Source organism: Bubalus bubalis, chromosome 12 (assembly GCF_019923935.1).
Source record: "Bubalus bubalis isolate 160015118507 breed Murrah chromosome 12, NDDB_SH_1, whole genome shotgun sequence".
In the NCBI taxonomy this organism is placed as follows: Eukaryota; Metazoa; Chordata; class Mammalia; order Artiodactyla; family Bovidae; genus Bubalus; species Bubalus bubalis.
Window position 1 is genome coordinate 14148141 of NC_059168.1, and position 144179 is coordinate 14292319.

The following is a 144179-nucleotide window of genomic DNA, read 5'->3' on the forward strand; positions in this document are numbered from 1 at the left end:
TATGCCCAGCAGTGGGATTGCTGGGTCCAAGTTCGATGCATGAAACAGGGCACTCAAAGTCGGTGGACTGGGAGAACCCAGAGGGATGGGATGGGGAGAGAGGTGGGAGGGGGGTTTGGGACAGGGGGACACATGTACCCCCATGGCTGATTCACGTCACTGTATGGCACCACAGTATTGTAAAGTAATTAACCTCCAATTATAATAAATAATTTTTTTGTCTTTCCTCATACTGGCCTTTTCTTGTTTCCTGTGAATTTTAGAATCATTCCATAAAGCTCCATGAAATACCATAGAAATTATTATTCTATAATTTCTTCTAAAAGTTACCTTTCACACATTTAGACTTTAAATCCGTGCATAATTTTTTTGTCTGAAGTGAATTAGGAATCCATTTTTTTCCCCAAATGGGCAATTACTCGATTGTCCTAGAAAAGTATTTAAAGAGTTCATCTTTCCCCCATTTATAAGAACTGCCATTTCTGATTTTATATATATATATATGTATATATATAGCATCATCACCACCACCACCACCATCATCATGAATTTATGTTTCAGGGTCCACATCCTATACCAGTACCCTAGTTGTTTCTCCCCAACTCTGTGCATGCTTATCTTAATAGATGTACCTTCAAAATAAGTTTTATTTCTGCTTAGGAAAGTCTGCTAAACTCCTTCTTCAAAATTGTCTTCCCTCATATTGGTCTTTTCTTGTTTGTTTCCTATGAATTTTAGAATCATTCCATAAACCTTCATGAAAAATCATTCTAAAAACCTCCTGTTGCCATTTTTACCAAAAATGCCTTGAATTTATGAAGTGATATGTGGATACTTGGACAGGGAGGCCTGGCGTGCTGCAGTTCATGGGGTCGCAAAGAGTCGGACATGACTAAGCAACTGAACTGAATTGAATGTAGACATTTGATGTGTTCATACTTTTTAGTCTTCTTGTCTAGGAACACAGTATATCACTGTGTCTATTCAGATATAATTTGGCCTTCAATTTGTTTTTTAATATTCTCTATAAAGGGCTCACACATCTTTCATTTTTAATGAGAGTTATCTCTAAATGCCTTTTGAGTTTTGTTATTACTATGAATGCCTTTTTCTTCTATTAAATATTGATTATGCCTAGTGTAAATAAAGGCTATTAATTTCTGTATGTAAATCTTTTAACCAACAAATTTGCTCAATTCTCTTTTTTATTTCTACTCATTGTATTTAAATTCTTTTGAATTCTACGTGAACAATAATATATCTGTAAATAAAGATGGCTTTGTGTTTTCCATTTAAGTTCTTACATCTTACATTTTTTTCCCATTTTACATTATTGGCTATAACCTCTAATACTACATTGAATTGTAAAAGTAAGCACACTTCTCTTCTTCCTGAGTCTTAGCTCTTAAGTGTGATGTTTTCTGTAGTATTTGAACAGCATTATTTGTCAAATTGGGGCTTCACAGGTGGAGCTAGTGGTTAAGAACCAGAGGTTCGATGCCTGGTTTGATGCCTGGGTCAGGAAGATCCCCTGGAGGAGGGTGTGGCAAACCATTCCAGTATTCTTGCCTTGAGAATCTCATGGACAGAGGAGCCTGGTGGGCTACAGTCCATAGGGTCACAAAGAGTTGAATATGACTGAAGCTACTTAGAACGCACTCAAGCTCATTTGTCAAATTAAGAGAGAGTTTCTTTTATTAGTTTGTTAAGAGTTTATTTTTAATCATGGATGAATATTGACTTATCAAATGTCTTTCATGCACTTATTTATATTATCATAAAGCATTTCCCTTCATCTGTTAATGTAAAGACTTACGGTAGTAGATTTTTGGATGTTGAACCATCCTTGTATTTGTGGAATAATCCCTCTTCTTATAATGTATGATATAAATAAATATATGATATGCAAATATTTTCTTTGAGATTTTTGTATCTATACTTAGGTACAATTTATAATTTTGATAGCAAGGTTACTCTAGCCTCATAAAATGAGATGTATAGCTTTCCATTTGATACAATTTTATGAGATAGAAATAATCTGCAATTTTTTTAAAAGAAAGAGAAAAAAAGAATTCACCTATCCCTTCAAAGTTCAAAAACCTGATTGTTAATCTCTCTGGGTACATTTTGGGTATGGCAATGTTCAACGTGGTCCGTGTGATCAGATTGGCTAGTTGTCTGTGATTGTGGTTTCAGTCTGTCTGCCCTCTGATGCCCTCTCTCAGTGCCTACCATCTTACTTGGGTTTCTCTTACCTTGGACGTGGGGTATCTCTTCACGGCCACTCCAGCAAAGCGCAGCTGCTGCTCCTTACCCTGGACGTGGGGTAACTCCTCTCGGCTGCTGCCCTGACCTTGGACCTGGGGTAGCTCCTCTTGGCCGTGCTTGTGCACCATTGCAGCCATGAAAAAGTTGGCTTAAAGCTCAACATTCAGAAAACGAAGATCATGGCATCCAGTCTCATCACTTCATGGGAAATAGATGGGGAAACAGTGGAAACAGTAGCTGACTTTATTTTTCTGGGCTCCAAAATCACTGTGGATGGTGATTGCAGCCATGAAATTAAAAGACTCTTGCTCATTGGAAGGAAAGTTATGGCCAACCTAGACAGCATATTAAAAAGCAGAGACATTATTTTGCCAACAAAGGTCCGTCTAGTCAAGGCTATGATTTTTCCAGTGGTCATGTATGGATGTGAGAGTTGGACTGTGAAGAAAGCTGAGTGCCGAAGAATTGATGCTTTTGAACTGTGGTGTTGGAGAAGACTCTTGAGAGTCCCTTGGACTGCAAGGTGATCCAACCAGTCCATCCTAAAGGAGATTAGTCCTGGGTGTTCATTGGAAGGACTGATGTTGAAGCTGAAACTCCAGTACTTTGGCCACCTGATGCAGAGAGCTGACTCATTTGAAAAGACCCTGATGCTGGGAAAGATTGGGGGCAGGAGGAGAAGGGGAAAACAGAGGATGAGATGGTTGGATGGCATCACCAACACAATGGACATGGGTTTGGGTGGATTCCGGGAGTTGGTGATGGACAGGGAGGCCTGGCATGCTGTGGTTTATGGGGTCGCAAAGAGTCGGACACGGCTGAGAGACTGAACTGAACTGAATGTTCAACTAACAGTTCGTTTTAATAATGGTCACTGCTAGTATGTAGACCCTGCATTTCAAGCAATATACCTTCTTAATCACTAAGTTTCAGTTTTATCATCTGTACCTACTTCTGAAGTTTATTATTCATTTATTCAATCTTCCTTCCTCTTGAGACAATTCAAGTTTATAAAATTTTTAGAAAAAATAAATTATCATACTTTCAGCATATAGACTTATTATCATTTGTTTTATTGATTTGCTATCTGTAATTATGTCCTTCTTGAACTGAATATGAATTGATTTGAATATGCCTTCTTTTCTTCCTCACAATCAGTCTTGCTTAAAATTTGTCTAGATTTTCTCTTCAAAGAACTGATTTTAGTATTTTGAACCTATTTAAATTTTGTTTTCAGAATTCATTATTTTTTTATCTTTATTTCCTTGCATCTATGTCCACAGAAAGACTTGTACAAAAATAATAGCATCAGCTTTATACGTAGCAGCCAAAATCTGGAAACAATCCAAATGCCCATCAACAAGGGAAGTACATTCATTCAATAAAATATTACTCAGTTAAGAAAAAATTCTTGCAACTCACAGCAGCATGGCTATAACCCAAGAGCATCATGCTGACTGAAAAAAGAGTAAATACTTTATGGTTATATTCATATGAAATCTTAGAAAAGACTAAACAATAGTGACAGAAACACTTCAGTGACCATCTGAAGTTGAGATAAGAGTGGGATCATTATTGACTGGAAAGGGGTATAAGAGTAATGGGAACTATTTTATATACACACACACATATAAATATATCTTGGTGGTTGTGGTGATAGTTACATAGGTGCATAAATTTTCAAAATTCACAGACTATATACTTAAAACTATATTTTATCATATAGTATATTGTAAATATCTTAAGTTTTTTTTAATACTATCAGATACCACTTCTAACCCACTGGAATGGTTAATATTAAAAAGATTTGCAATAGAAATGTTGTGAGGCTGTGGAGCAACTACAACTTTTATTAAATTAATAAAAAATTAAAACTCATTGTTGGTGAGTATAAAATGGTCCACTCACTTTGGAAAACTCTCTGGTAGTTTCTAATAAAGATAAACATACACTCACCTTATCCAGACATTCTACTTTTATGTATAGAACTAGCAGAAATGCAAGCATGTCCACAAAAGGTCTTTTCCCAAGAGCAGCTTTTTTCACAATAGTCAAAAAATGAGAATAATCCCCATGTCCATCAATAAGTGAAACAAGATAGATAAACTGCAGTATATTCATATGATCAAATAATAACCATTTAAAAAATAATTACTGATACACACAAGAGTATAGGTGAACCTGTATATGTACTTGTATCCCATGTGAATCTGGGTCAGCAAGGTGCAAATGGTCGGTAAGATGTTCCACAGCCTTGGATACCCCTCTTCTTACCCATCTCTCCTGGGCTTTAGTATTCATTGTCTTGTGAATGATTTTGGCTGGCTTGTAAGATCACTCTGCTGTTTCTTCTTGTTTGATAACTCCTTACTCTATCCTCTGAACTGCTGAGAAGTTTGGACACCAAGTAAAAAGGCACAAAGTAACTGACAAAGTAAGGTCTTCTGAAACAGACCTTAGCAGGAAATCCCCTTCCTCCTTTAATCGTTAGTGGACTTTTGCTTGACTTTCCTTCTCTTAACCTCTCCTCACTTGGGAAACTGAGAATGGGGAGTAGCCCAGGATAAGGGATTAAAAACTCCCTTACCTGCTTTTGATGTCACCATTAACCAACTGTTTGAGGGGAAAACTGCAATCCTACAGTGTTTTGCCTGGAGTTTTCTTCTCTGCATGGCTCCCTGGAGAGCCTGATCACAGCTAATTTGGGTGGATCCTGGGAGCTGGGAGAAGAGCAGCACAGCTGAACAAACAGCTACATAGGAATTAATTCTCGTTCCCCAAACTCATGTTTACTTTTACAATGATACAAGCACCATGAGGACAAAGAAGCATGTCAAACATCCGAGTACAATTCAATCTTTTTTCCCAGAGCACTTTCTCTCTTTTGCGCATCCCGGGAGACATCAGCTTAGGCATCCTTTTGCCATTCAGAAGACCCTGAATTGACCCTTTAGAAGAGGATCAATGAGCAAATCAGCATTAAACTATTGTCTTTTATTTCTGGCAGTGCTACACTTTATTCCAGTGTAAGACACTCATTAATATAAGAGTTGCATTTAATATCCATCAATAAAATGGATAGAATAAAAGAAAAGACCCAGAGATTAAATTAGCTGTCGTATTAATTATTATTTTTTTTTGCACAAATTGTAGCCTCTGTTTCTAATAATGAAGACTAACTTAATAGAAAAAAGGCTGAGATGGATTACATCAGATTTCCCTTTATTAGCTCTCTTGGTTTCAGAGAGCTCTGCTTTCTACCTAAGCTTCAGATGTTTGAAGAAAACCTGTTTACTGGAGAAAACCATCAGTGAGTCACAAAGAGTCCTTTAAACATCAGTTCCCTCCTGGTTACAGTGTTCTAAGCAGACGAAGCAGGTAAGTTACTTGGCACAGAGATAAACTTGAGGGGCAGGACGTCCAGAAAAATTTTAGGCTCTCCTTGAAGGAGATGAAACAACTGATAGTGTATAGAATAGAGACAGCATGTTAAGAGAACACACACCACCTTACCCACTACTCTATCAGCTACATCCTTGGTCAGATGTCTACATTTCTAAAGAAGGAAAAGATCTGCTATTTACGCTGGTGGGAGGCAGATCGTGACTTGGTCTATAACAGATAACCCTGAAGCTTGTTTGCAAGAAAGTGTTCATGAACTTGAAAATCCTTGGAGGGAACGCCTCCAAATTCCCAAGAACACAGCAAATCTACAACTACATGTGGAATAATCCTTTCAGGATTATACCTGAAAATTGGATGAACAGATCTTCACAAGAAAGGATGAAAAGATATTTTTGAAATGGGTAGGAGATGTAGAGATATGATCTTGCCAACGTCCCTGCCACATATTCTTATTATCCAAAGCAACTTACAGATTCAGTGGCATCCCTAACAAAATTCCAAGGGCAGATTTCACAGAACCAGAACAAATAATTCTAAAAATTAATGGAATTACAAAAGACCACAAAGAGCCAAAATGACTTTGAGAAAGAAGAAAAAACATGGAGGTATCATTCCCTTGTATCAAACTATATTACAAGCTTATAGAAGACTTCAACAGTATGTGAACAGTAGGCTTCAACAATAGGTGAACTGAGAACTTCCAGATGTTCAAGCTGGATTTGGAGAAGGCAGAGGAACTAGAGATCAAATTGCCAACATCCTTTGAATCATAAAAAAAGCAAGAGAATTCCAGAAAAACATCTATTTCTGCTTTATTGACTATGCCAAAGCCTTTGACTGTGTGGATCACAACAAACTGTGGAAAATTTTGAAAGAGATGGGAATACCAGACCACCAGACCTGCCTCCTGAGAAATCTGTAGGCAGGTCAGGAAGCAACAGTTAGAACTGGACATGGAACAACAGAGTGGTTCCAAATTGGAAAAGGAATACATCAAGGCTATATATTGTCACCCTGCTTGTTTAACTTATATGCAGAGTACATCATGCAAAATGCTGGGCTGGATGAAGCACAGGCCGGAATCAAGATTTCAGGGAGAAATAACCTCAGATATGCAGATCATATTACCCTAATGGCAGAAAGCAAAGAGGAACTGAGGAGCCTCTTGATGAAAGTGAAAGAGGAGAGGGAAAAAGTTGGCTTAAAACTCAACATTCAGGCATTGAAATATGTATAATATCATATACAGAACGAGTCGCCAGTCCAGGTTCAATGCACGATACTGGATGCTTGGGGCTGGTGCACTGAGAGGACCCAGAGGGATGATATGGGGAGGGAGGAGGGAGGAGGGTTCAGGATGGGGAACACATGTATACCTGTGGCGGATTCATTTCAATATTTGGCAAAATCAATACAATATTGTAAAGTTTAAAAATAAAATTTAAAAAAAAAACCTCAACATTCAAAAAACTAAGATCATAGCATCCAGTCCCATCACTTCATGGCAAATAGATGGGGAAACAATGGAAACAGTGAGAGACTATTTTCTTGGGCTCCAAAATCACTGCAGATGGTGACTGCAGCCATGAAATTAAAAGACACTTGCTCCTTGGAAGAAAAGCTATGACCAACCTAGACAGCATATTAAAAAACAGAGACATTCCTTTGCTAACAAAGGTTTGTCTAGTCAAAGCTGTGGTTTTTCCAGTAGTCATGTATCGATATGAGAGTCAGACCATAAAGAAATCTGAGCAGTGAAGAATGGATGCTTTTGAACTGTGGTGTTGGAGAAGACTCTTGAGAGTCCCTGGGACTGCAAGGAGATCAAACCTGTCAATCCTAAAGGAAATCAGTCCTGAATATTCATTGGAAGGACTGATGTTGAAGCTGAAACTCCAATAATTTGGCCACCTGATGCGAAGAACTGAGTCATTGGAAAAGACCCTGATGCTGGGAAAGATTGAAGGCAGGAGAAGGGGACAACAGAGGATGAGATGGTTGGATGGTATCACCGACTCAATGAACATGAGTTTGAGCAAGCTCCGGGAGTTGGTGATGGACAAGGAGGCCTGGCGTGCTACAGTCCACGGGGTTTCAAAGAGTCGCACACGACTAAGTGACTGAACTGAGCTGATGGCACTGGTACAAAAACAGACACACAGATCAGTAGGACAGAATTGAGAGCCCTAAATAAACCCATACCTATATAAAATTAATATATGACAAACAGCAAAGAACATTTAATAAGGAAAGGATAGTCTCTTCAATAAATGGTGTTGAGAAAAACAGACAGCCACATGCAAAAGAATGAAAGAAGGCAGCTATATTACACTGTACACAAGAATCAATTCAAAATGAATACTTAAGCTAAGAGCTGAAACTACAGATGTTTGAAAACTATGTTTTCAAAAGAAAACATAAGCATAGACATCCATCTCTGTGATATTTTTGACTCCAAAGGCAAGGAAAACAAAAGCACAAATAAACAAACGGAATTATATCAAACTAGAAATTTCTGCACAGAGGAGGAAACCATTGTCAAAAAAAGAAAAGTTAACTTACTGAATGGGAGAAGATATTTGCAAATCATATATCCAATAAGGAGTTCCTATCAAAACATATAAAGAACTCACTCATATAACTCAACACAAAAACAAACAACCAGATTAAAAAAATGAGTAGAGGATCTAAATAGACACTTCTCCAAAGAAGACATACATATGGCCAACAGGTATGTGAAAAGATGTTCAACATCACTAATTATTAGAAAAATACAAATCAAGACCACAATGATATGTGGCCTCCCACCTGTCAGAGTAGCTACTAGTATTATTGAAAAAACAAGAAATAACAAATGTTGGATAGGATATGGAGACAAGAGAACCCTCATCAATTGCTGTTTGTACTGTAAATTGTTGTAGCCACTATGGAAAATAGTGTGGAGGCTCCTCAAAAAATCAAGAAGAGAGCTACCAGCGATTCCACTTCTGAAGAACAGAAATAAATATGTATTTATCTCAAGAACATGAAAACAGTAATTCAAAGAGATACAGGCACACTTATGTCCATTGCTGCATTATTGACAATAGCCACGATATAGATACAACATAGGTGTCCATCAGCAGGTGAACAGATAAAGAAAAAATGGTATGCATATACAGTGGACTGCTACTCAGCTATAAAAGAAGAATGAAATTCTACCATTTGCAAGACCATGAATGGACCGTTGAAGATACAATGTTTAGAGAAATAAGTCAAACAGAGAAAGACACGTACTTTATGACTTCGCGCATATATGGAATCTAAAACAAACAAATGAATAAACAAAATAAATAAAAACTAAGATAGATAAAGTGAACAGATTCGTGGTTACTAGGAGACAAGGGGGGTTAGAGGGGCAATGAGTGAAGGGGGTTAACTGTACGGTGACAGATGGTAACTAGATTTGTGGTGGTGATCACTCTGTAGCGTACCCAGATATCAAATTATAATCCTCTTTACCTGAAACTCAGAAAAAGAAAAAGATCAGAGAGTTAAGAGAAGCAGAGTGCATTGAGGGGATTCTGAAGCAGTCTATCACCACAGCAGTTACTGAGACCTGTATAGCTTCACATAGTGCTTTGTGCTAAAATGATCCTGAAGTGTGAGACACAGGCTCTGGACCTCACAGGGGACAAGACTTGTATCCATTAGACTTGCATCCAATAGACCATCCTAGACAAGACATAAATCATGACCAAGTTGTGTGGGACCACTGGGGAATGCATGAACAAAAGGCAGCAAAGGGAGTGAGTCTGGGAAACTTGAAAGAAGGGAGTGAGACTGGAGCAGGATTTGGAAGAAGAGTTGGGTTAGCTGAGGAGTGGAAACGCAGTGGAGGAGGTATTCTTAGTTTGGATGGGAAAGAAACGAAAAGGAACAAAAACTCAAAGAGGTAATTGAGTGCTGAATGTCCATGTGACAAGAGGAGGTAAAGTACAGAAAAAGAGGATAAGGGGTTCATAAGATAAGCTGTTAGAAAATCTTGTAAACTGAGAAGTCTGTTTGATTCCACATTTGGGGAAATACAAAGCCTTGTTAGTAAATAGTAAATAGAAATCTATCAATTCAGCTGCTATTGGCGCTGGGACTGCTGCTGCTGCTGCTGCTAAGTCGCTTCAGTCGTGTCCGACTCTGTGCGACCTCATAGACGGCAGCCCACCAGGCTCCCCCGTCCCTGGGATTCTCCAGGCAAGAACGCTGGAGTGGGTTGCCATTTCCTTCTCCAAGGCATGAAAGTGAAAAGTGAAAGTGAAGTCGCTCAGTCGTGTCCGACTCTTTGTGACCCCACGGACTGCAGCCCACCAGGCTCCTCCGTCCATGGGATTTCCCAGCAAGAGTACTAGAGTGGGGTGCCATTGGCACTGGGACTAGAGTGAGGCAAATGAGGTGAAAGAGGCACTTGCTTTTCTCTTGCAAAATTTAAGAGGGCACGAAAAAACTCAGTAATCAATATAAATGATATTCTAAGGCAGCATTTGAAGAACAAAGCAATGTACAAAAATTTATTGTGAACAAAATATCAAGGTTTTAAACAAAGGCAGAATCAGTGGTAGTGGCACACTAAGCCGTATTAAAGCTTGAGACCAAAGCAGAAATAAGTAATATCTTGTCCTCTTTTTGAAAACACAGAATATGTATTAACATATTAAAGGCTTTGAAAAATACTGCAGGAAAGAACCCTATTCAACTTTGTTTAATCCTACAGATTCCACATATATTTAACCACACAAACTTTTTGCAAGGAACATCTCTTTTCTGTGTAGAATATTTTTCAGGGCAGACCAGTATAGTCTGACTTTTTAAAAAACTGATAATGAAGCCAAGGCATTGAGAGGCAGCAAGACCTGCCTAGTTAAGTAGGAGTAAAATCAGTCAACATGATTTGAGTTCTTTGAAATTTGAGTTCTTGAAATGTATGAGTTCTTTTCTTCATTAACAAGTGTGATATAAGAAATAGTTTTTAATCTTTAACTGTTTTTACAGACCTTAGGTCATTATTATATTATTAGTTCATTGAGAGCCATCTGTGAAAATGATTGTATAAATTGTGAGTGGTTGGGTTAAACCCATGCTAACTTCAAGGTAAAATACTACCTTTAGTTTCTGCTTACTGTATTGGGAAATGACCTGAAAACCTGCACTTGCTGAAACAAGAGTTGTAAAGTCTGGACAAAATATAAAAACAACTACCTGAGACTCTAGAGATGTAACAAAAGCAGGCAGTTTTTGGAGGAGAGTTGAAATCTGCTGCAAGGAACACAATGGAAAACAATAACGTCCCCTTTTTTGTGACTTTCTTCTGAAAGCTGTAATTTAAAGATGGATCAATAGAAAGTATATACCTGTGGCGGATTCATTTTGATATTTGGCAAAACTAATACAGTTATGTAAAGTTTAAAAATAAAATAAAACAAAAAAAAAGAAAGTATACAATCTAAACAACAGGAAAAAATTAACACAGCCTCTTGGATATATGGAACAATTTCAAAAGGTTGATATATGTGTAAATGTAGTTAAAGAGAAAGAAGGGAGAGAAAAGGGAGCATAAAAAAGTATTTGAAGAAATAACAGCCCAAACTTCCAAAATTGAGTTCATAATTTAAATTCAAAAATTCTGTAGTTTCATGAACCCCAAACAGGATAAAGTTGAAGAGAACCACACCTAGATACATCATTTCTCAAACAGTTGAAAACCAAAGATAAAGAGAACATCGGGAAGTATGATCTCTGAAAAAAAATGACACATAAACACAGCATTCAACAATTATTTGAATGATCACAACTTCTCATCAGGAGAGGTCAATATACAGGGGAAAACATCTTTACAGCACTGGGAGTTTGAAAAAAAAAACTGTTTACTAAGAATTCTATATACCACAAAAATGCTTTGCAAGAATGAAGATGAAATGAAGATGCTTCCAAATAGTGGAATGGTCCTCATCTCTGCGGATCCACACAAGCACATGGATGAGTCTTGTGACTGCCTTGTGATGCCCAGTGAAGAAACCAACACAGAATGGGGTACATCCTGTATGATTCCATTTAGATAAAATGCAAACGACGAAGAGGTGGACGCAACTCAGTACACAGGCAGTCTCAGAAGGATGGGCTCACTTGCTGTCATCCAACCAGTCTGGTGACTCCGACAACAAAGAATCTATCTGCCTGCAAAGCAGGAGACCGGGTTTGATCCCAAGGTCGGAAAGATACCCAGGAGAAGGAATTGGCAACCCCCTCCAGTGCTCCTGCCTGGAGAATCCCATGGGGAGCCTGCAGAGCTACAGTCTGTGGGGCTACAGAGTTGGACACAACTTAGCGACTAAAGAACAAACCTATGGTGAAGAAAATCACTTCGGTGGTTGTCTGTGACTAGCGTTGGAGGGAAGAGTGGACTACATAGTGGCATAAGGAATCTTTAGGATGAGGAGACATTCCGTATCTTGATTGGAGTTGTAGTTTCACTGATGTATAGCAAACTCATCATACATATACTCAAAACAGAGAAAGTTTTTTTGTAAATAAATGATTCTTTATTGAGTTGATAAGGAAAAGACATCTCTAATACCATTTTGCTTTCTTACGATCTTCTTTCTCCTAAAAATGAATGAAAAAGAAAAATTTGTCTAATAAAGTGATTAACATAATCAAGTCACCCATATTTTTCTTAGAGTTGCTTCTCCTCCATCACAGTTTCTCCATCTTCTTTTCTCCACTATTTCCTTTAAATTCAAGTAGTGCAAGTGTTTGGGTGCACTAACCCCACTTCTGTAGGCAGAACTTCTGTAGCTGTTGCCCAGAATCTTGTGCTCCAGAGATAAGGCTCTCCCTGGAATTGAGGTAAACTGCTTGAGCCCTGCATTTTTCCATCCGCTCACATCCAGGTGTTAGACTCAAAGCCCAATGCAACTGAATTATTGATGCCTTGAGAGCTACTAGGTGGGACTAAATTGATTTCCTATGGCACCAATTGGAACCGTAGGCCAGGCTTGCCCAGCAAAATTTGTCAACCAGGAATTTTGTCTTCATTGCCTAGCACTTCGGAAAAGGCAATGGCAACCCACTCCAGTACTGGAAAATCCCATGGATGGAGGACCCTGGTAGGCTGCAGTCCATAGGTCGTTAAGAGTCGAACACGACTGAGCGACTTCATTTTTACTTTTCACTTTCATGCCTTGGAGAAGGAAATGGTAACCCACTCCAGTGTTCTTGCCTGGAGAATCCCAGGGCTGGGGGAGCCTGGTGGGCTGCCATCTATGGGGTTGCACAGAGTCAGACACAACTGAAGCGACTTAGCAGCAGCAGCAGCAGCAGCCTAGCACTTAAGAGTAGTAAACTTTGAAGAGGGCTTAGAGAACATTAGCTGAAACCCTAGCTTCAATTCAACCTCAGTTCAGTTCAGTTCAGTTGCTCAGTCATGTCCGACTCTTTGCGACTCCATGAATTGCAGCACGCCAGGCATCCCTGTCCATCACCAACTCCTGGAGTTCACTCAGACTCATGTCCATCGAGTCAGTGATGCCATCCAGCCATCTCATCCTCTGTCGTCCCCTTCTCCTCCTGCCCCCAATCCCTCCCAGCATCAGTCTTTTCCAATAAGTCAACTTTTTGCATGAGGTGGCCAAAGTACTGGAGTTTCAGCTTCAGCATCATTCCCTCCAAAGAAATCGCAGGGCCGATCTCCTTTAGGGTGGACTGGTTGGATCTCCTTGCAGTCCAAGGGACTCTCAAGAGTCTTCTCCAACACCACAGTTCAAAAGCATCAATTCTTTGGTGCTCAGCTTTCTTCACAATCCAACCCTCACATCCATACATGACCACTGGAAAAACTATAGCCTTGACTAGATGGACCTTAGTTGGCAAAGTAATGTCTCTGCTTTGTAATGTGCTACCTAGGTTGGTCATAACTTTTCTTCCAAGGAGTAAGCGTCTTTTAATTTCATGGCTGCAGTCACCATCTGCAGTGATTTTGGAGCCCCCAAAAATAAAGTCAGCCACTGTTTCCACTGTTTCCCCATCTATTTCCCATAAAGTGATGGAACCAGATGCCATGATCTTCGTTTTCAATTCAACCTGACCTTCCCCAGATTATCTTCCATTCTCCTCTTGAACACTCCAGCGATGGGGAACTCACAGCCAGGTTCTTTGTCTTCCTATAGCTAGTCAAATCTCTCTCCCTTAAGATCTACCCCTTGCTTTTTTTCTGGCCTCTCTCCCCAGTCCATGGGGTGCCCTAATTCTCATCCCAGTCCCCAGGTGCCCACAGCACCTACTGCACTTCTAAACAGTTCCCACCAGAGGGCACTCCAAGCACTGCTCAGTCTTTCCTCTCTTCGGGTTCCTCCTCTACAACCCTGTGTAAAGGGTTCAGTCAAACTAATTCCTGCCAAGAGGTATTTAATCAGTTGTCTTTTCGGGTTACTTGCTGCTTTAACCCAACTAAAAGAAGGTAAATACCTAAGAGTAGAATTGCTGAGTTATTGGGTAACCTATCTTTAACATTTTCAGGAACATTTCAGGAACCACCCAACTGTTTTCCAAAGACGCTGCACCATTTTATCTTCCCACCAGCAAATGTTTAAGGGCTCTGATTTCTTCACATCCTCATCAACCCTCGTTATGACCTTTTTTATTGTCATCGTTCTAGTGGGTGTGAAAAGCATCTAATTGTGATTGTGATTGCATTTCCCTAATGACTAATAATGCTGAGCTTCTCTTTATGTCCTTTTTGGGCATTTGTATATCTTTTCTAAAGAAATGTCTTTTCAAATCCTTTGTCCATTTTTAACTGGGTTATCTGTCCTTCTATTATTGAGTTGTAAGAGGTTTTTATATTTTGGATATAAATCCCTTATCAGATATATGACTGACAAATATTTTCCCCCAGTCTGTAGGTTGCCTTTTTACTTTTTGGTGGTGTTCTTTGAAAAGCTGAGCATCAAAGAATTGATGCTTTTGAACTATGGTGTTGGAGAAGACTCTTGAGAGTCCCTTAGACAGCAAGGAGATCCAACCAGTCCATCCTAAAGGAAATCAGTCCTGAATATTCATTGGAAGGACTGATGCTGAAACTGAAACTCCAATACTTTGGCCACCTGATGCGAAGAACTGACTCATTGGAAAAGACCCTGATGCTGGGAATGATTGAAGGCAGGAGGAGAAGGGGACGACAGAGATTGAGATGGTTGGATGGCATCACCGACTCAATGGACATGAGCTTGAGTAAGTTCCGGGAGTTGGTGATGGACAGGAGGAGGCCTGGAGTGCTGCAGTCTATAGGGTCCCAAAGAGTCAGACACGACTGAGCGACTGAATTGAACTTTGAGGTACAAAAGATTTTGATTCTGATGAAGTTCAGGTGCCAATCATCTCTATTATTCCTTGTGCCTTTGGCATCATATCAAAGAAATCACTGCCTAATCCAACATCATAAAGATTTATTCCTGTGTTTGCTTCTATGGGTTTTATAATTTAATCTCTTACATTTAGCTTTATGATTCACTTTGAGTTAATTTTTGTTTGTTGTACAAGGTAAGGATTCAAATCCCTTCTCCTGCATATAGATATCCAGTTTTCTCAGTATAAATTTGCTTAATGAATGAAAAATTTGCTATGATGTGTCTTCAGCAATCACCAGGCATCTGGGTTTTCCTTACAGTTCTTACAGGCTAAAAAGCAAGATAATGACTCTATCAAGGCAGATTTGTTACAGGGCAGAACAAATCTGCTTTTACCTAACATATTTCTATGGCTTTTAGGATGGAGGAGAGTGCATTAGAACAGTTGACAAAGTGTGGTGGTGTTTCAGTTACATTAGGCTCTGCTGGTAATCCTGCTAGTTGCCAAGTTGGGGGGTGGAGAGTTAGAGCATTCCCAGCACCTACAAATTTCAGAATAGGAATGCATCATATGTCAGTGAAGAGAAGACTTCAGTTGCACTTAAGAAGACCAGATAAGGATTAGGTAGAGCCCCTAGAGTCCAAATGACTACTGTATAGAAAGCTACAGGACTTGTTTTCTTCTTTTACATTTTTCTATCTCAAATTTTCAATAAAATATGTTGAGAGTTTTGCCTATATTTAAAGTTCATCTCTAGTTTCATAATGGACATAGTGAGGGCTCAGTTGATGTGACAGCCTCTCCGAACCCTTCTCAGGCTCCCTGAAAATACCATCTCACTATCTGCTATTTTTCCCTTCTGTTTTTTTTTTTTCTTCGTTTTCATTTCTTCTACTTTTCCTGCATTATTTGGGGATTAAGGATTAACTGTTTTTTGTGATTGCTTTTCATTTTTTCTATTAGTTTATTATTTATATCTCTTTGTTAAATTGTTGCCCTAGAGTTTGTACAATGTGTATCTCTAACTTAACACAGTTTACATTTATGTCTATACCTCTGTAGTGTAAGAATCTTACATTAAAGAATTAATTAACAAAATGAATTAATGGATTAATAAAATTTAATTGATTTTTATGGTACTTGCTTTCTAGTCAGTGCTGAAAAAGGCACCACAAAAGGATCGTCTTCTTCGGGGCCTCTGAAGTAAAGGAAAACAAAGACGGTGCAGAAGGAAAACCTGCCCACTCTCGTTCCTCTGGCTGCTGTCCCCTCCCCACACTGGCCTCCCAGAACTTGGATGCTGCCACACGCTTCTCGGAACAGTTCTTTCACCTCTTTCTGACAAGTGACACTGCTCCACAGACTTAAAACCATCTTTATGAGGTGAGCGGACAGAAATACAATTAAACTATTTATCTCGAGGCACAGCCATATGGCTTATGTTTTAAGAAACTCAGCTTCTTCCCTTATAAAAAAGGAGCTCTGAGAAGGGCTTGCTTTCTCTCTCAGAGGGAATTTTTTTCCCTCTGGGAGGATAAGGCAAGGATCTGGCTTAGAAAGACCTGGACACCAGGGAAAGGAAGAAACCATTCTGTCAGGAGAAGGCCCTGCTCCCAAGGCCATTTGCCTCACTTCCCTGCCAAGCATCCCCTACTTCCACCCCACTCCTCACGAAACCCTACCTTCCCCCTGCTTTCTCTCTCTGTTCTCCCCTCCTCCCAGCCAGCCTGCCAGGTGGAGAGGATAATGGAAATCCTTCACCTGGACTCTGACTACACTGAGCAAAGCCAAGCCATGTACCCATGAAGGTTAGGACGAAAGGCATTAAGACTGTATAGTACATACTCGGACCTTTTCCCAAAGAGTATTTCACTCATCCAGACCCTAAGCTGTGGTTAATGGGGAGAAAGAGGACACGATACAAATGACACAGAACCTTTTTAAGATCACAGCCCAGTGGACTTATAGAGAAAAAGAGCAAATCTCTTGTTTAGAAATTAAATCCACTCAATGGCTATTAAATCACCCAAGCACCTACATGACTGTCTGGCACCATGCCTCTTTTATCATGGGAGAGTATAGATGCTATAAAACAATCAGCAGCCTTTTCTAGAAGGTTTTACTTTACATGTATTGTTACCCTGCGTATTTGCCATGCCTGGACCTCAGCCCACAGCCTAGTAGATAATCAAAAAGCTGGGCAAGAAGGGAAATGACTCCTCACAAATCCATCCCTTCACAAGCCCAGAGTTTTCTCCCTTGCTTCTTGGCGAGTTGTCATGAGGTTACCACGAAAAGTCAAAACAGTTATTGCAAAACTGTGGGACAGTAAAATCATGGGTTTATTAATTGGTTTTTGAAAGAGTTTAAACCACCTAAATCACTATTTAATCACAAACTTCTCATTAGCAGTCTTTTCTCCTTCTGAACAAGGCAGAACTGCTATTGCTCCTTGTGAAGGTAAGTGTTAGGGAGGGGGAAAGTTGTGACGTTTACTGAACACACGTGTCCTCTCTCCTGCACCTTCATTTTATCAAATAGGTTCAAGATAAGGGCAGCAGCTGGATTCTCCCCACAGAGTGAGGGGAACAGATTCCCCCAAAGCCCATAACAATCTGTGCATCTGAACTGTGGCACTGCAATTAAGCTCTGGCTAGTTTTCTCCTGCCATAACTCTTCAGAAATCCAAATGGCAGCCCGTAAAGGGCAAGAATCATGTCAAATTCAACAGGATGTCCCCACCCCTCACCATTTTCACATCTAAGTATCAATAAGCGATTGCCTAGTGTGTTCAGGCCTTAAATCCACACCTCTCTAGGAAGGCTCTGCTGGATCTCTCTTATAAAAGCCTGCTGTGCTTAACGAAGAAAAAAAGACTTCTGACCCTTAAACAGACAAGATAAGACCAGCTGTGCAACACCTTGGAAGGCATTTAACACTGGGTTTTAGTGTCTCCATCTGTAACACGAAGGGGTGGAACTAGCTGATGTCCTAAATGTGCTTTATCTCTTTAACTCAGAAAGCAAACAAAACATTACAACACCTCCTACAGGTCAGTAGGAAAACATTGCCTCCATGAACATTTCAGCAAGAGCAGGACAGAGTAGCTGGTTAACTAAGCCAGTCATATTTTACCCCTGATTTGAAAAGAAAAAACACTCCACCTAAAATAACCATATTTTTGTTGCACTTCAGTGTTAGAAGAAAAGGGAAATATGTTTAGGGATGAGCATACCTTCAGACTTTTATTGTATTCCTTCTGCATGCATATCCTAGACCTAAACAGAGAAATCGAGTTGAAAACAATAGCCCTAGAGCACTGAGAATACCTCGGTTATCAAGAGAATATTTAAAATTACATGAAGTTGGAACTTCCCTGGGGGTCCAGTGGTTAAGACTTCACCTCCCAATGCAGGGGGTGCTAGTTCAATTCCTGGTCAGGGAGCTAAGAGCCAACATGCGTTGCAGCCAAAAAACCAAAGCATGAGAAACAGTGACAACCACAACGACAAAACCAAAGCATAAACTAGAAGCAATATTGTAATAAATTCAATAAAGACTTTAAAAATGGTCATCAAAAAAAAAATCTAAAAACAAAATTATATGAAGTTTATTCCACCCTATATTTAAATTAAGAAATCATGATAAATTGTAATTATAAGAGTTTCTTAAATTTCAAACATGTGAGTTAGACCTAAGTAGAATAAATCAGAGTTGTCCTAAATAAAATTCTAAAGAACACCCTCTAGTGGCAAGAACATGAAACTGCTGAACAGCAGTTTTCGTCCTGAGATTGCACACACTGAGCAAATAATAGCTATCACTTATTGAGCATTTCGGAGAAGGCAATGGCACCCCACTCCAGTACTTTTGCCTAGAAAATCCCATGGACGGAGGAGCCTGGTAGGCTGCAGTTCATGAGGTCGCTAGAGTCGAACACGACTGAGCGACTTTTCACTTTCATGCATTGGAGAAGGCAATGGCAACCCACTCCAGTGTTCTTGCGTGGAGAATCCCAGGGAGCGGAAGCCTGGTTGGCTGCCGTCTGTGGGGTCGCACAGAGTCAGACACGACTGAAGCGACGCAGCAGCAGCAGGAGCATTAAGCATTTATTACAAATCAAGGACTGGTCTGGGTATTATATATAGTAATAAGATAAAGGATCTCATAAAGGCAGTTTTAAGTGTCACAGAGAGAACCGGAAGTCATTTCACAGAGGCCAACCTACACCTTAAGACTGATTTCACTGGGTGTGGTTTCCCCACTGCTCTGTGTATTCCTGAACACTTGGAGGGGCATCCAGCCTTAGTACATTCTCCTGCACCTTTATTGCACCTGCCTGGAGTTCTAAGCTGTGGTTGACAAGCTCTATAAGTCATATTTCTCTTTTCTTTTCAGCTCAGGGCCCTGAATTTCAAGTTGGCAAAATAGAGAAGGAAAGAAAGGAAGCAACACTCAGGGGGAAAAAAAAAAACAGAATAAAAGGGAACAAACACAGCTCAACACCTTATGAAAATATTTATAAGTTTGGGGGTCTTTTAATTTAAAAAAATTACTTATCCATAATTCGAGAGTCATTTAAACAGCAAAACATGTATATAAATGATTACAATTTGTATTTTTCAGTCATATACATCTTCAGATCTTTTGAGTGTATTTTATCTAGTGAATTTCTGCACTTAGCACTACATCTGATGAAACTGGTGCTCACTGCTCAGAGATTTGCTAAAGATTACCAATGCTGGACACAAACCTAGACCTATAGAGATAAATATCATCATGCATTCTGATTAGGAGGGTTCAGTCCCTTCCTTAGAGAGCCCAAAGTTTCAGCATCCACTTGAAGGTGACCCCCTCCACTGAGGTTGCAAATTCTGATGTCTACCAGCTGACCAGTCCCAGTTCTTGGCAGGGTCCACTGGCCCAGATTCTCTAATGTTCTAAAAGAACCTGGAAAATGAAGAAACCTCCTAATTTTTAAATTTTCGAAACTTTTAATGTAAAAAAAAAAAGAAAACCAAACTATGTGTAAAACACTGTTGGGGCCAAACAAAGCAGGTTGTCTGCCTAGAGGTGTCCCTCTGGTTGTGAATTCCAGCCTCGTCTCCCAGGACTTCTAAGCACTGAGGTTCAAGGCACCTCTTGGGGATTCCTTCTTGAACACATCCTGGGGACTGTGGTGCAGAAACTCTGGAAGGGAAGAGATGCTGGGTGCTTCTGAGATGCTTCACCATCACCGTACACATCTGGTCAGGGGAAACAGCATACACTCTAATTCGGTACTTTCCATTGTCTGACACTCATTATTTGGCTATTTTCACCAGTTTCCAGGGCTTCTCTGGTGGCTCAGATGGTAAAGAATCTGCCTGCAATGCAGGAGACCTGGGTTCAGTTCCTGGGTTGGGAAGATCCCCTGGAGAAGGGTATGGCAACCCATTCCAGTATTCTTGCCTGAAGAATCTCCATGGACAGAGTCTGGAGGGCTATAGTTCATGGGGTCACAAAGAGACATGACTGAGAAACTAAGAACATACACACACCAGTTTCCAAAAACATGAGAGTTTGCAGTCTACATGTAAAATACTTTCTCTCGCCCTCTGTGGTCAACCAGAGGCATCTCTTCTTCTTTGTGGTCATTAAAACCTGACCTTTGATAAAATCCACACCAGTTATCTGTGTTAGCCTATGTATAATATTTCTAATGGGAACTGTGAAATCTTCAGGAAGACAGAGGCACTAAGACAACACACAAATTTGAAATGGGTTCAATGTATTATTGCATTTTCAGCAGAATGAAGAGAGGGCTCCTCTGCTCAAAGTCTACTTAATCATTTCACATCTTTCATAATTAACTAAGGAAAAGGGAGAGGTGAGTAGGTTTTCATTTGGGAGGAGAATTGCTCTGGGTCTGTGCAGCTTCAGAATTTAAATTGCTGCTAATTTGTATAGGAGTCAAATGTGTACCTTTAATAAATTCTATAAGCAATGCCCTCAACTCAAAGCTTTCTCGACTGCAGAAAGTCTTAACACTGATATAGAGTAGGTATAAAGCCACATGTACTTGGGTCAGTCAAAAAAAAAAAACATAGGAAAGTTTGCACTTTCTAGGAGGAAGAGCTAAGAAGCAGATATCTCTGCATTAAAAGGTGGGGCCTTATTCTTCAACAGGAGAGCAGCAGAGAGACCCCCAGGGGGTTGGGAGGAGACACTAGGGGGGCCCATGCAGACTCCTCAGGCCAGCTGTCAGGACACCACGCTACTATTACACATACACAGTAGGACTTTAAAAGTTACAGGCTCAGCAGCTTGATGGTTTTCAACGGGATCGTGGGAGTTTTGTTCCCTTGTTCTTTGGTTTCTTTAAAAGATGAATGGAATGAGGGCTCTTCGAGACTTGGGGTAGTCATCAAACATCTTGAGGTAGAATCTAAAAGACAAAAGAGGAATGATTATAAATACAATCAAGCAGCGGTCACTGGTTGACGTTTGATCTGTTTGAAGTCCGTGTTACAAATCAGCCTGCAGTTATTCGGGGCCTGACTTTTCCAGGTGGCCATCTGTCTATTTTCTTCCTCCAGCATCCTATCTCTTGCAAATGTTGAAGCTTCTTATGTTGGGAAATAAAAAACAATAGCCAGAGACCAGCAGTAGTGGCTGTACCACATGATGAGCGTACCTGATGCCACTGAGTTATATATTTAATATGGTTAAAATGAGAAATTTCGTTATGTATATTTTACCCAGTAAAGAATATATAATAGCCAGAAAGAAGTACTCGGTGGATTCAACTGAGGCATACAGGAACCAGAGATCACAAAAAGCATGGTCAAGGTTAACTCTGGAGAAATGGTCAGGTTCCCAGGTAAAATATCCCTTCACAAGGCCTGGGGGAATGCCAAAAGAAAAAAGAAATGTTACTTTGTATTGTCTATTGAATTGTGTGTCCCCTAAAACATAGGCTGAAGTTCTAACTTCCAGTACCTGAGAAGGTGACCTTATTTTAAAAATAGGGTCATTGCAGATATAATTTATTAAGATAAGGTTGTACTGGAGCAGGGTGGGCCCTTAATCCAATATGACTGGTGTTCTCACGAGAAGGGGAAGAAGACACACAGAGACAGACACACAGTGGGGGAAAGCCTTGTGAAGACAGAGGCAGGGATGACGGGGATGCAGCTACAAGCCACAAACACCAAGGAATGCCGGCCACTGCCAGAAGCTAGGAAGAGACAAGGAAGGATTCTTCTCTTGAGCCTTCAGAGAGAGTGTAGTCCTCCCACACCTTGATTTCAGACTTCTGCCTCCAGAACTGCAAGAGAATACATTTCTGTTCTTTAAGCCACTCAGTTAGTTCCTCTTTGGGCAGACAAGGAAGACTAACACATCTTGTAAAAATGGCTTTCTCTTTAAGTGACCAGGCTGCTCTCTTAACTAGTTGAAGCTGGTAGCTCTTAAGCTATAATTAAACTGATACACTCTGTTCACGTATCATTAAACTGATACACTCTGTTCACCTATCATAGTTTGAAATGGCAAACAGTGTTAATATGTCACAGGAGTTGGCTGGCTTTCCATGCAGTGATATGGGGTCTGCTGAGCTGCCTTTCACAAACCCCAATTAACCTTATAAAAATGACGCCCTCCAGCCGTCCCTCTGAAGCAGTCAACACAGCAGGACAGGGCTTCAGTTTGGATTTTGTTGCTGCACTAGCTAGAACCCTCTGGTAGAACTGCTGCCTCCCCTGACCAGGCCCAGCACAGTCCATACTCATCAGTCTTCTACTGACTGCTGCCCTGTCCTTACAGGACGGGTAACAGGCCTACCTGAATGGGGCAGAATTATTTCACTGACCCCCTTCCAGGCTGGGGACCCCACTGGTGCCCTTCTCTACCAAGCCCAGGAGGGGGTAGAAATAAGTCATGAGGAGAGTTGCTGTTTCATTCATTTTTAGAAGGTCTCTGCATAAATCCCATTCCAAGGAAAAAAAATTCCAAGGAAAAGAACCCATTCTTAGTTAAGCCTTCAAGACTATGAAATTGATCATTAGCTGGACTAAAATGCCTATGCAGGAGCCTAAGGGTTTGCTTCAGGGTCCTGATTCCAAGCCTGTTCTCCCTTTGGGCATCCTCCCCACTCCCCGCCCCACCATGTGTCCAGGAACAACAGGCTTTCTCTTTCCTCTAGCCCCATTTCAGAAAAGGGATCTGAAACTTGTCTTTAAAGCCTGATAGCAATTTAGTATGTATTCCTTTCACTTTCAGTGATACTTAACTTTTTTTCCCCACCCTATCACAGGTGCAGGGATTTGGAGGGAGGTGGAAGCTGGTAAAGCTTTAGGCTAGACCAGTAGGTGAAGGCTAAGTCTCTTCAGTCATGTCCAATTCTTGTGACCCTATGAACTATAGCCTGCCAGGCTCCTCTGTCCACAGAAGGGTCTATCTCCTGCAGTTCCCAGAATTCCCCAGCAGATGACACAGTCCTGAAAGTGTCCCACACAGGTATCACACTGAATGGATGACCCTATCTTCCCAGGAGAAATAAACACAGAAAGAATGAAGAGACAGACCTAAAGCAAAAACACCACCCAGTTGTGGATGTGACTGGTGATGGAAGTAAAGTCCGATGCTGTAAAGAACAACATTGCATAGGAACCTGGAATGTTAGGTCCATGAATCAAGGTAAATTGGAAGTGGTCAAACAGGAGATGGCAAGAGTGAACATTGACAGTTTAGGAATCAGTGAACTAAAATGGACTGGAATGGGTGAATTCAGATGACCATTATATCTACTACTGTGAGCAAGTATCCCTTAGAAGAAATGGAGTAGCCATCATAGACAACAAAAGAGCCCGAAATGCAGTTCTTGGGTATAATCTCAAAAACGACAGAATGATCTCTGTTAATTTCCAAGGCAAACCATTCAATATCACAGTAATCCAAGTCTATGCCCCAACAAGTAATGCTGAAGAAGTTGAAGTTGAACGGTTCTATGAAGACCTTCAAGACCTTCTAGAACTAACACCCCAAAAAAGATGTCCTTTTCATTATAGGGGACTGGAATGCAAAAGTAGGAAGTCAAAAAATATCTGGAGTAATAGGCGAATTTGGCCTTGGAATACGGAATGAAGCAGGGCAAAGGCTAACACAGTTTTGCAACTGAACGCACTGGTCAGAGCAAACCCTCTGTTCCAACAGCATAAGAGAAAACTCTACATGTGAACATCACCAGATGGTCAACACCAAAATCAGATTGATTATATTCTTTTCAGCCAAAGATGGAGAAGCTCTATACAGTCAGCAAAAACAAGACCCGGAGCTCACTGTGGCTCAGATCATGAACTCCTTACTGAAAAATTCAGACTTAAATTGAAGAAAGTAGGGAAAACCACTAGACCATTCAGGAATGACCTCAGTCAAATTCCTTATGATTATAGAGTAGATGTGACAAATAGATTCAAGGGATTAGATCTGATAGAGTGCCTGAAGAACTACGGATGGAGGTTTGTGACATTGTACAAAAGGCAGGGATCAAGACCATCCCCAAGAAAAAGAAATGCAAAAAGGCAAAATGGTTGTCTGAGGAGGGCTTACAAATAGCTGAGAAAAGAAAAGAAGCTAAAGGCAAAGGAGAAAAGGAAAGATATACCCATCTGAATGCAGAGTTCAAAGAATAGCAAGGAGAGATTAAAAAAGCCTTCCTCAGTGATCAGAGCAAAGAAATAGAGGAAAACAACAGAAGGGGAATGACCAGAGATCTCTTCAAGAAAATTAGAGATACCAAGGGGACATTTCATGCAAAGATGGGCACAATAAAGGACAGAAATTGTATGGACCTAACAGAAGCAGAAGATATTAAGAAGAGGTGGCAAGAATACACAGAAGAACTGTACAAAAAAGATCTTCATGACCCAGATAACCACGATGGTGTGATCACTCACCTAGAGCCAGACATCCTGGAATGTGAAGTCAAGTGGGCCTTAGGAAGCATCACTACAAACAAAGCTAGTGGAGGTGATGGAATTCCAGTTGAGCTCTTTCAAATCCTAAAAGATGATGCTGTGAAAGTGTTGTACTCAATATGCCAGCAAATTTGGAAAACTCAGCAGTGGCCACAGGACTGGAAAAAGTCAGTTTTCATTCCAATCCCAAAGAAAGGCAATGCCAAAGAATGCTCAAACTACCACACAATTGCACTCATGTCACCACAATAGGAAAATAATGCCCCAAATTCTCCAAGCCAGGCTTCAACAGTACATTAACCGTGAGCTTCCAGATGTTCAAGCTAGATTCCGAAGTGGCAGAGGAACCAGAAATCAAATTCCCAACATCCGTTGGATCATCAAAAAAGCAAAAGAGATCCAGAAAAACATCTACTTCTGCTTTATTCACTATGCCAAAGCCTTTGACTGTGTGGATCACAACAAACTGTGGAAAATTCTTCAAGAGATGGGAACACCAGACCACCTTACCTGCCTCCTGAGAAATCTGTATGCAGGTCAAGAGGCAACAGTTAGAACTGGACATGGAACAACAAACTGGTTCCAAGTCAGGAAAGAAGTACATATATTGTCACCCTGCTTATTTAACTTATATGCAGAGTACACCATGTGAAATGTCAGGCTGGACAAGGCACAAGCTGGAATCAAGATTGCCAGGAGAAATATCAATAACCTCAGATATGCAGATGACACCACACTTAGACAGAAAGAGAACTAAAGAGGCTCTTGATGAAAGTGAAGGAGGAGAATGAAAAAGTTGGCTTAAAACTCAACATTCAGAAAACTAAGATCATGGCTTATGGTCCCATCACTTCCTGGCAAATAGATGGGGAAACAATGGAAAACAGTGACAGATTATTTTCTTGGGCTCCAAAATCACTGCAGATGGTGACTGTAGCCATAAAATTAAGACGCTTGCTCCTTGGAAGAAAAGGTATGACCAACCTAGACAGCATATTAAAAAACAGAGGCATTACTTTGCCAACAAAGGTTCTTCTAGTCAAAGCTATGGTTTTTCTAGTAGTCATGTATGGATGTGAAAGTTGGACTGTAAAGAAAACTGAGCACCAAAGAATTGATGGTTTTGAACTGTGGTGTTGGAGAAGACTCCCTTGGACTACAAGGAGATCCAACCAGTCAATCCTAAAATTCTGAATATTCATTGGAAGGACTGATGCTGAAGATGAACTCCAATACTTTGGCCTGATGGGAAAAACTGACTCATTGGAAAAGACCCTGATGCTGGGAAAGATTGAAGGCAGGAGGAGAAGGGGAGAACAGAGGATGAGATAGTTAGATGGCATCACTGATTCAATGGACGTGAGTTTGAACAAGCTCCGGGAGCTGGTGATAGACAGGGAAGCCTGGCGTGCAGCAGTTCATTGGTCGCAGAGTGGGACACGACTGAGCAACTGAACTGAACTGAACTGATCTTCCAAGGAAGCCAGCAATGACCTGGGTTATGATCTATAGAAGGTGGGGGCAGGGGAAGGAGAAGAGTACCAGAATAAACCCTAGTATTACGTAGACTCCAAGAAAAGAATTCTGGAGTTTCCAGGGCTCTGTGATTACCTGAACTGTTAGCACCAAACCTAGAATTAAAGATAGTAGCCACACTAGGTTCAGAGCTAGTGCTTTTCCCCACTGACTCTCCATCCAAACTGCCTGGGAAGCTCTGGAAAGTGTGACCTGGGGTCCCAGCCATGGAACACACTTAGAGAGTGTGGCTGAGGTGAACTGAAGCACCCCTTGTACCTCCTGACTCTTACCTGTAGCCCACAGCCAAACAGCAGCCATCGCCAGATAAGCCTGATAGGCGGGCACAGAGCCCGGTCAACTACCTCACATGGAAACCAAGTGCCCCTCTCTGGAAAGCCTTCTTCAACAGGCACGTGGCTTCGCGAGTCCCCTCAGTGCCCCTGTCTATGTGGAATTGTGTTTGTTCATAGGAAGGTAAAAAGTGTCACTGATGCTGCCACCCAGCTCAATTCCAACTTCAGTGAAAATCTGAGACCTCAGAATTGGCCCATCTGGGTTACTGTGTCAACTTTACCTTGTTAAAAATAAATCTTTTAGGTTTCTAAATCTGAGTCCGTGTTTTAAGAAAAGCCTGTTTGGAGAAGAAAGCTATGTGGATGCTGCCACCTTAATTGAAAAGTTTACCTATGATGATGAAAAGCTCGCAGCCCAAGGAAACAAAGTGAGAAAAATGCAAATGCAAGTGCTGGGAGGGACCAAGAGGCCAGGGCATAGCCGATCCATTCAATGATCTCACCGAGGAAATTGGCTCCAGAAACATACGTGAACAAGCCACCTGCGTGCGGAAGAATCGACAAGTCAGTCCCCTGTGCTCCATTATTGCCATGTGAGAACCCCTCTGCTTTGTTCCAAAACATATAAGGGCACCTTGGTCAAATGCAGGGCTGGAGACCGCCTTCAGAGTCGGGGGAGTTTGGTGCAATCCTCTTGGGGAGCAGGGAAAACAGTGTCGGCCTCCTGTAGCCCTCAGAACATCCTGCTTATACGTCAACCTCACACCCTGGTTACTTGGGAATAGTTAGAACTTCAAATATTCTGCACCTTTATCTCTGAAAATGCACTTGTACTTGTAAGGCTTCCCATCCTAGGTTTTGATGAAGTAAATATGGTTCTCTACATCTTTAAGAACACACAAGTGGCAGGAAATAAACAAATGCTACCCCCTGACTACTCACTAGTTAAGTCTAGTGAGACTTCTTGAAGAGGACAAATGTGTTGGTTGTGCATGATATGGCTTTATTTGCTAACCTAGGAAGGATCAGCACTCTACATACAAATGATTGTTAATTTCTTGTGTCATCTTGACTGGGCCATGTGGTGCCCAGATTCTTGATTGATCATTATTTCTGGGTATGTCCGTGACAGTGTCTGGATCAAATTAACAGTTGAGTCAACAGACTGAGTAAGGCAGATTGTCTCCCCACCCCACGCCCAGCCCCCAGATTGAGAGGCGTCAATCCTCTGGAGGCTTGAACAAAACAAAAATCGGCTGAGGGAGACTTCGTTCTCCGGTTTTGAGCTGAACATTGGTTTCCTGCACTCAGACTGGAACTTACACAGAAGATCTCCTAGTTCTCAGGCCTTGAGAACTAGAAATTACACCACCTATTCTCTGGGGACTCTACCTTGTAGATGGCAGATTCTGGGCTTTCTCAACCTCCACAGTCATGTGAGCCAATTCCTCATAATAAATCTCTTTATTGATCAGTTGTGTGTGTGTGTGTGTTTTCAGTCATGTCCAACTCTTTTGTGACCCCATGACTATAGCCCACCATGGTCCTCTGTCCGTGAGATTTTTCCAGGCAAGAATACTGGAGTAGGTTGCCATTGCCTCGTCAAGGAGGTTGCCATTTCCTCCTTCCAGGCCCAGGGATCAAACCCCTGTGCTCCTGTGTCTCCTGCACTGGCAGGTGGGTTTTTTATCATTGAGCCACCTGGGAAGCCTAATTCAATTGGTTCTGCTTCTCTGGAGAACCCTCATACAGCACATGATAAACTGCAACCAAGTGACAGCCTACTTCCACCTGACCCCAAACCCCACACTCCCCACACTGAGGGTATCGTGATCACGAACCTGCCTGGGGGCTCTTCTCTTGCTCTTTCAGGTTCAGACCAGGAACGCAAATGTATCGTGGGGCAGGATGGGACATGGAGGAGAAGCCAGGGACCTGCTGGGATAGACTGCATCATCTGTGCCCTCTCTTTTGTTACTCATAGTGAAACTCCTGGGACAGGCTCTCAAGGCAGAGTGAGAATCTGGAGGGCAGGGGAGACGTTACCTTGTGGAATCCTATAGATGATTTCTCCAGGCTTCCTGAGCTGGCGCAATATATAGTCACTGTGAATGTTGATTCCCATTCCCAAAATGAATAAGAAGATACCTTGGCAAAGAAGAGAGGGAGAAGTTAACAATGTGTGCTGTTTTTGGTGTTTTCTCACAATCAAAGTGTTTTGTGGTTTGTTTTTTTGTTTGTTTGTTTAGTTTGATTGTTTTCTAAAAAATGAAGGGAAGGGCATTTGACCTCAAATTCTAAGAATGCTACTAAATCAAGAAAGGAGGGAGGGAGCAACGTACCCTGGTCCCAAATTTGAATGAAAGAGCTATGCTGTTTCATAGGCCAAAGACTGAAAATGCACAGTGTCAGGTGATAGAGAGGAGTGAGAGAGGAGAGGGAGCCCCACCATCATCCGACATTTAAATACATAAGTACATAAGCAAGTAAATGAATGAATAAATAGCAAGCCTTCAGCTCATTCAAAAACAATCAAACCATGGTCAGCAAACTTAACCACCAATTAGAATCCCTCCTCCTTGACCACCCCCACTTTAGAGGCTGGAAGGCTGAGAAGAGGCCTTGTGACCTAGTTCTGCTGAGACCGTGTAAAGGAAAGATTTCTGGAGATTTCCTTGGAACTCTTTTGCTTTTCTGATAAAGGGGGCAGGTGGGACCAGTGCCTCTAGTGCCTCCCTCTTCGTTCGTTGCTAGGTGTGATGCCTGGAGCTACAGGAAATGTCTTGCAACCATGTGGTGACTGTCACGAGGACATGAGATAAATATGTTCAGAACAGTGGAGCAGAAAGTGCCTGGGATCTTAGTGACACCAGGAAGCAGCTGAAGGAATGCAGAAACCACCTACCTTTGGACAACTTGTTATGTGAGAAATATAAATTCTTAATTATTTAAGTTACTAAGAGTTGGTTTAAAGCTCAACATTCAGAAAACTAAGATCATGGCATCCGGTCCCATCACTTCATGGCAAATAGATGGGAAAACAGAGGAAACAGTGGCTGACTTTATTTTGGGAGGCTCCAAAATCACTGCAGATGGTGATTGCAGCCATGAAATTAAAAGACGCTTAATCCTTGGAAGGAAAGTTTCAAAAGCAGAGACATTACTTTGCTGACAAAGGTCCATCTAGTCAAGTCTATGGTTTTTCCAGTGGTCATGTATGGATGTGAGAGTTGGACTGTGAAGAAAGCTGAGCCCTGAAGAATTGATGCTTTTGAACTGTGGTGTTGGAGAAGACTCTTGAGAGTCCCTTGGACTGCAAGGAGATCCAACCACTCCATCCTAAAGGAAATCAGTCCTGGGTGTTCATTGGAAGGACTGATGTTGAAACTGAAACTCCAATACTTTGGCCACCTGATGCAAAGAGCTGACTCATTTGAAAAGACCCTGATGCTGGGAAAGATTGAGGGCAGGAGGAGAAGGGAAGGACAGAGGATGAGATGGTTGGATGGCATCACCGACTCAATGGACATGAGTCTGGGTAAACTCCAGGAGTTGGGGATAGACAGGGAAGCCTGGTATGCTGCAGTTCATGGGGTCGCGAAGAGTCGGACATGGCTGAGCGACTGAACTGAACTGAACTGAACTGAAGAGTTGGTTTTCTGTGACTTATTGCTCAGAGCAGTACTGACTGATATATCTACTCTTGTGGAAGTAGTTAGAGAGCTTGGCACCTAGCAAACCGATTTTCACACTGTACACTCCTCTTCCCCATTCACAGGCACAGAAAAGTCTGAGATGAGGAGAGTCACGACTCTGTATGCTAGATCTTATGCCATAGATGCCCAAGCCCAGCTCTCAGCTAAGTGTATGTGTGCTGATCAAATTACAACAGGCAAAAAGCAAGAACAGTTGAATTAAAAGCAGTCACGTCTACTCTCGCCTCATTTGCTATGATATGAAACAATCATTTTTAATCTTGATGCAGAAGACCCAGGTTCGATCCCTGGGTTGGGAAGATCCTCTGGAGAAGGAAATGGCAACCCACTCCAGTACTCTTGCCTGGAAAATCCCATGGACGGAGGAGCCTGGTAGGCTACAGTCTATGGGGTCACAAAGAGTCAGACACGACTGAGCGACTTCACTTTCACTTTCACTTTCAGTCAAAAGATTATTATCCTGGAGGGAAGGGACACCAGTGGAGGGAGCACCGGGGAATGGGAGAGGGGCGGAATAGCACACACAGCAATGAAAACGCAGGCACCTTCGATGTGATGTCTAACAAGTCACTTAACTTCTCTGAGCCTCAGTTTTCTTATCTGTAAAACGTAGAATCTAATAGCACCTATCTTACAAGGATAATATGAGATTCATTCACACGTTTACTCTTTCATTCATTTATTCAAATAACATTTGCTGAGGTCTTACTATGTACCAAGCGCTGTCTTAAACACCAGGGATGTAGTAGTGAGAAAAGCAGTCAAGGTGTCTGTTCTCATAGAGATTACATTTCAGCGGAGAAACACAGAAATGAATTAAAATAATGAAAAATTTTAAATCACATATCACTACAAAGCAGAAAATCAAAGTAGGATGAGGAAACAGAGAGTGAATTGGGGTGGGGAGGAGGTGTCTCTACTTTAGATGAGGTCAACAGGGAAAGCTTTTCTGAAGATTTGGCATCTGCCCTATGGTTTGAATAATGAGAATACAAAGATTGGTATTTGCAGGGAGAGCTTTCTGGTAGAGGAACTAACAGATGCAAAGGTCCTAAGGATAGTATAGGTTTAGTATGTCTAAGAAACAGAAGGAAGGTGCTGCAGTTAATGCTTTAAGATAGATGGCGGGAGGTGGGGGATAATGAGATGAGAATAGGGTGATAATTTCAAAATTTCATTGGGCTCTATGGGCCACGGTGAGAAGTTCGGATTTTTAAGAGCAACAGGAAGCCACTGGCAGGTTTTAAGTAGGGGAGAATAGGGTCTGATGTCAGTTTATTACAAAAGAAGTACATATGTCTTGTGGAAGATGAAATGCGTATTAACAAAAATAAGAAAAATGAGACACTTTGTTCCTACTGCCAATAAACACCTTAGTGCATATCCTTGAGATCTTCATCTTATGTAATACCTTGGCATATTTCAGTTTCCACAATATTCCCAGAACTCTGCTTCTAGCTGGTTCGTGTAAACCAAAGTCCAAAATAGGCACACATCTAACATCTGGTCATTACATCCTTTAAGGACATTTATATCTAGCCCAGATCCCTACCTTTTATTTTTTTTCAGAATACTGACTTCTTGAAAAGACTGAACAGTTCAGTTCAGTTCAGTCACTTAGTCCTGCCGATTCTTTGCGACCCCATAGACTGCAGCACGCCATGCTCCCCTGTCCATCACAAGGTCCCAGAGCTTGCTCAAAATCAGGTCCATCGAGTCAGTGATGCCATCCACCCATCTCATCCTCTGTTGTCACCTTCTTCTCCTGCCTTCAATCTTTCCCAGCATCAGGGTCTTATCCAAGGAATCACCTTTCGCATCAGGTGGCCAAAGTATTGGAGTTTCAGCTTCAGCATCAGTCTTTCCAATGAATATTCAGGACTGATCTCCTTTAGGATGGAGTGGTTGGATCTCCTTGCAGTCCAAGGGACTCTCAAGAGTCTTCTCCAACACCACAGTTCAAAAGCATCAATTCTTCAGTGCTTAACTTTATAATCCAACTCTCACATCCATACATGACTACTGGAAAAACCATAGCTTTGACTAGATGAAACTTTGTTGTCAAAGTAATGTCTCTGCTTTTTAATATGCTGTCTAGGTTGGTCATAGCTTTTCTTCCAAGGAGCAAGTGTCTTTTAATTTCATGGCTGCAGTCACCATCTGCAGTGATTTTGGAGCCCAATAAAATAAAGTCTCTCACTGTTTTCCACTGTTTCCCCATCTATTTGCCAGGAAGTGATGGGACCATATGCCATGATCTTCATTTTCTGAATGCTGAGTTTTAAGCCAACTTTTTCACTCTCCTCTTTCACTTTCATCAAGAGGCTCTTTAATTCTTCTTCTCTTTCTGCCATAAGGGTGGTGTCATCTGCATATCTGAGCTTATTGATATTACTCCTGGCAATCTTGATTCCAGCTTGTGCCTTGTCCAGCCTGACATTTCACATGATGTACTCTGCATAAGTTAAATAAGCAGGGTGACAATAAACATACTTCTTTGCTGATTTGGAACCAGTCTGCTGTTTCATGTCCAGTTCTAACTGTTGCTTCTTGACCTCCATAGATTTCTCAGGAGGCAGGTAAGGTGGTCTGGTATTCCCATCTCTTGAAGAATTTTCCAGTTTGTTATGATCCACACAGTCAAAGGCTTTGGCATAGTCAATAAAGCAGAAATAGATGCTTTTCTGGAACTCTCTTGCTTTTTCAATGATCCAACGGATGTTGGCAATTTGATCTCTGGTTCCTCTGCCATTTCTAAATCCAGCTTGAACATCTGGAAGTTCATGGTTCATGTACTGTTGAAGCCTGGCTTGGAGATTTTTGAGCATTACTTTACTAGCATGTGAGATGAGTGCAATTGTGTGGTAGTTTGAACATTCTTTGGCATTGCCTTTCTTTGGGATTGGAATGAAAACACCTTTTCCAGTTCTGTGGCCTCCACTGAGTTTTCCAAATTTGCTGGCATATTGAGTGAACCACTTTCACAGCATCATCTTTCAGGATTTGAAAGAGCTCAACTGGAATTCCATCACCTCCACTAGCTTTGTTTGTAGTGATGCTTCCTAAGGCCCACTTGACTTCGCATTCCAGAATGTCTGGCTCTAGGTGAGTAATCACACCATTGTGGTTATCTGGGTCATGAAGAACTTTTTTGTATAGCTCTTCTGTGTATTCTTGCCACCTCTTCTTAATATCTCCTGCTTCTGTTAGGTCCATACCATTTCTGTCCTTTATTGTGCCCATCTTTGCATGAAATGTCCCCTTGGTATCTCTAATTTTCTTGAAGAGATCTCTGGTCATTCCCATTCTATTGTTTTCCTCTATTTCTTTGCAGTGTTCACTGAGGAAGGCTTTCTTGTCTCTCCTTGCTATTCTTTGGAACTCTACATTCAGATGGGTGTATCTTTCCTTTTCTCCTTTGCCTTTAGCTTCTCTTCTTTTCTCAGCTATTTGTAAGGCCTCCTCAGACAACCGTTTTGCCTTTTTGCATTTCTTTTTCTTGGGGATGGTCTTGATTCCTGCCTCTTGTACAATGTCACAAACCTTCATCCATAGTTCTTCAGGCACTGTATCAGATCTAATCCCTTGAATCTATTTGTCACGTCCACTGTATAATAAGGTTATGCCTGAATGGTCTAGTGGTTTTCCCTACTTTCTTCAATTTAAGTCTGAATTTTTGAGTAAGGAGTTCATGATCTGAGCCACAGTCAGCTCTGGGTCTTGTTTTGTTGACTTTATAGAGTGTCTCCATCTTTGGCTGCAAAGAATATAATCAATCTAATTTTGGTATTGACCATCTGGTGATGTTCACGTGTAGAGTTTTCTCTTGTGCTGTTGGAAGAGGGTGTTTGCTATGACCAGTGTGTTTACTTGGCAAAACTCTGTTAGCCTTTGCCCTGCTTCACTTTGTAGTCCAAGGCCAAATCTGCCTGTTACTCCAAGTATTTTTTGACTTCCTACTTTTGCATTCCAGTCCCCTATGATGAAAGGCACTTTTTGGGTGTTAGTTCTAGAAGGTCTTGTAGGTCTTCACAGAACTGTTTAACTTCAACTTCTTCAGCATTACTTGTTGGGGCATAGGCTTGGATTACTGTGTTATTGAATGGTTTGCCTTGGAAACGAACAGAGACATTCTGTCATTTTGAGATTGTATCCAAGAACTGCATTTCGGGCTCTTTTGTTGAGTATGATGGCTAGTCCATTTCTTCTAAGAGATTCTTCACAATAGTAGCTATAATGGTCATCTGAATTAAATTCACCCATTCCAGTCCATTTTAGTTCACTGATTGCTAAAATGTTGATGCTCACTCTTGCCATCTCCTGTTTAACCACTTCCAATATACCTTGATTCATGGACCTAACATTCCATGTTCCTATGCAATATTGTTCTTTACAGCATCGGACTTTATTTCCCAACAACAGTCACATCCACAACTGGGCTTTTTTTTTTTTCACTTTGGCTCCATCTCTTCATTCTTTCTGAAGTTATTTCTCCACTCTTCTCCAGTAGCATATTGGGCACCTAGCAACTTGGGGAGTTCATCTTTCAGTGTCCCTATCTTTTTACCTTTTTCATACTGTTCATGGAGTTCTCAAGGCAAGAATACTGAAGTGGTTTCCCATTCCCTTCTCCAGTGGGCCACATTTTGTCAGAACTCTCCACCATGACCCATCCATCTTGGGTGACCTTGTAGGGCATGGCTCATAGTTTCATTGAGTTAGACAGGGCTGTTGTCCATGTGATCAGTTTGACTAGTTTTCTGTGATATTGGTCTTCATTCTTACTGCCCTCTAATCGATAAGGATAAGAGACTTATGGAAGCTTCCTGATGGGAGAGACTGACTGTGGGGGAAACTGGGTCTCATTCTGATGGGCAGGGCCATGGTCAGTAAATCTTTAATCCAATTTTCCATTGATGGGTGGGACTCTGTTCCCTACCTGTTGTTTGACCTGAGACCAAACTATGGTGGAGGTAATGGAGATAATGGTGACCTCCTTCAAAAGGCCCCATGCAAGCACTGCCACACTCAGTGCCCCGATGCTGCAGCAGGCCACCCCTGACCCGCATCTCTGCCGGAGATTCCTAGACACTCATGGGCAAGTCTGGGTCAGTCTCTTGTGGGGTCACTGCTCCTTTCTCCTGGGTCCTGGTGCACACAAGGTTTTGTTTGTGCCCTCCAAGAGTCTGTTTCCCCAGTCCTGTGGAAGTTCTGGAGGCTCTATGGTGAGGTTAATGGTGACCTCCTCCAAGAGGGCTTATGCTGCACCCAGAGCACCTGCCCCTGCAGCAGTCCACTGCTGACCCATACCTGCCTTTCAAAACACTGAAAGGCAAGTCCAGCTCGGTCTCTGTGTGGTGTCCTGGTGCACACAAGGTTTTGTTTGAGCCCTCCAAGCATCTCTGGTGGTATGGGGTTTGATTCTAAACGTGATTTCACCCCTCCTACCATCTTGCTGGGGCTTCTCCTTTGCCCTTAGACGTGGGGTATCTTTTTTTAGTGGGATCCAACATTCTCCTGTCCATGGTTGTTCAGCCACAAGTTTTAATTTTGGAGTTCTCGTAGAAGATGAGTGCATGTCCTTCTACTCTGCCATCTTGAATAAACTCCTCAAAGACTGGACAGTGGTCCCTCAAATGTCCCCCTTTCTAGATAAGACTTGCTTATTTCCTCATGGTGGCATTTAACTTATTTCTTTATTCTCTATATTTCCTATAAATTTGCATAAATCATTTTCCTGTGTGGTTATGGTACCAGTTTAATATACAGTTAGGTACATTTATTTATTTGTTCTCAATGTTGAGGAACTTCATGTGAATTTTTAATTAAGTTATGAAGTTTCATGATTTAAAGGACAAGGCTATCTTAAAAGAAGATTTCTGCCCACCATCCCATTTTCTTTACTCTAAACCCTAGAGATACTCTTTTTAAAAAATAGTTTCTTTTTTTTATCAATCCAATATTTCCTCTTCCACTTTTAAATACACACAGTGTCCTATTTCTACACAAAAAGCAGCATGGTATATACACTATGCACACTTTATTTTTACTTAACCATGTGTTCTAGAGATGTCTTCACATGAAAAAGAGACATTCTTTGCTTTTGTTTTGCTTTGGTTGTTTTTCTGAGGCTTCAGAATATTCCATTGTGTGCATGTACCAGTATTCATGCAACTAATGCTCTGGCTATTCGAGTGTTGAAATGTTCGCTCTGACTGCTGTGTGAAGAAGGGGCTACTGAAGGCCAGGACTTGAAGTAGAAAGGTTAACTTAAAGGTCACTGTGGCACTCCAGGCAAGAGGTCATCCTGGTTCAGACCAGAATGAAGTTAGTGTGGTTATGGAGAACTGAGCTCAATTGGCACATGTTTTAGAACTAGAGGGAGCTATTCTAAGCTGATGGAGAGAAGATGTGTAATGTAAAGAGAGGGACTAAGGATAATCTCTGCCTTTTTTCCTTTGAGCAAGAATAATGCACAGTTGAAACTTTACTTTATTAAAAAAAATTAAATTCCTCTTGCAGATAATGAAAAATATTCAAAGATCATTGTTTTCTACTATTTTAGATAGGTGGTCAAGAAAGTCTCAATGAGGAGATGTGAACTGACAGAGACCTAAATAAAAGGAGAGACCAGCTCCCTGAGTATAGAGGGGTTGAGCATTCCAGAAGAGGGTGTAGTCTATACAGTAGCTCTGGGACAGGACAAACCTGACCATTTCAGGTCCAGCAGGAAGGCCGCTGAGGCTACAGGACAGTAAACAAGATGGATGGAGATAGGAAGCAAAGTCAGGACAGGATCAAGAACATCTGGGTTTCACAGGCAGTGGTAAGGAATTTGTATTTTATCTTGAGAGTAACAGAAATGCGTTGGAGGATTTTGAGATGGGGAATACCATAGTGTTTTTAAAAGATCTCTCTGGCTGCTATACAGAGAAAAGACCAGTGTGGAGATGGTTGTGGTAGGGGAAGGGGAATGGAATCCTTGAGTGTTTATTATAATAGGGTGGGGAGAGGTGATGGTGATATAGCCTGTAGAAAGAGGCATTAACTAGGGTGTGGGTTAGAAGCAGTCAGGTTTACTTACCCAGGCTAAACCGTATGTCTGTGTACCACTCAGCAGGGTATTCAGCACAGTAGACCAGATAGTAGCCTTGGAGGAGTCCATTTCCCATGCAGAAGACAAAGCCTCTGAAAAGGAATACCACTGGAAACGGCCTCCCTCTAGTGAGCAGTGAATAAACAAATGTCCTGGGGTATACGGGGGAGAAAGGTCAGGATCCATTGTTAAAAAATATCAAGCAAGGAGATGAAACAACAGGCAATCGCATTAAACCCATTTTTAAAATCCATTTCCCTTAAATGAATGCAGTGAGAGACATTATTATTAATATCTAGTTCTGTGTGTGTTAGTCGCTTAGACGTGTCCAACTTTTTCTGATCACATAGACTGTAGCCCACGAGACTCCTCAGTCCATGGATTTCTCCAGGCAAGAATACTGGACTGGTTGCCATTCCCTTCTCCAAGGGATCTTCCCAACCAGGGATGGAACACAGGTCTTCCACACTGCAGGCAGATTCTTTACCATGTAAGCCACCAGGACTTGTAATAGAGCAATCATCTGTGCTATGATTTGTCTTGTTTCATTAAAATTCATAGTAGCCATCATTACAACAGCTTTGAAAGGCAAATTTCATCCTTATAAATTAATAAATTCAATCCTGTAAACCCAGGGCTGGATCATCTTTGTATAGATCTAGAAGTGAAATCCAGATTGTATTGGAGGAGGATAGAGCCAGGCTTATCCCATGCAGCAGTGCAATGGAATTTTTATAGCAGCCGTACAATCATACATCTTTCCATATGTCTTCCTAGTATGATTTAACTCCTGGTATTATAGCATTCCCCAGAAAGTGATTATATTCTTTGCAGCCAAAGGTGGAGGAGCTCTATACGGTCAACAAAAACAAGACCAGGAGCTGACTGTGGCTCAGATCATGAACTCCTTATTGCCAAATTCAGACTTAAATTGAAGAAAGTAGGGAAAACCACTAGACCATTCAGGTATGACCTAAATCAAATCCCTTATGATTATACAGTGAAAGTGAGAAATAGATTTAAGGGCCTAGATCTGATAGATAGAGTGCCTGATGAACTATGGAATGAGGTTCGTGACATTGTACAGGAGACAGGGATCAAGACCATTCCCATGGAAAAGAAATGCAAAAAAGCAAAATGGCTGTCTGGGGAAGCCTTACAAATAGTTGTGAAAAGAAGAGAAGTGAAAAGCAAAGGAGAAAAGGAAAGATATAACCATCTGAATGCAGAGTTCTAAAGAATAGCAAGAAGAGATAAGAAAGCCTTCCTCAGTGATCAATGCAAAGAAATAGAGGAAAACAACAGAATGGGAAAGACTAGAGATCTCTTCAAGAAAATTAGAGATACCAAGGGGACACTTCTTGCAAAGATGGGCTCGATAAAGGACAGAAATGGTATGGACCTAACAGAAGCAGAAGATATTAAGAAGAGGTGGCAAGAATACACAGAAGAACTGTACAAAAAAGATCTTCATGACCCAGATAATTACGATGGTGTGATCACTCACCTAGAGCCAGACATCCTGGAATGTGAAGTCAAGTGTGCCTTAGAAAGCATCACTACGAACAAAGCTAGTGGAGGTGATGGAATTCCAGTTGAGCTATTTCAAATCCTGAAAGATGATGCTGTGAAAGTGCTGCACTCAATATGCCAGCACATTTGGAAAACTCAGCAGTGGCCACAGGACTGGAAAAAGGTCAGTTTTCATTCCAATCCCAAAGAAAGGCAATGCCAAAAAATGCTCAAACTACCGCACAATTGCACTCATCTCACGTGCTAGTAAAGTAATGCTCAAAATTCTCCAAGCCAGGCTTCAGCAATACTTGAACCATGAACTTCCTGATGTTCAAGCTGGTTTTAGAAAAGGCAGAGGAACCAGAGATCAAATTGCCAGCATCCGCTGGATCATGGAAAAAGCAAGAGAGTTCCAGAAAAACATCTATTTCTGCTTTATTGACTATGCCAAAGCCTTTGACTGTGTGGATCACAATAAACTGTGGAAAATTCTCAAAGAGATGGGAATACCAGACCACCTGACCTGCCTCTTGAGAAATTTGTATGCAGGTCAGGAAGCAACAGTTAGAACTGGACATGGAACAACAGACTGGTTCCAAATAGGAAAAGGAGTATGTCAAGGCTGTATATTGTCACCCTGCTTATTTAACTTCTACGCAGAGTACATCATGAGAAACGCTGGACTGGAAGAAACACAAGCTGGAATCAAGATTGCCGGGAGAAATATCAATAACCTCAGATATGCAGATGACCCCACCCTTGTGGCAGAAAGTGAAGAGGAACTAAAAAGCCTCTTGATGAAAGTGAAAGTGGAGAGTGAAAAAGTTGGCTTAAAGCTCAACATTCAGAAAACGAAGATCATGGCATCCGGTCCCATCACTTCATGGGAAATAGATGGGGAAACAGTAGAAACAATGTCAGACTTTATTTTTGGGGGCTCCAAAATCACTGCAGATGGTGACTGCAGCCATGAAATTAAAAGACACTTACTCCTTGGAAGGAAAGTTATGACCAATCTAGATAGCATATTCAAAAGCAGAGAATTACTTTGCCAACAAAGGTTCGTCTAGTCAAGGCTATGGTTTTTCCTGTGGTCATGTATGGGTGTGAGAGTTGGACTGTGAAGAAAGCTGAGTGCCGAAGAATTGATGCTTTTGAACTGTGGTGTTGGAGAAGACTCTTGAGAGTCCCTTGGACTGCAAGGAGATCCAACCAGTCCATTCTGAAGGAGATCAGCCCTGGGATTTCTTTGGAGGGAATGATGCTGAAGCTGAAACTCCAGTACTTTGGCCACCTCATGCGAAGAGTTGACTCATTGGAAAAGACTCTGATGCTGGGAGGGATTGAGGGCAGGAGGAGAAGGGGACGACAGAGGATGAGATGGCTAGATGGCATCACTGACTCGATGGACTTGAGTCTGAGTGAACTGTGGGAGTTGGTGATGGACAGGGAGGCCTGGTGGTGTGCTGCGATTCATGGGGTCGCGAAGAGTCAGACACGACTGAGCGACTGAACTGAACTGAGTTAAATCATACAGTTCAGTTATATCAGTATGATTTAACTCCTGGTATTATAGCATTCCCCAGCAAGTGGGCTGCAGATCCCCTTGAGAAAAATAAATAAGAGATTCCTCTAAATGCTAGGAACTGTGAATATAGGGGAATCCAGGAGGACATTAAAAAATAAAAATAACTTCAAAATAAGAATTTGCCCAAGATATAATGCTAATAGCAAACATCAAACTACATCATGCTTTTTATTTTTCTCCCTTGATGGTGCAATATAACTATCATACAGGAAAGTCTGTAAACCTATATTAATAGATTAATGAATTACTGTCAAATATATACCCATAAAGTCATTAACCAAGACTTGACTTAACCAAGTCAAGAAATGGAACATGGCCATCCCCCAGAAGCCTCCTATAGGTCCTTCCTGTTAACAGTACCACCATCACACAAGAGGTAACCACCACCCTGATTCCTGTAATAATCATGTCCTTTTGCTCCTTTACAATTTTGCCTCATTTGCATGCACCCCTAAAAATATAGTTTGCTCACATTTAATTCCATATGAAAGGAAACACATCATTACGTTTCTAAGACTCAAGCATGTCATTGTGTGTAGCTATAGTTCATTAATTTTCATTGTTGTATATTATTGTCATGTGTGAATATATCACATGTGCTTATCTATTTTACTTTGATGCATATGTGGGTTGCTTGCATAGTGTTTTATGTATTCAAAGATTATTTTCCCATTATTTTAATGATTTTTCATTTTGTGTTTAAACCTTTGGAATTTATTTTGTTGCAAGACGTTAAATAAGAATCAAATGCAATTTTTTTCCTCTAATGCTAGTAAATATACTAAATATCTCTTTCTCACTGACACACTTTGCCATTGGTTGTGACACACATTGCCATTGGTTGTTATTGTTGTTCAGTTGCTAGACTGTGTCTGACTCTTTGTGACCTGATAGACTGCAGCACACCAGGCTTGCCTGTCCTTCACTGTCTCCCAGAGTTTGCAAAACTCATGTCCATTCTGTCGATGATACCATCCAACCATCTCATCCTCTGTTACCCCCATCTCCTCACGCTCTCCATCTTTCCTAGCATCAAGGTCTTCTCCAGTGAGTCAATTCTTTGCATCAGGTGGCCAAAGTACTGCAGTTTCAGCTTCAGCATTAGTCCTTCCAATGAATATTCAGGGTTGATTTTCTTTAGGATTGACTGGTTTGATATCCTTCTTGTCCAAGGGACTTTCAGGAGTCCTCCAGCACAACAGTTCAAAAGCATCAATTCTTTAGTGCTCAGCTTTCTTTATGACCCAGCATGCACATCCAAACATGACTACTGGAAAAACCATAGCTTTGACTATTATGGACTTTTATCAGCAAGGTGATATCTCTTCTTTTTATTATGCTGTCAAGGTTTGTCATAACTTTTCTTCCAAGGAACAAACATCTTTTAATTTCATGGCTGCAGTCACTGTTTGCTGTGATTTTGGAGCTTAAGAAAATATATTCTGCCATTGTTCCCATTTTCCCCATCTATCTGCCATGAAGTGATGTCCCATCACTGGGGAAACAGTGATTGACTTTATTCTTTGGGGCTCCAAAATCACTGTAGATGGTGACTGCTGCCATGAAATTAAAAGACACTTACTCCTTGGAAGGAAAGTTATGACCAACCTAGACAGCATATTAAAAAGCAGACATTACTTTGCCAACAAAGGTCGCTTTAGTCAAAGCTATCGTTTTTCCAGTAGTCGTGTATGAATGTGAGAGTTGGATTATAGAGAAAGCTGAGCACCAAAGAATTGATGCTTTTGAACTGTGGTGTTGGAGAAGACTCTTGAGAGTCCTTTGGACTACAAGGAGATCCAACCAGTCCATCCTAAAGGAAATCAGTCCTGAGTGTTCACTGGAAGGACTGATGCTGAAGCTGAAACTCCAACATTTTGGCCACCTGATGCGAAGAGCTGACTCACTGGAAAAGACCCTGATGCTGGGAAAGATTGAGGGCAGGAGGAGAAGGAGATTACAGAGGATGAGATGGTTGGATGGCATCACCGACTCAATGGACATGAGTTTGAGTGAACTCTAGGAGTTGGTGATGGACAGGGTGGCCTGGCATGCTACAGTCCATGGGGTCACAAAGAGTCAGACACTACTGAGCGACTGAACTGAATTGAACTGAACTGATGGGACTGGATGCTATGATCTTAGTTTTCTGAATGCTGAGTTTTAAGTCAGCTTTTTCACTCTCCTCTTCTATCTTCATCAAGAGGCTCTTTAGTTCCTCTTTGCTTCCTGCCATTAGGGTAATATCATCTGCATATCTGAGGTTACTGATATTTCTCCTGGTAATCTTGATTTCAACTTGTGATTCATCTAGCCTGACATTTCACATGCTGTACTCTACATAGAAGTTTAATAAACAGGGTGACAATATACAGACTTGATGTACTCCTTTCCCAATTTGGAACCAGTCCATTGTTCCATGTCCAGTTCTAACTGTTGCTTCTTGACCTGCATACAGATTTCTCAGGAGGCAGGTAAGGTGGTCTGGTGTTCCCATCTCTTGAAGAATTTTCCAGTTTGTTGTGATCCACACAGTAAAAGGCTTTAATGTAGTCAATAAAGCAGAAATAGATGTTTTCTGAAATTCTCTTGATTTCTCTATGACCCCACAGATGTTGGCAATTTGATCTCTGGTTCCTCTGCCTTTTCTAAATCCAGCTTAAACATCTGGAAGTTCTCAATTCACATATTGTTGAAGCCTGGCTTGAAGAATTTTGAGCATTATTTTGCTAGCATGTGAAATGAGTACAATTGTGTGGTAGTTTGAACATTCTTTGGCATTGTCTTTCTTTGAGATTGGAATGAAAACCAACCTCTTCCAGTCCTGTGGCCACTGCTGAGTTTTCCAAATTTTTTGGCATATTGAGTGCAGCACTTTAAGAGAATCATCTTTTAGGCTTTGAAATAGCTTAGCTGGAATTCCATCACCTCCAGTAGCTTTGTTTGTAGTGATGCTTCCTAAGGCCCACTTGACTTCACATTCCAGGATGTCTGGCTCTAAGTGAGTGACCACAACGTCATGGTTACTTGGGTCATTAAGACCTTTTTCATACTATTCTTCTGTGTATTCTTACCACCTTTTCTTAATATCTTCTGCTTCTGTTAGGTCCATACCATTTCTGTCTTGTATTGAGCCCATCTTTGCATGAAATATTCCCTTGGTCTCTAATTTTCTTGAAGGGATCTCTGGTCTTTCCCATTCTATTGTTTTGCTGTATTTATTTGCTTTGTTCACTTAAGAAGGCTTTCTTATCTCTCCTTGCTCTTTTCTGGAACACTGCATCCAGTTGGGTATATCTTTCCCTTTCTCCTTTGCCTTTCACTTCTCTTCTTTTCTCAGGTATTTGTAAGGCTTCATCAGACTACAATTTTGCCTTCTTGCATTTCTTTTTCTTTGAGATGATTTTGGTCACCACCTCCTGTACGCTGTTAATTTTTTTCCTAATGCTAGTAAATATACTTAATATCTCTTTCTCATGGACACACACTGTCATTGGTACTATACACGAATTTATCATACACATTGGCCCCTCTTCTAGACTCATGTTTCTGTTCCATTGATTTATCTATAGCCAGTACTACACTCGGAGAAGGCAATGGCACCCCACTCCAGTACTCTTGCCTGGAAAATCCCATGGACAGAGGAGCCTGGTAGGCTGCAGTCCATGGGGTTGCAGAGGGTCGGACACCACTGAGTGACTTCATTTTCACTTTTCACTTTCATGCACTGGAGAAGGAAATGGCAACCCACTCCAGTGTTCTTGCCTGGAGAATCCCAGGGATGGGGGAGCCTGGTGGGCTGCCATCTATGGGGTCACACAGAGTCTGACATGACTGAAGAGACTTAGCAGCAGCAGCAGCAGCAGCAGCACTACACTTTTAATAATTGTACTTTTAAAATTTGTCTTGGACTTCCCTTGTGGTTTTGTGGTTAAGAATCCACCTGCCAATGCAGGGGAAAGTGAAAGTCAAAGTGTTAGTTCCTTAGTCAAGTCCAACTCTTTGTGATCCTATGGACAATATGGACAGTAGCCCACCAGGCTCCTCTGTCCATGGAATTCTCCAGGCAAGAACACTGGAGTGGGTAGCCATTCCCTTCTCCAGCAGATCTTCCCAACTCAAGGATGGAACCTGGGTCTTCTGCATTGCAGGCAGATTCTTTACCATCTGAGGCACCAGGATAGCCCATCAATGCAGGGGACACAGGTTCAATCCTTGGTCTGAGAAGATCCCACACAAGCCAAAGAGCAACTAAGCCTGTGTGTCACAATTACTGAAGCCCATGCACCTAGGGCCCATGCTCCACGACAAGAAAAGCCACCACAATCAGAAGGCCACACACCACAACGAAGAGTAGCCCCTGCTGGCCGCAACTAGAGAAAGCCTATATGCAGCAGCAAAGACCCAGTGTGGCCACAAATAAATAAATAAATAAATCTTTTTTAAAATAAAATATGTGTTAATACTAGCTGGGGCTACTCTTATATCATTACTCTTCCTGATGATTTTCAAGATGCCCCTCATTGTTTATTCTTCATGTGAACTTTAAAACCAACTTGTTAAATACACACTCCCAAATGTTAGAAATACCGTTGACCTTTGAACAATGACCTTTTTAACTGCCTGGGTCAACTCACCTACAAATTTTTTTCACTAGAGATACTACAGTACCACACTATGTAAAGTTGGTTGAATTCATGGATGCGGTACCTCAGATAAGGAGGAAGGGCATATACTGGGGAACCGTGGACATGGAGGACTACCTATGAGTTATGCATGGATTTTCAATTGCTTGGAGGATCAGTGCCCCAACAGCCACACTGTTCAAGAGCTCTGGGTACCAGCCAAGGCTTGCAGCAACACAGGGAGCATTTAAGTAAGAAAAAGATGGAATCTCAGGAAGGATAACAAGCTTTGTGGTATTTTTAACTGACCTTAATCCCATCTTCCCCTTTCCAGCTCTGCACAGCCTTGACACATGTATACCTGTGGCGGATTCATTTTGATGTTTGGCAAAACTAATACAATTATGTAAAGTTTAAAAATAAAATAAAATTTAAAAAAATAAATAAAAAGAAAAAAAAGAAAAAAGAAAAGAAAAGTAACAGCATCCATTCCTGGATTTGGAGGCAGCAAAACAGGGCTTGAGGTCTTGCAAAGCCTCACTTCCAAAGAGAAGTCAGCATCTTACTTGTTTGGTGGTTCCCTTGTGATGACTGCACTCAAAAGACTCATCTTTAGTCCCCTCACTCAGACTCACCCAGTGCTAAAAGTTTCTGGGTTTAGGGAGTGTTTTTTAAAATATTTTAGCACCACAGTGGCCTGCAGCAGTGGATAACAGATGGGACAATATTAGACTAATCAAAAAGCGTAAAAAGAAAGACTGAGAAATGAGATGCCCATAGGAGCTTTCATAATATCATACATTATCATGCATATGCTTAAAAGAAGACTTGGGGTTTCCCTGATGGTTCAGTGGTTGAGAATCCAACTGCCAATGCAGAGGAAACTGGTTCGATCCCTGATTAGGGAAGATTCTACATGCCACGTGGCAATGAAGCCTACAACTACTGAGCCCATGCTCTGCAACAAGAGAAGCCACTGCAAGTAACCCTTGCTCCCTGCAACTCGAGAGGGCCCACGTGCAGCAGTGAAGACCCAGCACAGCTGTGGATAAATAAATAAATATTTTTGAAAAGACCTGAAAATTTCCTAAGCTCTCACTTCTGATTGACTTTGAGGCCTGAGCAAGTAGTAAGTGAAGCCAAAGCAGAATTGTAAACTACATGGGTGGTTGTTAAAGGACTTCTCTAAGATGCACACAGAGGATCTTGGCAAAGACGGGGAGACTTTGGTTTCAGGTGTTTTAGGAAATCATTAACTAGTCACTGATCATTAATTAGTCACTAAGAAAACCAAGTAGTGACTTCAGCCACATCAACGAGGACAAAGGCTTCAAAGAATAAGTTCAGAAAAGCTACTAGGCAAACAGTAACAACAAAAAACCTTAGGAGGCAGAGAGAATCTGATTTCCAGAGTAGTTACATAGTATTATAGTTTTCAACAATAAACTACAGAACATTCAAAGAAACAAGAAACTATGAGCCATTCATAGGGGAAAATGCAACCAACTAACATTGTCTCTGAGAAGACCAGACACTGGATTTAGTAGGCAAAAATTTTATATTAATTATTTTAAATATGTTCAAAGAGCTAAAAGAAACCATTTCTAAAGACTTAAATGAATTTATAAGAATGAGAGACTATCAAATAGAGAATACCAAATAGAATAATACCTATATAATAGAAATTATAAAATGGAACCAAATAAAAATCTGAAGTTGAAAAGTATAACAATGGAAATGAAAAATTCACTAGAGGGACTTAGCAGTAGACTTGAGCAGGCAGAAGAAAGAATCAATGAAGTTGAAGACAGTTTAATTGAATTATTCCAGTTTGAGGAATAGAGAAAAATAAACAGAGGTTCAGAAATCTGTAGGACACAGAGAGAATAATGACAAAGGGGCAGAAAGAATATTTGAAGAAGTAATGTCCAAAAACTTTTTAATTTGATGACAAACACTAATCAACACATCCAAGAAGTTCAGTGAATGCCACACAGATAGACTTACAGATATCAAAGTCTATGTATATCATGGTTAAACTGATGAAAGCCAAAGAGAGAATCTTGAAAACAGCAATAGAGAAGAAACTCATCGCATTCAATAGAATAATCATGAAGGCAAGCAAGGCAATGGAAAGAAATATTCAGTAGTCTGACCAAAAAAAAAAAAAACTGTCAAACAATTTTTTACCAGGGAAAATGATCCTTCAAAAGCCAAGAAGGAAAAAAATAGATGTATTGGACTTCATCAAAACTATAATGATACACGTGTATGTATAGTGGTTCTAAAGGCAATTAAAAAAAAAAGTTGTTGGCCTCCCAATGTGGCTCTGTAAGTGCCATCAATACCCCCAAAACAGGCCCAAAGGCAAAGTCCTTGCCTTTTGAAAACCCAGGACATAGTGCACGCAGCCATTTTCCAAGTTAAACCATGCATCCACTCTTTAAACCACATATGACCCCTTCTGAACTTTCTAAGAATCTGAACAAAAAGTCAATACTCAATCACACTTCATCCAAAGGAGTACATATTACTCAGGACAGGCTCACTACTATAAGAAACAGCTCCCAAGAGGTTCCACATATTAAAAGCTCATTCCTTGCTTGTGTCATAGCACAGTGCTGTTCACAATGCTCTGCTCCATAATCATTGAGGATCCAGGCTCTTTCAAGGCATCTTCTTCCTCTGGCCAGCAGACAAAAACAGCATGGAGAATTGTGTAAAGGTTTTCTTAAGGGCCAGGCTGCAGACTAGAAGTAGCATATATTACTCCCACTTTCATTCCTTTGGCACCACCCAACTGCAACAGTGACTGGTAAATGCAGCCTAGCTGCACAGGCAGAAAGCTCTGGAAAGCCAGGAGTCCTGGAGAACAAATCAAATCATTCTGATTGGAAAAACTTTGCTCTTGGAAAGCTGGGAGCAGTCTAAAATGAGAGTTTCAGTGCAGAATGTGATAAGAACAATGAAGAGGGGAGGAGAGAACACCCAGGAGGCTGAGCATTAGTGCTGTGGAGGTTTGCAGGGGAGTTTTACCTTCAGATCCTGGCATGACCTGAGACTCAGTTTCCCTGGGGTTTGGAACCTCTTCACTTTAATTCCCTCCTACACTTTTTATTGTAAATTTTCATTCCTCTGTGTTTGTTCTGAATCAAAGTCTGATAAGCACTATGTAAATATAAAGTTTTCTATCACTGCTAAGCAAATATTCATTTGGGGGGATGCTTATTGGAAAGGGTTAACTGAAACGGCACATTCAAATTAAACTAAAGAAAAAACTTTAAAATTATACATCTTGCATAGACCATCTCATATTTAACTAAGTCTTCTTCAAACATATGTGCTATTGCTGAGATTATCAAGCCTATTGCAGACTTTTCACTTATGAAATTTTAGATTTCATTGTCAATCAAAATGAATTCAAATTCTATATATAAAATACAAGGCTTCCATGTATATATGTACTTGTTATGTACAGTAATAACTCCATCCTCAACTCCATCTCCCCCTTTATCCACTACCCCATTTTCCTGCTTTCTTCTACAGCAAAACTCCTCAAAAGAGTTGTCTATATTTGCCATCTCTATGTCTGTTCCTCCTTTTGTCCTTCCTCTCCCCAACAGAAACTGATCTTGGTGAGACCTCCAGAGACCTGCATATTTTCAATTCCAAGAGCCAATTTTCAGCTGTCTTATTTGACAAGTTGATCACTCCATCCTTCTGGAAATACTGTCTTCATTCAGCTTCCAGCACACCACTTTCTCTTGATTCTTCTCCTACCTCACTGACTTCTCTTCATTCCCTTGTCTTGTAATTAGTGGAGTGGCCCAGGGCTAAGGACTCTTTCTGTCTTTATTTATAGCCCTGTAGATATGATCACATCTAGACTCATACCTTTGATTAATATTATCATCTATAACATGACAATTCCCAAATGTATGCCTCCAGGCAGGATGTCTGCAGTCCTTAAACTCAGATTCATATAGCCAACTCCCTACTAGACATTTAGTTGAAAAGAATTCACAAATTTAATACACCCAAATCCCTGATTCCCCATTCATCCTGACACCTGCAGACCCCTGAACCTGCCCCATCTCAGTTCATTCTTCCACTTGCTTGGACTGAAGACACTGAATCATCATTGACTTCTTCCCCTTTTCTCTCTCTTTTTCTCTCTCATAATCTACATAGACTCTATTAGCAAATCCTATTAACTCTACCTCAAAATATTTCCAGAATCTGGCCACATCTCACCAGTGCTCACAGAAAATTTTGTAGTACCAAATACATACAACAGAAAATAGGAAAGGTCTCAAAACCCCTACTTTAAAATCCTAGAAAAAAAGAGCATGATAAATCCCAAAGAAGGTAATAATAAAGATAAGAGCAAAAAATCAATAAAATTCAAAATTTTAAAACAGCAATAAAATGAATTCTTTGAAAATATGAATAAAGTTACCTTTAATGAGACTAATAAAGAAAAAAGAAACATAATCAGGAAAGAAACAGAACTTGCAAACATCAAAAGGATATTAATGAAATACTATGAATAACTATGTGAACGTGAAAGCTCATCAGTCTTGTCTGACTCTTTGCAACCCCATAGACTCTTCAGTCCATGGAATTCTCCAGGCCAGAATACTGGAGCAGGCAGCCTTTCCCTTCTCCAGGGGATCTTCCCAACCCAGGGATTGAAGCCAGGTCTTCCGCATTACAGGCTGATTCTTCACCAGCTGAGCACAGGGGAAGTCCAAGAATACTGGAGTGGGTAGCCTATTCCTTCTCCAGCGGATCTTCCTGATCCAGGAATCAAACCAAGGTCTCCTGCATTGCAGGCAGATTATTTACCAACTGAGCTATCAGGAAAGCCATGATACATGCATAAATTTGACAGTTTAGATGAAATGGATTAAATCCTTGAAAGACACAAGCTATCATAACTTGCCCTAATGAAATAGACCATTTGACTAGCCTTATAGTTATTAAGGAAATTTAATTCATAACTTTAAAACTCCTCAAAAAAAAAAAAAAACACTCCAGGTCCAGAGGGTTTCACTAGAGAATTCTACCAAACATTTAAAAATAATTTAATGCTAATTCTGCTCAATCTTCTCACTTTATAAGGCTAATGTTACTCTAACACAAAAACCAGACAAACACAGTACAAAGAAAAAAGTATTACAAGCTACTAAAACCCATGATTACAGACACAAAAATTTTTAACAAACTATTAAGAAATAGAATTCAACAATATATAAAAATAATTATACAACATGATCAAGCAAATAAGATTTATTCCAGGGATGCAAGACTGGCTCAATATTCAAAATCAATCAATGCAATTCAACTTTTTAACAGAAAAGTAAAAGGAATATTATGACCATATCAATCATTGTAAAAAAAAAGTTGATGAAATTCAACCCTCATTAATGATAAAAACACTGAGAAATAGGAATAAAGGGAAACTTTCCGAACTTGATAAAGTCCATCTACAGCTAACATTATACTTAATGATCAATGACTAAATGTTTTCCCTCTGAGATCATAAAGAAGACAAGATGTCTTATCTCTCTACTCCCATTTAACAAAGTGCTGGAAATTCTAATCAGAGCAATAAGGAAAAAATTAAAACCATACAGATCAGAAGGGAAGAAATAAAATTGTTCTTGTTTGAAAATGACATGATTGTCTCTATCAGTTCAGTTCAGTTCAGTCGCTCAGTCGTGTCCGACTCTTTGCAGCCCCATGAATCGCAGCACGCCAGGCCTCCCTGTCCATCACCAACTCCCAGAGTTTACTCAAACTCATGTCCATTGATTGTCTCTATAGAACATCCCAAAGAATTATCCATAAAAGTAAAAATTCATAAACTGGACTTCACCAAAAAGTTTTGAAGTTTTGGTTTTCATAAGACCCTGTTAAGAGAATGAAAAGACAAATTACACAATTGGGGGAAATATCTGCAAACCACATATCTTACAAAGAACTAGAATTTAGAATACATAAAGAACTCTCGCTTAACCATCTCTTTGGTACCAACTTTTCAAGGAAGTCACATCAAAAAAATTTAGAGATATATTTTTTTAACTACCACAATGATTTTGGCAACTTAACTCCTCTGAACCTCAGTTTCCCATTTATAAAAGGAGGATAATAACAACCAGCCTCAGAAGGTTGTTGAAAGAAACAGTACGATTCATGTAACTGGCACATCTTAGAACTTAATGGCTAAGTGTTTCTTTCCAAACCAAGGAAATATATCATTAGAGTGTCTCTGTATAAAGCCAAGGGCCAGCCTAAGACCAATGTGAAAATGATCTTTGAGCCCCAGTCTTTGTTTGCTCATAGCATATCCCCTGTGGGTCCCTCTCCTGCTGCTCCCCTTTCTCCTCCATTCTCAGGATTCCAGACACGCATGACACAGACATACATGGCCATGTCCCAGAAGATTTCTTTTTTCTGCAAATTCCCCAGTCTCAAATCTTTTCTTTCCAGTTGTTTTCTTGACACCTCCCATTCTTTTGTCCCACTCCCTCAGGGTGCTCTACTTCCTATTTTCTTCTAAGTGACACCTAAAACCTATGGGCAATAATCTCTCGGAAGTGGGAGTTAGCACCTCTTATGAGTACATTTGCAACTGATTCTAGGTGACTAGGAAAAAGACCCAAGTATCCTTCTCAAAAATTCTTATATCAAAATAGAAGATGAAATATCAATATTATCCCCGAAAGAAAGTTGAGCCTGTCCCTCATTCATGCTTTGCATAAATACTTAAACAAATAGTAATCAGATGCCACTCACCCTACCTCACATCAGCTCCAGTGTGAAAATGAGAATTGTAATTATGGAGAAGAGAGGTCATTTCACAACCTGAGACACTTGGGGAAAGGAGAATTCTAGATAGAGCTTTTCAATGTGGAGGTTCCCTATGGCATTGGGTATCCCTAGAGAACATGAAGGCCCTGCCTGAGTGAAAGGAGAAACAGTGAGACAAGAATCCTAAAATAGATGTGAAAGGACAGAGAAAGCATTTTTCTCAAGGTCTTAATGATTGCCTTGCAAGTGGTAACAAAAATCATCTCACAGGTGGCTTTCTCTGGCTCATCCGCTCTAATATGGCAGATAAAGAGCAGTCAGTGACACAAGATTTCCTGTTACCTTTCCTTGGAATTTTTGAAAATTGCTTGGAATTCTTTACCTAGCTCTCTGGAGATACACTGCTTTAAACCAAATAAAATACTTGAATGGTAGGATTTCAGACATATTTCAAGGCCACAGAAAGAATTATTGGGGCAGATGTTTTTTTGATACCAATCAGATTGTGTTCAGGTAGGCTTATTCTGTTAATGCACCCTGATGTCCTGAGAAGAAGGCATTTATTCTGAGTGTGCATGTGTGTGTGTGTGTGTGTGTGTGTGTGTGTGTTACTACTGCTAGGCCAGTGAAGAATACGAAGTTCACAGAGGTGTGGTAGTTTTCCTAAGGCCACACAGTTACAAAGGAACAGCAGAGATGAGATTTAAAAGAGGGTCTTCTGCTTCAAAACAACTCACTCATTTCTAATTGGAAAGGAAAATTAAGATCAAAATATCCAATTGGAAAAAAATTCCACATGCCCTTCAAAAGAATCCATGTTTGGTTTTTCAGTCATTTTAGTCCAAGGATCTTGTTGCATCTCTGGTAGTCATTTGTTGCATCTGCCACCCAACATTTATTCTTCCTCCTGAGGTAACTACCCTGGTTCTCCACTTCCTTCCCATCTTACTCTGTGAAAAGGTCCATTCTCAGCCAATCAGAACAAGGATAACCCTATTACACTGGCTATTTCAGAGATGGGCATATAAACTCCAATAAGGTTTTGCTTATGATTTTTCTAAAACTCTTCTTTCCACATGCCCTGGGTCTGAGAGGATGTGCTGAGTCGCTCAGTCATAGCCAACTCTTTGCGACCCCAGGGAGGATGTACACTCTTAGGTGCTGCAGTTGTCTTGCTGCCACCAAATGACAGCCTTTCTGAAAACAGAGCCAGTAAAAGACGTAGAGCCAACAGCTGCCGAGAGAAACCAGCTCTTGATGGTATCTTGGGACCACTAAATCAATCTGGACCTGAAGTTAGAATTTTCCAGTCATGAAAGGTAACTAATTCAGATTTTACTTAAACCTACTTGAATTTTCTGTCACTTGAAACTGAAGGAGCCCTGATTAATGCAACACCACACTGTTCTCTTGTAAAACGAGCATCAAACTTTTCCAGATTTAAAGCCAGAATTGGTGAAGGTTTTGAGTTGCATTTGATCATAAAATAGAGTTTCCCCAAAATTATTTTCTTGGAGCAGAACTCACCAAGAGGCCTTTCCTTGTAGGAGCCTTTCTGAATGCCAAAGAGCACTAGGCCAACCAGTCCTCTGAGCCCTTGGCCTACTTCCCCAAGTGCTTCCCAAGAAATGATGAACAGTCATTTGTCTATAGACTCAGATGACACCTGTCAATGTGAGTAATGGTTTTAGACATCTTAGAGAGTGGGAAGTACAGGTCAAGTGCAAAAGTGACTAAATACAGAATGAGTCCATGGTGCATGCCATCCAAGCTTATGTTTAATTATGGGCCTTGTGCTGTGGTTTGAATGCTGGCCCCCAAAATATGTTTATGCCCTAATCCCCAGAACTTGTGACTATTACTTCATTATAGCAAAAGAGTGAATATTCTTATATGGCAACCGATGAGATTAAATTAAGATCTTGAGAAGATGAAGCTATCCTGGATAATCTGAATAGATGCTAAATGCTATCATACGTATCCTTACACAAGGAGCAGAAGAAGAGAAGAAAGATACCCAGAGAAAAAGGCAATGTGAAGACAGAACATAGATAAGCCAAGAAATGTAGGCAGCTGCTGAAGCTGAACGAGGCAAGGAAGGATCTCCCTTTAGAGATTCCACAGGGAACCCAGCTGATGCCTTCTGGCCTCCAAAAGGACAGGAGAAAAAAAATTTAGACTTCTGGCCTCCAGAGTGATGACAGAAAAAATTTCTGTTGTTTTAAGGCAGCCAGTTTGTGGTAATTTATTATAGCAACTACAGGGAACTAGTCACCTTGTTAGAGTAATATTAGGTCACTGAAGTTAATTTCAGGTCAGACATCGTGTAAGGGAACTGCCAGCAAAGAACCACATACAACTAATATTTATACAGTGCTTACTATGCTCCAGGTACTGTTCTAAGTACTTTGCACATATTAACTCATTTAATCTTTACAGCAACCCTAGGAGATAGGTAGTGTTGTAATTATCCTCATTGTGCAGATGAGGAAACTAAGGCACGGTGAGATTAAATTAGCCCCAGTTGGTACAGCTATGAAATATCACAGTTGAGATCCAAGTCCAGATGGAACTATTTCCAGAGTCAATGTTCTTGAGCACTTTGCTCTATTGCATTCACTGTATGAAATAAATGCCAGTTTCACGGGAATTTGTCTACATTGGAGGCTCTCACCTCTGGTTGCATATTCAAATCACCCAGTGCTAAAGGTGAAGAAGCACACTGAAGATAAATAACAGAATCAAGGGCATAGGATTGGGAGCCTTGGCAGCACTTAAGAGTCGCCCCCAGATGACTCCAATGTGTAGCCAGGGTTAAAAACCACTGACTTCATAACCTCCAATGGCAAATTTAACAAACTTTTCAAATTGGCAGTGACCAGATGTTTTGGTTTCTCCAAATGTACACACAGAGAAATTAGACTGCAAAATCTAGTATTTTTTAAGGGGCTCAATTCAATAAAACTACTTTTTTCCCCCTGCGGTAGAATGGTTGATCATTTTTCATAAGGGTTGTACCATGGGGAAAATTCCAGAACAGATAGGTCCCATTGTCAATCCCTTGCAAATGTCATCTGGTGTGAATTATCTGGTGGTCATGATCCAATAGATATATTAAAATTATGAAAAACATTGAGATGACCAGCTCATGAAGACCTAAAACACAGTATACCATTTTTAAGTTTCCTGTTTATATTGTCTCTTAATATTTTTGTCCTGGTAGTATTGAGAGAACTTGGAATTGCTCATTTATTCAATTTTCCTCTTTCTTTCTGCCTCTACATCAAAATAGAAGTTCAGTCTGAATAGCCAATTAATTACCAAAGTTTTAAGAAACTGAGGGTTCTTCTGAGTGATGGAAAAAGTAATCATCATTGAGGTACAACCTCCTAAAAGAAACAGGCTACAGACCACTGACCCTATTCATTTATATGTTTGTTTGTTCCTAAGATCAAGATCTTAGTATACTAATACACCCAAATGGATCTCTTGACCTGAGTAACTAATCAGTTAATTTGAATAACTAGTTTATCTCTTCTTTTTAAGTTGACAGGTTTGGTGTGTGTTTTGGCATTGTGTAAACACACCTGCTCAGCCACTCATGATAAATGAACATGACCAAAATAACAAATTGTAAATTGTGACATTGGGTGGTTTTCATCTTGAAGTACAAAGTTCAGCAAGCTTACTAAGTTAAGCTAAGGACAAGACATGTTCACTGTTGGACACAAATACATCATTTCTCTAAGCTACAATTTTGTATCCTTTATTTCTCATTGTTTGCAAAAACAAAACTGTGGTTTTCTAATTCTAGCTGTTTGACTTTATACTGTAGCCCAGTTTTATAGGGATTCTGATGTCATTCACAATGGTCCAGGAATATAGCCCATTACCACCAGCCAGAATGAAAAACTTGTAATACATGGGACGCTGGGTAGAGTACTCAAAAAGGCCTTGGATCAGAGGAGAGAATTAATTAGCCCTTGCACTAGCACTCTTCTAGAAGTACCTAGAAAATCAGATCAAGATCTGAAAGGGCCAAATTACTTCCAAGTAACTTAACTGCAACCCAGAACCAAGCTCAAGAATATTTATAGGAATACAAAAATATGCAATAGCCAGCAAGTTACAATGTGCCGAGCTGTACTTAGTTGCTCAGTCATGTTTGACTCTTTCTGACCCCATGCACCAAGTTCCTCTGTCCAGATTACCAGAAATGCAAAGAAGCAGGAAAACACAGATGTTAGAATTACCAGACAATAACATTAAGGCAGCTATTATAATTGTATTTCATAAGTATGTAAAATTAAGTAGAGACATAGAAAATAGCAAAAAGGGCCAAAGTCGAATTTCTAGACATGGAAACTGCAATGTCTGAGATTGGAAACAGGATTAATAATACACAAGATATCACAGAATAAAAGACTGTAAACTTGAAGACACAGCAACAGAAACTATCCAAAAGAAACACACTGAAAAAAAATCTTAAAAAATGATAAAAGCATCAGTGATCTGTAAGACAGTTTCATAAAAGAGGAAAAAGATAAGGAAAAAGACAGGTTTCTTTTTGGAAATGATGTATGCAAGATAACAGTGGAGCGACATATTTAAAGTACTGAAAGTAAATAGCTACAATCTAAAATGTTATACCTAGAATTATATACCTTCAGAAACAAAGGAGATATAAAGACATTTTCAGATATTCAAAATATAAAAAAACCGTCCTAAAAAATTAAATTCTTCAGGCAAAAGAAAAAATAAGATAGAAATATAGATCAACGTTCAAAAGTAAAGAACATCAGAAATGGCAAATACATGATTTTATCATTTAAATCCCTTTAAAAGATAATTGACTGTTTAAACAAAAATAAGAGCAATATGTTGAAGCTTCTTATGGCATGTGTAGGAGTAAAACAATAGCATAAAGGTCAACAGGTGAGAAATGGAAGTATATTATTTCATATTCCTATACATGAAGTGGTATAATATCACTTGAAAGTAAATGGTGATATAAAATGGAATAAAATAACACTCATTTCAAAAGATGGAAGATAGAGGGAAAATATGAACAAATAACAGCGAGACAAATAGAAACAAATAGCAATATGATAGATTTCAACCAAACGTCAAAAATTTCTGCTTTTAATTGGAAGGACTGATGCTGAAGTTGAAGCTTCAATACTTTGGCCACCTGATGTGAAGAGCTGACTCATTAGAAAAGACCTGATGCTGGGAAAGACTGAAGGCAGGAGGAGAAGGGGACAACAGAGGATGAGATGGTTGGATGGCATCACCAACTCATTGGATATAAGTTTCAGCAAGCTCCGGGAGATGGTAAAGGACAGGGAAGCCTGGTGTGCTGCAGTCCATGGGGTCACAAAGAGTCAGACACAATTGAGCAACTGAGCAATAGAACAACAACTTTAAACACAACTGCATTTTAAGGCATCTTCAATACCCTAACTCAAAGGGTCAAAGATGACAATTTCAGAAGTTAGTGATGTCCTAGTGGCTTAGTGGGGGAGATCATGTAGTGGTGACCTTCCCCTCAAAGCAATGCTTATTTGTAGAAAGAGCTTTCCTTTTAATTTATCATTTTATTGAAGTATAGTTGATTTACAGTGTTGTGTTAATTTCTGCTGTACCACAAAGTGACTCAGTTATACACATATATATTCTTTTTTATATTTTTTCCATTATGGTTTATCACACCATATTGCTTATATCAATAGTTCCTTGTGCTATACAGTAGGACCTTGTGTTTATCCATTCTTGTAGAAATGTCTTGATCTCTACTGGCATTTAATTATATAGCTAGCAAGGTAACTTAAAATCTCATAATGTCAGTATTATTCCTTCTATTAGGTATAGTGAGAGTTATACAATTAAACACTTTGAAAATATTACATGCAAATCTATAAACCAAAATTATCAGCTATTCACATCACTTTAATTAATATATTAATTCATAAGCGTTGACAGGTATTTCTCAGAGCATATTCATTTTGCGCTATTTCTTCACTAAATGATCTTATACATTATACTTATTTTCATCACAGACACAGATCCAAGAAGCTAATATTTTTGAAGTATACATAATATTCAATCATATTAGTCCTTGATAGTAGAGCATTTAAGTAACTTTCAGTATTCTACAGCTGTGAACCGTAACACCATAATTTTATGTAAATTGTTTCTTTCTTTTGGACTATTTCCCTTGAGTATCCTCCCCAAGTGAAATTCCTGGGGGAAGAAAGTGAACAGCTATTCAGCTACTGTTAAACATCGCCTCACAGAAACTCTAAACAATTGTCAGCGACACAAGGCCACACATACACACAGTTTTTTCATAGGTCTGCCTATAGGTTTTTTAATCTTCATTGAAATATAATTAGCAATTAACTGTACATATTTAAAGCATGCAGTTTGATAAATTTTAAAACCATCATGACATCAAAACAATGAACATATCCATCTCACCAAAATTTTGTTCATACTCATAAACTCATCCTTCTGTCTCTCCCTTTGTCTCCAGGAAATCACTGATGTACTTCATGTTCCATAGATGAGTTTGGATTTCACAGAGTTGTATACTAATGGAGTCATAAAGCATGCACTCTTCTTTTTGCTTGGCTTCTTTACCCAGAACAATTATTCTGAGCTTCATCCTTGTAGCTCACATCAATAGTTCATTCATTTTTATGGTGGAGTAGTATTAGATTATTTGGCTATACCAGTTTATTTACTCATTTACTTTTTGATGGACATTTGGGTGGTTTCTAGTTTTTGGCTACTACAAATAAAGCTGCTAGAAACATGTGTATACAAGTCTTTGTGTCAACATATGCTTTTATGTTGCTTGGAAAAAGAGCTAGCAATGGAATGGGCAGGTCACATGGTATGTTTATGTTTTACTGTTTAAGAGACTTCAAAATGTTTTCCAAAGAGACTGCCATTTTACATTCCTATCAACAATGTATAAGTGTTCTAGTTTTCTGCATCCTCAGTAGCACTTGGTACGTTCAGTCTTTTTAATGTAGCCATTCTAATGGAAACATACTGGTATCCCATTGTAGTTTGATTAGCATTTCCCTAATGACTAATGACTCATTGGAAAAGACTCTGATGCTGGGAGGGATAGGGGGCAGGAGGAAAAGGGGATTACAGAGGATGAGATGGCTGGATGGCATCACCGACTCGATGGACGTGAGTTTGAGTGAACTCCAGGAGATGGTGATGGACAGGGAGGCCTGGCGTGCTGCGATTCATGGGGTTACAAAGAGTCGGACACGACTGAGCAACTGAACTGAACTGAACTGAATGACTAATGTGATATGAGATCGCATTATGTGATGTGAGATGTAAGATTGTATGTGTATGTATATGTGTATGGATATGAGAGTTGGACTATAAAGAAAGCTGAGCACTGAAGAATTGATGCTTTTGAACTGTGGTGTCAGAGAAGGCTCTGGAGAGTCCCTTGGACTGCAAGGAGATCCAACCAGTCCATCCTAAAGGAAATCAGTCCTGAATATTCATTGGAAGGACTGATGCTAGAGCTGAAACTCCAATATTTTGGCCACCTGATGCAAAGAACTGAATCACTGGAAAAGACCCTGATGCTGGGAAAGATTGAGGGCAGGAGGAAAAGGGGACCACAGAGGACAAGATGGGTGGATGGCATTACCAACTCAAAGGACATAAGTTTGAGTAAACTCCGGGAGCTAGTAATGGACAGGGAGGCCTGGTGTGCTGCAGTCCATGGGGTTGCAAACAATCGGACACAACTGAGTGACTGAACTGAACTGAACTGAACTGAATGACTAATGATGTTGAACATCTTTCCCTGTTTTTATTTGCCATTCATATGTTTTCTTTAGCAAAGTATCTGTTCATATCATGAGGTGCAGGAGCAATTTCGTTAGAGAAAAAAAAGTATTTTTAACAATTGGTACTGGAACAATGGGCTATCCATATGTAAAAGAAAGAACTTTGATTCATATTTCTAACCCTATCTAAAAATTAACTCAAAATAGGTCATAGACAAAAATGTAGAACCTGAAGCAATAAATATTTTATAAGAAAATAAGAGAAAATCTATGTGACCTTAGACTAGATAAAGGTTTCTTAGATCTAATTGCATGAAAAAAAATAGAAAAACTGGACTTCATCAAAATTAAAAACCTCTGTTTTTCAAAAGACACAGTTAAGAGAATGAAAAAAAGATAAGTCATGCAGACCAGGAGAAACTAATTGCAAAGCACATATTTGGTAAAGAACTTGTATCTGGGATATATAAGAATTTTCAAAATTCAATAACAAGAAAACAAAGGACCTAACACACTAGTATTTAGATTTGTTTATCAGATAGGGAACTTTTAGTAAGTAAAGAACACTCACTGGGAGACTGAAGTGCTGTTGAAAGAGGACAGATTAGAGGCAGGAGTGAGAAACAAAGAATGCACCAAGAAAAGGATTTGGGATTTTTCATTGTCAAATAGGAAAACTGTCAAAAGCAAATGGCCTTACTTTCTTCACAGTAACTTTTAGGATCAGCCTTGACAACATGAAGTAAGTATAACGGGAGAATCTTGAAAATGGTCGAGAACTGATTTAAGGCTTGGATAGTAGGATCAGATATTATGGCATGATAAAAGAGAGATTTGATATTAAAAAGAGGAGAAGTATTCTAAGATGGAGCACACATGGCGCATAGGGCAATTTTAAGTCCTAGGCTACCAAACAGCCCCCTTTGCCTGACTGAACGCCTCGTTCCCACTCACAAACCTGGGAATAGACCATCCTTCGAGGACCAGCTAAGTGCTTGCTCATCACTCCCCTTCACTGCCACTAATCACCACAATCAGGCAGAGCACAGTTATTTGTGAACCACATTAATAACAGCAATTGTCTCAAGGACAAAATGAGATAACTGATATAAAACACACAACATAATTCCAGGAACACCCAGAGCTCAATAAATATTGGTTTCTCCTTCCTTTATCCCCCTTCCATAACCAAAGGGAAGGCAAATTGCACTGCTGGCCCCAGTTCAGAGGGTTTTAAGATTTACAGCTCCTATGCTAAGCTGAGTATCCTCAAAGGCTGTTGGGTTGAGTGCAGCAACTTTTTCAACATCTTGAATCCAGCCTTTGATATCCCCATTGCCATATGTGGCAAGGAGTCAAAAAGCAAAATGGGAAGTGCCCCAGATTCCAGAACCAAGTTGCCAAGCTCTGGCAAAAATCAATAGGTAGACAATTTTCATGGTCCATCTGGTAACAGAAAACATTCCTGTTCCCCCTCGTGCTTACTGAGGGCCCTTCAGTTGAGTATCCCTCCTGGCCTTTCCACTCCCCCTCACGTATTTCCCCTCAGGAAAGGAGGAATAAATGATAAATTTAAAAGCAGGACCTCTCAAGGAATGTTTGAAGCTCAGGCTCTCTCTCAATCTGCTGTCTTTCCAGAACAGGCACTACTGCGTAAGGCCTGTGGTATCCAGCCATCGTTGTTGCTGAGTGTTTCTGAGGGACAGTGTTAGGATCCAAAATGGAAACCATGTTGCCCCAAACTGGCTTTACCACTAAAAAGGGTGGTAATTTGTCTCTAGTTGCCTGATTCCTGGGTCTCTTAGTTGATTATGAACTTGGGTGGGAAAGAGGGGTGTCATTATTTATCGGGCTTCCTCAAAACCCACCCACCCATCTGAACACTCAGACAGGCACCAGAGACCTCAGCACGTTCAGTAGCATGACCATGGTCCACATGTCACTCAACTTGCATTTTCCCACCCATCCTGGACCTTTCACACTGACATTGCTACCACCAAGCTTTCACACAAGATGGAGCGTCAGACACACCATGATGCATTTTCCGGCCTTCCTCCTGGAGGGCAAGGACCAGCTATTGTACTTCTTTTGTGTGTTCCCCCTAGGGCCCAGCACAGTTCTGAGCACGTGGAACTCTGATAAAGAATTGGGAGACCCAAGTTCAAGCCCCACTCTGCCCCTTCCTCACCATGTAACTTCATACACATCACTTCACCAACAAGGATCGCCGATTCCTTATCATGATTGTTCTTTTTAAGTGACATTAGGTTAGACTTAAAATGAGTAAGAAGTTGGTCCCTTCTTCAATGTGGTAAAAGTGGTCAAGATCTCTAAAACTTGTTTACATCTCTGGCAAACATAGCTGTATATGTTTCAGACGTGCTTATGATGTCATCCTATTTAGAATGTAAACTCCAAGACTCTTACTATTTCCCACAAAGGTTCAAATAAAGGACTCGGAACCCAGGAATCCCCAGAAAATGAGATTTACTATCAAATTCCTATTAAAAGGTAGCAGAATTTTCCTAGACCAGGTCCACTGCTTTTATACAGGATTTAACACAATTTTATGATAGAATTTAACAGAGAACTAAATGTAAATCTATGCTACTCATGGTTTTCTTAAGGAAGGACTGGCAAAATATGCCCACAGCCCAAATACAGCCCACTACCTGTTTTTGTAAATAAAGTTTTACTAGAACATTACCACACTCACTTCTCTACATACTGTCTGTGTTTTCATGCTACAATCGCAGAGTTGAGTACCTACTGTAGCAGAGATTGTATGACTGCAAAGCCTAAAATAGCTACTATCTAGCTTTTATACAGAAAAAGCTTGCTTTTAAAGATCCCCCATTTTAAAGAATCCCTCAATTAATCTTAATTGATCCAAATTATGCCTCATGAATGTCCTTAACACATGATTAAGTGACCACAAGAATTCAGTTTATTCCACGCGAGCCTTTCTGCTCAGTGTGTAAGAGGAGAGATTTGTTAAGATGGTTTCCAATGTCCACATTAATCATCATTCTGATTTCAGCCAATAACTAATTTCCTTCACAAGGTTTGATTATTTCTGAATATTTGAGACCTGTGCAGGTCACGAGATTGGAGAAGCACTGACAGGGCACAGGAGACTCAAGTTCCAGTCCTTTCTTTGCCCCTAATTGACTAAACTCTGTGGTGCTCTGCTTCTATAAAATGAGGAGCCTGGACAGATGCAACATTTCTTTAAAACAGAGAATTATGATCAAGTGTGTGAAGTGCCTCATGGAAGGCCACCCTGGCTGCTATGAAAGCCCAAGGAATGGTACCACATCTTGATTTACAAAAGGAGAAAGGACTCAGAGAAGGCTTCTTGGAGGAAGTGATGATCTGAGTCTTGAAGGATGGAGGATTCATGCCTTGGAGGATGAACTGAGCAATCAAGCAAAAAGACCTCTTACTGAAGCCATCGTTGTACTTGGCTGAATAGAAAACATCATTAGTTTCAGCATCTAAACTACAGAAAAGTTCTTTCCAAATTCAAATAGATTCTAATGTGTGCATTACCCTCTGCTTCTAGATGTGCCTCGTGGAAGGTCAAACTGCCATCAACTTTTTACAAAATAGTCACCTTTTTTTGAAAAGAGATTTTTCTTTTTTATCTAAGCACCAAGGTCACACCCAAGTCTTGAAAAAACTTCAGCTTCCCCCAGGCTTAGGTGGTGTGATGACTATTGCCTAAAACACCATGGCAAGCTGAGAAAATGATCAATCAGGGAGTAGGGGTAAAGTATCGTTCCAAGCTATAATCAAGGTCAACAAGAGGTGAGAAAATTCTGACTTTAAACAACTTTAGACGTGGGATTAGGCAACGTGCTTACACAGCAGTCATTTTCACGTAGCTAAACCATCCAAATAACTACAACAATAGATTCTGAAGGGAAGAGAATGATCTGAGTTGACCTAGCCATGCAATCTCAGCAATGATTCCTAAGTAATTGCTAGCTTTCCCACATTTCTGACTGCCTTTACTGATGTCAGAAGAAGAGTTCATTCATGCATTCAACAAATTTTAGTGAGTACCAGCTATGTACCGGCACTTTCTACACCAAGACACTGCCATAAACAAATGAGACAAACACCTCTGCCCTTGTGAAATTCACATTCTAGTATGTCATCCTTGTATGGAGAAAAGTACAAAGAGTTTCACCGTCTATCCTATGGGACATATTGCTTTCTGAATAGTCCCCAAAGGACATTTTGCAGAAGAGTCTAAGCCACAGATAAACCAGCCTTCTTGTGAACACTTCTCCCTCCATCATATTCTCTGTGTCAGAGCTATGTACAGGACAGGATAAAACCAAGGCAGTCTGGAGCTTTTTTTTTAATGTGCCCTCACTATCAACCCAAATGACTTCTAACACTTAAAGCCAAAATGCTCATATCTTTGAACCACTTCTGGGAATCCTGGCTAAGAGAATGGCCCTGACTTCTGAAAAAAATATTAGATGCAAAAATGTACATCATAGCCTTATTTAACCTAGCCTAAACAAAAAGACAAATTGTCCCATTTAATAAAACGTCTATGTAAAACTTATTTAAATTATTTCAAAAGCTACAAATTAATGGATAGATAAATTATTGTCTTTAGGATAAGTGAAATAACAAGCAACCACTAAGATGATATTTACAAAGATTCTATGATAATGTGGGAAATTTCTATTATGGGCAGTACTCAGGTAGAACTAAAATCTATATATATTCAATATAGCAAGCATGTATAAAAATCTACCAATAAAAATTAAAGCCTTGATGGAAATGTCCCAAAACATTAACAATTAATGTACTCAGGTGCTGAAATTATCAAAATTTTTCTACTTTTGTACTTTCCATAATTTCCATAGTAAACATTCATTATTTTTATAACTTAAAAAATAACTTTAAACCTAAATATAGTTTTTTAAAGGGCAAGAACAAGACAGCAAGAACAAATATAAAACAGTTTATCATGGTAGCTAAGAGCCTGAGATCTGGATTCAAACTCCATGGATCTAAATCCTAGGTCCCTGGTTACTGTGTGACCTTGGGCAAGTTATTTAATCATTTTTTGGCCCCAGTTTCCCACCTGGAAAATGGAGGTGATAATAGAACTTCCTTAATGGGCTGGTATGAGGATTATAGATAACTCAAATCGTGTTTGGAGTAACCCCTTGTAAGCACTTGAAATGATAACAGATTCAATAGTCCAGCGGACTCAAACAAAGAGTTCACACAAGGGGAATGATGTACAAAACATCACATCTTCATTCCTTAGGGACAACTCATTCACCCAGAGTTGTGTTTTCAGTGGGAATTTTCCTGCAGGCAGACTTAGTCCCCAGATCCTTTACTTACATTTTAAATTTCCCCTGAATAAGATGAACAGTATGTCAATATTCATTTTATGAGTAATTACTTCCTTGCTTCTTTTAATGTACTTGTCATAATTTATTAAGGAAAAGTACTTTTTGGCTTTAAAAACAAGTCTAAAATTCTTTGTTAAAAGGATTGTCAGAAAACACTAATCTTTACTGCAAGATGAAATGAACTCATAAAAATATTGTTTATGGTGCTAAAAGTAACTTTCTGATAAAAATCACATTTTTTCTGTTAAATATGCTTTCAGAAAACAAGCGAAATCAAAAGCTGGTCTCTAACCTTCTGCATCTAATGTCTTTCTTTCTGTGCAAATTAAACCACTTAAATCTGGGTAAAATAAAATCCAGAAAGGACAACCATTTATAAAATGGTTGCTTGACAATAATTATTAAAAGAGTGAGAATTCAGTTAAAATTGCATAAATATTAAATCTTAACCAATAAAAAAGATCCAGAGGATAAGAAGAGGTTATAAGAAAAGACAGTTTAAAACTTGTTCTTCTACACTTCCTTTTCCCAAAATGAGGCATCACTTTCCCCTCATGATCCATTATGAGAGAGGATGATGCCTTTCAGCTTTGAGACAAATTGTTTACCCTAATGCCTAGATTTCCTTGATTTTTTGATCCCATAAATTCTCTATTCAAAAAAGGCTGTGCTTCTGTTCCAGTTCTTGGTTTGGTTTGGCAACTTTTCTCTGTCTATGAATTCTGTTTTATCCTTGCAGAGTATCTACCCGTTTAACATGGTGGAAAGGTCTTGAGCCACGGAGTTTCGCAGGCTTAGATTTTAATTTGGCTGGGCACTAGCTGTATCATCTTCATTCAGCCACTTAACCTAAAACAGCCTCAGTTTCTTTGTCTATAAAATGGGCACAGTAAATGCATATCTCACAAGGTTACAATGGGGCTACATGGGACTGCAGGTGGCAAATGACTAGACATGGTGGGCAACTGAATCAAGCACTTGTTCCTTCCCCTATGAGTCTCTTTTGAGCAGTCATTCTCCAAATCCTGAAATCCCTTGGTTTCTTTCCTTCTTTCCGTCTCAGACCAGAAGGTAAATTTCTCCTGAACTTCAGATTTTTTTTTCTTCTTTTTTCCTTTTTTTTTTAAAAATTTTATTTTATTTTTAAACTTTACATATTTGCATTAGTTTTGCCAAATATCAAAATGAATCCGCCACAGGTATACATGTGTTCCCCATCCTGAACCTCATTCAGAAGAACATTTGGGCTCTAAGTTAACTTCAACTCATTAACACTTATGTACCAGGGGAACATGAAACGAGTTGGTGGTGAGCGCGGTCCCTTTTCCGTGGGCCCGGAGAAGTGGGACTCTTCCTCAGGCCCGGGGGTTCCCATTGCATTCTCTTTCCCACCATTTAAGTTTGACTCTGCGCATCTCCCTGCCGAGATAAGTTGATCCAGAGCCTCTGAGCTACATGCCAATACTTGGGCTCCCTCAAGACCTCAAAACTAGCCAGCCCACACCCTGTAAAGGAAAGGTGAAGAAGGAATGAGAAGGGGAGATGGGCAAGACGCCACAGGTGACACGGGATCGCGCGGAATCGGAGAGGTTACTGCTGGGCCAACAGCTTTCCAGGTCGCCTCCCGCTCCGCTCTTCCCCCAGCGCAGTCAAAGGATTCGAAGCAGACCTGAGAAGCGCTCGGAGCCGTGGAGAGCGGTGGCGGCGTCTGCCCGCGATCACTTCTCCACTAGCCAGCGTCCCGCCCGCAGCCCCGGCGCTGTCAGATGCTCCCCTGGCCCCGCACTCCAAGCTCCTTACAGCTGCCCGCAACTCCCCTCTGCGATCCTCCAGGCGCCCGGCGCGCTGAGCTCCTGGACGCTGGGAGCCTGGAGGTGCGCTCCACTCCGCGCCCTCAAAGGAAAACGCTACCTGTGGAAGTAATGTGCGCAGAAGAGACCCAGAAGCACAGTCGCAGGCGGACCCAGGAGAGAGCTGGGCTGCCCGGCGAGTATCCCCGCGGGCACCGCGAAGGAGGGCAGCTCCTGCAGGAACCAGGCGGCGCGGGCGGGCAGACGGAGAGCCACCGGCATCAGGTTCTCCGAGTACTTCCCGTAGCCGGAGGGCTCCGCGAGGTACAGGACCAGTGCCCCCAGGGCGGCCAAAGTGGCACTGCCTGCCAGCACCGGACTCTGCTGGCAGCGAACAGACATTGCGCCGTGTTCCCTGCCGGTGGCCGCTAGCAGCGCAGAAGAGAGCGAGGCCCCCACGGTCCCTTTATGGAGAGCTAAACGCCACCCCCGCGTCCGCCCCTTCGGCCTTGACTCCCGCCCCTGCATCCTACCTCCCATCCCGGTGCGGTCAGCCCTGGCTAGGTTCGCAGCGATGCCCCTTTCGCAAGGCTGGCACTTTGGAAGCAGCCAGACGGAGAATGGACGAAGGCTTTCGTGGAGTCAACGTCGTGTCCTGGGCCCTTCCATTAGCCCTTATTAGCGCCTTCGCCCGCGCGCGCGCCCTCTCCATCCTTCTCAGCCTGCCACCCTTCTCAGCGCCCTTCGAAGATTTGTTCTTCACCCATCAACCTCTGAAGTTGCAACTTCTGAGACTAGGAAATAAGAGAAAAGCACAGGTACGATTTAGCCAGGGTGATTCTGCGGCCGTAACACACACCGTGTGGTCGCCACGCAGCCCAACCCACTGACCATCAGCACCAGGGTCTCCCCAGCCCGTCCTGTTCCGTGTGCTCCTTCGCTCTCCTCCGGCTTCCACTCAGCCCTGCATCCTTCCTTCGACTCTGGGCCCAGCATCCGGGCACGTCCTGCTTCCCCTAGGCTTTCTGTATCCCGGAGCCGCGTTTCTTGGTTAGTGACCGCACCGTCTTGCCCCCAGATAGTTACCAGCCTCTCCCCATCCCTACTGCCTCTGCGGTCTTTCTGCATGAAAGAGGCTAGTCTCTCATCTAATGTGGATGAATCGAGTTCCACATAATGTTCCCATTCGAAGGGCAACTGCGCTCTGAACTCCTAAGACGCATTTCTTTCTCTCTCGCCCTTCTGTTTGCTGCGCTTCTCTCATTCTTCACCCTTTCCTTCATTATCTGTTTCTTCTTCCCTTCTCTGAGAATTTCCTGGTGGTCCAGCGGTTAGGACTGTGCACTTGCATTGCAGGGGGCAGGGCTTTGATCCCTGGTAGGGAAACTAAATCCAGCATGCCACTGGGCATGGTCGAAAACAAAAATATATCTTTTTCCCATCTCTGATTCCATACCCAGGCTTCCTTGACTGCATTCTTCATCTGCTTTGTGCCCCTTTTTTCCTCTTCTTTCTTTAACCCAGTTTCCTCCACCCAGGGTGACCTCCTCTTCCCACCTACTGTTTATCTTCTTGTCTTCTTGTCCTACCTGCCTTGATTGCTTCATCCCTATTAATTTTCTCCTTTTGTCCCTACTTCAGGCTCCACCCCAATCTTTCCCTTTCCCTCTATCCGCTTTCTTGGGTGCTTTCTTCATCCTTCTCCCTTTGCTCCCACTAACTGCCTCTCAGGAGCCCCATTCATATTTCTCCATCCACTCCTGCCATTTCCTACCAGGTATTCCAATGAAAGGTACACAGTGTTTCAACTGAGGCTGTTTCCTGATTCCTGGGGTATGGTAATGCTTTAATGTGACAGGGAGCCCTCTACTTGCTGAAGAGGTGTTGATCACTTTCCTGTTAGGTTAAAAATTAAATTGTAAATATGCTGCAGTTTCAGCTGATCACCATGTAGGACCCACCCATTATACCTGAAGCACTCTCCATGGAGTGACCAGACGTCGGCTCTCGCAGCTACCTAGAGTTGTGTCTGCATTGGCTTTCCAGATCCAGTTCCAGATTCCTCATTTACTCCCTTCTAGTTGAGAAGACTCAAACCTAGATCTCCAGCAAAGACTGGAGCTTCTCATCTGCATTTCCTCCTTGCTGGACAACTCCACTTGGATTTCCTTCAGAGACCTCAAATTCCACCCTACCCGAAAATAAACTCATTTATCTTCCCCTCCACTCTCCTCCATCCACACCCAGATCCTCCCTGTGTGTTCCCAGTTTCCTCTTGTCTGTTCAGTATAGCCAGAGCCTCCCTGGAGGCTGGCTTGCAGACTGGGAAACTAGATTTCTTGGTACCATACCACATCAGGATAATGGGTAATGTGACAATTCAAACCCAGTTGGATGGAATACTTTTTTTTAATGAAATTTCGCCTGTCTCAATTCTCCCTCTTACAACTTTGCCCAATTTTGGTCCTCATCATCTTTTCCCACTACTGTATCAGTCAGCTTTTGCTGCATAACAAACTGTTGTAAGAAGTCAGTTATCTTCAGATCATGCATCTGGGAGTCCGATGGAGGTCAGGTGTTCTAGGCTAAGCTAGGCTGATCTTAACTATGCTCACTCATTCATCTGTGTTGCAACTGAGAGAGGCCTGCTCCAGGCTGGGTTTGGATGGAGAACCTTAGCTGAGACAGCTCTGTTCCACATGGCTCTCATCCTAGCATGAGTGAGCTAGCCCCATCACATCTATACAATCTCAATAACAGAAGCATAAAAGGACAAGAAACACACAAGACCTCTTGAGGCTCAGGCCAAAAGCCAGTACACTCTTACTTTCTACTTGTTCTATTGTCCAGATCAAGTCACATGATGGATTCCAAGGTCAGAGTAGGAGAGTATTGCAGTTACGCTGCAAAGGACAGGGATACGGGGAGAGGCAGAGTGGAACCAATAATGTAACTGCTCCATATTACATGCATAAAGTGCCCAAATTAGAAATAGACAACTTGATTGATTTGCACAACCTGAATACATTCTTGCAACCAGCAGCCAAATCAGGAAATTGATTACTAGCATAGCAGAAGCTCCCCTCAGGCCTCCTCACGTCCCCTCTCAGAATAACCACCACCCTGACTTGTAACACCATAATTATTTATGCGAGCTTTTGAAACGTATATAAATATAATCATATAGCATTTACTTTTTGTGTGTTTTAGTGGTACTGAAGATTTCTTTTAATCTGGCAGACATGGAAATGACCATCATGAAGGAAGTTTATACTCACAGATCCCTAGAAATGGGAGACACAGCAAGCCACACAACACCATACAGGGAAGAATCAGAATCAGTCAGGAGGCAGAGGGAGTGAGAGGAAAGTGTGGACAAGATATTTTATTGTGGTTTCTGCAGGAAGGAAAGGACAGGGTTAGGTAAGCAGGTTTAGGATTGGCTAGCTTGAATATTTTCCATGTGCTCTTGATTGTAGGGGATAATTCTAGTTGTCTGGTACCTGGCACTGGGATGATTAGGACAGGGGAATAATGGTCCAGAGTATGAGAGCTTGATGTAAGAGGCAACTGGGGTATGGCTGGTGTGTGTGTCAGAGAAAGAAAGAGAAATCACCTGGAAAATTCAGCAGTGATCCCAGAAGGTCATGCTTTAGTGATAGAATTAATTTATTTTTAAAGTGAAGACCACATTCCTAACAAAATGTTAAATCAATTCCCCAAAAAGATCAAGAGGAGTCACAAGTAATTTAACAAGGTTGCCAGGAGAAATACCAATAACCTCAGATATGCAGATGACACCACCCTTATGGCAGAAAGTGAAGAGGAACTAAAAAGCCTCTTGATGAAAGTGAAAGTGGAGAGTGAAAAAGTTGGCTTAAAGCTCAACATTCAGAAAAAGAAGATCATGGCAACTGGTTCCATCACTTCATGGCAAATAGATGGGGAAACAGTGGAAAGAGTGTCAGACTTTATTTTTCTAGGCTCCAAAATCACTGCAGATGGTGACTGCAGCCATGAAATTAAAAGACACTTACTCCTTGGAAGGAAAGTTATGACCAACCTAGATAGCATATTCAAAAGCAGAGACATTACTTTGCCAACAAAGGTTCGTCTAGTCAAGGCTATGGTTTTTCCTGTGGTCATGTATGGATGTGAGAGTTGGACTGTGAAGAAGGCTGAGTGCTGAAGAATTGATGCTTTTGAACTGTGGTGTTAGAGAAGACTCTTGAGAGTCCCTTGGACTGCAAGGAGATCCAACCAGTCCATTCTGAAGGAGATCAGCCCTGGGATTTCTTTGGAAGGAATGATGCTAAAGCTGAAACTCCAGTACTTTGGCCACCTCATGTGAAGTGTTGACTCATTGGAAAAGACTCTGATGCTGGGAGGGATTGGGGGCAGGAGGAGACGGGGACGACAGAGGATGAGATGGCTGGATGGCATTACTGACTCGATGGACGTGAGTCTGGGTGAACTCCGGGAGTTAGTGATGGACAGGGAGGCCTGGCATGCTGCGATTCATGGGGTTGCAAAGAGTCAGACACGACTGAGCGACTGAACTGAACTGAACTGAACAGACGCTTACTTCTTGGAAGAAAAGTTATGACCAATCTAGATAGCATATTCAAAAGCAGAGACATTACTTTGCCAACAAAGGTCCATCTAGTCAAGGCTATGGTTTTTCCAGTGGTCATGTAAGGATGACAGAGTTGGACTGTGAAGAAAGCTGAGTGCTGAAGAATTGATGCTTTTGAACTGTGGTGTTGGAGAAGACTCTTGAGAGTCCCTTGGACTGCAAGGAGATCCAACCAGTCCATTCTGAAGGAGATCAGCCCTGGGATTTCTTTGGAAGGAATGATGCTAAAGCTGAAACTCCAGTACTTTGGCCACCTCATGTGAAGAGTTGACTCATTGGAAAAGACTCTGATGCTGGGAGGGATTGGGGGCAGGATGAAAAGGGGACGACAGAGGATGAGATGGCTGGATGGCATCACCGACTTGATGGACATGAGTTTGAGTGAACTCCAGGAGATGATAATGGACAGGGAGGCCTGGCATGCTGCGATTCATGGGGTCACAAAGAGTCAGACACAACTGAGCGACTGAACTGAACTGAACTGAACCCTCTTTAAAGGAAGATAGTTAAAACAGACAAGTAACAATGTAGACTTCACAATATTCAGCATCCCCCAAGTTGCTAGACATGTTGTGTTGACTTCCAACTCCAACTACTCAAGTTGAGCCAAACTTCATAGGTTTAGGACACAGTCCTCCACAAGACTGCCCTCACTTTAGGCACAAGTAAGTTCAGGGGTCTTCAGACCACAATACTTCTGAACAACTCACCACTAATTAGAGGGTTCCCACTAATCCTTCAGGTTCAATAATTCACTAGAGCAACTCACAGAACTCAGGAAAGCATTGATGATTACAGCTTTACTATAAGTATTGATGATTACAGCTTTACTATAGCCAGAATACATAAATCAGAACCAGTCAAAAGAAGAGATTATGTCAGGGGGAAGGGGTTTCAACATGAAGTTTTCTTGTCCTCTCCCCATGGAGTCAGGATCTACTGCCTTCTCAGTACACCAATGTGTAACAATATGCAGTGTCTTGCCTACCAAGAAAGCTCATCCAAGTTTTGGTGTGCATATTTTTTATTAAGGTTTCATTCACAATCAGTTGAATCATTGGCCAGGTGATTGAACTCAATTTCCAGCCCTCCTCTGCTCCTCAGAGGTCAGGCTGATATTGCTGCTGCTAAGTCACTTCAGTCGTGTCCGACTCTGTGCAACCCCATAGATGGCAGCCCACCAGGGTCCCCTGTCCCTGGGATTCTCCAGGCAAGAACACTGGAGTGGGTTGCCATTTCCTTCTCCAATGCAGGAAAGTGAAAAGTGAAAGTCAAGTTGCTCAGTCGTATCCGACCCTCAGCGACCCCATGGACTGCAGCCTACCAGGCTTCTCTGTCCATAGGATTTTCCAGGCAAAAGTACTGGAGTGGGGTGCCATTGCCTTCTACGCAGGCTGATATTATGTGGCTCAAAATGCTAACCCTCTAATCACACTGTTGGTCATTCTGGCATGGCCGGCCCTCATTCTGAGTCATCTACTTAGTATAAACTATTAGGGCCTCCATTAATAGCAAAAATATTCCTATTACTCAGGAAACTCCAAGGATTTAGAGGCCACTTTCCAAAACAGGGAAAGACCAGCCAAATTCTTTATCCCAAGGGTTTAGAGGTTATCCACAAGTGGCTAGCATAAAGACTTGATCACCTTTTGGATAAATTTAATTCTTCACCACACATATGTCAAGAAGCAAAAAGAGTGTGTCACATAACCAAGAAGAAAACCAGTCAATAGAAACAGACCTACCAATGAGAGATATTGGATTAACAGACAAATACTCTAAAATACCTATTTTAAGTATACTCAATATGCTTAAGGATTTCTTAAATGAGCATAATAAGATAAATGGAAGATATAAGAATGGAATTTATGTTAATAACAATGAAAAAAGTTTGAAGTGAAAAATTCCCTGGGTGTGATTAATCATAGGTTACACATTTCACAACAAAAGATTAATGAATTTGAAGACTTTGTAATAAAAACTATCTAAAAGAAAGTGCACAGAGAAAACTATATTGGGGTTGTAGGGGGAGGAAGAAATAAATGGAGATTCGGTGGCCTGTGGGACAATATCAAAAAGTCTAACATATATGTAATAGAATCCCATAAAAAGAAGAGAGATGGAAAAAAAATTGAAGAAACAAAACTTGAAGACTTTCCAGATTTGATTAGAACTCCATCTTACAGATTCAAGAACCTTGATAAACCTCAACCAAGATGAACACATGCACTCAAATCACACAAGGTAGATCATAACCAAATTTCTGAGAACCAGTCATATAGGGGAAACTCTTAAAAGTAGCCAGAAGAAAGGACATATAGGAACAAAGGCAATAAGTACAACAGATTTCTCAGAAAATACGCAGGCCAGAAGACATTTAAAGTGCGGAAAGAAAATTTTTTAAATCAAGAATTTCATATCCAATGAAGATATCCTTCAAAAATGAAGATAAGGAGATTTGCTGCCAGACATCATGATGGACTAATATTCACACACACACAGCAGAAAGCAATGATAAAAATCTAAGAGGAAAAACTACCTGAAGTTACTGGAGAATAAACAGCAGCAGACAGATACTGATGGGGCGTTTGTGTTCACACAGAAGGGGGATGTGGACAGCTATAGGCGTAAGTTCCTCCTCTGTGAGACTCTTAGCCTGGACGAAGTGCAAATTGATGAGTCTACACAGCAGCAACGAGGACACATGGGGAAAAAACCTACCATATTCCTAGGAAGCAAAGAGCCAGAGAGGGAATTCACAAATTCTGTCTACTGCATCTAAACACATGAAGAACAGACCCAAAGCAGTTCAGCTGAAGACAAAAGTTCTGAATGGAGACAGAAGAAACGAAGTTTGAAGTTCAAGCCCAGCCAAGGAAATTACCATCTAAAACAAAGGGAATGATATTCATAAGAGAAAAATAATAGAATCCATAATCTCTACAGTGTAACAGACAAGGACAAGAGAGACAGATGGGGACATTAAAAGTAGGCAAAGAAATAATGGCTGATATATTTCCAAATTTGATAAAACAGAAATAATGCTGTAAAAATCATAGGAGTGTAGATATCTTTTTGATATCCAGTTTTCACACTTTTAGTATATATACCCCAAAGTGGGAGTCCTAGACCTTATGACAGTTCTCTTTTTAATTTTTGAGGAACCTCCATACAGTTTTCCATAGTAGCTGAACTAATTTACATTCCCAGTAACAGTATACAAGGGTTCCCTTTTCTCCTCATCTTTGCCAACACTTATTATCTCTTTTCTTCTTGATGATAACCATTCTAGCAGGTGTGAGGTTATATCTCATCATGGTTTGATTTTCTTTTCCTTGATGGTTAGTTATATTGAGCATATTCTCATTTGTCTATTAGCCATTTGTATTTCTTTTTGCAAGAATTTCTATTTGGTTGCTCTGTCCATTCTTTAACTGAGTTGTCTGTTGCTGTTGTCATCATCATTAAGATGTGTGAGTTCTTCATATATTTTGGATATTAACCTCTTGCCCAATATATGAGCTGCATATATTTTCTCCATTCCATATGTTGCCATCATTTTGTTGATTGGTCCCTTTACTTTGCAGAAGACTTTTTGTTTGATGTAGTCCCATTTGTTAAATTTTTTCCTCCTTGCTTGTGCTTTGGATGTCATGTCAAAAAAAAAAATAATTGCCAAGATTCATGTCAAGAAGCTTCTTCCCTGTTTTCTTTTAGGAATTATGGCATCAGGTCTTATGTTATAGTCCTTAACCCACTGCAAGTTAATTTTTGAGTAGTATAAGAAAGGTGTCCAACCTTATCTTTGACAAAGGAAGCAAGAATATACAATGGATTAAAGACAATCTCTTTAACAAGTGGTGCTGGGAAATCTGGTCAACCACTTGTAAAAGAATGAAACTAGAACACTTTCTAACACCATACACAAAAATAAACTCAAAATGGATTAAAGATCTCAACGTAAGACCAGAAACTATAAAACCCCTAGAGGAGAACATAGGCAAAACACTCGCTGACATACATCACAGCAGGATCCTCTATGACCCACCTCCCAGAATATTGGAAATAAAAGCAAAAATTAACAAATGGGACCTAATTAACCTTAAAAGCTTCTGCACATCAAAGGAAACTATTAGCAAGGTGAAAAGACAGCCTTCAGAATGGGAGAAGATAATAGCAAATGAAGCAACTGACAAACAACTAATCTCAAAAATATACAAGCAACTCCTACAGCTCAACTCCAGAAAAATAAATGACCCAATCAAAAAATGGGCCAAAGAACTAAATAGACATTTCTCCAAAGAAGACATACAGATGGCTAACAAACACATGAAAACATGCTCAACATCACTCATTATCAGAGAAATGCAAAGCAAAACCACTATGAGGTACCATTTCACACCAGTCAGAATGGCTGCGATCCAAAAGTCTACAAGTAATAAATGCTGGAGAGGGTGTGGAGAAAAGGGAACCCTCTTACACTGTTGGTGGGAATGCAAACTAGTGCAGCCACTATGGAGAACAGTGTGGAGATTCCTTAAAAAAGTGGAAATAGAACCGCCTTATGATCCAGCAATCCCACTGCTGGGCATACACACTGAGGAAACCAGAAGGAAAAGAGACACGAGTACCCCAGTGTTCATCGCAGCACTGTTTATAATAGCCAGGACGTGGAAGCAACCTAGATGTCCATCAGCAGATGAATGGATGAGAAAGCTGTGGTACATATACACAACGGAGTATTACTCAGCCATTAAAAAGAATAGATTTGAATCAGTTCTAATGAGGTGGATGAAACTGGAGCCTATTATACAGAGTGAAGTAAGCCAGAAAGAAAAACACCAATACAGTATACTAACGCATATATATGGAATTTAGAAAAATGGTAACAATAACCCTGTGTACGAGACAGCAAAAGAGACACTGATGTATAGAACAGTCTTATGGACTCTGTGGGAGAGGGAGAGGGTGGGAAGATTTGGGAGAATGGCATTGAAACATGTAAAATATCATGTATGAAATGAGTTGCCAGTCCAGGTTCGATGCACGATACTGGATGCTTGGGGCTGGTGCACTGGGATGACCCGGAGGGATGGTATGGGGAGGGAGGAGGGAGGGGGATTCGGGGTGGGGAACACATGTATACATGTGGCGGATTCATTTTGATATTTGGCAAAACTAATACAATTATGTAAAGTTTAAAAATAAAATAAAATTAAAAAAAAAATAAAATCACATTCACTATAAAAAAAATAAATAAAAAGCAAAAAAAAAAAAAAAGAAAGGTGTCCAATTTAATTTTTCTGCATTTCCAGCTTTCCCAGTACCACTTATTAAAGAGACTGTCCCTTACCAATTGAGTACTGTCTCCTTTGTTAAATATCAGTTGATTGTATATGCAGAGGATTATTTCTGGGCCTGCTGTTGCATTCCATTGGTCTGTCTATTTTAATACCCATACATACTGTTTGAAATATTGTACATTTGTATTATAGTTTGATTTTCAACAAAAGTTACCAAAGCTATTCAATAGAGAAAATGGTGCTGGAAAGTTGGATCTTTCTATGGAAAAAATAAACCTCAACTCTTCCCTTATATTATATAGAAAATCAACTTTTAAAATAGATTATAGATCTAAATGTTTGAGTTAAAACTAATAAAATTCTAGAAGAGAACACAGCATAAAATCTTTGTGACATTGAGTTAGATAAAGATTTCTTAAATGAGACACTCTAAAAAGTGAAGTATAAAAGAAAAATTATAAATATCAACTTCATCAAGTTTAAAGACTTTTTCCTTTTTCCAAAGATGCAGTTAAGAAGACTAAATGGCAAGCCATACACTTGGAAAACATTTTTACCACACATATATTCAACAAAGGAATTGTATCCAGAGTACGTAAATAACTTTTACAATTCAATCATTAGATGACATAAAGCACAATTAAAATGGGCAAAATATTTTAATAGACATTTCACAAAGAAGATCTACAAATACCCAATAAACACATGAAAATATGCTCAACATTATTAGTCATCAGAAAGATGTAAGCTAAAACACAATGTGATACTACCACATTCCCACAAGAGTGGTTACAATTTAAAAGAGTGAAAGTTCTAAGTGTTGACAAGGATGTGTAACAACTTGAAATCTCACACATTGAGGTGTGAAATAGTACAACCACTTTGGAAAACAGTATATAGTACCTTATAAAATTAAATACACATGTATCATGTGATCCAGTAATTCCTCTCATTTAAGTATTTACCTAAGAAGAAAGGAAACACATGTCCACACGAAACATGTAATTGAATGCTTAAAGCAACATTGTTCATTATAGTCCAAAACTGGAAGCAACTCAAATGTTCACCAACAGGTGAATGAATTTAAAAAAAAATTGTGGTATAGCTATACTTTGGACCACTATTCATCAATGCAAAGGAAACATATGTACAATAATGTGGGTGAATCTCAAAAACATTGGCCAAAAAGTCACACAAAATGTTAGGTATCAGGTATCTGGTAGGGAGGAGAGTGAGATTTGGGGAAGGATAAATGCATATGCAGTCTGGGGTCTTGTCTCTTGTCTTGTCTTCACTGTAATACTAGCAATCTTCTCTCCTCTGAGTGTTGCTTATAGAAACAAGCTCTGGCACTGTAATTGAAAGAGGGAAGACTTGAAGTATTTTTGCTCCCCCACCTTATTCTGGGTAAACCAGTTCAATCCAAGAGAAAAGTATTAGTTAGTCTAATAGGGTTACAGGTCAAGGTTGTGTTCTCCAAGGAACACAATGTGTTCCCAATGAAACTAATATTTTGATTTTTTGTTGTTATTATAGAGCTTTATGAGAAATGGATTTTTAAAATTCTAGATTATAATATAGGCAGATTATACAAATAAGTGAATGGCTGCTGCTGCTAAGTCACTTCAGTCATGTCCGACTCTGTGCGACCCCATAGACGGCAGCCCACCAGGCTCCCCGTCCCTGGGATTCTCCAGGCAAGAACCCTGGTGTGGGTTGCCATTTCCTTCTCCAGTGCATGAAAGTGAAAAGTGAAGTCGCTCAGTCGTGTCCGACTCTTAGCGACCCCATGGACTGCAGCCTACCAGGCTCCTCCATCCATGGGATTTTCCAGGCAAGAGTACTGGAGTGGGGTGCCATTGCCTTCTCCAAAGTGAATGGCATAAATATCTAAATATTTATTTATTTATTTATTTATTTTAGAGGTTGTGTGTTTTATTTATTTTTCCCCCTGCAACTAACTTTTTTTTTTAATATAAATTTATTTATTTTAATTGGAGGCTAATTACTTTACAATATTGTAACAGTTTTGCCATACATTGACATGAATCTGCCACGGGTGTACATGTGTTCCCCATCCTGAACCCCCCTCCCATCTCCCTCCCCGTATCATCCCTCTGGGTCATCCCAGTGCACCAGCCCCGAGCATCCTGTATCATTCATTGAACCTGGACTGGCAATTCGTTTCACATATGATATTATACATGTTTCAATGCCATTCTCCTAAATCATCCCACCCTCTCCCTCTCCCACAGAGTCCAAAAGACTGTTCTATACATCTGTGTCTCTTTTGCTGTCTCGCATAAAGAGTTGTTGTTACCATCTTTCTAAATTCCATATATATGCGTTAGTATACTGTATTGGTGCTTTTCTTTCTGGCTTACTTCACTCTGTATAATAGGCTCCAGTTTCATCCACCTCATTAGAACTGATTCAAATCTATTCTTTTTAATGGCTGAGTAATACTCCATTGTGTATATGTACCACAGCTTTCTTATCCATTCATCTGCTGATGGACATCTATGTTGCTTCCATGTCCTGGCTATTATAAACAGTGCTGTGATTAACATTGGGGTACATATGTCTCTCTCAATTCTGGTTTCCTCAGTGTGTATGCCCAGCAGTGGGATTTCTGGGTCATAACAGAAGAGCTAAAACAAACAGAGGGAACCACCTTGGAAATATCTAAATTTTTAGATTCAGGAATTCTTATTTATGTAACACCAAAATTCATCTTATCTGCTTGGAAAATTCCTAAGCATTCTTCCAAACCTAGTTCACACTGACCTTTCCTATCTTTCCCAGAAAGAATTAATTACTCTCTTCCATGTGTTCATGGTACTTTCTGCATCTGTACTAAATCACTTACCACAGTTCTCACAAGTTTCTGTTCACATGGCCATTTCTTCTGTTATAATGTGAATTCCTTAAAAGCAGTATAGCATAACTGTTAAGATAATAGATTTGCAACTAAACATGAGTTCTTTCCCCTACCATAATATTGAGTTGTATTACTTTGAGCATCTGATAACCTTTCTGAGACTGATTTTCTACGTTAGTAAAATAGGTATGATAATACTATAATCAGCAGTAGTTTTTAAGATATAAGTGATAGAAACCAATCTCAAACTAGCTTAAGCAAGAAAAATATATATTATATATTTATATTCATATTGGGAAGTCCAAAAGGTAGCTTCAAGCAAAGGTAGCTTCAGCCCTGGATCCAAGGTTCCAAACATCATCACTAGACTGTCCCACTCATCATCTAATAGCTCTGCTTTCTTCTGCTTCATTCTCAGGCAGGGTATTTCAGCAGCTCTAGATTTATCCATGCCTTAGTTCTTGCAATGGCAACCCACTCCAGTACTCTTGCCTGGAAAATCCCATGGAAGGAGGAGCCTGGTAGGCTGCAGTCCATGGGGTCACAAAGAGTCAGACACGACTGAGCAACTTCACTTTCACTTTCCTGCATTGGAGAAGGAAATGGCAACCCACTCCAGTGTTCTTGCCTGGAGAATCCCAGGGACGGGGGAGCCTGGTGGGCTGCCGTCTGTGGGGTCGCACAGAGTTGGGCGCAACTGAAGCGACTTAGCAGCAGCAGCAGTTCTTGCAATATAAGAAGTAGATTCCTCTATGAAGGGATCATTCTCCGAAAAGAATTCAACCACTGATTAAGTCATGTTCCTAGAAGAAAAACTCTCCAAAGGTACATCATGTACCCTTCATGGAGTACCTCATGTGACCATGCTGTGGCCAGGAAGCTTTCATTGATAATCCCACAAGAACTAAAATTTACACAGGGTGTGTGTATGTGCATGCACATGCTGGGATGGAAGTTAGTCACAGTTTAGTGCAGAAAATAGAAACTACTTGAATTATTTCTAGCAGAAAGATTTGTCATGCAGGGAATTAAAAAATTGTTGGAAGGGGCTGGAGTAAATTCAAGACACTGCTACTGGGCTTCAAAATCACCTCACTGTTGACTTCATAGTCACACCACTGCAACTGCGATGCAGAGGACTAGAAACCGCCATCAGCATTTTAACATGTCCCATGAAGCTGGTGAACACACAGTGGAAAGTAGGTTCTGGCAGCTACGAAGGCTTGCTTTTGCAGAGCCCTCACATGGCCACCACCAGGGCAAGTAGGCTGACCATCTCCCTTTCGTATTCTAAGCCTCAGGGGAGTGTCTCTCACTGGAAGAACCTAAATCATGTCCAGAACCCTAACTTCAAGGGAATGTTCTTCAGGCCAGTCCTGGAAAGGAGATCAGAGAAGGGAGGGATTTGGATGTTGACCACCAACAAACAATACTGAACACTGGCAACCAAAACTAATAGATCAGATAACTGGTTTTAAATTTGTATTTAATACACACTTTGTGATTTTACACTTGACCAACTAATATATATAAATTATAACTCACAATTTTTTCTGTGTATAACTATCTTCTTTTTTTCAGTTTTTTTTTTTTTACTCATGTCTGTTGATTTTTTTTAATTGGAGGATAATTGCTTTACAATGTTGTGTTGGTTTCTGCTGTACAACAATGCGAATCAGTTGTGGTTATATAACTTAATGTATTTGCAGGTCGGGGGAAGAGTCTACTTCTTAGCTCTAACGATTATTGTTATATAGTAGCTAAATCATTATAAACAAAAATACCAGGACATCTATCACCTGTGCTTAGTTGCTCAGTCATGTCTGATTCTTTGTGACCCCATGGACTGTAGCCCTCCAGACTTCTTTGTCCATGGGGATTCTAAAGGCAAAAATACTGGAGTGGGTTGCCATGCCCTCCTCAGGGGATCTTCCTGACCCAGAGACCAAATCCAGGTCTCCCACATTGCAGGAGGATTTTTTACTGTCTGAGCCACCAAGGAAGCCCATGAAGACTGGAGTGGGTAGCCTATCCCTTCTCCAGGGGATCTTCCCAACCCAGGAATCAAACCAGGGTCTCCTGGATTGCAGTGGATTCTATCATCTAACAACTTTAACTCATTCCTCAAAAGCCTACTAACTGAAAAGATGTTAAATGGGTAAACATTCCATTAATTTCAATGAGAAAAATCAAGATACATTTCAAGCCAAAATACACAAATAATTTCACCAAAAAAGTGTCAATTCATATTGAAGTAACATTATATACATAATATACAGCATTAAAAAAGAAAATTTGGCCATGCCATGGAGCTTGCAGGATCTTAGTTCCCCAATCAGGAATTGAACCCATACTTCCTGCAGAGGAAGCAAGAAGTCCTATCCACTGGACCTCCAGGGAGTTCCCAATATTTAATGATTTTTAAAAGAATAAATAAAACGTGTACTTACAATGTAATGTAAAGAAGGTTTATTGTACTCACTAAAGAAGGAAAAGAAAAACTGATAATAAGTGGTAGTTGGTGTAGCTTGGAAGGCAGAATTTTCTTTCTGCATCATTATGTTCATAAATATTTTAACATTCGGTGGGATGTGGATATCTTACATTCAAAATGTACTCAATAATGAAAAGAAAAATATAATTGGAACAAAATAAAATAAAAACTAAGTATAAGAACATTTTGAAATGTATGGAATCATACACATATACAGGAGACTAGAGAATCATGCTGCTTCTTCACCCTTCTTGCTTAGCATATGAGCATGCATGCATGCTCGGTGGCTTCATTCATGTCTGACTCTTTGTGATCCCATGGACTGTAGCCTGCCAAGCTCCTCTGTTCATGGTTTCCTGCAAGAATACTGGAGTGGGTTGCCATGCTCTTAGGAGATCTTCCAAACCCAGGGATCAAACCCATGTCTCCTGCATCTCCTGCATTGCAGATGGATTCTTTTACCACTGAGACACTGGGGTAACCCTTAGCATAGGTACACAAGGCAAAATGTTTGGGGCTCTTCCAAATAAGTTGTGCAAATCTGTTCCATGTGCAATTTTCTGATTACAAACTGTTCTGTCAAGTAAATTGATGAGACTTTGCCTAAAATCATAATGAGGTATTACTTCTTTATGGCATTTACTTAATGTGTTTCATGGTGAAAAGAATCATTGAGGGGAGGGCTCTATGTGGTAATGTAAGAAGATCCTGAACTCACCTCCTCCCATGGACCCAACCAATCTACAACTACATTTGGAATAATTCCCTTGGAAAGAGACCTGGAAACTAGATGAACAGAGCCTCCACAAGAAAGTGTAAAAGCACAGAATTGAGACACATTGAAGAGGCAGAGGGATGGTCTTGCCAAGGGAAAGGCTTATCCCAACTGTGGTGATTCACAAGCAAAAATGATCACTCCTCAGAGATCTCTTCTCTGAGGACTGAGGGATTCAAACTCCATATCAGTCAGCCCAACCTCTAGATCATACACAGGAGATATAAGCCTCCAAAATAATTGGCTTTGAAAACCAATGAGGAAACTCAGAAAAGTTAGAAAATTACAGGGATTAGAAAAACCCACTCTTAAATGCCTCATGTGCAAATTTACCCAACCCCTAAAATCAGTATCAGTTCAGTTCAGTTCAGTTCAGTCGCTTAGTCGCGTCCAACTCTTTGTGACCCCATGAATTGCAGCACTTCAGGCCTCCCTGTATATCACCAACCCCCGGAGTTCACTCAAACTCATGTCCATCAAGTCGGTGATGCCATCCAGCTATCTCATTCTCTGTCGTCCCCTTCTCCTCCTGCCCTCAATCCCTCCCAGCATCAGAGTCTTTTCCAATGAGTCAACTCTTTGCATGAGGTGGCCAAAGTATTGGAGTTTCAGCTTTAGCGTCAGTCCTTCCAAAGAACACCCAGGACTGATCTCCTTTAGAATGGACTGGTTGGATCTCCTTGCAGTCCAAGGGACTCTCAAGAGTCTTCTCCAACACCACAGTTCAAAAGCATCAATTCTTCGGAGCTCAGCTTTTTTCACAGTCCAACTCTCACATCCATACATGACTACTGGAAAAACCATAGCCTTGATTAGATGGACCTTTGTTGGCAAAGTAATGTCTCTGCTTTGTAATATGCTATCTAGGTTGGTCATAACTTTCCTTCCAAGGAGTAAGAGTCTTTTATTTCTTTTTAATTTTATTTTATTTTTAAACTTTACATAATTGTATTAGTTTTGCCAAATATCAAAATGAATCCGCCACAGGTATACATGTGTTCCCCATCCTGAACCCTCCTCCCTCCTCCCTCCCCATACCCTCCCTCCGGGTCGTCCCAGTGCACCAGCCCCAAGCATCCAGTATCGTGCATTGAACCTGGACTGGCAACTCGTTTCATACATGATATTTTACATGTTTCAATGCCATTCTCCCAAATCTTCCCACCCTCTCCCTCTCCCACAGAGTCCATAAGACTGTTCTATACATCAGTGTCTCTTTTGCTGTCTCGTACACAGGGTTATTGTTACCATTTTTCTAAATTCCATATATATGCGTTAGTATACTGTATTGGTGTTTCTCTTTCTGGCTTACTTCACTCTGTATAATAGGCTCCAGTTTCATCCACCTCATTAGAACTGATTCAAATGTATTCTTTTTAATGGCTGAGTAATACTCCATTGTGTATATGTACCACAGCTTTCTTATCCATTCATCTGCTGATGGACATCTAGGTTGCTTCCATGTCCTGGCTATTATAAACAGTGCTGCGATGAACATTGGGGTACACGTGTCTCTTTCCCTTCTGGTTTCCTCAGTGTGTATGCCCAGCAGTGGGATTGCTGGATCATAAGGCGGTTCTATTTCCACTTTTTTAAGGAATCTCCACACTGTTCTCCATAGTGGCTGCACTAGTTTGCATTCCCACCAACAGTGTAAGAGGGTTCCCTTTTCTCCACACCCTCTCCAGCATTTATTACTTGTAGACTTTTGGATCGCAGCCATTCTGACTGGTGTGAAATGGTACCTCATAGTGGTTTTGCTTTGCATTTCTCTGATAATGAGTGATGTTGAGCATCTTTTCATGTGTTTGTTAGCCATCTGTATGTCTTCTTTGGAGAAATGTCTATTTAGTTCTTTGGCCCATTTTTTGATTGGGTCATTTATTTTTCTGGAGTTGAGCTGTAGGAGTTGCTTGTATATTTTTGAGATTAGTTGTTTGTCAGTTGCTTCATTTGCTATTATCTTCTCCCATTCTGAAGGCTGTCTTTTCACCTTGCTAATAGTTTCCTTTGATGTGCAGAAGCTTTTAAGGTTAATTAGGTCCCATTTGTTAATTTTTGCTTTTATTTCCAATATTCTGGGAGGTGGGTCATAGAGGATCCTGCTGTGATGTATGTCAGAGAGTGTTTTGCCTATGTTCTCCTCTAGGAGTTTTATAGTTTCTGGTCTTACGTTGAGATCTTTAATCCATTTTGAGTTTATTTTTGTGTATGGTGTTAGAAAGTGTTCTAGTTTCATTCTTTTACAAGTGGTTGACCAGATTTCCCAGCACCACTTGTTAAAGAGATTGTCTTTAATCCATTGTATATTCTTGCCTCCTTTGTCAAAGATAAGGTGTCCATATGTGCATGGATTTATCTCTGGGCTTTCTATTTTGTTCCATTGATCTATATTTCTGTCTTTGTGCCAGTACCATACTGTCTTGATAACTGTGGCTTTGTAGTAGAGCCTGAAGTCAGGTAGGTTGATTCCTCCATTTCCATTCTTCTTTCTCAAGATCGCTTTGGCTATTCCAGGTTTTTTGTATTTCCATACAAATTGTGAAATTATTTGTTCTAGCTCTGTGAAGAATGCTGTTGGTAGCTTGAAAGGGATTGCATTGAATCTATAGATTGCTTTGGGTAGTATACTCATTTTCACTATATTGATTCTTCCAATCCATGAGCATGGTATATTTCTCCATCTGTTAGTGTTCTCTTTGATTTCTTTCACCAGTGTTTTATAGTTTTCTATATATAGGTCTTTAGTTTCTTTAGGTAGATATATTCCTAAGTATTTTATTCTTTCCGTTGCAATGGTGAATGGAATTGTTTCCTTAATTTCTCTTTCTGTTTTCTCATTATTAGTGTATAGGAATGCAAGTGATTTCTGTGTGTTGATTTTATATCCTGCAACTTTACTATAGTCATTATTAGTTCTAATAATTTTCTGGTGGAGTCTTTAGGGTTTTCTATGTAGAGGATCCTGTCATCTGCAAATAGTGAGAGTTTTACTTCTTCTTTTCCAATTTGGATTCCTTTTATTTCTTTTTCTTCTCTGATTGCTGTGGCCAAAACTTCCAAAACTATGTTGAATAGTAATGGCGAAAGTGGGCACCCTTGTCTTGTTCCTGACTTTAGAGGAAATGCTTTCAATTTTTCACCATTGAGGATAATGTTTGCTGTGGGTTTGTCATATATAGCTTTTATTATGTTGAGGTATGTTCCTTCTATTCCTGCTTTCTGGAGAGTTTTTATCATAAATGGATGTTGAATTTTGTCAAAGGCTTTCTCTGCATCTATTGAGATAATCATATGGTTTTTATTTTTCAATTTGTTAATGTGGTGTATTACATTGATTGATTTCCGGATATTGAAGAATCCTTGCATCCCTGGGATAAAGCCCACTTGGCCATGGTGTATGATCTTTTTAATGTGTTGTTGGATTCTGATTGCTAGAATTTTGTTAAGGATTTTTGCATCTATGTTCATCAGTGATATTGGCCTGTAGTTTTCTTTTTTTGTGGGATCTTTGTCAGGTTTTGGTATTAGGGTGATGGTGGCCTCATAGAATGAGTTTGGAAGTTTACCATCCTCTGCAATTTTCTGGAAGAGTTTGAGCAGGATAGGTGTTAGCTCTTCTCTAAATTTTTGGTAGAATTCAGCTGTGAAGCCGTCTGGACCTGGGCTTTTGTTTGCTGGAAGACATTTGATTACAGTTTCAATTTCCGTGCTTGTGATGGATCTGTTAAGATTTTCTATTTCTTCCTGGTCGAGTTTTGGAAAGTTGTACTTTTCTAAGAATTTGTCCATTTCTTCCACTTTGTCCATTTTATTGGCATATAATTGTTGATAGTACTCTCTTATGATCCTTTGTATTTCTGTGTTGTCTGTTGTGATCTCTCCATTTTCATTTCTAATTTTATTGATTTGATTTTTCTCCCTTTGTTTCTTGATGAATCTGGCTAATGGTTTGTCAATTTTATTTATCCTTTCAAAAAACCAGCTTTTGGTTTTGTTGATTTTTGCTATGATCTCTTTTGTTTCTTTTGCATTTATTTCTGCTCTAAGTTTTAAGATTTCTTTCCTTCTACTAACCCTGGGGTTCTTCATTTCTTCCTTTTCTAGTTGCTTTAGGTGTAGAGTTAGGTTATTTATTTGACTTTTTTCTTGTTTCTTGAGGTGTGCCTGTATTGCTATGAACTTTCCCCTTAGGACTGCTTTTACTGTGTCCCACAGGTTTTGGGTTGTTGTGTTTTCATTTTCATTCGTTTCTATGCAAATTTTGATTTCTTTTTTTAATTTCTTCTGTGATTTGTTGGTTATTCAGCAGCGTGTTGTTCAGCCTCCATATGTTGGAATTTTTAATAGTTTTTCTCTTGTAATTGAGATCTAATCTTACTGCATTGTGGTCAGAAAAGATGCTTGGAATGATTTCTATTTTTTTGAATTTACCAAGGCTAGCTTTATGGCCCAGGATGTGATCTATCCTGGAGAAGGTTCCATGTGCGCTTGAGAAAAAGGTGAAATTCATTGTTTTGGGATGAAATGTCCTATAGATATCAATTAGGTCTAACTGGTCTATTGTATCGTTTAAAGTTTGTGTTTCCTTGTTAATTTTCTGTTTAGTTGATCTATCCATAGGTGTGAGTGGGGTATTAAAGTCTCCCACTATTATTGTGTTATTGTTAATTTCTCCTTTCATACTTGTTAGCATTTGTCTTACATACTGCGGTGCTCCCGTGTTGGGTGCATATATATTTATAATTGTTATATCTTCTTCTTGGATTGATCCTTTGATCATTATGTAGTGACCATCTTTGTCTCTTTTCACAGCCTTTGTTTTAAAGTCTATTTTATCTGATATGAGTATTGCTACTCCTGCTTTCTTTTGGTCCCTATTTGCATGGAAAATCTTTTTCCAGCCCTTCACTTTCAGTCTGTATGTGTCCCCTGTTTTGAGGTGGGTCTCTTGTAGACAACATATGTAGGGGTCTTGTTTTTGTATCCATTCAGCCAGTCTTTGTCTTTTGGTTGGGGCATTCAACCCATTTACGTTTAAGGTAATTACTGATAAGTGTGATCCCGTTGCCATTTACTTTATTGTTTTGGGTTCGAATTTATACACCGTTTTTGTGTTTCCTGTCTGGAGAATATCCTTTAGTATTTGTTGGAGAGCTGGTTTGGTGGTACAGAATTCTCTCAGCTTTTGCTTGTCTGAAAAGCTTTTGATTTCTCCTTCATACTTGAATGAGATCCTTGCTGGGTACAATAATCTGGGCTGTAGGTTATTTTCTTTCATCATTTTAAGTATGTCTTGCCATTCCCTCCTGGCTTGAAGAGTTTCTATTGAAAGATCAGCTGTTGTCCTTATGGGTATTCCCTTGTGTGTTATTTGTTATTTTTCCCTTGCTGCTTTTAATATTTGTTCTTTGTGTTTGATAAGGAGTAAGAGTCTTTTAATTTCATGGCTGCAATCACTATCTGCAGTGATTTTGGAGCCCAAAAAAATAAAGTCTGACACTGTTTCCACTGTTTCCCCATCTATTTGCCATGAAGTGATGGGACCAGATGCCATGATCTTAGTTTTCTGAATGTTGAGCTTTAAGCCAACTTTTTCACTCTCCTCTTTCACTTTTATCAAGAGGCTCTTTTGTTCTTCTTCACTTTCTGCCATGAGGGTGGTGTCATCTGCATATCTGAGGTTATTGATATTTCTCCCGGCAATCTTGATTCCAGCTTGTGCTTCTTCCAGCCCAGCGTTTCTCATGATGTACTCTGCATAGAAGTTAAATAAGCAGGGTGACAATATACAGCCTTGAAGTTCTCCTTTTCCTATTTGGAACCAGTCTGTTGTTCCATTTCCAGTTCTAACTGTTCTTCCTGACCTGCATACAGGTTTCTCAAGAGGCAGGTCAGGTGGTCTGGTATTCCCATCTCTTTCAGAATTTTCCACAGTTTATTGTGACCCACGCAGTCAAAGGATTTGGCATAGTCAATAAAGCAGAAATAGATGTTTTTCTGGAACTCTCTTCCTTTTTCCCATGATCCAGCGGATGTTGGCAATTTGATCTCTGGTTCCTCTGCCTTTTCTAAAACCAGCTTAAACATGTGGAAGTTCACGGTTCACATATTGCTGAAGACTGGCTTGGAGAATTTTGAGCATTACTTTACTAGTGTGTGAGATGAGTGCAATTGTGGGGTAGTTTGAGCATTCTTTGGCATTGCCTTTCTTTGGGACTGGAATGAAAACTGACCTTTTCCAGTCCTGTGATCACTGCTGAGTTTTCCAAATGTGCATATTGAGTGCAGCACCTTCACAGCATTATCTTTCAGGATAGAAACACCAAATTGAAAAGCAAATGGACCATAGGTAAAGGACACCCACTTAGTAATCTCGAAACATCAGCCAGAGAGGTAGAAACCAGTTGAAATGATTCCTGGAGACTGAGACACTGGCAGGACCATTTTTGCCATCTTAGGCTACCTTGCTAAAGATAGAACCATCATATATCATTTTGAAATTCTCCCTTTAATCTCTTAGTGTGAGTGGGTGTACCCCACTGAGAGTCCTGCCCACATCTGGGCCCTGGTTATATGTTGTTGCTTCTGCTGCTGCTAGGTCACTTCAGTCATGTCTGACTCTGTGTGACCCCATAGATGGCAGCCCACCAGGCTCCGCCGTCCCTGGGATTCTCCAGACAAGAACACTGGAGTGGGCTGCCATTTCCTTCTCCAGGTTATATGTTACAGCAGCTCAATTGATAGGCCCACCAGCATACCCAGCAGTCAAGTGCAGGCCCCACAGCCAATTCAGGGGCCAATCCCACCCACCAGCACAATGCAGCAGCCATGATTGAGTCCTGCAACTGGTCCAGGGGGGAGCTCCGCCCACCAGTACATCCCAGCAGCTGTGATTGGGCCCCCACACCCATTCTGGGGTCAACCCCATACCCCAGTGCTCCACAGCAGCAGCCACAGCCCCAAAACAGCACAGACGCACATGCAGCACATGTGGGGGACACTCCTTGAGCACCTGGCTCTGGCGGCCAGGCAAGATTGCACCTCTGACCCCCACAATACATCTCCTAAATGAGGCTACTGCTGTAAGACTGGGAGAAAAGCTGATATACCTAATACATAGAAACAGAGAATCTGGCAAAATGAGAATACAGAGACGTATGTTCAGTTCAATAGATTAAGACAAAACCTCAGAAAAAGGGCTAAATAAAATGGAGATAAGACATCTACCTGCTAAAGAGTATGTCATAAACCACTCATTTTATTCTAAAGAATTGATGAAAAAAAAAAAAAAAGAATTGATGAATGGCAACAACAAAAAAAAAGAGTTAATGAACATAGTGATAATTTCAATAAAGAGAGAAAATACAAGAAAAGGCTAAACAGAAATTGTAACGGAACTGAAAAGTACTATAGAAGGGTTTAACAGCAGACCAGATGTGGTAGAAGTATAAATCAGTGAGCTGGAAAACAAAACAAAGGAGCCCACCCAAACAGAGCAAAAACAGGAAAAAAAATTAAGTGGAGATATTTTAAGGGACCTTGGGGACATCATCAAGTGGAATAATATTCACATTATGGGGATTCCAGCAGGAAATGATAAAGACGGAGAATCAGAAATTTTTCTTGAAGAAATAGTGGCTGAAATCTCCCTAATCTAGGAAAGGAAACAAAAATCCACATCCAGGAAGCCCAGAGAGTTCAGAAAAAGATGAACTCAAAAAGACACACATCAAGATACACTGTATTGGGGTTCTAGAAGGAGAATAGAGAGAGAAGAATGTAAAAATGTATTTGAAGAAATTATGGCTGAAAACGTCCTGAACTTAAAGAAGGAAACAGATATCCAGAAACAGGAAGCTCAGAGGGTCTCAAGCAAGATGGCCCAAAACAGACCCATGTCAAGCTATATCATAATTAAAATGACAACAGTTAAAGAGAATTCTAAAGGCAGCAAGAGTAAAACAAAGAGTCACATACAAGAGAACCTCCATAAGGCTATCAGCTGATTACTTGCAGAAACTTTGCAGGTGAGAAAGGAGATGCATGATACATTCAAAGTCCTGACAGGGAAAACCCTGCAAACTAGGACAATCCTGTTGTTCAGTTGCTAAGTCATGTCCAACCCTTTGTGACCCCATGGACTGCAGCACACCAGGCTTCCAAATGAGTTTGAGCAAACTATCTCATGAAGCTTGCTCAAATTCATGTCTATTCAGTCAGTGATGCTGCCTAACCATCTCATCCTCTGCCTCCCTCTCATCCTTTTGCCTTCAGTCGTTCCCAGCATCAGGGTCTTTTCCAATGAGTCAGCTCTTTGCCAAAGAGATGGTAGCCAAAGTATTGGAGCTTCAGCATCAGTCCTTCCAATGAATATTCAGGGTTGATTTCCTTTAGGATTGACTGATTTGATCTCCTTGCAGTCCAAGGGACTCTCAAAGTCTTTTCCAGAACCATAATTTGAAAGCATCAATTCTTCAGTGCTCAGCCTTCTTTATGGTCCACCTCTCATATCCATACATGACTACTGGAAAAACCATAATTTTGACTGTATGGACCTTTTGTGGCAAAGAGATGGCTGTCTATGTTTGTCATGGCTTTTCTCCCAAACACCATATTTTGTCAGAACTCTTCTCTAAGACCTGTCCATCTTGGGTGGCCCTGCACAGCATAACTCATAGCTTCATTGAGTTCTGCAAGCCCCTTCACCATGACAAAGCTGGATCCATGAAGGGGTAGAACACTCTACCCAGCAAAATTATCAGTCAGAATAGAAGGAGAAATAAAGTATTTTTCAGACAAGCAAAAACTTAAAGAATTCAGCAATACCAAACTAAAAGAAATGTTGAAGGGTCTTCTCTAAATGAAAAAGAAGCAATAATCTGCAAGAAAGGGAAAATTCCAATAGAAAAGGCAAATATATTTATTAATCTATGTGTAAAATCAACTATAACTACAATAAACAATAAAGGGATAAGCACAAAAATGTAAAATATAAAAAACACAAAATGTGGGGGAGGAGAGTAAAAAATGTAGATCTTATAAAATGTGTTTGAAGTTAACTGATTATCAGTTTAAAATAGATGTAATTATAGGTCAACATATATGAACCCCATGGTAACCACAAATCAAAAACATAAAATAGACAGGATGCCCTATCTTGCCCCTTCTATTTGACATTGTATTGAAAGTTCTAGCCACAGCCATCAGGCAAGAAAGAGGAATAAAATGTATCCTAGTTGGAAGAGAAGAGGAAAAACTATCACTATACACAAATAACATGATAGTCTATATAGATACCCTAAAGTCTCTACCCAAAAACTATTATATCTAATAAATGAATTCAGCAAAGTTGCAGAATACAAGATAATATCTAGAAATCTGTTGCATTTATATACACTAATAATGAAATATCAAAGAAAGTTCAAAAAAATCCCATTTAAAATCATATCAAAAAGTAAATAAAATACCTAGGGATAAATTTAACCAGAAGTAAAAGATTTATACTCTGAAAACTAAAACATTGGTGAAGGAAACTGAAGATGCTTCAAAGAAATGGAATTTCTTGGATTCCCAGGTGGCTCAGTGGTAAAGAATCCACCTGCCAATGCAGGAGACATGAGTTCAATCCCTGGGCCTGGCAGATCCCCTGGAGGAGGAAGTGGCAACCCATTCTAGTATTTTAGCCTGGAAAGTTCCATGGACAGAGGAGCCTGGTGGGCTACAGTCCATGGGGTCGCAAAGAGTCAGACGTGACTGAGCACAAACACACGGTCTTGGATTAGAAGAAAAACAAAGACTAGGACTAGACAGCTTCACTAGCAAATTCTGTTAAGATCTTCAAAAATTTAACACTATCCTTACCAAACTCTTACAAAAAAAGAAGAGGAGGGAAACCTTCCAAACACATTTACAAATCACCATTACCCTGATACCAAAACTAGATAAGGACACCACCAAAAAAGAAAGTCACGAAAATCCTCAATTAAATATTGGCAAGACAAATCCAACATCATATTGAAAGGATTATACACCATGGTCAAATGGGATTTATCCCTGGGATGCAAAGATGGTTCAAAATCTGAAATATTATCAATATGACACATCACAGTAACAAAATGAAGGATAAAAATCATATTATTATCTTAATAAATGCAGAAAAACATTCAACATCTATTTATGAAAAAATTGTCAAGAAAGTGAATGTAGACAAATGTACCTCAACATATTAAAGGCCATATATGACAAACCCACAGCTATCAGCTTATTCTCAATGGTGAAAAGCTAAAAGCATTTCCTCTACAAAATCAGAAACAAGATAAGGAAGCCCACTCTTGCCACTTTCACTCAACATAATATTGGAAGGCCTAGCTACTGCAGTCAAGCAAGATTAAGAAATAAAACGTACCAAATTGGGAGGGAAGAAATATGACTGTCTTCATAACATAATACTGTATATAGAAAACACCAAAGATTCAAAAACCTATTATAACTAGTCAAGATATTCAGTAAAGTCACAGGATACAAAATCCATATATTGATTCTGTGCAATTTCTATACTATTATAAAGAACTATCAGAAAGAAAAATTAGGTAAATAATCCCATTACAATTGCATAAAAAAGTAAAATACCTAGGAATAAAATTAACCAAGGAGGTAAAAGACCTGTACATTGAAAACTATAGGACACTGATGAAAGAAATTTAAAAAGACCCAAATTATCCATGGATTAGAGGAATTCACATATTATTAAAACATCCATACTACCCAAAGAAATCTATGAATTCAATGCAGTCCCTATCAAATTTCCAACAAATAATTTGTTCCAGCAAATAATTCTAAAATTTATATAGAACCACAAAAGATTTTGAATAGTCAAAACAATCTTAAGAAAGAGGAACAAAGCTGGAGGTATCATGCTTCCTGATTTCAAACTTTACTACAAAGCTAAAGTAATTAAAGCAGTATGGTACTATGAAAGTGAAAGTCACTCAGTCATGTCCAACTCTTTGTGACCCCATGGAGTGTAGCCTGCCAGGCTCCTCTGTCCATGGAATTCTCCAGGCAAGAATACTGGAGTGGGTAGCTAGCTGTTCTCTTCTCCAGTGGATCTTCCCAACCCAGGGACTGAACCCAGCTCTCCCACATTGCAGGTGGATTCTCTACCATCTGAGTCACCAGGGAAGTCCAATAAAACTGGATTGGGCAGCCTATCCCTTCTCTAGGGGATCTTCCTGACCCAGGGATTGAACCAGGTCTCCTGCATTGCAGGCATATTCTTTACCAGCTGAGCTACCAGAGAAGCCCAGTATGGTACTGGAACATCAAAAAAGAAAGCAAGCAAGCACAGAATTTTATAATCCAGAAATGAACCAAATCATATATGGACAATTAATTTACAACTAAAGAGCCTCTTGATGAAAGTGAAAGAGGAGAGTGAAAAAGTTGGCTTAAAACTCAACTTCAAAAATGAAGATCATGGCATCCAGTCTCATCACTTCATCACAAATAGATGGGGAAAAAATGGGAACAGTGGCCGAATATATTTTATTGAGCTCCAAAATCACTGCAGATAGTGACCACAGCCATGAAATTAAAAGATGCCTGTTCCCTGGAAGAAAAGGTATGACAAATCTTGACAGCATATTGAAAAGAAGAGACATCACTTTGCTGACAAAGGTCCATATACTCAAAGCCATGGTTTTTCCATTAGTCATGTATGGATGTGAGAGTTGGACCATAAAGAAAGCTGAGCACCAAAGAATGGATGCTTTTGAACTGTGGTGTTAGAGAAGACTCTTGAGAGTCCCTTGAACTGCAAGGAGATCAAACCAGTCAATCCTAAAGGAAATCAACTCTGAATATTCATTGAAAGGGCTGAGGCTGAAGCTGAAGCTCCAAAACTTTGGCTACTTGATGCGAAGAGTGGACTCATTGGAAAAGACCTGGATGTGCTGGGAAAGAGTGAAGGCAGGAGGCAAAGAGGGCAACAAAGGATGAGATGGTTGGATGGTATCATCTAATCAATGGAAATGAGTTTGAGAAAACTCTGGGAGATAGTGAAGGACAAGGAAATTTGGTGTGCTGCAGTCGATAGGGTCACAAAGAGTCAGACATGACTTAGCAACTGAACAACAACAACAATTTGCAACAAATGAGCAAAAAAAATACAATGGAGAAAGAATAGTTTCTCCAAAAAAATGGAGTTTAGAAAACTGAACAGTTGCAAGCAAAAGAATAAAACTAGACCAACATCTTATAGCAAACACAAAAACAAACTCAAAATGAATAAAAGGCTAGAATGAAAGACTTGAAACCATAAAATTCTTTGAAGAAAACATTGGCGATAGCTTCAATTACATCATTCTTAGCAATATCTTTTAGATCTGACTCATAGGCAAGGGAAACAAAAGCAACAATAAAAAAAATTAGAACCATATAAAGTAAAATGTTTCTACCCAGCAAAGGAGACAATAATCAAAATGAAAAAGGAACCATGTCCATTGATAAATGAATGGATAAAGAAGATGTGGTACTTATAGACACTGGAATATTACACAGCCATAAAAATGAATAAAATAATGCCATTTGCAGCAACATGGATGGACCTAGAGATGATCATACTAAATGAAGTCAGACAGAGAAAGACAAATATCGTATGATATTGCTTATATTTGGAACCTTAAAAAATGAAACAGATTAACTTATTTACAAAATAGAAATAGTTATACATGTAGAAAACAAACATATAGTCACCAGAGGGGAAAGAGGGGGAGGGATAAATTGAGTGATTGGGATTGACATATGCACATTACTATATATGGAGAAGGAAATGGCAACCCACTCCAGTGTTTTTGCCTGGAGAATCCCAGGGATGGGGGAGCCTGGTGGGCTGCCATCTGTGGGGTTGCATAGAGTCGGACACGACTGAAGTGACTTAGCAGTAGCAGCAGTATATATGAAATAGATAACTAATAAGGCTTCACAGGTGGTGCTGGTGGTAAAGAACCCCCCTGCCAATGCAGGTGACATAAGAGACATGGGTTTGGAACTTCCTGATGGTCCAGTGGCTAAAACTTTTCACTCTCATTACAGGGAACCTGGGTTTGATCCCTGGTCAGGGAACTAGGTCCCACATGCCCCAATGAAGAATTTGCATGCTGCAACTAAAGCCTAGCAGGCCAAATAAATATTAAAGAAAAAGAGAGAGAGAGAGATAGGGAGACATGGGTTCAATCCTTGGATCAGGAAGATCCCCTGGAGAAGGAAATGACAAGCCACTCCAGTATTCTTGCCTGGAGAATCCACAAGGACAGAGGAGCCTGGTGGGCTAGAGTCTGTAGGGTTGCAAAGAGTCAGACACAACTGAAATGACTTAGCATGCAGGCAAGGACCTACTGGACAGCACAGGGAACTCTACTCAATACTCTGTAATGACCTATATGGAAAAAGAATTTAAGAAAGAATGGATATATGTATAACTGATTCACTTTGCTGTACAGCAGAAACTAACACAACCTTTTAAAGCAAATATACCCCAATAAAAAAAAAATTTTAAGGAAAAAAGCAAAAAACAAAGAAAGCAACCTACTGACTGGGAGAAGATATATGCAAACCATATATCCAATAGCAGTTAAAATCTAAAATATATAAAGACCTTGTACAACTAAATAACAACAACAAAAATTAGTCAATTAAAAATTGGGCAGAGAATCTAAATGGTCATTTTTTCAAAAAAAAACATATGAAGTGGCCAAGAAGCATATGAAAGGATGTTGAGCATTATTATCCATCAAGGAAATACAGGATAAAACCACAATGAGATTTCATTTCATACCTGTTTCAATGGTTATTATCAAAAACACAAGAAATAACAAATGTTGGAGAGAATAGCAAATGTTGGAAAAAAGGGAATCCTTGTACGCTATTGGTAGGAACGTAAACTGATGCAGCCACTATGGAAAGTAGCATGAAAATTCTTCAAAAAATTAAGAATTGAACTGCTATATAACCAAGCTGTTCCATCTGTGGTTATTTATCCAAAGAACACAACAACACCAGTTTGAAAAGATAGATATGTTCATTGCAGCATTATTTACAATAGCTAAGATATGGAAGACCTTTTAGAACTAACACCCAAAAAAGATGTCCTTTTCATTATAGGGGACTGGAATGCAAAAGTAAGAAGTCAAGAAACACCTGGAGTAACAGGCAAATTTGGTCTTGGAATACAGAAGGAAGCAGGGCAAAGGCTAATAGAGTTTTGCCAAGAGAACACACTGGTCATAGTAAACACCCTCTTCCAACAACACAAGAGAAGAATCTACTCATGGACATCACAAGATGGTCAACACCGAAATCAGATTGATTATATTCTTTGCAGCCAAAGATGGAGAAGCTCTATACAGTCAGCAAAAACAAGACCGGGAGCTGACTGCGGCTCAGATCATGAACTCCTTATTGCCAAATTCAGACTGAAATTGAAGAAAGTAGGGAAAACCACTAGACCATTCAGGTATGACCTAAATCAAATTTCTTATGATTATATAGTGGAAATGAGAAATAGATTTAAGGGCTTAGATCTGATAGATAGAGTGCCTGATGAACTATGGACGGAGGTTCATGACATTGTACAGGAGACAGGGATCAAGACCATCCCCATGGGGGAAAAAAATGCAAAAAAGCAAAGGCTGTCTGTGGAGGCCTTACAAATAGCTATGAAAAAAAAAGAGAAGTGAAAAGCAAAGGAGAAAAGAAAAGATATAAGCATCTGAATGTAGAGTTCCAAAGAATAGCAAGGAGAGATAAGAAAGCCTTCCTCAGTGATCAATGCAAAGAAATAGAGGAAAACAACAGAATGGGAAAGACTAGAGATCTCTTCAAGAAAATTAGAGATACCAAGGGAATATTTCATGCAGAGACGGGCTCAATAAAGGACAGAAATAGTATGGACCTAACAGAAGCAGAAGATATTAAGAAGAGGTGGCAAGAATACACAGAAGAACTATACAAAAAAGAGCTTCACGACCCAGATAATCACAATGGTGTGATCACTCACCTAGAACCAGACATCCTGGAATGTGAAGTCAAGTGGGCCTTAGAAAGCATCACTACAAACAAAGCTAGTGGAGGTGATGGAATTCCAGTTGAACTATTTCAAATCCTGAAAGATGATGCTGTGAAAGTGCTGCACTCAATATGCCAGCACATTTGGAAAGCTCAGCAGTGGCCATAGGACTGGAAAAGGTCAGTTTTCATTCCAATCCCAAAGAAAGGCAATGCCAAAGAATGCTCAAACTACCCCCACAATTGCACTCATCTCACATTACTTTACTCACATCGCTAGTAAAGTAATAGTCAAAATTCTTCAAGCCAGGCTTCAGCAATACGTGAACCGTGAACTTCCAGATGTTCAAGCTGGTTTTAGAAAAGGCAGAGGAACCAGAGATCAAATTGCCAACATCTGCTGGATCATGGAAAAAGCAAGAGAGTTCCAGAAAAACATCTATTTCTGCTTTATTGACTATGTCAAAGCCTTTGACTGTGTGGAGCACAATAAACTGGGGGAAATTCTGAAAGAGATGGGAATATCAGACCACTTGACCTGCCTCTTGAGAAACCTGTATGCAGGTCAGGAAGAACAGTTAGAACTGGACATGAAACAACAGACTGGTTCCAAATAGGAAAAGGAGTATGTCAAGGCTGTATATTGTCACCCTGCTTATTTAACTTGTATGCAGAGTACATCATGAGAAACGCTGGTCTGGAAGAAGCACAAGCTGGAATCAAGATTGCAGGGAGAAATATCAATAACCTCAGATATGCAGATGACACCACCCTTATGGCAGAAAGTGAAGAGGAACTAAAGAGCCTCTTGATGAAAGTGAAAGAGGAGAGTGAAAAAGTTGGCTTAAAGCTCAACATTCAGAAAATGAAGATCATGGCATCTGGTCCCATCACTTCATGGGAAATAGATGGGGAAACAGTAGAAACAGTGTCAGACTTTTTTGGGGGCTCCAAAATCACTACAGATGGTGATTGCAGCCATGAAATGAAAAGACGCTTACTGCTTGGAAGGAAAGTTATGACCAACCTAGATAGCATATTCAAAAGCAGAGACATTATTTTGCCAACAAAGGTCCATCTAGTCAAGGCTATGGTTTTTCCAGTAGTCATGTATGGATGTGAGAGTTGGACTGTGAAGAAAGCTGAGCACCGAAGAATTGATGCTTTTGAACTGTGGTGTTGGAGAAGACTCTTGAGAGTCCCTTGGACTGCAGGGAGATCCAACCAGTCATTGTAAAGGAGATCAGTACTGGATGTTCTTTGGAAGGACTGATGCTAAAGCTGAAACTCCAATACTTTGGCCACCTCATGCAAAGAGTTAACTCATTGGAAAAGACTCTGATGCTGGGAGGGATTGGGGCAGGAGGAGAAGGGGACGACAGAGGATGAGATGGCTGGATGGCATCGCTGACTCGATGGTCGTTAGTTTGAATGAACTCCGGGAATTGGTGATGGACAGGGAGGCCTGGCATGCTGCAGTTCATGGGGTCACAAAGAGTCAGACACGACTGAGCGACTGAACTGAGCTGAACTGAAAATATGGAAACATCCTAAGTATCCACTGAAGGATGGATGGGTAAAGAAAATGTAGTACACATATACAATGAAGTATTATTCCGCCATAAAAAGAAGGAAACTTGCAATAACATGGATGGACCTTGAAAGCATAATGGTGAGTTAAATAAATCAGAGAAAGAGAAATGACATTTAGTCTTACTTATATACGGAATTTTTTCCAAAAAGGAGTTCATAGATTTAGAGAGTAGATCAGTGGTTGCCAGAAGCTAGGCGTGTGGGATTGGCAAAATGGGTGAAAGTGTCAAAAGGCACAAACTTTCAGTTACAGATAATTCCTGAGAATGTGGAGTTCGGCATAGTGACTATAGTTAATGATATTCTATTATATATTCAAATGTTGCTAAGAGAGTAGATTTTTCAATCTCTCAAGAAAAAAATTATAGCTGTATTTGAGATGGATATTAACTTGACTTATTGTGATAATTTCACAATATATACAAATATATTGCATCCTTATGTTGTACGCCTGAAGTTGTTTCATATAAACAAATTTGTTACGTGTCAATTATATCTCAGTTTTTTTAAAAAGAAGGCAGAGTGTTGCCTTATTCAACCTTAGTGGGAAATATGCACTTTGGGCAACTTTAAATTTTCACAACTCTACATATGTGAATGACCATGACAGTGCTACAAATACTGATTTGGGGGTTACAAATAAATTTTAGTGAGGAGGCAAAATTTGAAAACACAGAATCCACAATTAATAAAGATCAACTCTATATCTGTCAAGCTAGAAAGACAGAATATCTTATTTAATAGTTCATTGGCTTGATTTATAACTTTTAAATATTTAGACATATGGTATTGTGGCTTCAGTTTGATTCTTACCCAGCCTCACAGCCTCCACACCCTAAGAGCTAGTGTGAAGCAGGCCAGATTTTGTGGCTAATGCCTTAAATGCATACATTTTGGCACATGTAATATCTTATTTTAGATTCTGTCCTTCTATTCAGAAATTACATTGCCTCCTTGTGTTTAGACACACACACACACTCCGTGATTTTTTTCAGTAACTTTCTATACCCAGAATGGAAACCAAAGCTACTGAGAAGGGAACACTCTAATGTAAATTGCATCTCATTCCTACATGAAAAACTACCTGCCACTATCCTATCCCCTCAGGATCTTTTAATATGATTGATGAGATAATAAAGATGACCAAATAAATTCTTTTATGATAGGGGGCTATTTGACTCTGTTAAACCATGCCAATGTGCTACCATTCCCAGGTGATATCATATCAAGCCTCAACTAAATTTTTTTTTCTGGAAAACCCTTGAATAATAACTTAGGATTTTTAGAGGATGGTTATAGATCCTTCTGGAAGATATCTGAGGATTGCACAGTGCTGTTGAATCATATCACCAAATTAGAATCTGTTCCATGGGACATTTTAAGTATTAACGTGATCCTTCTCCCTAGTGCTCAGCCAGAAATATCATTAGGAAGAACAGGAGACATCCCTTCTGTGTCTTGAAGGAGAATGGACAGGCCATTAGTCAGGCGGAAGTGCAAACATCAAAGGACATAAGCTATGAGGGTGGACACAGACCACAGCTCTGCTGGGCCAAGTTCACTGTGTTCTTGGAGAAGCAGGTTCACACAAGAAGGAAACTGGGTCAATCTAAGGGCAGATGAGGTCTAAAGAGAAACAGTACATGTGGGAAGTAGGAGCTAAATGAATCTAGAAACAAGGAGCTTTAAACACACCTCTTCTAAATAATATTTCTTCCCAGTCCCATGCTTCTGGGAAATCTATCTTTCCTTGGAACACCAAAAAAAGTGGTTCCTACACTTTGAAATTTCACCAATTACACTTGATTTTTGAAAATCAAAACCCAAGAATAGCTTTTTACTTTGCTGATTGAATATAGTATTTTTAAACTAATATTTGCCACTACAATATTTTCGTACAAGAAAGTGTTATGAAATCAGAATAATAAAAAGATATAATTACAAAATAGAAGCAAGTCTTTCCCATTCTACAAAGAACAGTTAATGACCCAACACTGACACCGCATGAACCCCAGTGGAAACGTTGCTGTGGGCTGGCAGAGTCCTAGAAGTAAGTGGCTTGAACCAAATCAAGTTCAAGCTCTGGGCTCATAGTCCCAGGCCCATGTCAGACATCAGAAATCTGGACAAGCTTTCTCATCAGAAAAGGTCTTTATGACTTCTTCAAAAAAAGTCTGTGGCTATTTGGGGCCTTGATAGTGGACCTTATTGTTTTTCCAATAAACCTTTTCTTGAACCTCCTTTCTACCTTTGATGTTGATCGGAACTTGTGGTGCTGAGTTCAAACCTCAAGCAGAACTTGACAGAGGAGGGCTTGATGTCAGATGGTTCTTGTCTAGAAAGTAACTCACACTCTTCTCCTGTCTCTAAAGACAGAGCCTGCCTTGGACCTAGGGAAAATGCATGTTCAAAGCACAAAGGCAGCTACTGTTTCATAATGTGGGTCTTTCTTTCAGGAAACAAGAGTTCTAACCAAAGCCAGTAGACTGGTATGAGAGATGAGTCAGGAAGAGCATATATGGAGGCTACAAGCTGATGCTGGGTTTCAAACACCCTTTGGCATCTCATTGTACCTGATGTCAGGCCAATGGAGATTTCAGCACACCTGGGAGGCCAGGTAGACTATGGTACTGAGCACCAGGATGCTGAGGGGACCCATTGTAGAGCCATAGTCAAGATGTTTTACCTCTTTCTCACATGCTTAGTTAAGTTTACATGGGTCTCCTTTAGCCCTAATCTTAGTTTTCCTGACTATTAATTAACCATGAGAAATCCTAACCTATTTACAGCTTCTGGAAATGTAATTTGGAGCCAAAAAAAAAAAAATGCTAGAATACGTTTTCAAATTCTAGTGTGAGCTCCTCCACCAATTTATGATATATTGGGTGTTATCACCTTCTACTGTCTTACCTTGCTTCACATCCATGTGCCTGAAGTTTGCTGTCTGGGAGGTAGGAGTAATGACCCTAGAAGCCCACTTGAGGCTTAGCTATTGCTCCAAGGGCATATGCCATTATATATATGTGCTTTCTATGGATAGTCTTACTCCACATCAGTCAGTTCAGTCACTCAGTCATGTCCAACTCTTTGCAACCCCATGGACTGCAGCATGCCAGGCTTCCCTGTCCTCCACTAACTCTTCTCAAACTCATGTCCATTGAGTTGATGATGACATCCAACATCTTCTCTTGCCCTTCTTCTCCTGCCCTCAATCTCTCCCAGCATCAAGGCCTTTTCCAATGAGTTGACTCTTTGCATCAGGTGGCCAAAGTATTGGAGCTTCAGCTTCAGCATCAGTCCTTCCAATGAATATTCAGGAATGATTTCCTTTAGGATTGACTAGTTTGATCTCCTTGCAGTCCAAGGGACTCTCAAGAGTCTTTTCCAACACCACAGTTCAAAAGCATCAATTCTTTGGTGCTCAGCCTTCTTTATGGTCCAACTGTCACATCCATACATAACCACTGGAAAAACCATAGCTTTGAAGGTTCATAGATGGACCTTTGTCAGCAAAATAATGTCTCTGCTTCTTAATATGCTGTCTAGTTTGGTCATAACTTTTCTTCCAAGGAGCAAGCATCTTTTAATGTCATGGTTTCAGTCACCATCTGCAGTGATTTTGGAGCCCAAGAAAATAAAGTCTCTCACTGTTTCTACTGTTTCCCTGTTTATTTGCCATGACGTGATGGGACTGGATGCCATGATCTTCGTTTTTTGATTGTTGAGTTTTAAACCAGCTTTTTCACTCTCCTCTTTCACTCTCATCAAGAGGCTCTTTAGTTCCTCTCTGCTTTCTGCCATAAGGGTGGTGTCATCTGCGTATCTAAGGTTACTGACATTTCTCCCAGCAATCTTGATTCCGGAAGAATCAATGTCCAAGGCTGGACATTGCCTTGTCCAGCCTGACATTTCACATGAGGTACTCTGCATATAAATTAAATAAGCAAGATGACAATATACAGCCTTGATGTACTCCTTTCCCTATTTGGAACCAGTCCACTCTTCCATATCCAGTTCTAACTATTGCTTCTTGACCTGCATACAAATTTCTCAGGAGGCAGGTAAAGTGGTCTGGTATTCCCATCTCTTGAGGAATTTTCCACAGTTTGTTGTGATCCACACAGTCAAAGTCTTTAACATAGTCAATGAAGCAGAAGTAGATGTTTTTCTGGAACTCTCTTGCTTTTTCAATGATCCAACAGATGTTGGCAGTTTGATCTCTGGTTTCTCTGCCATTTCTAAATCCAGCTTGAACATCTGGAATTTCTCAGTTCATGTTCTGTTGGAGCCTTGTTTGGAGAATTTTGAGCATTATTTTGCTAGTATGTGACATGAGTGCAATTGTGAGGTAGTTTGAACATTCTTTGGCATTGCCTTTCTTTGAGATTGGAATGAAAACTGACCTTTTCCAGTCCTGTGGCCACTGCTGAGTTTGTCAAATTTGCTGGCATATTGAATGCAGCACTTTCACAGCATCATCTTTTAGGACTTGAAATAGCTCAGCTAGAATTCCATCCCTCCACTACCATTGTTCATAGTGATGCTTCTTAAGGCCCTTCGTTCTCCAGCATGTCCTGGAGAAGGACATGCTTCCACATGTTTCTCCACATAGTTGCCTAGAAAGAAGACAACTCTGCCAAGATGATGGGTGACATAAGAGTCCTATTCAAAATGGTCTTTCAGAGACTGAGGCACTGGCAGTGCTATGAGGAAAGGACTGATCGAGCCATCATGGCCTGAAGAAGAGCATCGGATGTGACCTCTGACAGGGAAAACTTTCTTACACTTCTAGCTCCCATTGGGTTTCCTGTCTAGGAACCACTGGCCTAGAGCCCTTCCCATCTGCTTGGCTGCCAGCTGGTAACCAGTGGAAGGCCTTTGAACTAAGTTACCATCTAGAAGTTGAACTAGGGAAAGTCTCATGAAATGAATGATGTCTTTACCTTGATGAATGCTTGATCAAAGAAGGAAGAATGACTTAGGAATCCAATCAAGGTAAGAATAAGCTGAAGGGGGAAAGAAAACCTGTTATCTAATTGATTGTAATAACATATGTGAACAAAAGGAACTGAAGAACAAGCTTTGGAAAATGTTAATCCCACCTATGGAGAAGGAAATGGCAACCCACTCCAGTATTCATGCCTGGAGAATCCCATGGACCGAGGAGCCTGGCAGGCTACAGTCCATGGGATCGCAAGAATTGGACATGACTTAGCAACTAAAGAGAGAGAGAGAGAGAATCCCACCTTATACTAAGGAGATAAGTGAAGACACTGAACTGGCTGGGTGGGTGGATGCTTCGGTCCCATTAAGGTAATCTTCCCCCCAGTACCCAATATCCTTTTCTCTGATTCAAAATTCACCAGGCAAAATGCTGGGATGGCTTTGATTCTCTGTCCTTCAGGGAGAGGATGACCCTTAATACAGACACAAATATTTGGGTCTCTGGACAAGCATGTCCTTCTCTGAAAGTTAAAAAAAAAAAAAAAAAATGCATCCTGGTTTCCCAGAAGTCTCTTGTGAATTTCACTTGGGTGAATTGGGCCTGCAAAGTCTTGTGCTCTCTGGAAACACAGACAAAACCAGTTTCTTGCACCCGAATACTGACTACAGTGTGAGGATCCCACCAAGAAACTACCCGAAGGCTCAGCCAGCCTCAGCTTTTCTCAGAAGCACCCTCTCATATCAACAGTCATGACCGTTTGCTCTCTGCATATGCTGCCCCATGTAACTGTTTAATGCTGCAACAACCCCCACTTTCCAAGTAAAACACAGCCTTGTCTTTTAAATGTTTTTTGAAGCAGGCTGCACAGTGGATAGTGTGAAAACATCTAAAAAATTTCTTGTAGCACCAGGGAAGGATCTGGATGGAAGCAAAGAATTTGTAGCAACTGAATAGAATGTATGATAAGTTAAAAAGAATTTACAAAATGGATCACTGACTTAAACATAAGACCTGATACCTGGACTTCCCTGGTGATCCAGTGGTTAAGAATCCACCTTGTAATCCAAGGGACATAGGTTCAATCCCTGGTCAGGAAACTAAGATCCCAATGCCTCAGAGCAACATGCCACAACTAAGTTCCAATGCAGCCAAATAAATAATTCTTAAAAAAAAAAAAAAAAGAGTTGATAACATAAGATTCCTAGAAAAAAACAAAGACAAGAAGCCTATTGATATTGGTCTTGGGAAGAATTTTTTGGACAAGACATTAAAGGCACAGACAAAAGCAAAAATCATGTGCCAAGAGGCACATGAAAAGATTCTCAACATCTCTAATCATCATGGAAATGCAAGTCAAAACCACCATGAGGTATCACCTCACACCTATTAGCATGGGTATCAGCAAGAAGATAAGAGACAACAAGTGCTGGTGAGGATGTTGTGCAAAGGAAACCTTTATCCACTGTTGATGGGAATATAAATTAGTTCACCATAGTTTCACTTTGAAAAACAATACAGAGATTCCTCAAAAAATTAAAAATAGGTGTAATACACAATATAGCAATTCCACTTCTGGGTATATGCCCTAAGGAAATAAAAACAGGATTTCAACAAGATATATGTACGTCCATGTTCATTGTAGCTTTATTCACAATAACTATGATATGGAAGCAACCCAAATGTCCATCAATGAATGAATAGATTAAAAAGATGTGATATAGATACATACATACACAATAGAATATTATTCTGTCATGGGAAAAGAAAATATCCTGCCATTTGCAGCAACATAGATGAACTTAAGCATGTTATATAGGTGAGATAAGTCAGACAGAAAAAGACAAGTACTATAGACATCACTTACGTGTGGCTCCAAAAAAAATCAAACCTGTTAAAAAACAAACAGTGGTGGTTACCTGGGGATGGAAGAGTGGGGGATAAGACTGATGGTGTTTAAGGGTACAAACTAGTAATAAGTAGTAAATAAACCATAGCATAGCATAATGAATATAGACAGTAATACTGTGCTATAATGATGTGATAAATACTGCTTCAGTGGCAATCATATTACAATATCTAAATGTGTCAAAGTAGCACACTGTACACCTTAAATGTATAAGCTATAACATGTCAAATTCATCAAATTAAAATACATTAAAAAGCAAAAAAGAAGAGTATGAACTCAGAATGATGAGACCTAGACTCTGTATAGTGAATCTGTATTTTAAAACTGAAGTTAGGGCACTTGGCGCGGCCACAGCGCAGACCCGACTTCACTTGCTCGCAGCTCGCTCCGCGCCCTCTGCAACCATGTCTGAAAAACCCGATATGGCTGAGATTGAGAAGTTCGGTAAGTCGAAATTGAAGAAAACGGAAACGCGAGAGAAAAATCCACTGCCTTCGAAAGAAACGATTGAACAGAAGCAAGCAGGCGAGTCGTAATGAAGCGTGCGCCGCCAGTATGCACTGTACATTCCACAAGCATTGCCTACTTCTTTTAGCTGTTTAACTTTGTAAGAGGCAAAGAGGCTGGATCGAGTTTACATGCCTGTGCTACCCCTTTTCACATCAAAGAATGGAGAACTACTGACAACGCAGGCCGCGCCTGCCTCTCCCATCTGCCTGTGTGGCTGGCAGGGAAGGCAAAGAACTTGCATGTTAGTGAAGGAGGAAGCTGGGTGGGACGACAGTGAAATCTAGAGTAAAAAGCTGGTCCAAGGTGTTCTGTGGGCTGTAAAATGCAGTTTAATCAGAGTGCCATTTTTTGTTGTTGTTGTTCAAATGATTTTAATTATTGGGATGCACAATTTTTTTAATATGCAAATAAAAAGTTTTGAAACCTGAAAAAATAAATAAAACTGAAGTTAAAAGCTAGAATATCAACTATTTAAATACCTGTTTCTCTATTTCCCTGAAATTTGGTGTCTTCAAGGAGAGACAGAATGATTCGGGTCTGGAAGGAGCTTCATGTTTTCTCTTTAGCCCCAAGTTTCTAATGGGCCAGAGACACAAATACATGTGGATAAATGATTCTCAGAGACAGAGGTAGCGGACCAATACTTGATCCCAACTGAACTTCCCTAATGGGTCATAGGGGAAACCCAAGATCACAGTAAGTCAATCTGAATGGCTGCTCCACTGCTTACTATCCAGGACAGTTTGACCCAATGAAAGTGAAAGAGTAGAGTGAAAAAGTTAGCTTAAAGCTCAACATTCAGAAAATTAAGATCATGGCATCTGGTCCCATCACTTCATGGGAAATAGATGGGGAAACAGTGGAAACAGTGCCAGACTTTATTTTGGGGGGCTCCAAAATCACTGCAGATGGTGATTGCAGCCATGAAATTAAAAGGAAAGGAAAGTTATGACCAACTTAGACAGCATATTACAAAGCAGAGACATTACTTTGCAAACAAAAGTCTGTCTAGTCAAGGCTATGGTTTTTCCAGTGGTCATGTATGGATGTGAGAGTTGGACTGTGAAGAAAGCTGAGTGCCGAAGAATTGATGCTTTTGAACTGTGGTATTATAGAAGACTCTTGAGAGTCCCTTGGACTGCAAGGAGATCCAACCAGTCCATTCTAAAGGAGATCAGTCCTGGGTGTTCTTTGGAAGGACTAATGCTGAAGCTGAAACTCCAGTACTTTGGCCACGTCACGTGAAGAGTTGACTCATTGGAAAAGACTCTGATGCTGGGAGGGATTGAGGGCAGGAGGAGAAGGGGACGACAGAGAATGAGATGGTTGGATGGCATAACCGACTCGATGGACGTTAGTTTGAGTGAACTCTGGGAGTTGGTGATGGACAGGGAGGCCTGGCGTGCTGCAATTCATGGGGTCGCAAAGAGTCGGACACGACTGAGTGACTGAACTGAACTGAAGACAGAACTCAAAGCCTCAGGGCAGGATAGAATTGAGGAAGAAATCCTCAGACTATGTGTCACACCCTGTGATCTGCATCCTGGCCAGTTGTCCTGTTGGTCACTTTCCAACCTTGTGATTAAGGGCCTCAAAGCACACCTCACTGATGGAACGATCCCATCACTCTAGCCATTAACTTCCAGTTTCTTCCCCTCTCATCTCAAAGACAAACCAGCAACACACATAGACAGCCAGAAGTTTCATTTGTCAAACATCTTTAGAATGTTTTTTATTATTGAAAATTTCAAACATATGGAAGAGCAGGGGGAAAAATGGTATCATGAACATTCATATCCACTACCTAGATTTTTTTAATTGCTAATATTTTGCCATATTTGCTTCAGTTTTCTTATGCTGAAGTATTCCAAAGTAAATACCGCACGTTATAATATCTCACCCCTATATATTTTAGGATGTACTTCTGAAAAGTAGGGCTTCCCTGGTGGCTAAAAATGGTAAAGAATCTACCTGCAGTGCAAGAGACCTGGGTGTGATCCCTGGGTCGGGAAAATCCCCTGGAGGAGGGAATGGCAACCCACTCCAGTATTCTTGCCTGGAAAATCCCATTGACCGAGGACCCTTGTGGGCTACAGTCCATGGGGTAGCAAAGAGTCAGACATGACTAAGAGACTAATACTTTCTGAAAAGTAAGGACCTGTTTCTTCTATGTGATCATAATAGTATTTTTTACACCTAACGAAATTCATGATAATCTTCTAGAATGACTGAATATCTAATCTGTATTTGAATTTCCTAGTTACTCCCTCCCCCAAAATACCTTTTATAGCTGGTCAATTCAAATCAGTCTACAATTGAGTCTCATACCCTACATTTGGCAAATGTGAATCTGAAGTCTTTTCTAAGTGAGAATAGCCGCATTCTGGGTATGTCTAGATGCTGGTTTTAATTTTTTTCCTGTTTCCTCTGTATTTCTGAGTTAGATCAACTGGTTTAATCAGATTCTGGTTAAACATTTTAAGCAAGAATATTTCACAGGTGATGCTGTGTGTGTCACCCTGCATCCAGAGATGGCACATGACATCCAGTTATCCCCCCACTGGGATATTGATTTGATTATTGGGGTAAGGTGGTGATTACCAGATCCCTCCACTGTAAATGCTTATTTTTCCCCTAGGGACCAACCCTGGGTCTGGGCAGTGATATATGTGACTATCGAGTTTTCAACTCTTTTTGTTTTTAGCTGCATTCTTCAGTACAGCATTTGTTTAAAAACCAAAACAACGTAGTGAAGTCTCACATGTGCACCTTGACGCTTTCCCTTTAATTACTCATATCGAGAGTAATTACTAATATTGAGAATAAGAAGTTGCTGTAGCAGTGACCCTCAATAATTAGTAAACAAGGTTTAGATTGTTTAGGGTTTTGCTCAATATGATTAGAGATTAATTGACTTTTACATGTTTATATGTTTTAATCATTTATAGTTATTCTTCTTTTTGATCCTCAGGTTATCCCAACTTTGGCCAGTGGAAGCCCTCCAAGCTTGTTCCTGAGTCCTTTAGACATGATCCCACTCCTCTTTGGGTGCTTACTTGCTTTCTACAAAACAAGTTATTCTGGGATCATCTTACATATTCTGTTGCCCAGACTTGAAACCAGCCAATCTCTCAAGATTTGTTACCTAACCAAGTTCATTTTGCTAAATGAACACCAAGCCAAAAGACTGAGATACCAAGGTTTGCATCAAAAAAAGGATTTATTTGCAAGGCAGCTAACTGGGTACACAGGACAATGAATCTCAAGTCCACTTCTAAAGACAGACCAGTTGGGGTATTTATGGGATAACAGGACAAGTGGGGTGGTCTGAGGTGTGGGAAGTGTGGGAAAGGTGATTGGAAAAAGGTGACATAATTAACATTCTTTGCAGGTATAATTAAGCTGCAGGCCTCTGAACATTCAAAAGGTAATCAATCAGACACTCACACTAGCCCAGTTGAAGAGTTGGTGGTCCCATCCAGTCTTAACCGGCTCACTGAACTAGACACAGCTGATTCCAAGTTTCCAAAAAACAACTCGGGCAAACATTGTTTAGGCTATGTCACACTTAGAGGACATGCAAGTCTTAAAACAATTTTGATTAGTGAAGACAGATGAAGTAGGTGTAACCCAGTTTTAGGTGTCCTGTTCCTTTATGAAAAATGGTATTGATAAACCAAAATCTGGCCACTGAGGGTACTCTGCTACTAGGATGTCATTACATCAGTTCAGTTCAGTCTCTCAGTCGTGTCTGACTCTTTGCAACCCCATGGACTGCAGCACACCAGGCCTCCCTGTTCACCACCAACTCCCAGAGTTTACTCAAACTCGTGTCCATTGGGTCGGTGATGCCATCCAACCATTTCATCCTCTATCGTCCCCTTCTCCTTCTGCCTTCACTCCTTCCCAGCATCAGGGTCTTTTCCAATGAGTCTGTTCTTCACATAGGTGGCCAAAGTATTGGAGTTTCAGCTTCAGCATCAGTCCTTCCAATGAATATTCAGGACTGATTTCCTTTAAGATGGACTGGTTGGATCTCCTTGCAGTCCAAGAGATTCTCAAGAGTCTTCTACAACACCACAATTCAAAAGCATCAATTCTTCGGCACTCAGCTTTCTTTATAGTTCAACTCTAACATCCATACATGAATATTGGAAAAACCATAGCTTTGACTAGACAGGCCTTTGTTGACAAAGTAATGTCTCTGCTTTATAATATGCTGTCTAGGTTGGTCATAACTTTCCTTCCAAGGAGCAAGCGTTTTTTAATTTCATGGCTGCAGTCACCATCTGCAGTGATTTTGGAGCCCCCCAAAGTAAAGCCAGCCACTGTTTCCACTGTTTCCCCATCTATTTCCCATGAAGTGATAGGACTGGGTGCCATGATCTTCATTTTCTGAATGTTGAGCTTTAAGCCAACTTTTTCACTCTCCTCTTCCACTTTCATCAAGAGGCTCTTTAGTTCTTCTTCACTTTCTGCCGTAAGGGTGGTATCATCTGCATATCTGAGATTATTGATACTTCTCCTGGCAATCTTGATTCCAGCTTGTGCTTCTTCCAGCCTAGTGTTTCTCATGATGTACTCTGCATATAAGTTAAATAAGCAGGGTGATGAGAGATAGTTATAGTAGAAAAAATTTCCCCAAATCATGGCGTTCCTTTCAACAGCTAAATGTGTTTCCTTTTATTTCAGAAGATTTTTCTTGAATTATAATTTTTACATATTAGTTCTGCTTTTCTGCTTTGATTTTTGTTTTCCTTTTTCAGGGTCTCCAATTCTATAGAAGTTGGATCTTCTTTGTTTTTCTTGTAAATATATCACTTTCTGTCTCTCTTAAGCTCACCCTACCCTTCCAGAGGGCTTCCCAGGTGACGCTAGTGATAAAGAAGATGCCTGCCAATGCAAGAGACACAAGAGAGCTGGTTCAATCTCTCAGTTGGGAGGATCCCCTGGAGAAGGGCATAATGACCCAGTCCAGTATTCTTGCTTGGAAAATCCCATGGAGAGAGGAGCCTCGTGGGGTATGGTCCATAGGGTCACAGAGTCAGAGATGACTGAAGTGACTTAGCATGCACACACCCTTCCAGAGCCTCCCAAGCTTTTTTTTCTCTCTGCAGAGGTTGCTTTTCTAGGACTGCTCCATAATTATCTTTTGGGACTTCCCAATGGTGCTATTCTAAACTGGATCCTCTAGTTCCTGGATACTATATATCTTCCTCTTTCTTGGTTTATTCCCTTGTTTCAGTGAAGCAGCACATTCTCTGGTAAGTTGCTAATAAAATGTACATATGTGCAGGGGTACTAAGTCACTTCAGTCGTGTCCAACTCTGCGGCACTATGGACTGTAGCCTGCCAGGCTCCTCTGTCCATGGAGATTCTCCAGGCAAGAATACTGGAGTGTATTGCCATTTCCTCCTCAAGGGATCTTCCAAACCCAGGGATGGAACCCCTGTCTCCTATGGCTTCTGCATTGCAGGTGGATTCTTTACTGCTGAGACACTGGGAAAGCCCCAAAATGTACATGGTAAGTAAAATTTTTGAGAACTGGCATATAAAATTAAATTTAAAACATTTTAACTTCAGTCTAGCTTCACACTTTGATGAAATAGAAAATTCTGTTTTCATTCAAATCTTCATTTTCCCAAATGTTGAGGCTAAGAAACAGAATAAGAGGTTAAGAATAAAATACTATTCTTATTCATTATCTCTTGCTTGTGACTGTTTATTTTCTCTGGAAAGTTTTTAGAATCGTCACCTAGAGTAATACTCTAAAATTTCAAACTGATGTCTCTCACGGTCCATCATTTTTATTGCTTGCAGGGACATTCAGTCATTTAAATCTGAACACATATTCCTCAACTGTTAAAGTTTTTCTCACATTTTAAAATAATTTCTTCTCCCTCAACTTAATTTAGAAGTTCATTTTCTGAAACTTGTATGTCAGATGTTGGACCTCATAATTTAATCCTCTAATTTCCTTGTTTTTTTGTATCTTGTTTTTCTTCTCTGTCTCATTGTTCTATCTCTGTGATAGTTCCTCAATCTTATCCTCCAATCTTTTCACTGAACATTTTATTTTAGTTATCCTATTTTTATCTTCCAGGAGTTATTCATGATCTCTGATTATGCTTTTCTGTACCACCCTGTTATTGTTTATTACTGCAACAAATTCTGGTATCTCTTTAATAATATTTATTACAGGTTCTTTGAAGATTGACTGTGTTCCTTGCATTATCACTTTTCCTCTAGGTCCTTTTTCTGCTCATTATTTCTGTTGTTGTTGCTTTAGTGTTTTGATTTCCTTCATAGTAAGGTCTTTTTTTAAATGTCTGGTGATTCCTTTATTTCCATTTATACATGAAAAAGGCACAGTATAAAACGTAAGTAAGAGTTCTTGGTTGCACGAGCAGGACATGATTGTTGGAAGGCTTCCTTGTGAAGTGATCATGTAACTAGCCCACTATTTCACTGAAAACGAACAAGTATTAGTTGATATTGCCTCTGAAAATGTTAATATTTCCAGAGAGGTCTCTTCAAAACTCCTGCCTAAGAGATGCTTTCTGTGAGCCAACTTAAAAAAAAAAAGGTAATGTTGGTCTCATCATAGGAATCAGATACTCATCATTCATCCTTCTTTCTGTTTGGCACTTCCACTTTACCTTACATCTTCAAGTAGTAAGACTCTCTGATTCAATTTTTCCAGAGATTAGAGCTTTTGACTCTTGTGGGGTGGGAGATAATCTACCAGGAGTGAAATAAGAGATCAGGGAAATAGTAGTATAAATGCTCCTTTTTCAAACTAAAAAAAAAAAAAATTACCTTGTGAACTTGGGCCCAGGTTTAGCTACTGGGAAAATCATTCTCTGATGACAAGAGTATAGCTCTACAGTCAGGCTGAGGAAAAGCAACAGCTCCAAGACTGTATGATAGTCACCCTAACTCCTGGGAGGATAAGAATTAAACATCATCTTATGCAAAAAAAGCTTTTGACAAAATTCAACATCCATTTATGATAAAAGCCCTCCAGAAAACAGGAATAGAAGGAACATACCTCAACATAATAAAAGCCACATATGATAAACCCACAGCAAATATTATCCTCAATGGTGAAAAATTGAAAGCATTTCCCTAAAGTCAGGAACAAGACAAGGGTGCCCACTCTCACCACTTCTATTCAACATAGTTTTGGAAGTTTTAGCCACAGCAATCAGAGAAGAAAAAGAAATAAAAGGAATCCAGATTGGAAAATAAGAAGTAAAACTCTAACTGTTTGCAGATGACATGATCCTTTACATAGAAAACCCTAAAGACTCCACCAGAAAATTACTAGAGCCAATCAATGAATATAGTAAAGTTGCAGGATATACAATTAACACACAGAAATCCCTTGCATTCCTATACACTAACAATCAGAAAACAAAAAGAGAAATTAAGGAAACAATTCCATTCACCATTGCAATGAAAAGAATAAAATACTTAGGAATAAATTTACCTAAAGAAACAAAAGACCTATATATATAAAACTATGAAATACTGATGAAAGAAATCAAAGAGGACACAAATAGATGGAGAAATATACCATGTTCATGGATCAGAAGAATCAATATAGTGAAAATGAGTATACTACCCAAAGCAATCTATAGATTCAATGCAGTCCTTATCAAGCTACCAACAATATTTTTCAGAGAACTAGAACAGATAATTTCACAATTTGTATGGAAGTACAAAAAACCTCGAATAGCCAAAGCAATCTTGAGAAAGAAGAATGGAACTGGGGGAATCAACCTGCCTGACTTCAGGCTCTACTACAAAGCCACAGTCATCAAGACAGTATGGTACTGACACAAAGACAGAAATATAGATCAATGGAACAAAATAGAAAGCCCAGAAATAAATCCACGTACCTATGGACACCTTATCTTTGACAAAGGAGGCAAGAATATACAATGGAGAAAAGACAATCTCTTTAACAAGTGGTGCTGGGAAAACTGGTCAACCACTTGTAAAAGAATGAAACTAGAACACTTTCTAACACCATACACAAAATAAACTCAAAATGGATTAAAGATCTAAATGTAAGACCAGAAACTATGCAACTCCTAGAGGAAAACATAAGCAAATAACTCTCTGACATAAGTCACAGCAGGATCCTCTATGACTCACCTCCCAGAGTAATAGAAATAAAAGCAAAGCAAAACAAAAAAAACAAATGGGACCTAATTAAACTTTAAAGTTTTTGCACAACAAAGGAAACTATAAGCAAGGTGAAAATACAGACAGCCTTCAGAATGGGAGAAAATAATAGCAAATGAAGCAATCAACAAAGAATCTTAAAAATATACAAGCAACTCCTGCAGCTCAATTCCAGAAACATAAATGACCCAATCAAAAAATGGGCCAAAGAACTAAACAGACATTTCTCCAAAGAAAATATACAGATGGCTAACAAACACATGAAAATATGCTCAGCATCACTCATTATCATAGAAATACAAATAAAAACCACAATGAGGTACCATCTCATTCTGGTCAGAATGGCTGCTATCAAAAAGTCTACAAACAATAAATGTTGGAGAGGGTGAGGAGAAAAGGGAATCCTCTTACACTGTTGGTGGGAATGCAAGCTAGTACAGCCACTATGGAGAACAGTGTGGAGATTCCTAAAAAAACTGGAACTAGAACTGCCATGCTGCTGCTGCTGCTGCTGCTGCTGCTAAGTCACTTCAGTCATGTCCGATTCTGTGCAACCCCATAGACGGCAGCCCACCAGGCTCCCCCATCCCTGGGATTCTCCAGGCAAAAATACTGGAGCGGGTTGCCATTTCCTTCTCCAATGCATGAAAGTGAAAAGTGAAAGTGAAGTCACTCAGTCGTGCCCGACTCTTAGCTACCCCATGGACTGCAGCCTACCAGGCTCCTCCACCCATGGGATTTTCCAGGCAAGAGTACTGAAGTGGGTTGCCATTGCTACTGCTGGGCATACACACCAAGGAAACCAGAATTGAAAGAGACACGTGTACCCCAATGTTCATCACAGCACTGTGTACAATAGCCAGGACATGGAAGCAAGCTAGATGTCCACTGGAAGACGAATGGATAAGAAAGCTGTGGTACATATACACAATGGAATATTACTCGGCTATTAAAAAGAATGCATTTGAATCAGTTCTAATGAGGTGGATGAAACTGGAGCCTATTATACAGAGCAAACTAAGTCAGAAAGAAAAACACCAATACAGTATTTTAATGCATATATATGGAATTTAGAAAGACGGTAATGATGACCCTATATGCGAGACAGTGAAAGAGACACAGATGTAAAGAATAGACTTTTGGACCCTGTGGGAGAAGGCGAGGGTGGGATGATTTGAAAGAATAGCATTGAAACATGTATATTATCATATATGAAATAGATCACCAGTCCAGGTTCGATGCATGAGACAGGGTGCTCAGGGCTGGTGCACTGGGATGACCCTGAGGGAAGGGATGGGGAGGGAGGTGGGAGGGAGGATCAGGATGGGGAACATATGTACACCCATGGCTGATTCATGTCAATGTATGGCAAAAACCACCACAATATTGTAAAGTAATTAGCCTCCAATTAAAATAAATTTTTAAAAAAGTATTAAAAATCATCTTAAAATTTCTTCTCTGGTGATAAATAGAGCCTCAATAAAAATATGTAATCAAAATAATATAGTATTCTATAGTTCTGGACAGTAGGTATCAAATTACTATAATTTTCAAATTTTCCACAAATCTGATACAAATCCCCTGAACGATTTAAAAGGATTGAATCTCTGTGGCTTTGATAACAAAGTTTGCTCTAGCCATACTTTGGTTTGCTATGATAGACTTGGGGTCTCTGTGGTTCCTGAGGAATATAGGAAGGAAGTCGGTACCACATGCGGCCTTTCTTCATTGAATAGGCATGTCAAGAATATTCTTTTTTTTTAGAACTAAGTCTGGCCTCTTTCAAGTTTTGACCCAGAAGCTTAAGATGGTTCCTCAAGCTATGAGCTTAGCATGTGCCTTGTGCCTAGAGAGGCCAAATGCTAACAAATTCCCAGTTCACATATATTGTCCTGGAGTAATGATTGAAAGGACTTTTTTTAACTCTCAAAATTGGTTCTGATGACAGATCACACAGTAATTCTATGTTTATCATAATGTCTTAAGAAGACAGAGTCAGAGGAAAGGGGAAAAATCCTGAGCCCCATTCCCTCAATAAGAGAGTGCTGTGGGAGAATCTGACTTTAAAGTTTCATTTTGGAGATTCTCCAAAAGAATGGGAAAGGAGGTTGGAGAGGCAGCTTAAGTTGTAGTCTTTACCCTCCAGGAGTGGAGAGCAGTGTCAGAAACATCCACAGGCCCCGAGCCATTGAGAAAGTAGTCTAAGACTTCCATTTACAAGATTAATGATTTAATAGGAGACATCAAAGAACATGGGTTTCCCTGGTGGCTCAACTGTTAAAGACTCCACCTGCAATGTGGGAGACCTGAATTTGATTTCTGGGTTGGGATGATCCCCTGGAGAAGGGAAAGGCTGCCCACTCCAGTATTCTGGCCTGGAGAATTCCATGGGCTGTACAGTCCATAGGGTTGCAAAGAATGGGACACAACTGAGTGACTTTCACTTTAAACTTTCATCAAAAAATTGGTTGTCAGTGACATGATCTCTGAATCCCACAGCCCACATAATTCCCCTTTTTTATAATGAAAGTCTAAAAAATAGAAATTCATGGAATTTTTGATTCTAAATAGATGTGCTAAATTAAACCAACAGTACATGTGTGTGCACAGAATGCCTAGTGGAGTATCAGATGTCTTTAACTCTGAATTTGAGAGAACACACCATCATATTCCTTTGGCTGAAACATAAAATGTATTTTATCTGTCCAGTGTGGTTGTACCAATGTGAACTAATGTATATAGGCATTCTGTGAGCATATAACGTTCAAGAGGCTAATGAAAGAAATGACAGAGACACAAATTACCTAAAGGTACAAGTTTATCTGGATGACAGAGTTGTATCATGGAAGACCTTGAAGAAGCACAAATAAGAGCTTCTTAAATTTGGGGATCATTCAAAAAACACAAGCCAGAAACTATTTCTTAAAAAAAGGCAATTACCTCAATCCTCAGTAAAACATACTAAATGGACAATATTGTAATAGCGGATATGCACAGATCGTGAAAAAATCTCTACTTGTGTAAACTGGCTAATTCCCCCCAAATTTAGAAGATTAGAGAAATTCTTGGTATTTCAGAATAGTAAACTCCTTCAGTGATATGGGCCCTTCTGTGATATAGGCAGAAACTAGGACATTCCTTAGGAAAAGCCAGCAGTTCAAGTGTCCCAAGAACAAAATAGTGGCCCAGGCCCCACAACTTTCTAACTTTGTGATGACCAGTAAGAAGTGCAAAGAAGCACTCACAGCATTGGACTGCTTATATTGCATTTCTATGCCAGCAATTTCTGCCTCTGATAAGCTCTATTTTAAAGTTATATGCCACTTTTCAGGACGATGAAGGTATATGAAATCAGGGAAATGACACCTATGTCTTTTAATTCTCAAATTAGAATTTCTGGAGCTAAAGTGAATAAAGTCCAAGGACTTCCCTGGTGGTCCAGTGGCCAAGATTTCATGCTCCCAGTGCAGGGGGCCCAGGTTCAATTCCTGGTCAGGGAACTAGACCCACATGCCACATCTAAGAGTTTGCATGCTTCAACTAAAGATCCCAAATGCCACAACTAAAACCCAGAGCAACCAAATAAATAAATAAATATTTTAAAAATCAAATTAAAATTAAAAAATAAAACTTATATGGATAGGGTAAGTTTTCAGGTGTAAATGAAAAAGAACCAACTTACCAATGAGTTTTCTAATGTCAATCTAGGTGAAGCTTAGAAGAGACACACATCAGTTCATAAAACTAACACTTCCTTACTAACTAAGATTTGAATTTGTAGGGTTTAAAATTTAGAGAGAAAAAAGTATGTGACAACAACAATGCAAAAGCAGGAAGTGGTTATATCAAGTAAGTATTCCAAGACTATTTTTTCTGAGGAAATGGTAAAAGTAATCATTTATATTAGAGTGCAATAAGTCAAAGATGTGTATTATAATCTCTATAGTAACCACTAAAAGAATAGTAAGAGAACTCAAAACAAATTAATAAAGATGATGGGGTGAAATAATATTTTTTATTAATCCAGAAGATAAGAAAGGAAATAAAGAGCATACAAACAGATAGATCAAATATAAAACAAATAGTGAAATGGTAGACATAAACCCAAATTTGCCCATAATTCCATTATCTGAAAATTGACTAAATCTCCAAGACAAAAAAAGATCCCATTGGATTTTTTAAAAATCTACATGCTACTTGTAGGAAACATTTCTTAAATATAGGGTGACAGAAAGATTGAAAGTGGAAGGTTGGGAAAAGATACATATGCAAGCACTCAGTATTCTTATATAAGATGCAATGTACTAGAAGGTAAAAAAATATAAGTAGAGAAAAAAAGGAACACTTAGCAATGAAAGGAGAGCAATTCACCAAGAAGATAGAACAATCTTAAATATATATGTATGCAATAAAACAGCATAAAATATATGAGGCAAAAATTTGCAGAATTACAGAAGCCCACAGATTTAAAATCATAAAGAGATATTTCAACATACCTCTCTTGCTAACTGGAGAAGGCAATGGCAACCCACTCCAGTACTCTTGACTGGAAAATCCCATGGACGGAGGAGCCTGGTAGGCTGCAGTCCATGGGGTCGCTAGGAGTCAGACATGACTGAGCGACTTCACTTTCACTTTTCACTTTCATGTATTGGAGAAGGAAATGGCAACCCACTCCAGTGTTCTTGCCTGGAGAATCCCAGGGACGGGAGAGCCTGGTGGGCTGCCATCTATGGGGTCACACAGAGTAGGACACGACTGAACCGACTTAGCAGCAGCAGCAGTAGCAGCTCTAAGCATACAAGAAATCAGTATGGTTATAAAAGACTCATATAACATAATTAACAAATTTAACCTCACTAATACACAGGACATTATACCCACAATGGCATTAAACACAATTTTTTCAAGTATACATGGAATACTTGGCAAAATTGAACATTTGCTGAACTGTGAAGCAAGTATATTGTTTTTCTAGGGCTGCTATAACAAAGTAAGCAAACTGGATGACTTAAACAATGGAAATTTATTATCTCACAGTTGTGGAGGCTAGAAGTCTGAGACCAGAACAAAGTGTTGGCAGGACTGATTCCTTACGTGGTCTGTGTGGGAGAATTTGCTCCATCTCCCTCTCCTAGCTTTGGTTTGCTGGCCATCTTTTGTGTTTCTTGGCTTGTAGATGCATTATCCCAATCTCTGCCTTCTTCTCCACATGAAATTGTGCTGGTATGTTTCTGTCTGTGTCCAAATTTCCCCTTTTTATAATGACACAGTCATTTGGATTAGGGCTCCCAAGTGACCTCATATTAACTTGGCAATATGCTAAGATGGCATTCCCAAATAAGGTCACATTCATAGGTACTGAGGATTACGCCTTCAAAATCTTTCAGTTCAGTTTAGTTCAGTCGCTCAGTAGTGTCAGACTCTTTGCAATCCCATGAATTGCAGCACACCAGGCCTCCCTGTCCATCACCAACTCCCGGAGTTCACTCAAACTAACGTCCATTGAGTCCATCATGCCATACAGCCATCTCATCCTCCGTGGTCCCTTTCTCCTCCTGCCCCCAATCTCTCCCAGCATCAGAGTCTTTTCCAATGAGTCAACTCTTCACATGAGGTGGCCAAAGTACTGGAGTTTCAGCTTTAGCATCATTCCTTCCAAAGAACACCCAGGACTGTTCTCCTTTAGGATGGACTGGTTGGATCTCCTTGCAGTCCAAGGGACTCTCAAGAGTCTTCTCCAACACCACAGTTCAAAAGCATCAATTCTTCGGCACTCAGCTTTCTTCACAGTCCAGCTCTCACGTCCATACATGACCACAGGAAAAACCATAGCCTTGACTAGATGCACCTTTGTTGGCAAAGTAATATCTCTGCTTTGTAATATGCTATCTAGGTTGGTCATAACTTTTCTTCCAAGGAGTAAGCATCTTTTCATTTCATGGCTGCAATCACCATCTGCAGTGATTTTGGAGCCCAAAAAAATAAAGTCTGACACTATTTCTACTGTTTCCCCATCTATTTCCCATGAAGTGATGGGACCAGATGCCATGATCTTCATTTTCTGAATGTTGAGCTTTAAGCCAACTTTTTCACTCTCCACTTTCACTTTCATCAAGAGGCTCTTTTGTTCCTCTGCATTTTCTGCCATAAGGGTGGTGTCATCTGCATATCTGAGGTTATTGATATTTCTCCCTGCAATCTTGATTCCAGCTTGTGCTTCTTCCAGCCCAGCGTTTCTCATGATGTACTCTGCATACAAGTTAAATAAGCAGGGTGACAGTAGACAGCCTTGATGTACTCCTTTTCCTATTTGGAACCAGTCTGTTGTTTTATGTCCAATTCTAACTATTGCTTCCTGACCTGCATACAGATTTCTCAAGAGGCAGGTCAGGTGGTCTTGTATTCCCATCTTTCAGAAGTTTCCACAGTTTATTGTGATCCAGACAGTCAAAGGCTTTGGCATAGTCAATAAAGCAGAAATAGATGTTTTTCTGGAACTCTCTTGCTTTTTCCATGATCCAGTGGATGTTGACAATTTGATCTCTGGTTCCTCTGCCTTTTCTAAAACCAGCTTAAACATGTGGAAGTTCACGGTTCACATATTGCTGAAGCCTGGCTTGGAGAATTTTGAGCATTACTTTACTAGCGTTTGAGATGAGTGCACTCAAAATCTTTGGGGAGGCACAATTCAATGCATAACAGCTAGCCTTAACAAATTTGAAAGGGGATTAATTACCTGGCACTTTAATCAAAGTAAAATTAAACTAGAAAATCTCTAAATGCTTGAAATTTAAGCAGCAATACTTTTAATGACCCATGGGTGAAAGGGGAAACCACAAATGAAAATAGAAATTATTGTGAGTTTCACGGTACCATCAAAACTTGCAAACATAGCTAAAGCAGAGCAAACTTAAACCAAAAGAATAAAAAGAAATTTCCAAAAATAAGACAAGACATTAATAAAATACAATCTTACAAAGGAAAAAGAATAAAGCCAAAACATTTATAAAGAAATTTAATAAAATTTATAGACCTCTAGCAACTTGGGGGAAAAAAGACACAAATTACCAGTATCATGACTATAAAAGGAGGTACCACTGAAGTTCCTACAAATATCAAAATAACAACAAGAGGCTATTATAAATAAGCTTATATCAATAAGTTTGAATCTTTAGATGGCATGAAAAACTCCTAGGGGTGGTTTTTCTTGCTCTCCCAAGGGAAGGGTCCTGGATTCAATCCCTGATCAGTGATCTAGATCCCGCATGTCATAACTAAGACCCGGCACAGCCAAATAAGTAAATATTTAAAAAAGAAAAACTCCTAGAAAAGCAAATTGAAATTTTTTACTACAATTGAAACAGGGAGAAAAACAAAATCTGGTTATCTCTTAAAGAAATTGAACTGTTAATTTCAAACCTCCCCACAAAGAAATCTCTAGGACAAGATAGCCTTGCTGGTAAATTCTTCCAAATATTTCAGAAATAATACCAATCTTAGACACGATCAGTTCCAGAAAAAAGAGGGAGATATTTTCCAACTTGTGAGTTATAAAATCTAATAAGGACACTACAATAACAACAATGAAACCTATAAGCCAATCTCTCATGTACATATATGCAAAAAATCCCCTTTAAAATGTTAGCAAATCAAAGACAACCGTGTGGGTGTGTAAGAGAGAGACAGAGAGAGAGAGAATGAACAGTGCTCCTTTTGCCCAATAGTATGGCTTTTCCTGTGGTCATGTATGGATGTGAGAGTTGGACTGTGAAGAAGCCTGAGCGCCAAAGAATTGATGCTTTTGAACTGTGGTGTTGGAGAAGACTCTTGAGAGTCCCTTGGACTGCAAGGAGATCCAACCAGTCCATTCTGAAGGACATCAGCCCTGGGATTTCTTTGGAAGGAATGATGCTAAAGTTGAAACTCCAGTACTTTGGCCACCTCATGTGAAGAGTTGACTCATTGGAAAAGACTCTGATGCTGGGAGGGATTGGGGGCAAGAGGAGAAGGGGACAACAGAGGATGAGATGGCTGGATGGCATCACTGACTCGATGGATGTGAGTCTGAGTGAACTCCGGGAGTTGGTGATGGACAGGGAGGCCTGGCGTGCTGCGATTCACGGGGTCGCGAAGAGTCGGACACGACTGAGCGACTGAACTGAACTGATAGGCCATTAAAAATTCCAATGCAAGCTGAAACCAAGCAACATGATTTTAATAATCAATGGGAAAATTAAAATTGTTGCACAAGCTTTAAACAATGTCAAAATATTAAAGATTCTTTACTGTTGGTTATAACTGTATAAGAAAATGAAACATAGTAATGCTAATATTTATTTAGTACACTTTAACACATTATAGATTTTGAGAGGTAAAACTCTTTGTTTAAAAAAGGTTATCAGTGTGAGAACGTCACCCTCACTGTGGCCCTCTGCAATATGGTACCCACAACATCCCCCTGCACAGATTCAGACTCAACTCACACATCTAGAAATAGCACATGAATGCCCATTTTCCTCAAGTGAAACCTGAAAAAACAACTTTGCCAATTAGAATAGTTTCCATTCAGTCTGGACATCTAGGCATGGATACCTGTGTATGCCTCATGTGCCTCATGCCACATGTGGATACATGTGGTTATTTTTGTCTAAATTAAGCAACCATGGTAACAACTAACTAGGACTCTTGTTCTGCAAAAGTAAAATAAATGTTCAATGTATTTTAAAAATAAGTTATCAAGAGTAACTCAAATAGTGCTTGCCTTCTTGTTGTATGACTTCGATACAGAGCAAGATTCTTTTTTGGTGAAGACATAACTCATATCCAGAAGGAATGGTGGTCGTGTCAACAGCCCCAGTCAGCTATTTCTTCTAGAACTCTGTTTATATTCAATTCAAATTTCACTTCCAGTGTTAACTCTTCTTGCTTCTTTTTGGCATTTTCATCTCTGTTGGACAATTGTGTCTTTCAATTTTCATTCAAGTCCATTTCAATTGCTAATATTTTTCAATTAAAAAAAATTTAATGTTGCAGGGCTTTATTACTGACAACTACAGAAGGCTTTCCTGTCCTTGCACAACCCGAGTGACAGGTGCCCAGTGACTTTTAAAGAAGTGACGTGACTGGTCAATGCTCCTGACGGGCATTTGTTATTTATGTAATGATTTCAGGATTGTCAGCTTAGCCCCGAAGTTTGTATTTCATGTAATTACTCTCAGTTACTATACTATGCTGAAATTGGAACTCTTGTTTGGAAGTTGCTGTTATTTAACTAAATCACGTTCAGGGAAATTTGTGCCTCCCGCAGCCATGCATGGGGAGGAGTGCCTGTGTAATATTATACTGATTCTACACATCTGATAGAAATGGAGAAAGACAACTCGAGGGAGGGTGCCATGCTATACTGGCACACCCGCATCAGTTAGTGTCCTTACATTCGTGGTTGTTGTTTAGTCACTAAGTGATGTCCTACTTTTTTGCTACGCCAGGGACTCTAGCCTGCAAGTCTCCTCTGCCCATGGCATTTTCCAGACAAGAACACTGGAGTGGGTCGCCATTTCCTTCTCCAGGGATCTTCCCCACCCGGGGATCAACCTATATCTCCTACATTAGCAGGCTGATTCTTTACTGCTGAGCCACCAAGGAAGCCATCAAGGAATAATTGCAGGTCCAATTATTCCTTCTTTTCACTGCATTCTCCAGGATGCCAAGAAAGTCACCATGGGAGCAGTAGGGAGCCAGGCCACCAGTTTCTAACACTATTGTTTGTTCCATTCGTCATCAAATGCATAGGCTGTGGCTTCCAGTTATCATTGCTAGCTTATCAAGACATATTTTCCCTCCTCATGTCTGATTTTTGCCATTCCCTCCTCCAAGGGATATTTCCGACCCAGGGATTGAACCTGCATCTCTTATATCTCCTGCATTGGCAGGCAGGTTCTTTACCACTAATGCCACCTGGGAAGCCTGACTAACACTTTAGAAAATGCAATTTGTACCATTTTAGGATTAGAATTCCCTGCTGGGAAAAAGAAAAAAAAAAAAAGAGCATTTTCCTTTTAATTGTTTGAATTAACATGAAAATATTTCTGAATCCAAAAGTTTGCTTTAGGGCTCACTTTTCATCAGCACACCTGTCTCAGACCTAGTAAATTAATAAGACAATCTCATCAATGCCCCACCTCCACCATTACCTCTAGGTTTCACTCCCCACTCACAGGGATAGCTGGGCTTCCCACTTTCCTCCTTCCAGAAGCCTGTGGAAGGCCACGGTCTAATCTGACATTAATCTGAGCTGAGGGGACTGTCACCAATCACCGTGGGGTCTGAGACAAGTGCAGAGCTCTGCTAGGCACTGCTGGGAAAGAAAGCCCAGGCCAGGTGCAACCCCTGAAAACCATGGGAAAAGCTCTAACAGAGACCTTAATCCTGATCTGCACACTCCACTGACAATTTCAGGTGATTTGCAGGTACAGAGGTGGGAAAGAATATGGGGCGGCCACAACACAGTCCTGTCACCAGCAAAGCACATCAGTGGCTAACAGGAAGTAAAAATAGAACCTGGATAATAAAATAAAGTCTAACCTATTTCTTTTTTCCCTTCGTGCTTAGTCTGGTACCACTTGCTTACAGAGAACCATGTGCAAAGGCCTGGCACTGACATTCAGACCAGCACTCCTAGTGCAAAGTGGCTGTGCCGAAACCTCAGCTCCAAGGGCCCGAAGCACCGTGAACTACACCTCCCTGCAAGATGGTGGGGGCGGGGGAGGGCGGGTGCTGAGATGCTGCATCGGCTCTGGGATTTGAAGCCTTGAGTATTGTGGCTGCGCCCACCCCAGAAGAGCTCTGCCCCCTCCCCACACAAAGAGCAGGGGTGCCCAACCTCCGGGATCTAATATCTGATTATCTGAGGTGGGGCTGATGTAGTAATATTAGAAATAAAGTGTGCAATAAATGTGATGCACTTGAATCAACCCAAAACCATTCTCTGTAACCCCACTCCTGGTCCGTGGAAAAATTGTCTTCCACAAAGCCAGTTCCTAGTGTCAGAGAGGTTAGAGACATGGCTGTCTAGAGCATGTGCTTGTATCTCTCGATTCTTTGATCAAAGAATAAAACTCCTTTGCTTCCGAATCAAATGTGCCTCCTTCTATTGGCTCTAATGACACTGGGTAGAAGGACCCTTGCTGGGGAAGGTCAGTGGCAGTTCCCATTCCAGTCCTCAAGCACCCATCTCATTCCAGCACAGCTGGCCACCCAGAGACAAGATGCAGACAATCGTGAAGTCACTCCACTCCCAGTGCGGGTGATATTCTGCTGCATCAGTGAGTCTGTCTCCCTCAGTTCTCAGCAGGTGTTTGCCTCCCTCAGTTCTCCCTTCACCATACTCTTTCCAGCAATCAGCTGTGCAGTCTGCAAGCTACTTCATGGCTTTGTTAGGAGATCATCAGGTGCAAAAACTACTTTAAATTAGGGAAATTCAGAGTTCAGGGTTATAACCATTATATGGAGTTTCTCTTTTCCAGGTCAGCCTCCCATCTACAGCCATTATGTTCTCATTAGTCCTCTCAGTCTCTTTCCAGTCAAGCCTTTTCTGCCTGGGTCCCAGAGACTCTCTTCAAAGATAAACTCAGTGGCTGAGCCACTTTCCACTCTAAAAATTAACAAATCTCTGATTACGAGCCTCTAGTTGCAGTTGCTCCAAACTATCCCTTCTCTGAAGACCACTACAGTGTCAGCCCCTTTATCCTAGCCTGCCCCGAGATGTCTCTTAAAGTCTTTCCAGATTCTTCTCAGCCCATTGCCACCATCTCGCCAAAGACCCCATTAAGGCGCTGATGTTCTCAGGGGAGGAGAGCTGGGGAAGCCCCTAGCCTTATTCCCAGGGTCCCTCCCTTTCCCCTCTCTCTGGGCTTCGTTGTATTACCTTTGCTTCCCCTTCAAGTTCACCAGTTCCCCAACTTCAGGCACAGAAATACACATAAATAGTTTTGCATTCCTCACCTGACGGTAACTGCTCCGATATCTTTCAACCCCATTGAAATCCAAGTCCGAGAACCCTGACATCAACGAGGACAGAAAATACAGTTCCAGAGTTCCAGATGGATCTTCACCAAGAAAGAAATATAATTTCATTATGCCCCAACACCCAGCATGTGCTCTAAAATGACCACTAGCTGAAAGGGTGCCCCCTCTGCAAGCAGAGGCACAGAAAGAAGGGAAGAAGTTGAGGGCTGTGAGAAAAGTAACAGTGGCATTCTTCAGATAGAAGGCACTCAGAAATTAGGTGGTGGAAGCCCATCCAGGTGTTTGAAGTTCTGTACAGTGTTCTTTAATCATTGATGTTGCCAAGAAAGGCGCTGCGCAAGGCACTGAAGGAGGACAAGATGAGAAAGACAGGATTCCCTGTCCTATGGATCCTGCAGCTAAGACAGAAATGGAAGTCGTGCAAAACAGGCAACATTTAGAGAACAGTATGAGACGGCAAGCACTGAAGGTCTGAAGTGGCAGAGCATGTGAGGAATGCAAAACTATTTATGAAGGAGACAGAATTTGAACTTGGCTCTAAAGAAGGGATAGAAATTGATCAGAGAGAAAATCAAGAGCATTCTGGGTAGAGGGGACTTCACGACAGAAGATGGGGAAAGAAGAAAGCTCACAGCATATTATTCCCAGAACACTGAGAGGCTGTGAAACGGGGCAAGAAGGAGGGGGGCAGGGATTATACAGGTCCGTGCTACCCAGCCCCCAACCCCATGTTCTGAGGCTGCTGGGCACACACTGTGGCCCAGAGGGAGTCGCCTTTGTTTAGCAGGTCAAAGAACACAGCCTGCTGCCCACTGAGTCCTTTGTCACCTGTGGTCACCGCTCCACATTCTCTGTCCCCACCTGGCAACCTTCCTCTTCTGCTTTATTAATGAATACAAGGTAAGTTTTCACAGGCAACCATTAAAACAAAAAGTCTGCCTTCTATTTCAAGGGAAACTTTTTTTAAAAACTCATCTGAAAGATCTGACTCTGACAAACATGTGCTTTGATGTAGTTTTCTTAGTTATTCTCATATAAGGGAAATAGCAAATGAGAGAGAGATAATACAAAGGTCTGAGATCTTGGCAGAGAGAGACACAGGCTTGAGTTTGGCCAGTGAACCAGACCCACAAGTGCATAATACAGTCCAAAGTGCAAACCTCCTGGTGGGTGGGGGAGAGGGGGTGACGCGGGGGCCACTTCTACTGGTTTGAACTCTGTTCTGGAGACATCAGTGGCTCTCACCTGATCCAGGTCTCTGACCACAGCCAGGCACCTGCCTGGCTTCAGAGAAAGGGCCCAGACCAGGACCAAGGGGTCATGGAATACCATCCTGGATCCACCGTAACTCTCCTTGTGACTTTGAGCAAGTCATGTCATGCCTCTGTGTTTCAGTGTCCTCCTTCCCAAAATGAAGTGTCTTGCTGATCTCAAAGGCAATGTGAGCTTTGTCCCTTTTTAATGCATAATTTGGGATAAATTACTTAACCTATGTGAGCTTAGTTTTCTCCTGTAGCAAAGGAATAAAAAGTGCCTACCTAAGGTTGCTGTGAGAAAATCGGTCAGATAATACATGTAAAAATTGGGACTTGATGTCCTGTTCCCTGACTCTTGAAAGGGTTCTTTGGTGTTATAAGTCTACATTTCCACCCAAAGTAAGGTCTCCACATGTTACCAAAGAGTCTGCAATCATAGCATGGATGGAAATCCCCAGACACAAACCAAAGTGAACAATTTCAGCAGAGGGCCAGTAGAGGATTAGGTGAACAGGCCAAATCCCCTGATTTAGGATGCACTTTGTTCTTTGCCAATGTTTCCTAATGTGCTTATTAAAACACCCAGGTCATCAGGAGATTATGAAGTGGAAAGTCTGGAGACCTGGGAGTCTGAATATTTAACTAGCACCTGCAGCCCCACACCCCGGGCAAGAGTGAGAAACAGCGCTTGATACGGTTCCTCTTGAATTCCCAGCCACCTGCTTCTTCATTCCAGCCCTGATGTGACTGCCGGCTGTGCTGCCTGCCGCTGGCACCTGCATGCTGCCTGAAATTTGCCCGGTTCTTACATCAGTTCTTCTGCTTCTCAGCCAGTCCTGTGTATTTGGGGATTGACACTGCAACCAAGGGTGAAGAACAAAGGCAGCGCAAAGGCTGCTTAACTCTGACTCAGAAGCAAAAACCTCCCACTCTCATTCCTCTTGATCTCTGTAAACCCACCCCCACACAGGACTAGGAATTTCCTAATTAGAATTTCCAGATTGAGAATCTTCACCAGGTTTACAGAACATATGCTCCTCTCTGTTCTTGACTTTTTATTTTTTATTTTTTTGTTCTTGACTTTTTAAATGATGAATTTTGTAAGACTTGATACACGTAAAATGCGTAGAATGTGTATGCATATGAAACAAACAGTCATGAGCCCACCATCCAACCTAAGAACTGCAGCATAATCTGCTAGATGTATCTTCTGCTCTATTATAAAGTAGTTTTTGAAACTGCTTTCCTTAAATAACTAGCACATACAGTAGAATAACTACAACGAAAAACGATACAATTAGCTTCTCTGTGCCTATCATCCACTATAGAAAAAGAGCATTCTTACTACCTTTGCAGTCTCCTGTGTGAGTGACTGTGGGCTCAGCCATGTCCGACTTTTTGTGACTCCCTGGATATAACCCACCAGGCTCCTCTGTCCACGGAATTCTCCAGGCAAGAATACTGGAGCTGGTTGCCATTTCTGCCTCCAAGGAACTTTCCCACCCAGGGATTGAACCTGAGCCTCTTGTATCTCCTACACTGGCAGACTGATTCTTTACCATTGCACCACCCGGTCCTGTGTGTCCCTCCCCAATTCTGTTCAGGACTATTTGCTACCATTGGGGGTATAATTTTCAGAACTTGTCCCCAGTAAAAGTGTTCAGGATTTAGAACATGTAAAGCATTCTTAATACTTTAGGGACTTACAAGGTGGTCCAGTGGCTAGGACATCACTCTTCTGGTGCTCTGGGCCTGGGTTCAATCCCAGGTCAGGGAACTAGATCTCACATACCGAAACTGAAAAAATGATCCCATATGCCACAGTGAGGATAAAGGATCCCATTTGCTACAGCTGAGACTCAGCACAACCAAATAAATTAATTAAAATAAATATTTTTAAAAGAACATTCTTAACACATTATACTTCATAATGTAACACTTGCTTCAAGCTGAAAATATTAAATTTGTTCCTATTTTTTCCAATTACACAAAGTTACTACTTTGGGCAAAAAGGAGAGAGTCGGGGATAAAGGAGAGAGAAAATAACTTGCTTTGACTCGATATTTTGTGGACATCGGGGACTATCTTTCCTTTTTAGGTGTGTCTCTAGGTGTCTAAAGCAGAGTAGACTCTCCATAAACATTCCATTCTCTTTCTCAGTAACTCCCCTCTTGTTCCCATTTCTCATATTTTCCATCACTTCAGGTTCTTTCACATCTGCATTTAAATATCATCCAGTGTCTCCCATCTTTAAGCAAAACAGAACAAACTTCCTGGGCATGTTGAGTTTGTGTCCTTCCGGTTTTCACCTTCCCCTCCCCACCAACACTGTACAGAGAGTTGTCTACACTCACTGCCTCCATCCTGCCTCCCACTGATTCCACAGCCCATGGTCATCTGGCTTCTGTTCCCCTTCTTCTCCACATCTCGACCTTGCAAACTATTTTCAGCAGGGTTGCCAACAACCTCCTTCTTGCTAAACCCAGAAGACATGCGTGTGTCCTCGGGTACTGTTAACCGCCCCCTCCTTGAAGCTCTTTCTTCTCTTTCGTTCCAAATCAGTACACTATGAGTTGTCTCCCCAGCTCTTTGCTGCTGCTTTTCATTGTCTTTTTTGGGATTCACGGCCTCTGCTCACACTTTAAAGGTTGACATTCTTGGAGATACTTTTTCCTCTACATTTTCTTCTCACTCTATATATCCTCGTTAGTGAGCTCACCAATTTCCTTCCCTATCAGTGGATGTTTGTTTTTTCCCAACTAGCTGAGGTTGGCATTGTATCAGTTGAGTTTCCAGGGACAGTCAGAGCGACTGTGGGATTCAGGGTTCAGAGTAGCCAGCAATGGCGGTACAAAGTGCGATCCAGCGTTCTGAAGGGGTGGTTTCAGAACTTCACTGAGTTATAATCGCTAGGTGGATTATTAATAATAATAGAAGATTAAGAAGAAGATCTAACATGTACTGAGTGATTATTATATACCAGGTGTGAAATAATAGACAATATATATATATATCGGTCTTGGACCCCATTGCCGCACAGAACTCCTAAAATCTCTGAAATTTCCTAAATGATAAAAACACTAAGAACATCTATAGTTCTAATACCCATCTTTCATCCCATCCCTGACACAGGGCTCCCAAAACCCTTGTAAATTCCAAACTGTTAAGAGCAGTAGGAGCAGCTTTGGTGCTTATGAGGTGACCTGGATGGGCTCTTGGATGGCTCCTGCCTGGGGGCTGGTCACCAGAGAGACCAAGCCACAGTTAGAAGCTTGGAATTTTGAGCTCAACACTGCCTCCTCCAGAGAGTGGCAAGGGACTGGAAATGGGAGTTAATAATTAATCATGCCCACTCAAGGAAGCCTCTATAAAACCCCAGTAGTATGGGTATCAGAGACCTTCCAGGCTGGGCACACAGCCATACCAGGAGGGAGATGCTCCTGAACTCCTCGAGGACAGAAACTTGGCACTCAGGACCCTCCCAGACCTCACCCTAGGTATCTCTTTATCTGGATTATCGTATTCCTTATAAACTGGTAAATGTAAGCATATCCCTGAGTTCTGTGAGCCACCCTAGCAAATTAATCAAAGCTGAGGAAAGTTCTATAGGTAGTAAATCAGCTCAGGTGATAACCTGGGCTTGCAACTGATGTCTGAAGACGGGTTCCAGGTGAATGGTGGTGGTGGGGGGGGCGGGGGTAGTCTTGGAATAAGCCCTTAACCTGTGGGATCTGAGGCTGCCTCCAGATAAACAGTGTCAGAATTGAGCTAAATTGCAGGACACCCAGCTGGTGTCACAGAAATTTACTTGATGTGGAGACAAACTTCCACATCTCCCACAAACTTCTACACACTTGGTGACCAGAAATGAAGTGTTCTATGTAAAAATAAAGGAGACACACAGGAGACAATCACAGTTGGGAAGAGCTGAGTGTTTCCTGCCCTAGAAAGAAAAAAACTGAGTTGCTAGTTGTTTTACAACCAGGCTTCATGCTAAGTGCTTTACATGTATCATCATCTCATTAAGTTTTCTCAACAACCATATAGATAGGGTGGGTACTACCGTTATTCCCATTTTCCAGAAGAGGTAACAGAAGTTAGAGAATCAAAGGAATGTGCACAAGGTGCCAGAGGAAAAGCTGGTTGGAGGAAAATCTGGTATCCTATTCAGGGGGCTGACTACAGAGCCCACACTCATTCCACCAAACTGTATTGACTCTTAGTTTCTCTTTCAGTTTTGAATTCTTATTTCTCTTCACAGAGCTACCCACTGAAACATTAGTCACTCAAGGGCAAGGCTATTCATCTGTTTTGTTTAACCTCATACTTGGTTCTGAACAGAGACACTCAATAAAAATTTGTGGAATAAGTAAGTGTTCATTCAACTTCTTTCCATCTCTATCTATCAAATAGTCACATCTTTCAGCTGCTTTTTTTGTTGTTGATTGTTGAACTGATTTTTAGAATTTTTAAAGTTTTGTTTTTGTTACCCTTTAATTTTGGTATATATATGGAAATAAGTTTACCCAGTTAATGTTTTGTCTCTTCATTTTTAAATGATTTTTTAAGTACAGAGATTCCTAAATAGCATAGTTTTATTTCAGTCTTTTGTTTGTTAATGATTTTGTATCTTTTCAAAGAAAACCTTTCCTATCCTGAAGTCATATATCCTCCTGTACCCTGCTATAAGTTTGCCCTTCACATTTAAACTTTCAATCTATTTGGAATTGATTTGTATGAGTAATGTGACGTAAGGATTCAATTTCATTTCAATGATTTTTAATATAAGCCATATTTGCTTTCCTTATATATGTGGATATATTCTTAGAGGTTATTTGCATTTCTAAACATTTGAAAATAGCAGGCATTATGTGTTTTAAATATTTGTGTTAATTTTCTAAAAACAAGAGCCTCCTCCTCCATAAATATTTAGGAAAATTAACAATTCCCTGCAGTCATCTCATATTCGGTCCACATTTAAATTTCCACCATTATCCAAAAATGTGTTTATACTTTAGTATTTTTTTGCACCAGGGTCCAGTTAAGGTATACACATCCTATTTTACTGTTACATCTCTTACTTCTTTTGTATTCCAGAAGAGACTCCTCACCAATTTTTTTTTTCATGACATTGACTTCTTATAGCTATCAGGTTAGCTGTACAATAGACTGTCCCACAAATTCTGGATTTGTCTGATTACTTCTGGAGAAGGTTGCTTCCCATTTTCCTTAATCTCCTGTATTTCCTGTAAATAGGGAATTTGGCTCGAAAGTTTGGTTAAAAACTTGGTTTGATTAAAAATTTGGTTAAAAGTCAGGTTAAAAACTTTTGGCACAAATATTTTGCAGTTAATGGTGAGTACTCGACACTGCATCCCATCACAAGTCACATCATGACAAATCATCTCATCATTATGAATACGAGTTTTCTCCTGGTTAAGAGAGTGACTGCCAGTTCTCTCCATTGTTTGCAATTAGCAAGTAAGCTGTGGCATGATACCTTGACACTGTGTAAATATCCTGTTACTGGAGAAGGCAATGGCACCCCACTCCAGTACTCTTGCCTGGAAAATCCCATGGATGGAGGAGCCTGGTAGGCTGCAATCCATGGGGTCACTAAGAGTCGGATACGACTGAGCGACTTCACTTTCACTTTTCACTTTCATGCATTAGAGAAGGAAATGACAACCCACTCCAGTGTTCTTGCCTGGAGAATCCCAGGGACAGGGGAGCCTGGTGGGCTGCTGTCTATGGGGTCACATAAAGTCGGACATGACTGAAGTGACTTAGCAGCAGCAGCAGAACAACTTTCTGGGCATCCCTAGTGGCTCAGTGGTAAAGAATTCACCTGCCACTGCAGAAGACTTGGGTTCAATCCTTGGGCTGGAAAGATACCCTGAAGAAAGAAATGGCAACTCACTCCAGTATTCTTGCCTGGGAAATCCCATGGACAGAGGAGCCTGGCGGGCTGCCATCCCTGGGTTTGCAAAGAGTCAGACATGACTTAGCAACTAAACAAGAACAAACTTTCACCTAGTGGTTTTATATCCACCAATAATCTTTGACTAAATGCAAAAATTACTTCATTAGAGAGGTTTTTTAAAGAAATAAATTGATTCTATAAATCATTTTGGGGAAAACTGGTATGTTTGCAATACAGAGTCTTCTTATCCGTAGGAGACCATGCCATATCTCTCCATTTACTTATATATTCTTTTAAATAGTTCCATTAAATATAAATTTAATAACAACATTGTCCATAATAGCAAAAGTTGTAAAAGTCCCAAATACTCATTGATAGGAGAACCAATAAAGAATGATATATTTATACAATAAAATTCTATATCAGGGTGGAAATGAATAAACTAGAGCTATGCCCATCAACATGGGAAACACCAAGAAGCAATGTTGAGTGTAAAATCACATTTTAGAACAATATATACCACAAGAAAAGTTTTTATATGGAACTTTAAAAGAAAGTTACATTGTTTAGAAATACAAACTTGTCTGGTACAATACAAAGAAAGGCAAACTAGAACTTCAGCTTTTGAATCATGGACTGGGTTATTCAGACCATCCCTCCTACTGAAAACAGATAAAAAGTGGTGAAATATTTCAAAAACTTTTTTAGAGAGCTAACAAGATAGTAAAAAAAAATTACTGGACCAAGATCTAGGAAGAAAACAGAAACCCAGAAAATTGAGGCCTCCAGATGGGGCTGCTTTCATCCTGGGAACATTTATCAATCTGGAAGTGACAAGTGAAAGACGTGGTCATGTTTGTAGAAGCCTTTAAAGAGCAGAGTACAGGGACTTCCCTGACAGTCCAAAGGTTTAGATTCTGCACTTCCACTGTAGGAGGTATGACTTCCATCCCTGGTGGGGGAACCAAGATCCTGCATGCCACGCGGTGCAGCCAAAAAGAAGAGTCAAGTACAGATGTCATCCAAGAATGCAAAGAGCGAGAACTTTGGGAAACAACCCCTTATCTTGGAATGAAATCTTCAAAGTCCTCATCTCAGGAGGAAGAATAAACTAGAAATAGATAAGCCCTTACATGGACTGCAAACCATCTTTAAATGTCCTGAATAATACAGTCTTAAACTCTGAATCCTATAGGTTTAAGGTGAGTCCAAATTGCTACTTCTCCTCCATACCAACATCATCTAACAAAATCAGTCTTTCAAAATCCTCTTTAGAGGAAGACAGCATCTTCCTGGGTCTCAAATTATTTCTACAAATATTTTTTAATTGCAGGATAAGTCACAGAATAAAAGATAATCAGATAGTCAGAAGATATCATGAGATGGAACCAGTAGAAATAATACACCACACCTATGCTGAATAGATAGTCATGAACATCCATGTCATCTTCTCAAGTTTAGAGGAAGGTTTTATGTAGATAACATTTATTAGATTTTTAAAGTTCTCTTTTTTTTCTTAATTTGCTGAAAGTTTTTTTTTTTTTATCATGAGTGCATGTCAAACTTAAGCAAATGCTTATGCTGCTGCTATTGAGATGATGTAGTAGATTAAGTGATTTTTCTAATGTTAAACCATAATTGCTTCCTGGAATAAATCTAACTTGGTTTAAAAAAAAAGAAATAATAGACCACATATAGAGACAGCAGAAATTCCAAATAAATATCACCATAGAATGTAAAATGACTATGTTTACTATGTTCATGGAGCTAGTCAAGCTTCACACATATGCTAAAGAAATTTCTACCCATGACTCTCATGTGCTTCTTACATATTTTATATAATATCCAAACATGAGACCAAAATGAGACAAAAAATGAGGGCCCCAGAAAGCCTTCTGAGGTTCTTCCAATATTGTTTCTTGACCCATGTGATGATCACATGGACATTTATTTTATAACAAGTTTTTAAGCTGTATACTTATGATAGATACATGGTCCTGTATTAGTGTTATTTTCCATACCAAAAAATTTAATTAACATGATAAATCAAAATCTAGATTCATTTTCACTTTTGAGGTTGGAGACAGGACATGGGGCAAGAGGAAAAAGGACATGGAAAGCTTCAAGGTACAGGTAATGCTCTAGGTCTTGAATTGGATTCATTGCTGCTCACTTTATTAAAATGCTTTATAGTTTACATATATGTTACACAGATTTTCCTAGGTATCAAACATTTTATAATAAAAATAAACATCATTATAGATTAAAATTTTACAAGGAAATGGATGAAGATTCAGCTTATTTTGTGTTGTTTCATTTGCATTCAGATCCTGTCTTTTCTTACCCTGCAGAAGCTTGAGTTTGGTAAGTTGCTGTTATTCAGTTGCTCAGTCATGTCCGACTCTTTGTGACCCCATGGACTGCAGCACGCCAGGTTTCCCTGTTTTTCACCATCTCCCAGAGCTTGCTCAAACTCATGTCCATTGAATCAGTGATGCCATCCAACCATCTCATCCTCTGTTGTCCCCTTCTTCTCCTGGTAAGTTATGTTTATGATAACCATGGGACTGCTGGTTATATCCTCTTGTCTACTTTTAGCAAATCAAAGCTGATTACATGCAGCCATACCTCAGTTAGTTTCAAATAGAGTAAGAAGCAGCCACTTTCAAAGCTCATGTAAGACATCTAATATTTGAGAAATTTATTGGCATTGGCAATCACCCTCTCATTAAGTTCTGTTCCAAACTAAGCCAGATCATCAGGAAATAATACAAAAATCACATCTACTGAATCCCTGTGAGAATTTAGTTTATTTAGCTATGATTAACCCTTGGCCTCTGTTTTATCACAGGATCACTCAATGGGGCAAGAGAAAATACATGTACCAAATATTATTCATCTTACCACACTAACGGTACATCCTAATACTATATTCCAACTCAAATGCCACCTTCACATGATATAATCCTTTATCCCAAGTAAAAGAAACTTTCTACTTTATCATGGTCATTTCATGATTTTGGAGCACTTCTCCAAATAACATAGTTACAATGTACAACTTGTTTAGATAGAGATTATGTGTCTCACCTGCTTTATATTCCTCCCAGGAGGCAATTTATAAATACTGATTGTTTGCCTCACTCATGCCTAAGAAAGGCTGAAGGTATAGGAAAAAGCAGGTATTAGGGGCACATGTTCAAATAAGGAAAACATGAGAGAACTGAAGTAAAGTTACAAAGGGAATGTAACTTGCATGTTCCACAGAACTCTAAGGGCCGCCAATGGCCCAACAATTTGAAAGGAAAAAATCAACTCCAGGGCACTTCATTAAAAAAAAAAAAATTCTACTAATGATAAAGAATTTATCCTAAATGTTTCCAGAATGAGAGGAAAAGAAAACAAAACATGTCACCAAAAAGGGCACAAAATTTTAAATGATACTGGATTTTTCACCAGCAACATCAAATGCCAAGAGATGTTGGAGTAATCTATATAAAGTTCTGAGAGAAAACGATTCCTAGAAAAATCTCAAATTCTAGAACCAAGCAAATATGAAGTGAATGATCTCTGGTTAAAGAGACTAGAAATTAAAAAGTTGGTTTGTAATTGATAGAGAAACAATTTTTAAATAGTGTTATAAATACTCAAGATGGGGAATGAAATATAAATCCTCAACTAGCGTAACAGAAAGCCAATGGAAAATGTCTATAATTAATAAGAAATAGAAGTTGAATCATTTGGAGATGTGAATAACCACCGGAAGAAATAGCAAAAATAATTCATTGCCTCTGCGAGCTTGTGGGCCAGAGGGAGTCAGGCAAAGGGACTTTCACGTGTAACCATATGCAAGTATTACTCTAAAAACATTTTTAATTTTTCTCTAAAATGGTTTATTCTTATTTCAAATTAAAGCAGTAATAAAATACTATTCTTACTTAATAAATTAGCACAAAGACTTCTTGAAATAATACTTGGTATTGGCAAAGAGGTGGAGGCAAGGACATTTCATAGAGTTCTAGTAGTAAATACTATACATTGGTAAAAACTTCCTGAAGGACAATTTGATATAATGGGTCAAAAATTTTTTTAAACATGCAAAACTTCTGAGCCACCAGTTCCACTTCTAAGAGTCTGTTAAATAATCACGACTGTACACCAAGATTCATTTACTAGTATATTCATAAAAAGTTTGTTTTAATAATGAAGTATTAGAAACAACTTTAATGTCCAATAATACATGTGCAACAAATAAATAATGATGCAATCATGTGATGAAATACTATGCATGCATGTGTGCTAAGTTGCTTCAGTTGTGTCTGACTCTTTGCTACCTTATGGACTATAGCCCACCAGGCTCGTCTGTCCATAGGATTCTCCAGGCAAGAACACTAGAGGGTGTTACCATTTCCTTCTCCAGGGGATCTTCCCAACCCAGGGATTGAACCTGCATCTTTTATGCCTCCTGCATTGGCAGGTAGGTTCTTTACCACCAGCATCACCTGGGAAGCCCACGATGAAATACTATATAACCACTAAAAATGAAACAATTGGGAAATATTTATTGATATAGAAAATATTCATAATTTGTTAGCTGAAAAAAATGAACCATTTATGGATGAAATCATGTCTTGGATTTGCTCAAGAAACAATTCAGAATAAAGGGAAGTGATAGAGGATTTAGATAAAACAAGTTGGACCATGGGTTGATAATTATAGAAGTGAAATAATTGGGAAATGGAAGATCATTATCATAATAAGCCTGCTTTTGTATATTTTCAAAATTCTCCACAGTACTTTATAACTCTGTACAATATATGTGCATTTAAATATGAAAATGAAAAAAGATAAAAGATACACACCAAAAGTTGGATGGTCGTATCTGCTTACTTTTATTATCATTTGCTTATGTCTATTCTTTAAGTGATCTGCACTAAAAGTGAATTATTTTTGTAATAAGAATTTCTAAAATTCCAACATAAAGTATGGCCTGCTCTACTACTCGTCCATATGCCCTTTAGAATCAAGTGTCATATTGTTTTCACGACTTTGTTTTATAACAGCATTCCATTTTTTCCCATTAGCAGAAACTATATATATGAAACACTAAAATTGGTTTTTAAGTTTGAGAAAAATTCATCCATGCATTCAGTTACAGGGCTTTCTTTAGAATACAATGATGAATTTATTGCTAATTTCTCAGAATGTTACCTTTTAGTTCAGTGGTTCTGCACCCTGGCTGGCTATATTAATACATTAAAATTACCTGGGATTTTCAAAACAACACCATTGCCCAGCCTCTGTTCCACCAAGGTTCTCATTTAATTGGTCTGAGACAGGGCTCAGGCACTGGCATTTTTTTAAATTAATTAATTTATTTTAATTGGAGGCTAATTACTTTACAATATTGTAGTGGTTTTTGCCATACATTGACTTGAATCATCCATGGGTGTACATCTGTTGTACATGTAAAACATCCTGAACCCCCATCCTGAACATCCCATCCTGAACCCCCCTGCCACCTCCCTTCCCATGCCTTCCCTCAGGGTCATCCCAGCACACCAGCCCTGAGCACCCTGTCTCTTGCATCGAACCTGGACTGGCAATCTATTTCACATATGATAATATACATGTTTCAATGCTATTCTCTCAAATCATCCCACCCTCACCTTCTCCCACAGAGTCCAAAAGTCTGTTCTTTATTTCTGTGTTTCTTTTGCTGTCTCGCATATAGGGTCATCGTTACCATCTTTCTAAATTCCATATATATGTGTTAATATACTGCATTGGTGTTTTTCATTCTGACTTACTTCGCTCTATATAATAGGCTCCAGTTTCCATGGGGTGGCAAAGAGTCAGACATGACTGAGCGACTTCACTTTCACTTTCATCCACCTCATTATAACTGATTCAAATGAATTCTTTTTAGTAGCTGTGTATATGTACTGTGTATACGTACCACAGCTTTCTTATCCATTCATCTGCCGATGGACATCAAGGTTGCTTCCATGTCCTGGCTATTGTAAACAGTGCTGCGATGAACATTGGGGTACACCTGTCTCTTTCAATTCTGGTTTCCTCGGTATGTATGCCCAGCAGTGGGATTGCTGGGTCATATGGCAGTTCTAGTTCAGTTTTTTAAGGAATCTCCACACTGTTCTCCATAGTGGCTGTACTAGTTTGCATTCCTACCAACAGTGTAAGAGGGTTCCCTTTTCTCCACACCCTCTCCAGCATTTATTGTTTGTAGACTTTTGGATCGCAGCCATTCTGACTGGCATGAAATGGTCCCTCATTGTGGTTTTGATTTGCATTTCTCTGATAATGAGTGATGTTGAGCATCTTTTCATGTGTTTGTTAGCCATCTGTATGTCTTCTTTGGAGAACTGTCTATTTAGTTCTTTGGCCCATTTTTTGATTGGGTCGTTTATGTTTCTGGAATTGAGCTGCAGGAGCTGCTTGTATATTTTTGAGATTAATTCTTTGTCAGTTGCTTAGCTTGCTATTATTCTCTCCCATTCTGAAGGCTGTCTTTTCACCTTGCTTATAGTTTCCTTTGTTGTGCAAAATCTTTTAAGTTTAATTAGGTCTCATTTGCTTATTTTTGCTTTTGTTTCCATTACTCTGGAAGGTGGGTCATAGAGGATCCTGCTGTGATTTATGTCAGAGAGTTATTTGCTTATGTTTTCCTCTAGGAGTTATATAGTTTCTGGTCTTACGTTTAGATCTTTAATCCATTTTGAGTTTATTTTTGTGTATGGTGTTAGAAAGTGTTCTAGTTTCATTCTTTTACAAGTGGTTGACCAGTTTTCCCAGCACCACTTTTTAAAGAGATCAGCTTTTCTCCATTGTACATTCTTGCCTCCTTTGTCAAAGATAAGGTGTCCATATGTGCGTGGATTTACCTCTGGGCTTTCTGTTTTGTTCCATTGATCTGTATTTCTGTCTTCATGCCAGTACCATACTGTCCTGATGACTGTGGCTTTGTAGTATAGTCTGAAGTCAGGCAGGTTGATTCCTCCAGTTACATTCTTCTTTCTCAAGATTGCTTTGACTGTTTGAGGTTTTTTGTATTTCCATACAAATTGTGAAATTATTTGTTCTAGTTCTCTGAAAAATATTGTTGGTAGCTTGATAGGGATTGCACTGAATCTATAGATTGCTTTGGATAGTATACTCATTTTCAATATATTGATTCTTCCAATCCATGAACATGGTATATTTCTCCATCTATTTGTGTCATCTTTGATTTCTTTCACCAGTGTTTCATAGTTTTCTATATATAGGTCTTTTTTTTCCTTAGGTAGATTTGTTCCTAAGTATTTTATCCTTTTCATTGCAATGGTGAATGGAATTGTTTCCTTAATTTCTCTTTCTGTTTTCTCATTATTAGTGTATAGGAATGCAAGGGATTTCTGTGTGTTAATTTTATATCCTGCAACTTTACTATATTCATTGCTTAGCTCTAGTAATTTTCTGGTGGAGTCTTTAGGATTTTCTATGTAGAGGATCATGTCATCTGCAAATGGCACTGGCATTTTTTAAAACTCTCCCAGTTGATTCTAATGGGCAGGCATAACTTAGAGTTTCTGTTTTATTGCCTACTTCAGACAGCAACTCTCAATCCTAGTCACACTCTGGAGTCAGTTATAAAAAACACTGATGTCTAAAGCCTATCCCCCAAATTTCTGATTTAGTTGGTCTAGGCTGTGACATGGGCTTGGCATTTTTACCTCTACCCCTCCCTATCCACTCAACATAAATATCTTTCATTTATTCACTGATGTCTGAGATTTACCTCTTGGCTAAGAATATTCTCTTAAAATATTAACACCCACTAAAAAAATATACACTAAGGTTTGCAATCCCTGAAAATATACACTAAGGTTTGTGAAAGCAAAAATGTGGTTAATCTGTCTTTTGCATCAACAATCTGAAAAGTTTTGCATATGGGGAAAGAAAAAAAAGTGACAAGGGAAAGGGTTCTGGAGGGCATAATATATTATATACTGATAGAGATAAAAGAGGGAGAGAAAAAAGGCAAAGCTCGATAGAGAGAAAGTACAAGATGAATTTTCCTTGCTTTAAAAGCAGAAGATGGCACACAAAGACAAATACTGTATGATTCCACTTATATGAGTTACTTAAGAGTAGTCAAAATCACAGAGACAGAAGATCAGAGGTGGCTGCCAGGGGCTGGGAGGAGGAGGGGAGGTATTGTTTAATGGGTCCAAAGTTTCAGTTTTGCAAGATGAAAAGAGGTCTGGTGACAGATGGTGGTAATGGTTGCACAAGAATATGAATGTATTTAATACCACTGAACTGCATGCTCCAAAATGGTAAAGACTGTAAATTTTGCTATGTATTTTACCCAACTGAAAAAAAAATTAGGGAAAAAGCAGAAGATGACAACTATGTTTGGACACCATAAGGTTGAATCTACCACCAGCTGAGCTTTAATGAGCTTAAACCAAATATCCTCAGAAGATCCAAAGATGAGTTTCCCCATGCAACCAACTCTCCATTCTGAGCTTGGAGAAGAGCTCCAAGCTCTCTTCTCCAAGCTCTGAAGTAGAAAACGCACTTCACCTTACTGTTGTTCTCAGGATCACACTGAAAAACATCTCTGTGGGCCCTAAATGGGCCCAATAAAATTGGTAACCCCATTAATCAATATTTTTAACTTTGCAAAGCATGCCTGGAGCCATTTTTCTGGTGTTGAAAGTTTAACATTGATTTTCAAAGACCACAACTAAATCCCAAAGTTTGCCCAGGTTTCAGTAATTTCACAATGCATGTGGCGGGCCTCTAATGTTTCCTTTGTTAATGGCACTCCTCTTTCTGGAACTCTCACTTTTCAGGAACTCAAATTTTTCCAGGTATCTGGTTCCAGTTTTTTGTTGCCACTTTCTCTCATCTCCAAAGTTTTCCTATTGTCTTCTGAACTTGAAGCCATAAAACATATTATTGTAAAATTAGCTTGTAAACCCTTAACTAAATACTCAGTAAAATGGAAAATTTCTTCAAGCAATCAATGAAATAGTAACAGATGACTGGGAAAACCTCGCTGATATCACATGTAACTTTCAGTTTTCCATTGTAAATCAAAGTCTTCATCTAGCTTTTAGATTTTAGTTTTAAATTGACTTTGTTCTTGACACTCTTGTCAGTGTTTCTTAAGCTTGCCTTATGATACAGACAAGCACTTAGGGTGCTTGTTAAAAAAAAAAAAATGCAGACAACCAAAACCCTCCACTGGAGATTCTGATTCAGTAACTCTAGGGTGGAACCCAAAACTTCATAACTGTCTGTGGGTCTCTGGTGATTCTGCATTAAGTTAAGTTGCCTGCAGGTAAGACAGAGGAAAGCAGCAGATATAGCTCTTTCCAACTCTCCCACTCCTCATCTCCTCTTTGCAACTGTTCTAGAACTTCCCTGCATTTTCCCTGGACTTTGGTGTCTTGTGTCAATCTTGCTATTCAAAA

General features: G+C 40.1%; 2 protein-coding genes and 1 long non-coding RNA gene across 6 annotated transcripts; 2 read left to right on the forward strand and 1 right to left on the reverse strand.

Annotated features, from left to right (window-relative positions):
• Positions 1–19561: 19561 nt before the first annotated feature.
• SRD5A2 (steroid 5 alpha-reductase 2) lies at positions 19562–67655 on the reverse strand. Of its 4 annotated transcripts, none has more exons than XM_006054770.3 (6): positions 67308–67655; positions 37622–37785; positions 28868–28969; positions 27325–27363; positions 21324–21478; positions 19562–20417 (listed from the first exon to the last, which is right to left on the reverse strand). In XM_006054770.3, exons 1-5 carry the CDS (start codon positions 67586–67588, stop codon positions 21342–21344), a joined length of 723 nt encoding a protein of 240 aa, XP_006054832.3. In that variant the 5' UTR covers positions 67589–67655; the 3' UTR covers positions 19562–20417; positions 21324–21341. The 4 variants fall into 4 exon arrangements, with proteins under 4 accessions (XP_006054832.3, XP_025116630.2, XP_006054831.3 ...); XM_025260845.2 differs by having other exon boundaries at positions 19562–20534; XM_006054769.3 differs by having other exon boundaries at positions 19562–21478; positions 67308–67653.
• Positions 67656–107066: 39411 nt separating this feature from the next.
• On the forward strand, positions 107067–107646 carry LOC102400520 (thymosin beta-4-like). Its single transcript, XM_044926664.1, has one exon. The coding sequence runs from the start codon at positions 107067–107069 to the stop codon at positions 107319–107321; it is 255 nt and encodes an 84-aa protein (XP_044782599.1). The 3' UTR covers positions 107322–107646.
• Positions 107647–128279: 20633 nt separating this feature from the next.
• On the forward strand, positions 128280–130647 carry LOC123328417. The gene is made up of 2 exons (XR_006543229.1): positions 128280–128418; positions 129490–130647. It is a non-coding gene; the product is annotated as an uncharacterized LOC123328417 (long non-coding RNA).
• Positions 130648–144179: the final 13532 nt, after the last annotated feature.

Bases quoted from the DNA above. Each gene is read 5' to 3' on its own strand.
- SRD5A2 (XM_006054768.3), bottom strand. From the start codon at position 67,588: ATGTCTGTTCGCTGCCAGCAGAGTCCGGTGCTGGCAGGCAGTGCCACT. The intron at 37,786-67,307 runs GTAGCGTTTTCC...CGTATACCCCAG, and splicing joins TGCGCACATTACTTCCACAG to GACATTTGTTTATTCACTGC. The intron at 27,364-28,867 runs GTAACGTCTCCC...TTCCGCACGCAG, and splicing joins CATCTATAGGATTCCACAAG to GTGGCTTGTTCACGTATGTT.
- LOC102400520 (XM_044926664.1), top strand. From the start codon at position 107,067: ATGATGAGACCTAGACTCTGTATAGTGAATCTGTATTTTAAAACTGAA.